Consider the following 142,675-nt stretch of genomic DNA (forward strand, 5'->3'; position numbering starts at 1 on the left):
TTGCTCCATGTCAGCCCCTCATCCATGCCCTGCCCCAACCTCTCACCCTCCATGGAGCCACACATCCAGATGAGCTGGTTGATGGGGCTGCTGACTGGAACTGAGCAGGATTTGTGGGAAGATATTATGGAAATAGGAAGGATGGAAAGTGGGGCATGTTGCCTAAGGAGTCCTGAACATGACTTGGGATCTACTGTGGCCCTACACTGTGGTCTCTCCTGTCTGTCAGGGACCTGCTGTGGCACTTGTGCCTCAAAGCTGACAGCTTCAGTAAGGCAAACTGAATGAGGCTTGTGTATCTTCTCTGTGCATGAACTGGTGTAAAGGTGGTTGAATTTTTATGACTTCTTTCCTCTCTGATCTGGGATACAAGCTGGAATGTAGGTGCACCTTCAAACTGGTGCCGCTGCCTCATCCTGGTGGTTTGTACTGGGGTAGGAAATACATTAGCAGACTTTTAGCCCAGGCATGTACAGAGTGTAGAGTAAATCTGAACTCCAGGGACCCTGTAACTTTAAATTTCCCTGTGTGATCCAAGCCAGATACCTCACCATCTCCTGCATCAGTTTCCCTGAGTCAGAGAGGGGGAGAACAGCATCTTTGCAGCCTTGTGCCATATTTAGGACAGGATTGGAGGAGCTGGTGCATGCAGGAATGAGTGTTATTGTCCAGCCTCAGAGACATAGACAGCATCTAGTGACTGCTCCAGGGAAGAGTCATGCTAAACAGCTTTTTGTCATTCTCATGCTAAAGAGCTTTTTGTCATTCCCATGCTAAACAGCTTTTTGTCATTCCCATGCTCCTAAAACCCTCACAGGGAGGCATCCTGGGCTAGAGCTTCCTGCTGATCCTTCAAGCCTCATTGTGCAGTGCAGATTCAGGAAGGTTTGGGTGCTTCCCATGAGGTCCTGCTGAGTCTCAGCCTCTCCCAGGCCATGCTCATCCCTCTGCTAAATCCACTCCACGTACCTCAGCGTCCCCCCTTGTCAAATCCACTCACTCCTGTGCTGTCACTGAGCATTAAAGGGATCCTTTGCTGGTAAATGGGCACAAGCCTCGATGGCTGCCATCCCTCCAAGGGGGATTGCAAGCTGCTACAGACACAGAAATACTCCCTGGGATGCGTCTTTCCTCTCCTGACGCTTCCTGGAGCAAGTCCCAGACAATCAGCCCGGGAGGGAAGAAGGATGCTTGCAGTGCCTCAGGATGTTTTCCTTCCCACAACAACAACAAAAAAAGGAACAATCTCAGGTCGGGCAAGAGGGGAATGTCCTGATGCTGACACACAGCTGGGGTAAAACGGAAATGTCCTGATGCTGACTCAGTGGCCAAAGCAGGGAAGGCGGGATGGGGACCAGCGATGCAGAGGGGGAACTACAATTCCCAGAAGGCAGCGCAAGCCGGGGACCCTTCCAGCTTCCCACCAACATAACGGTGCAGAAGAAAGACTCATCAGGGAGAAATTCCCCTCTGCTCCCTCCCAGCGCTCCCGCCAACACCTTGACGGTGGCGTGGAAATCCCTCCGGGCGTTCCGAGCCCAGAGCGTCTTCCCTGTCCCCCCCTGCTCCGCCAACCTTTCCTCTTCGGCTTTGGTTGGCTTCACCCTTCCTCCGGTAGCTCTCTCTGCTCTGGCCACAGACTTCCTTTAGGTCAGCCCGGCTCTGGCCGCGACACAACTTCCAGTCCAGTCACACGGTTGTGCCGCCGAGGATGCCCCGGAGGAGGGAGATGCCCGCCCGAACCTGAGGCACCGCTCAGGTAAGAAGGCGTTCGTTCGTCCCTGTAGCTCAAAGGAAAGACGAAGCAACTGCCTGGCATCTGATTCTGCCCTCGATTCAAACCCTGAGCCCCGGGGCTTGCGGAGCTGGAAGTGAAGAGAGGATTTGGATCCGTAGGATCTGCAGACTTGGGGGCGGGGGGGGGGGAGGAGGGGGGGGAAGTGAAAGGGAGAAAGTAGGCAGGAGGTTCTTCTTTTATCCTTTTTTTGAGGATTTGTTGGGTTTTGAGAAAAATCCTGGCAACTGAAACGCTGCTGGTGGTGAGAGGTGCCTGCAAGGGACGGACGAGAGCATCCATGGCGAGGGGAGAGGCCGCGGACACCGCAATGAGCCACCGGCATCTGCGGCCGACCGTGTCCCCCCGGGAGGGTCCTTGGTGCCAGGAGGCTCAATCCACTACCCACTCAGGGGGTTACTGACCTCCCTTAATAAAAATACAATGCTGAACTTTTCTGAGTCCTCTTTCCAGCCTGGCTGCTGCTGAGGCTTTGTCTGCGTTAAAATAAAACCTGTTGTAGTGTCACACAGCTGCTTCCCCCCTCTATGGAGAAGTCTTGGCCCCTCCCCTCCAACAGCGAATGCTAAACCCAGTTCCTGCTCCTGCCCCAAGTGGGTGTGTTTTGTCTCTCCTGGTTCGGTATAAGTTTTCCCGGTAGTTGATTTTTTTTGTTTTATCATCATCATCATCATCATCATTATCATCATCATCATTATCATTATTATTATCACTGATTTTGTTTTCCTGTGGTTCCTCTGTACGGTCATGGAGAACTCAGCTCGGACAGGAGGAACGTTGTGTTTTGGTCATAGCTCTTATCAGCATCAGTGGGGATCCAGATGGATCAGCTTGAAAGGAAACGTGACTAAATCTGAAGTAATTTTCCCAATTATAATTGAGCTCTTCATTTACCGCTCTGACCCCTCTCTTCTGAGGATCACGTAGCTACAAACTCTGCACCACAGTTGTGCCTGGATGTTTATACTCCACATGTCCCACCACTTGTCCCCTGACCCATGGCATCCCCCCTCCCCACCCCTGCACTTCAGTGACAAGCTCCCCAGCGACTCACCTTCTCAGCCACGGCATCCCAGACCTCCAGGGATGAGGTGACATTGGCAGCATGTTTCCTTGCTGGCCTCCTGCCCCATAACTGGAGATTTTGGCAGCCTCACCCTCAGCCATCAGTACCATCAGTGAAATCCTGCCCAGCCACACGTGCTGTTGTTGACAGGCATCTCCAGCACCGCTGCCTTCCTCCCCTCAGCCTTTCTGGCTCCTCTCCCTACTGCAATTCACACTCCTGATAGGACATGTTGCTCACATCTCTCTTGGCCCTGATTTATTTATTTTTTCTAATGGAAATACTTAGGATCAAGACCCTTCTGCCGGTTGAACCCTCTTGAAGAGAACAAAGGCCTTTTAGCTTTCCATGTCTTCCTTCTCCAGCTGCCCACTCAGGACATCACTGACTTGTCCTCCCCTGTGCATGGAGATCTGCCAGCCCAAAGTGGGACACCCCAGTTTTGTAAGTGATGCCAAGTTTGGGTTTTCTTCTAAGTTCAAGGGATTTAAGTTGCTGCAGAGTCACTCCCCAAAAATGAGTCTAATTGAAATGCAAAGTCCATTACTTAATTAACTTACTAACTTACATTTCTCCTTGGTCAAAGGACAGAGGTCTGTTCTAAGAGTAAATCACTAGTGCAGCAATAGAAGAGCTGAAACCTCCATGTCATTACAGCACTCAGTGCATCACAGATCCCCCATTGCCAGGGAAATCATCCTGTTCCTCTCTGCTTGTGTTCAGCTGGGCCTGTGGCTTCACAGATCTCAGGTTCAGCCTTTCCTGCAGCCACCAAGGTGTCAGCCGTTGTGTTGACACAGTGAACACAGGAGGTGGGGAAGAAATAATAACCTAATTATTTCCCCTTTATTTTTTCAGTCTGGCAATTCGAGTCTCCAGGAATACCAGAGAAGCCTTTCCAGGAATGCCAGAGAAGCCTGTCCAGATGAGAGGAGGCAGGAGATGGAGTTACAAGGATGAGGAATGAGGAATACCACACAGTCCATGTTGGCCCAGAGCTGGCATACAGCATGGCATACACCTGTTTCCTACAGGGAATAAAGTGCATCCGTTCAAATACACTTTGATATGTGTGTCCTGATGGCTTTTGTATCCCCACAGACAGTCCATCCCCATGACTCTGTGGCTCTACTGTACCCCTTAGCAGCCCCACGAGGTGCAGGGTAGTGGGGCACTGCTGCCATGAAGGACATTTTTAAGCACAGGGTGCCGAAGACCCACCCGTGTCAGGAGTGTGGGAAATCCTTCAGCAAGAAGGGAAACCTGAGGAGACACCAGCGGATCCACACGGCCGAGGAGCTGTTCACCTGTGGGGAGTGCGGGAGGCGCTTCAGCACCCGGGGCCACCTCACCACCCACCAGAGCATCCACACGGGAGAGAGACCCTTCTGCTGTGGGGAGTGTGGGCGCTGCTTCCATCTGGAGATGTGCCTGGCTGCCCACCAGAGGACACACGCCATGGGGGGCCCCTTCCCCTGCGCCCGCTGCGGGAAGAGCCTGAGCACCAGGATCTACTTCAACATCCACATGCGCACCCACAGGGAGAGGAGGCCATTCGCCTGCACGGAGTGCGGGAAGAGCTTTGTGAAGAAGGGCACCCTCACCACCCACAGGGAGACCCACAAGAGGGAGAAGCCCTTCAAATGCCCCGAGTGCAGCAGGTGCTTTGGGCAAAGGGCCACGCTGGTGGCTCACCAGAAGATCCACCTCCGGGGGGGACCCTTCATCTGCACGGAGTGTGGGAAGAGCTTGAGCACCAAGAGGTATTTCGATGTCCACCAAAGGAATCATGCTAAGCAAAAGGGGCACATCAACAGCGTGTCTCTCCGGGTCATCCAGGTTAAAGAGGAGCCTGAGTTTGCCCTCAGGTCAGAGGAGAGTGTGTTGGAGAATATGGCTCGTGAAGGAGATGTAGCCCAGGGGTGTAGCATACCTAGAAACCCATCTAATCCAAAAAACCCTCCTTGGAAAATCCAGGTGAAGGAGGAGCCAGAGCCACCCACTGATGACACAGCAAGCACTACTGCAGTAGCCTGCCAGAAACTTTACATCAAGGAAGAGTCACCAGAAAACCTGGACTATGGAAAGCTCTTTGATCCAAAGATCCCACTGCTGGCTTTACAGGGGAGACAGCCTAAAAAGGAAGAAGATGCTGATGGGCACCACGAACAGGAAGTCGCTATAACCAGTAACCATGTGCTCCATGTGAAGGAAGAACCAGAGGAAAGCATTGACTTTGGGATGCATTATGGACAGAAGCCAAACCTCAGTGCTATCCAAAGGATCCAGATTAAAGAGGAACCTGGTGTGGAGGCCAACCAGGAGAGCCCAAAGAGGAAGCAGAAGAAACGCTGCCAGTCCACCAAAGAGGGGATGCTGGAGAACCAGGAGAAATCCACGTCCAAGGGAGATCCCTCAGCAAAAGGAGCTCCCAAGGGTGAGCGGATGTTTCCCTGCCCCGAGTGCGGAAAGAGTTTCAACCAGAAGTCGAACCTGACCAGGCACAGGAAGATCCACACGAGCGAGGGGCCCTACAAGTGCGGGGAGTGCGGGGAGAGCTTCCGCATGAGCCGCAAGCTGGTCCGGCACCAGCGCGCCCACCTGAGCGAGCCCTTCAAGTGCCCCGAGTGCGGGAAGAGCTTCACCCAGCGATCCAACCTGATCCGGCACCAGAGGATCCACACCAAGGAGGAGCCCTACCAGTGCCCAGAGTGCGAGAAGACCTTCAACCAGAAGGCCAACCTCTTCCGCCACCAGTCGATCCACGTCCGCATGGGGCCTTGCAAGTGCACCAAGTGCGGGAAGTGCTTCCCGCATAAACGCCTCCTGATCAAACACCAGCTGCTCCACTCCCGAGGGGGAGCCTACAAGTGTGGGGTCTGTGGGAAGCGCTACCGGCTGAAGAAGTACCTGAGGAGGCACCAGAAGATCCACGCGCGGGAAGGAACTGCCCCCTGCTCAGAGGTTGGGGAGACCACAGAGACTGGACCCCACCACGCTGAACAGAGGGCACTGGCCCCCATGAAGAGTGAAGAGGAGAGCTGAGCAGTGGGATGCCTGCTCCTGTGGGAAAGTCCTTTGGGAAAGGGGAGAGATGGAGACAAACTGCTTGCCTTATGTGTGAGGGTGGGCAGGTCAACCTGAAGGTTCAGTGGGGTCAAGGGGCAGAGGAGAGATGGAAAACAGTAGTCGGGTACTTTTCTGAGGACAACCCTCAGGGTATCACTTGTTCACAGCTGTGGGATGGAGCTGAGAACCCAAGCACTTGAAGGTGGAGGGATAAGAGCTTGGCATCCTTTGTCACGGTGTGCGTGTGCTACTAAAGTTGTGGATGCCAAAATTATCTTGTGTGGACGATATGTAGCCAGGAGGACCAGGCAGGATTTCTTTTTGTTAGGTTACTGTGTTTCTGAGAAAAATGAAGAGAACCTCTCCCATCTGGTCAAGTGTTTAAAGCAAGAGCCAAGTCTCCTATTCTCCCTCATGTATCTCTGATCCACACCTTGATTCTCCTGGGCTGATGGACCCTTGTCCACTGGGAGAAGCTACTGGCAGCTAGACCAGGGTTCTAAGACTCAAATCCCCCAAACCAGGCTCCCAGATTGGCTTAAGCCAGATCTCTGAACTGGGCATGATTTAGCAAGTTCAAACCAAGTAGCAGGAATAGTTGAAAACGTCTTCAGGCTTTATGGACTAGAGAATTGAAAATGATTTTCCTATTGGGATGTTTTCCCTTCCCAGTGCAAAGAAGACTGTGCAGCTACTCAAAAGCATGGACAGTTCAGCAGTTGTTATCACTCACTGCTGATGGTTTGTTTGAGTGTTCCCTGGTCAGATGAATCTTTGTGTCTTGAAAGCCCCTGGTGGAGTTGTGATGGAATCCACAATTCCCTGAGCCATTCTCCCAGATTTCTCTGCAGCGCTTCTATGTGGCCACCTGGCAATGCCAAGCAGAGACACATATTGGGGTTCCTCATGTTGCTGTAGTACACAGAGTCCAAGAAGCAAGCCTACCTCAGTCCCCTCACCTGTAAACTGTAGATAAACTGGTTCCTATGAAGTTTCCCCTCAAATCCCTCTGATCTGGTGGAGATTCTCTTTTGGGACAGAAAAGGCTGACATACAGGGGAAAACAACAAGTTTAGGATGTTCCAGGGGAGACTTAAGGAACACCCTTGTTAGAAAAATGGATCTGGGCCATATGCTGGGTAGAAATCTCTCTGCAGGGCTGGGAAACCATGTTTTTGGGAACAATAAGGCTGAGCCAAACTAGCCAAACAAAGCAGCCTCTTTTTGGCTTGAGGAGGGGTAGGGATACAGTAGAGAATGACAGTAAGAGAAAATGCTCACCAGATGGAAGGCATTTATTTCCTTTTCATTAGCTGAGCACAGTCAGGCTGTAGAGACTTTTACCAGGAAGAAGAACTGGTGTGAGAGATTTGCCAGTTGAATTATTGTTTCCATGCAATAAGTCAGTGCCAGTAGGTTTCCTGGACATCATCGAATCTTCCATCACTATGGGTGTCCAAGCTTTTGGGGAAGATGAGGGCTGATAGTTTGTAATATCTTCTCAATAAACAAGTATTTAAAGAAAAAAAGGAACGAAGTGGGTGTCTTTTCTGTTGTTGATTTTTGGTTTTTTTTATGAACTCTTAAGTGTCAGAACAGCACTACATTCTCCACACAGTGCAACAGGTGAGCAAAGCAAAGTCAGATGTGTACCAGTGGTAGCCAAGTGGGTTTTTCTGGGGATTATCACAGAATAATAATGGTTTGGGTTGGAAGAGACCTTAAGGGTCATCAGGTTCCATCCCCCCTGCCATGGGCAGGGACACCAGGATTGAAGCAAGCCAAGTCCTCACAGTAGCAAAACAGCCATCAACCTTTTCTCCCTAAACCCATTAAAAGGGCTCCCAGATAATAACACCAAAATGCTTAAAATCTCAAAAACTGCCTCATTTTTTACTGCATAGGTTTTATGCAGAAACCCACATGTGTCAGCACTCCCTGAGCAGTCTCTGTCACCAAGTGCAAAGGATGCCCACACGGTCTGGTTTTGCCTTAAAGTCTGTACAGTAAATTCAGGATCTCAGTGGAGTTAAACCAAAGTGAATGTTATGTTGATGAAGAGAAATACAAGCTCTGATGACTTTTTTAAAAAAGAAATCTGGTCTTCCACCATGGGTGAGGTAAGGCTTGTCTGGACACAACTGCTGTCCTATTTCTAGCTGTGCACATTGTTTCCATGGATTTCAGGAGGAATTTGGCTGAGGATCACCTCGCTGACTCTTGACTATCTGTGTGTGTGATCTCAGTTCTGTCTCTAGCATTCAGCATGGCCTGTCTGGATGGAGATGGAGACAGGCTGTGGTGGGGAGCACTTGAACAAGAGAGCACATTTCATGCTTCCGTGGGACACGTGGAGCTAAATGGTGCTTGGTGTGTTCTGGTGTGGTGGGAATGAGAGGGTCCCTGGCTCCAGAGCAATTGAAGTGCCCTGGGATGTTTACTTGTCCTTTGAGAACATGAACAGTTCCCATGAGAACTTGTTGGAGAATCCCAGGCTGCAGGGAGCCCTGGTGTCCCCACAGATGGGGAGCGAGGAAAGGAAAAACACCAGGGTGAAAACTGGGTGAGCAACAGGATACTCAGAATCACATACTTCTACACATGCTTTGTCTGTTCACTTTTGACTTTCAGCCTTCGTGGGGAATGAGTATTTACTTACTACCACCTCATCCCATCCAGAGCCAAAGGGATGCAGCCAGGTAGCACCACATGGGGCCAGGTTATCAAGCTGAACTGCCTGAAGCCAAGGCACACTTCTCTCCTTGTCCTCTCCTCTCCACAAGGCCACTGCCTCCATCTCCTGACCCAGGGCACAGTCCCTCCCTTCAAAGGGATTTCTTGTGATGGAACAAAGCAGAGGTGAGAAATCTCCATCAAAGCGCCAAAGCTTCTGACTGGTCACATGAACAAGGCCATAGAAAAATCTCTGATCTCACTAAGCTTTAAGAGTCCCTTCCAACCCAAACCATTCCTTGATTCTATGATATCATCCCCCAAAAAGGTACCTGGTGCAACAGCATAAGGTCACAGATACCAGGGGACCTCACTTCTCTTTTGCCCAAGGCTTCTCTTCAACTATCCAACTGTTTCAATATGCCTGTGTCATCTCACATCCTCAACTAAAAAAAAATACAACAGCAAAACAAAAAAAAAAAAAGCGAGCAGGAAAACACCCCATTTTCTCCTGGGTTTTGTCCTTTATTGTGTAACTGGGGAGAACCAAAGAGAATGTCAATGTCACTCCTTTTTGTGGCCACTTGGCAAGTTCTTTCTGAGCCAGGAGTGTGACAGGGAACAATCCAGAGTGTACCTTCCTACCCAAAAGGTCAAGAAAAACTGGAACTGTGTTTCCTAAAGTGTAGTAACATTTCTTTCTCCCCAGTATACTAAATTCTTGTAAAAGAAAAGTATACTAGTTACAGTATTTCAGCCTAATTTTAGAGATGGGGAAACTGAGGCAAAATTTGGATCTAAACAAAATCCCAAAAACAATGTCTGGTGCACATCCTCATCCTTCTGTTTCCCCATGTCAGGCTTTGAAACAGTTGTGGACTCATTTAATCTGAATAAAGATGTCAGGAGAAATTTGTTTAACTTCTAAGTGACACATATTTGAAATCAGAAAACACAAGAAGCACAAAATATGCAATACCCAACACAGACTGAACTCCTTTTTTACTGTTCAGTTATTTTCTTTTTTTTTTAATTACTATTTTCTTTTAAACCTCCTGAGAATGTCCTCCCAAACATTCAACCTTTACTGCCAGAGCTGCTGCCTGCAAGGTGCTGCTGATAAATAGCCAGGCAAAGTGGCTGTGTCTGTGTGAGTAATTCAACCAGGCCAAGGACACTTCTCCAGCCCTGGGGGCACCCAGCTGGCTTGCATCCATACAGCTAAACTCAATTCAGGATGGCATCATCCAGCTCTGCCCTGGAACTCATCCTTGGCTCCAGTTCTGGCTCAGGTTAAAAGTTTCAGCATGAAATTTGAGAAAATTGTGCTCCTCTGTGCAGGAACATCATGGATTTTTTTCAGTGACATGGCTTGGGGTTCCCTTTGTCCTGAATTAGCACATGTTCAGCCATCACCAAATGATCTAGAACTTGCTCTGTGACCCAGGCTGGCAGGGCCATGGATTTACTGTGGGTTTCTGGTCATAATCACAGCCTAAAACAGACAGTAACTGCTACAAAGCACCCAGGAACAGGCTTCCCACTCCCTCTTTAGCTGCCAGATTTTGCTTTTGAATTTGCACAAAGGTGGTGAGACCCAACACTGATTTTTAATACCTTTCTGTGCCTTTGGAGGTCAAGCAGCCCCAATCCCCAATAAAATCACCTGGTGTGAAGCCATCCCATTCTCCCCATGCTTTCAGTATCTGGATTCTGCTTGTGCAGATCTGGATTCTGCTGTGTTCCATCCCCCCTTACAGTCCCTGCTGCTCTGTATCCTGTCCATTAAATTAATATCTTGCCATTAACTACAGCAAAGAGCTCTGATGCCATGAAGTGATGGCAGGAGCTGAAGGAAGGATTGATACACCACTACCACCTTGCAAAAACTAAGCCAGCTTGTGCACGTGGTCGCCAGATGAGCCAAATGGATAGTTACATAAAATTAAGGACCATTTCCATTTTATTCTTTTCTCCCCCCAGTAGAACTGTGTGATTTTGAAAATTTCCTTCAGCATTCCTGTTGTTTTAATTGACTTTTTTTTTCCCCTACATTTGTTTCCTGGTGGTAAATTTGTCAGCCCTAAATAGGCAGAGCAATAACAGACCGTGATAACAGCGCAGGAAACTATCACATGAAAAGCAGGGAATTAATTCATTCACTGGAAAACAGGCCGTGGTGGAAGACTGCTGCTTCCTGAAAGCTTTGTATCCTTTTAAGCTTGCTTTTTTTCTGTGTCTCTATGTGTGTGTGTGTGTGCGCAAGATGTTCTTGCTCCAGTAATCTTTGCACGGCTCTGCCCTATTTCTGCGAGCTGCAGAGACAGCGAGGCGGCGTGTGGGCTCAGCCCTCGCCTCGTCCCTTGTTTGGGGATTTTTCTTTCAGGAATTAAAGGACAGCAAGGAATAAATTATCCAGCACCCCTTTCCTAACCGATTTCTTTAACTGACATTATGTCTTGCTAATAATCCCACTGCACATAAACAAGCCGGGGCTGGGACGGTCAGGAAGCAGCTACGCACATCACATGGCACAGCTCTTGCCCTGATTAGGTGACTGCTTTTCCAGCCAGGGGATTATGAGAGATGAGTAACAGAGCATGTTACTGGAGCATGGACACAAGAAGAAAAGGTTTTGCCTGAGCATCTTCCAAATGAGACCCCAGAGGACAATTAGTAGAGTGTGAGCACGGCCCGTTTGGACGCTGCTTTGGGGGAGAGAAGCAGCTCCGTGTTTATGAGCTGTGGTTGGGCAGCTTTCCACGGGCTTTCTAGAAAAGTTTGACAGCCTTGGGTGAATGAAGTCTCTCACCTGCAAATCTTCCCAATGTCGAGTAAGGAAATAAAACAAATTCGGAATATATTTATTTTTTCCCCTATCTCAGTGGTTGTGGGTCCACATGGTGTGATTTTTGGGGTTGCCCAGTGCAGGGCCAAGAGATGGACTCGATCATCCTTGTGGGTCCCTTCCAACTCAGGATATTCCGTGATTTTATGGTTCTATACTCTGGGGCTGGCTTTGTCTCACCTGAATTCCTGTCTCTACAGCACAGATGTAAACATCTGAGCTCATCACCCCCTATTTAAAACAAGTACACAAAAAAAACAAACAAAAAACCCCAAACAAACAAGTAAACAAAAAAAAAGAGAAAGAAAAAGAAAGAAATAGATGGAGAAAGTAATTTTTTCTGCTCTATTTAAATTACGACTCTGGGATTAGACTCCAGGACTCTTTCTGGCTACATCCCCACGAGCAGCAAAGGGGAGCCAGGCTCGGAGCGAGACATCCCCATCAGCCCGTGATGTTTTTAGCCTACAGCATCCAGTCTATTTGGGAAGAGAGCAGGGGCTGTAGGGCCATGGGCTGCACAGCCAGCAGTTATTGGACACAGTTGGTGCACGGAGTCAGCACTGCAGATGCCTGTGATGGAAACACATCCCAGCCCTTCCCGGTGTGTTGGCTGTGCTGGGCTGTGCTGATGGAGCTCTGCCTGCAGACAGTCTCTGCCTGTGGCTCCCCGAGGGAAGCTGCTGGTGCAGACCAGTGGAAAGGCCATGGTAACCCACAATATTTCCCAGTTATATTTTTTTTATGACTTTGTTTTCATATTTTTGGTAGGCAGAAAGTAGCTGGGCAGGACATGGAGCAACTGGCAGGAGATGTAAATAGCCATTGAAATATTAATATATGATCCAATGTTATTGGCTGGTTTTGCCTATATCTCTTTTTACAAAGCAAAATAGATTACATTTTGCAATTATCCTTTTTTTTTCATTATCACATCCCAGCATACTTTTGCTCTATAGGATCTTCCAGCTATGAGATTCACCTCCTTCCCTTGCAGATAACTTGCCTCTATTTTTCTAATAAAAAACTGTACTAAAGAAAGCTGTGCTTCAGTGCTGTTGGATCCAAGTCATCCCAAATGGGATGGAGGTGAGGGAGTCAGAATAAAAACCTGTCATAAAGAGAGGCACCTGGGCCACACCCTTTGGAACCTCTCTTAGCCAGACCTGTGTCACAGGCCACTTGGTGACACAATGGGATCTTTCAAGGCCAGGTTGGACGGGGCTTGGAGCAACCTGGTCTAGTGGAAGGTGTCCTTGCCCATGGCAGGGGTGGTAGAACAAGATGATCTTTAAGGTCTCTTCCAACTAAAACCATTCCATGATTCTATGATTCTTTCCAGTGTCCCTTAGCTATTTTCCAAGCAATTCTCACTGAAATGCTGGATTCTCCAGCCTCCATCTGCCCCCATTTCTGTCTGCACCAAAAAGCTGGCTGAGAGAGCAGCCTTGCTCCTTCCCCGCCACGGAGGGACATTCGTTATTCAGAACAAAATATTGCATCGCCGTGTTATTTAATCAAGTCAAAATTCATGGGCAGCATCTGTGCAGAAGATAAAATGTTTCGGGACAGTTTAGTCCTTTTCTTATCTGAGTGATTACTGTTATGTAAAATCTTTTCTCTCGAACACGGAGATGGAGTTTCATAAGCGAGGGACCAAAATAGTGCCAAGTAACCAACCATCTCCCCTTGATCACACAGGATTAGTACAATTAATCTGTAGGTATTAGTGGCCAGCAGGGTTTTGCCTGCAGGATATAATTTATATTTATTATTTCATATCTGATTTTCCCCCCAAGGACAGAAAATTCAATCAAGGGCTTTTCATTGCATCGATACATTTTTGCAAATGGCCTCGCAGGATTTGGAAAATTACTGAGGGGGCTCCTTGCTCAGAGGCAAAGAAAGTTCAGAAATATTGAATTAATATGGGAGGTGATTCTCCCCCTCCACTCCTCTCTCATGAGACCCCACCTGCAGTGCTACATCCACCTCTGAGGCCTCCAACATAAGAGGGACATGGACCCACTGGAGCAAGTCCAGAGGAGGCCATGGAGATGCTCCAAGGGCTGGAGCTCCTCTGCTCTGGAGACAGAATGGGAGAGCTGGGGATGTTCACCTGGAGAAGAGAAGGCTCTGAGGAGACTTTAGAGTCCCTTCCAGTGCCTAAAGGGTCTCCCAGAGAGCAGGAGAGGCACTTTTTTAAAGGGCATGGAGTGAGAGGACAAGAGCCAGACCAGCCAACAGCCACCAGAAGATGCAAAGCAAAGAGAGGAAGAAAGGCACAAACACATAGTGATCTTTTAGGACCTATTTCAAAGCTGTCACCTGCTAATTTTATTAATTATTCACTACTTCTTGTATTAGAAGAGAAAATTAACCTTTCTCTTTTAATCCTCTTTTTCATACACTTCCTAAATGTGGTGATGATCCTAAATAGTGTCTGAATCCACAGTCAGAGTCCTGGTAATGCAAGTGGAGATACTGAGGGGCTGGAGCATGTCCAGAGAAGGGGAAGGGTCTGGAGCACAAGCCTGATGAGGACCAGCTAAGGGAGCTGGGGGTGTTTAGCCTGGAGAAAAGGACCTTATCACTCTCTACGACTCCCTGAAAAGAGGTTGTAGCCAGATGGGGTTGGTCTCTTCTCCCAGGTAACAAGTGATAGGACGAGAGGAAATGGCCTCAAGTTGCACCAGGGGACGTTTAGATCAGATATTAGGAAAAATTTCTTCACCAAAAGGGCCATCAAGCATTGGAACAGGCTGCCCAGGGAAGTGGTAGAAGCACCATCCCTGGCAGTGTTCAAAGGGTGTGTAGATGCGGTGTTCAGAGACATGATTAATGGTGGACTTGGCAATGTCATGGTTGGACTTGATGACCTGTCATTTCCAACCTAATGGTTCTATAATAACTTAAAAAAGACCAATGGGCTTTGCCAGCACTTTTCAGTTTTCTTAGCTTGATGCAATGAATGAGGAAATGTCCTCCCACCCCTTGCAGGGAGATGGCTGCAGATTACAGCAGAAAGGGGAGCGTTACACGATCAGCTCGGACAGGAACATGGAAATGAGTGTGGCAGAGGGATGAGGAGCTGGACTGAGGTTCAGCAGCCCCTGCTTACAAATACTAAACTCTGCCTGTGTGGCACAGAGGGTGAACTGCAGGTCACAGCAAAGATAAGGGATCAAGAAGGTTTAAGCTGAGTTTCCAAAGTACATCTGTTGGAGCTGTCTTTGTTAGGACAAGCCCGTCACCTTCAGCTTTTATTTTTTTATCCAGGGGGATTTTTGCAACACACCAGCAAGGGAAGGTTCATGTTACCACCTTCAGACATCGGCTGTGCTCCCCTCCACAGCATCCCAGAGCAAAACCAGAGCTTTCATGACACCTGTTTGCAAAGCCCTCTTGAGACTGACACATATCACACCCCAGACTCTGCTGATCACAGAGGCTGCACCAGGGGCTACAACCATCCACACTTTGGAAGGTTGAATGGGTCTCTGGGCAACCTGGTTTAGTGGAAGGTGTTCCTGCCCATGGCAGAGAGATTGGACTGAGATGATCTTTAAGGCCCCTTCCAACCCAAACCATTCCATGATTCATTCTAGGCACCAGCCTATTCACTCCCTCTGAAGATGAACTGTTATGAACTACATTTCTAAGACTATCATGGGCTTGTTGTCTTACCTGCATTAAAATCCAGCCTGCAACAACATTTTCAGCCATTGAACTAACAAAGAGCATTAGAGCAACACAGTGTTGGAGGTTCAGGGCTGCAGCATAACTGAAAACACCCACTGGAGTTAAAAATAAAACAGTTTCAGAGCCTAAATACCTTTCTTCCACTTCCTATTTTCTGCCTGACAGCACCCTCTTCTGGGAAGCAGGAGCTGCTGGCTGAAGGGTGCACCCTGCTTAGCTCCCATCAGCTCCTCAGTGCCTGAGCACCAGGAACAAAGGGAAGAGGCCTCCTAGGGTGGGTTTAGGCAGAGTGGCATCAGACAGCCTGTTCTGAGCTATTTTTTGCAGTTATCTTTGAAGGAGTTTGAAGATTGCTGCATGACTGAGTGCTGGTCAAAGGCACAGCACCCAGTTATTCTGCAGCCACGAGCTGAGGGGTGCATCTCCCAGCAGCCAGCACAGACACAGGTAAAACCTGGAATACTGCTGCTTTGGAGTGCTGGAGCAGCAGGTAAAATCTGTACTGTCCTGGGGAGGACTGCACTAAAGCATTTAATTATATCCTCAGACATGTCCCAGCCTTTTTATTTGTTTGAAACACAGGTGAGCAATTGACTTTTTGGAAACCAAGTGCATATTAGAACATGTTTGTTCAGCTGGCTACATCCCATATCAACGTGGGCTAAGAAGGGTATGGAGCATCTCAGCTGCCCACAGATGCTGGGCAGGGCTGGGGCACCACCACCACCAGCAGGGCAGGGCTTCACGTTTCACCTCATCCAAAATCCTCCTCATCCCTTGCCCTCCACAACAGCAGGAGCACCTTGCTTGTGGCTGGCATTGGTCTGGTCTCCACTTGAACAAATTTAACACCATGCAGCTGGTTCCAGAGCTTGTTTTATACTTTAAATAACAAGGTTTTTAACTACAAACCCCACGCAGGGCTTACCTGCATCCTGGGCTAACAGTCCTCTTTGAAGGCCAAGTGGGGAAGCCGATTCACAATTTGCTGTCTAATTAGTTCCCTGGTGATGGCTTCCCACTCACTGTGAACTTTCCCAGTCACTGCAAAGTTTTCTGGGTTCTTCCATGAAGGACATGGTACTGCTGCAGCTGCTGGCAGTGTGGGGGTGTTTAATTACCTTTTTCAAGCCTGGACATCAGCAGCAGCTGGGAGATGGATGGAGTTGACCTGACTCTCCAAAAAGGTGGGCAGCAGGAGCACCTGGGAGTGAGCAGGTCTGACATATGCTTGGAGGCACAAAGGTCCTTTGGTACAGCTCAAAACCCATGTCATTTCAGGGATTCCTCAAAAGCAGGGACACCCTAAACCACTTTGGAAGCCCTTCCTGCCCTTCTGTGCTCCTTTCCCTGCCCATGGCTGGGTTTGCACAGCACCTGGCACACAGGCACTGTGGCTTGTCCACTCTGTGCTTCACTCAAATTAATAACCAGGCCTGATTTATTACATTAGCTGTCCATCCTGGGGTATTTGCCAAGATCATGACCCTCACTCACCCCCAGCATAAGAGAAACTGGGGCTGCAAAAGGCCCTGGCAGGGATCCACAGGTGTTCATCTCCATGGCTCACACACCACTGCTCCTTGGAGCAGCTTCAGGCTGAAGAAACGCCCTGGTGCAATTGCCCTGCTCCAGGTCAGGCACCTCTTTGAAGCACAAGACAGACCCATAAAACAGTTAATTCCATAAATATAAAGCAGTTAATTCCAGGATGCAGTTCGAGGAGGAAAAGGATGACAGAAAGCAGTGACCACGTGCCTGCTGTCACCACCTGGACGAATTCATGCAGCCAAGCCCAGCAGAACAAAACAAAATCAGCAACACAGTGATTTAGGGGCACGGTGACTCCCCCATCCTCTGTGCCTCTGTCTTCCCCTCCCTCTCCAATGCCCCTGGTCCATCTTCTTCTGCAGAACTTTGGCTAAAATTAAAGGAAATTACTCAGAAACAGTCATTAATTGCTGTTTGCCTGCCAGTCTGGAGAAGATATCAGCCTCTAGCACAGAGAAAGCAGCTTCCAGTCACACAAATCCAGTGATGTTTTCAAGAATTCTCTTCCGCATCCTTTTTTAAATCCTTTCCTTGCTGAGTGTCAAACTCACCTATTCAAGGGGCTAACACAGCTAATGCTTCCCAGAGGGGATCAATGTACCTGCAGCTGACAGAGCCAAAGGTCTGATTTACACCAGAGGTGAGGAAAGGTCGGGATCAATCCTCAGTTATCAGGGACCAACAGGTAAGGGCAGGCAGATGAATTACAAAGCCTAAAGTATCCTGGGCTGCATCAAAAGCAGGGCAAGGAAGGGGATTCTCCCCCTCTACTCTGTCCTTGTCAGGCCCCACCTGGAGTGCTGCATCCAGCGCTGGAGCCCCTAACACAGGAAGGATGTGGAGCAGCTGAAGTGAATCCAGAGGCCACCAAGATGCTCCAAGGCCTGGAGCATCTCTGCTCTGGAGACAGGCTGGGAGAGCTGGAGATGTTCAGCCTGGAGAAGAGAAGGCATTGGGGAGAACTCAGAGCCCCTTCCAGTGCCTAAAGGGGCTCCAAGAGAGCTGAAAAGGGACTTTGGACAAGGATATGGAGTGACAGGACAAGGGGGAATGGCTTCAAACTGAAAGAGAGTAGAATTAAATTAGATGTTAGGAAGAAATTTTTTCCTGTGAGAGTGCTGAGGCACTGGAAAGCATTGCCCAGAGAAGCTGTGGATGCCCCATCCCTGGAAGTGTTCAAGACCAGGTTGGATGGGACTTGGAGCAACCTGGGATAGTGGAAGGTGTTCCTGACCATGACATGGGGTGGAACTGGATGGTCTTTAAGGTCTCTTTCAATCCAAAACCATTATAGGATTCATGTTTTCTAACCTGTCTTTAAAAGGGTGTTTACACCCAAGCAAAAGCTTAGAGGAGAACACTTCCCTACCCTCTGAAGATGCTTCTAGCCCAGGGATAGAAATCCCTGTGGTGGCAGTACCAGCACCCTCTCCAAGGGCTGGAGGGCAGCTGAGAAGGCTGAAATGATGTGGAAGGAGACAAGACCTTGCTTCTCCACTTCTCAGTGGGATGAGAGCCTGAAAGACAAGCAGATGTGAGGCCTCTCCTACCTGGTCCAGGCCAGGCAGGGTTTAGTGGTCCCCAAACACCAAGGTGCCATTTTTGGCTGCAACAATCTGACAGCACACAGGTTTGGATTCCCCCAGTGCTCAGGGAAGTCCAAGGGTACCTGGCTCTCTTCCCACCTGCTCAGGGAAGTCTCTGGTTTCAGTCCTTGCTGCCAGAAGGCATTTAATGAAAAAAATTACCCTGCCAGCTCCCTCAGCCAAACAAACCAACCATGGCAAACTGGAGCAAGAACCAGCAGAAGATTTTCCACCCCCTCTCCACTCTCCCACATACAAATGCTCCCAGTTCTGCAGAAGCAGCTATCAAACACCTGCAGCCAAAAGAAAGCACTGATCCCATCTCTGAAGGTGGCTGCCTGAAGCACAGTGCAGTGGTGAAGGAAGGACTGACACCTGATCATGGACACGAGGCCAAGCAACTGGTACCATCTTGCACGAGAGTCCAAAGTGATCTTAATCCAGATGAAACCCTGTATGATCCTGGCTTCTTGAGGGGCTGCAACGAGCCTGTAACACCTACAGCCCTAAGCTGGAGGGCAAAAAAAGAGGAGGAAAAAAGTAATTCTGAAGAAAGTACACGGCTGCAGGAACACAGAGAAGCAGGCATAGATAATGGCGTTTTTATTCATAACACCTTCAACTCAGACTGCAATTATTTCAGTTGTTAAAGTTTTAAATCCGGGCAGCAATCGAGGAAAAGAAAAAAAACCAAATAGTCCCTGTGTGCACCAACAATGCAGCTTCGAATAATACACAGTAAGTTTATTTCATATTAACATGAACAGTAAAAAGAGGACATTTGACAGGATTTCACTTGAGGTCCTTTTCTTTATTCCTCTATTGTGTCCTTTTTGCCAGTCTCTTGTCCCTCAAACTGTGGATACTTTGCCTCAACGTCAGCCCAGGTGAGATAACCGTTGGCCAGGTCACGGATGATGGCAGGGAGTTCAGAGATCTGCAGGCAAAGCCACAAAGACATAAGAAACACAAAGTCAACAAAATCAAGCTGCTCTGTTGGGTATTTGGGAGAATGTGGGTAGTTTTTACATCAGCAACAGAAGAGGTACAAGGCATCTTCTGGAGGATCACTTCTCAGGAGAAAACCATTAGTTAGAACATCTTAAATGACAGTCTCAGTTGTCTCAGTTATCAGGGTGATCCATGAGGGAAATGCAACTGTCACTGTGGTGGACCACAGCAAGGTTCATCCCTGGTAATGTTGTGCTAGAGTTTTGGAAGGGAAAAAAATTCAATACACACAACCAAAAGGTGCTGTAAGCCAGGATTTAGCCAAGCCTTATCTACTGTAAGACCAGCATAGAATAAGCTGCCAATCTTTTCTTCGCTCCCCACAGCCCACTGTTATGGCGTAAAGTATGGGCCAGAAACCAGAAAATTTGCAAGAATTGAAGGAAAACAAAGTCTCATCTCTGGTGCTGAGCAGTGAGAGCTCACCCAGGTGGATATAGAGAGAGGTAGGTGCCCTGAGGAACTGGAACTGAGCCAAACCCCCTGCCAGCTCAGCAGCCCCAGGTGCTTCTGTACAGAGCAAAGCCACAACTCAGCCTCACAGGTGAGCACCACCTCCTCCTCCTTCAGGAACCAAACTGGCCAGGGAGAGAAGGGCACCAGTGAGAGAAGAAAAACACCACAACCCTCAAGACTGCCCATCCACAGCTCTGAGCAGTTATGCTCACAGGCAGAGACCACCACAGGGAGGTTTGCCATTCCAGCACTATGGCCACACCAGTGGAGCACACTTAGGGCAGGTGTGGCTTTTGGGGAATGGTTCATCAGCTTCTCTGATGCTGCACAGGCAACACCAGCAGGAAAGAAGTTGAAAGGCAACAAGCAAGCAAAGATCTGCCTTTTGGTGCCTGTGGATTCAGAGGAGCCCTGCCTTTGAAAGCCAGACACAACCCAGCTAATGCTTCTACTCAGCAGCCTTCACTCCTAAAGAGCCACTCCAAAGAGCAGTGCAATCAGCACAAGCATGGCTTTCAGGTAAGATCAACACTTCTGCATTCAAGAAAAACAAAAGCTTCTCCTCATTTCATCAGCAGGGCCTGTATCTTCCGTCTGACCGGTGTCTCTGCCCCGGGGATTTCTCAGAGCAGCTAAATCAGCTGCAGAGCTGGAGGCAGCTCCCACAGAGCACCACTGCTGGATCAGGAACAGCAGGTAATGCCAGGAACACACCTGGCTCTGCCAGCAGCCAAACCTGCCCCCTTGCCCCTCACCTCGGCGCGGATCTGGCGCATGGAGTCGCGGTCCCGCAGGGTGGCCGTGTGAGGCGTCCGGTTCACGGTGTCGAAGTCGATGGTGATCCCGAAGGCCACTCCGATCTCGTCAGTCCTGGCGTAGCGCCGGCCGATGGAGCCCGAGGAGTCATCCACCTTGTGAGAGATGCCGTTCCTGGTGAGTGCTTCAGCTGCAAGGAAGACAAGGGAGATCACCACGACTCGTTACACACTTAGCAGGCAACACAACCCTGGAACAGGCCTCCTGTATCCTCACGGCGCTCCCTGAAGGGAGGCTCCACGTGTCCCGGTTTCAAGCAGCATCACAGACCCTCAATTTTACTTTGACAGAATATCCAGTGTCCCAGTCTCTGTCAAGACTACAGTCCCACAACTCTGCTTTAACTCCAAACCACACCGGCCTCATGTGTGATGGGGGATGTTCAGCACAGGGAGACAAGGTCCCAGGCAGAACTGGTGCCAACAGCAAAAGGCACTGTCTGACATGCAACCCCCGTTCCTTCATGTATTCCATTTTTTATGGTTCCTATCCTTCATCATGATGCCCACTACCAGTGGGCAGTTTTACAGAATGGTTGGAGGCTCAGCAGCTCTGGGACAGAGTCAATAAATCAGCTGGCCAATAAAAGCAGAAAAAACTTTAATAACAAAAGAACATACAACCCCCCCACACACTGTTCCAGACAGCTTCTCCCAAGCAGTGGGAAAGATTTATTTTTGACACAGCAGGAAAAAAAGAAATGTCTTTTACACTGCAAACCAACACAGGAAAGCTCATGGTGTTGGGTGTTTTGAGGGAAGATGAAGAGTTTGATGGATACCCAAAGGTTATGGATACCAACCAACTCAGCTGGTGTAAGTAAACAATGTTCCCTTTGCATGTGTGAGAGCCATGGGTTCCCACCGCTATTTTATCCCTATATTTTCTCCCAATGCAATTTTCTCCCTCTCTTCCCAGTGCACATCCCCATCAGACCCACAGTGCTTAACACACTTACATAATTCCTTGACAAAAGGCATGAATTCCTGATTCTGGCTCAGAGGAAGAACAGAGCACTTGAACGGTGCCACAACAGCTGGGAAGCTGAAGAACTAAGGAAAAAGAGAAAAAGCACAAATAAATACAAGTTTAATCGTTAGGTCAGACTCTTAGGAGGTGAGAATAAGCTCTGACTGAGGCTGGAGGCAGGGTGACTGTTCCAGGGGAGTCAGTGGCCTTCTCTTAAGACATCAGCATTCAAGGCCCAGCAGTAGCAGCTCACGGCATTGAAGGACTGGTTTTCTCCAGCTTTTCTCCATCCCTCCTTATCTCCTGAAGCTAAATGTTACTTCCCACCAAAAGAGGTCTACCAGAGCCCTCCTGAAAAAATTTAACCTCATCTGAATTACAGAAAAATGAAGGGCAGAGGGGTCTTTCCAGGAGATTTATTCTTATGCACAGTCTAAACCAAAAACCCTGTTTGAGAGACTCCATGCACATGAAGCATATGCAGCTCAAACGCTTTTAGCACCCTCCACAGACACCCTCAGAAAACAAACATGTGCCAAAAATGAGGGAAAATAATAAAATTTTTCCTGGCAATCAGCAAGGCCTCAAAGGGACAGAATTTATGCATATGAGACGTACCAGAATACAGAGCAGCCTACCCTACACAGAAAGTAAATGGGTATTAGAAGAGCAGTTAAGTCTAATATATTTCATGAGCAGTTTGGGATTGAAAGTCAACTGTGTCCCAACTCTGGGCTCCTGAACCTTGTTTCCCCCACTCATAACTGTATCACATCCTGTAGCACATGAAGGAGCACTGTTACATTTCTTTACCACAGTCTAGCAGCCAGAAACAATGAAAAAGAATCAGGGTCAGATTTCCAGCCAGCTTCCCATGGGCCACCAGCAAGGGCACAGAGCACCACATTCGGGCACTGGCTGGAAGAGGCTGGTGCTCTGGATGTAACACACACTGGCCCCTGCTACAGCAAAGCTTCAGGCCAAGGTTTTAGGGTTGCTCAGAATCAGAGAAGGTTGAATTTCACAGGGCACTGAGGAAACAGTTAGTCCATTGTCTGCCCTGCTGCATGGAACTACGATTCCAGGAAAAGCAGCAGAAAGAAAGGAAATTAAACACTGAAGAGATGCCTTTCTCTGAGCAATGGGACACTGCCAAGTGTGAATCCAGAAGGAGGAATTTCTCACCCCCTTGGCAGCAACACAGCGGGAGCCTCATGCACACACGGCCCCAGAACGCTCTGAGGGCGCATGTAAAAATGACATGTACACTGGCAAAAACAGCAACCCTACAGCCCACCTGGGCTCTCCCATCTCCACTGGGTATTGTGCTCTCTTATTTTAGCCCTTTCCCTGGATGCCAGGTGGTTTAAGCTGAGGCCCAGCCTCAGGAAAGCTCACCGTTCTCTGCTCGTCTCCTTCCCGGATGCGGAATGTGTGTTCAAACACTGTGTACATGATCCTTCCAATACCAAATGAGGGTTCAATTACATTTGGGATGATTTCTTCCACTGGAACACAAAATAACACACGTCATCATTAAACATGGATTTATACACAGGAAAAAAATGTGGTTACTGATGCTGTCTTTCTGTTCAGAAGTTCTGATTACCTGTATCTGAGCGCATGGAAATAAAAGGTTAAATGTTTCTGCTCTACATTCAGGTATTTACCTGAAATACAGATTTGGACTTAGTCCACATACAGAATGTATTTAGGCTGTAAAAAAACAACTCAGGACACCACCTCTGGCCCCGAGAGCAAATAACACTGCACAACTTTCACCCATGCAGATAAACCCTCTTCCACTTCACAACAGCAAAACCTCATCCAAACTGTTCACTGGGAACAGTCCCTGCTCCACACCAAGCCACAAACCATGTCCAGGCGTTGTCTGGGGGTGCTGTTTGGCACAGACCAAAGCCATGCCAAATAGCCTGGATGATGGCAGGGCAATGACACCCTCCCTATTCTCCATCCCTTTGCACTGTATCATGAGGGAAAGAATGTTGATAAACTAGTTTGTGTTCACAAAACCCCTCAGCAGATGTGATGTGCTGTTACTATGCACTCGTCATTCTCTCCAGTCTTTGCCACCTGTTCATCAGAGGCTTTTTCCCCCCTTCTCCCTTCTGTGTATGAAAGGAGCTCAGGGACAGCTGCCCTGTCCAGAAAGAGCAGCTCTTTACAAAAAGCTCTGATTGCTGTTGGAGAAGAAACAGGTATCAGCTGCTCCTGAAGATCAAGGGTAGGATCCAGCTCTCCAGCACTGCATCCGAACTGGCCTCAGACTCTGTGACGGGAGAACAGTCCTCTCAATTAAGCACCCAGCCCAGGGTGGAACTTCCACCTTGCTGAAGAGTTTGTAACTAGATGATCTTTATGGGAACTGATTTACCTGAGAATGCCCCCCCAAATTAATGTAATGATTAGTTGAGGATCAGGTCTGTGATTCCCATCCCCTACACCTTAAAAAGAGCATTAGATGCCTGTATGCACACATTAATCATAAAATCACAGAATCCTAGAATGGTTTGGGTTGGAAGGGAACGTAACCATCTTGTTCCAACCTCCTGCCATGGGAAGGGACATCTTCCACTAGCCCAGGTTACTCCAAGCCCTGTCCAACCTGGCCTTGGACACTTCCAGGGATGGGGCAATCACTACTTCTCTGAGCAAACTGTTCAAGTGCCTCAGCACCCTCCCAGTAAAGAATTTCTAATATCTAACCTAAACCTGCCCTCCTTCAGTTTAAAGCCATTACCCCTTGTCCCATCACTCCATGCCTTTCTCCAAAGTCCATCTCCAGCTCTCTTAGAGCCCCTTTAGGCCCTGGAAGGGGCTCTCAGGTCTCCCTGAAACCTTCTCTTCTCCAGGTTCAACAATCCCAGCTCTCTCAGTCTGTCTCCAGAGCAGAGGTGCTCCAGCCCTTGGAGCATCTCTGTGGCCTCCTCTGGACACACTCCAGCAGGTCCATGTCCTTTTTATATTGGGGACCCCAGAGCAGGACACAGCACAGGACGATCTTGTTTTATCTGTGCATTGACCAACCCATTTTCAAGACAAAAGAGAGGGAAACTAAGTTTTCCCTTCTGTTTGCAGACAGCAGGCAAACTGCCAAATGTTCAAATCTAAAGGAAAACCAGCAGCTGGGGTTCTACTTGCTGGCCCTCATTAACAACTCTGACTCCTTCTTTGAAGTTGTGATAAAGCAAAGCCTGGCACAGCAGTAGCATGTGCTGACTGAAAGGCATCTGGACATCTCAGTGGCTCAGCAGCTGCAAGAACAAATATATTCTGCACAAGTTGCTCTACTCCCTCCTACAAGCACTTATGTTCTCAGCCTGGGGCAGGATGATCCACTAGTTACAGTACGAGCTGGGGAAAACTCTACCTCAGTCTCCAGCTCTGTCAAAAGCTTCCCAAATGACCTTGGGTGAGGTGCTTACAGAGCTGGCTGGAAAGACAAGACTTCTTTGAGGAGCTAAATGGGGGCATTTTGGAAAATTACCCTCATTTCCCATACCGGGACAAAAGCTCTGTGGAGATGCCGTCACTGAGCAAAGCTGGTGTGATTATCCACTACCAGAGGAACTGACTGGACTTGTGAGCTGGCAGAGTCTGGTCAGGAGGGCAGCCTGGAGGGCTGGCAGATGCCAGGGGACCTGGCTCCAGGCAGCAGAGTGACAAGAGGAGCTCTGAGCACAGGGCTCTGCAGGGAGCCCTTCCAGCAGCCTGTCACAGCCCATCTGCTGCACCGCAATGGACACCAAGATGAAAGCTCCCAAACCTTCCCAGATCCTCCCTCACTGCAACAGCTGGTTCACAGCACCACAGGGGACCTCACAAATCCTGGAATATGCAACTGCAGCAGTGTGGCTATAATACCTCACTCAAAGTCTATTAATGGGTGACCAGACCAGGCAACAAGCTGGGAAACAGGCCCAAATCAATGGTCACTGAAATCCCATTGCTGTGTGAAAGCTTTCCAACTCAAACAGTCAGATTTCAAGGAAATTACATCTGGTATTTTTCCTATGCTGTGATACAATATTAACAGGACAAACCCACTAATAAAGTGTATCACACTCAAAGTGTATCCTGATCTGCCTCTTATTGTTGATGATCAAACAACAAAGATACAAATTTACCATGTAATGTTTTCTGAAATCTCTTCACAGTAACCATGTCCTTTGTTAATTTAAAAGTTTTCCCTTCAGTTTCAACAGTGAATTCCCTGCAAAGGAAAGAGAGGTCACTCAAAAGCTACAACAATAAACAAACAAGTTGTATTTCCTTAATTGCATCAGTTGGTTGACTGTAAGAGTGGGATGACAGAAGCCAGGGCAAACCCCAGAGATGAAAGAAACATGTAGCACACCCATTAAAAGAAATTTGCATTAATAATAAAATTACTACATGTACATTAAAAGCAACCATTTTCATAATCACAGTGAACTTAGTTGTGGTTAACAGCCTGAAGCAAATTCAGTTAGGAAATGGAAAACTCTCAGGATGAAGCACATACACTAAAGAGAAAAAGAGAGGAACACAAATCAGGCACTGGCTGCAGACTTTACTATCAATAAAACCAGGATATTGCTTGTAACTCATCTATTGAATCGTTTCAGTGAGATTCAGGATGGACTAAATTCACTTCCTCCCGGGTTTGATGTGTGTACACCATATCCTGCAATGGTTTCTCTGCTGCTTTTCTACGCTTCCACACTCATAGAGATGCAAATGAAATCAATCTTAGCTCAGGGAAAAAAAGAAAAATGTAAATATTACCATTTTGAAACGTATTCATTAATCCTACAGCTTGTACTGTTTCAGGCAGGAAATGAAGTTGATTTTTTTATTACTGCACCATTAGCTTTCTCATAACATATTCAGCTGTTGACCTGCTTCAGCCAAATTTGACAACTGCAAAGACCTCTTATATTTTCAGTTCTGCATGTGTTAGGAATGCAGGCAGCCAGGTTAAGGAAAAACACACAAATTCCTGCCCCAGTAAGTCAAAGGCTGCAAGAGGTCCTAAAGCAGCTCAGTGAACACTGGAGGATACTCACACAAGTTTTGGTTCTCATTTAAGTATTTTCCATTAACTGTGTTCCATTAATCACAGAATTATTTTACTCATTTTAAAATTGAAGTTTAAAACCATCTGGCAGTCCTGGTCAACTCTCAAACCAGAGCAGGGAAGCTGGTAAACACTCGCCATTTCACTGAAGTCTCTCTCTCCTGGGATGATCCTGCTAAAGCTCATTCCCACACAAATAAACAAATATTTGACTTATGTGCATACACCACAATATATATTGATGGATGACCAGCAATGACTAGTGCAAGGGACAGCACCAAAACATTTCAGACGAGCCACACAGCCTGCTCTCACGAGGAAGGTGGTTTCAGGAGGCTCAAATAAATCCAGCAGCACTTTAGGAACCCACAGCAGAGGCGTCAGAGGAAGGTACCACACACAAACACACAACCAGCTCACCCTTTCTCGTTGAGCAGCTGCTCCATCTCGGTGATGTAACACTCGTCACACATGGAAAGGTATTCCATCACCACCTTGGCATCCTTCTTATAAGCTTTGCCAATGGCTCCCTTATTTGCCTCAAACTGAACAACGTTGACTGTTCTGTACAAGGCAGTTAAGGAGCCTGTGAGGACAGAAAGCAGGGCCTGGTTCTTTCATTATGTCAAAGCTAATTGCTACACAACACAAACAAATCTCCTCCTCCTCTGGATTAAGGAATTTCCCTCCAAGAGAGGAAAGGAACAATAAAAAGTACCCACAAGCTCAAATCTTTGCAGGTTACTTCCCAAAGTGATGCTGCTCTGTAGCTCCAGGTTTCCTTGCTAAAGTTACAGATGTAACTTTAATTACAGCTGTGCAGCTCCCCAAAACATCAAATCACTTCTCACTTCAAGAGAATTTGGTTTATTCTGAAAGGATATAGGTTCTTTGAGAAGCTTCTCAGCTATAAGAGGGACTTTGGTGGCGCGGGCATGGCAGGAAAGGTCATAGCAGGAGCGATCAGCACAGCCAACGATCTCAATCCAACCCTGGAAAAACAGAATGGAGGCTTTCACCAACTCACTTTTTTGCCCACTTAACCATCAAATATGTTTATTCACCCCTAAGCCCTCCCTGCTCCCATGACTGTTTTTTCTACATAATTAGCTCTGTTACAATAAGCAGCCCTCGCTCACTAGTTGTCCCTTCATTTGAGTGATTCCATTTGTTTCCAGAGGAAACAATCAGTCATGTAACCAGTGCCTGTGTTCAGGGCCAGGTTTTCCACATGGCTTGGCAGAGCACAGCCCTGTGCCAACAGCTCAAGGCTGGGGCCAGAGCACACAGCCCTGTCACTCACTTGCCACAGGCACACAGACATCATGGCCCCAGGGTGTTCCCTGCTCCCAAGCATGGAACAGACAGCAGGGAACCAGCCACATCAGAATGGCCAAAAGCCTAGCTTACAAGCTGGTAGGACACAGATCCCATGTAAGGGAAGCTCTCCTTTCAACATTTCAGCATCTTTGGCAAGGAGGAATCTCACTGACATTCACACTGAATTGATGAAGCTTTCTAATAATTGCAGCAAATACAACCTCCCTCTGGATTTTCTAAAAGACAGTCCTGTATAAGAAAAGGCTCCTCAGCTGCTCCCCATTCACTCTGTCACATCAGTATGGACACACAGGCAACCAGATGCTGTGTGGTTTTCCAGCCTGCAGTGACATAGTAGGGTGTCAGGAAGGGTGTGTGAACAGAAGAATCCCTGGGCTTGAAAAAGTGTGATGTTCCAGAACATCTCGAGGAATTTTTACACAAATTAAACCATTAGGGTACTACAGGTACTTCCGAGAAAACACAAAATCCAGGTTAATGTGGTTGTCCAGCCTGTCCAGAAGGGAAGGCTCCAGGGAGACCTTAGAACCCCTTCCAGTACCTAAAGGGACTATAGGAGAGTTGGAGAGGAACTTTTGACAAGGGCATGGAGTGATAGGACAAGGGGGAATAGATTCAAACTGACAGGGGGCAGGGTTGGATCAGATATTAGGAAGAAATTCTTCCCTGTGAGGGTGGGGAGGCCCTGGCACAGGTTGCCCAGAGAAGCTGTGGCTGCCCCATCCCTGCAAGTGTCCAAGGCCAGGTTGGATGGAGCTTGGAGCAACCTGGGATAGTGGAAGGTGTCCCTGCCCATGGAAGGGGCATTGGATCTTTTAAGATCCCTTAACCCAAACCATTCTACGCAGTAACTTTATAAAATAGATTTTAAGCTACTCAGAGCAGTTCACTTCTTACTACTGAGTGCTGCAAGTTGGTATAAACATTTTTGGTAGAGTTAAGTGACAAACCAAAGTGGGGTCCAGCTCACAAGGTGATTTTGTCACGCCCCTGGGATTGATGTGCTCACTTCTGGGTTAGGACACACTACTCTGTGAGGGTTGTCCTGATCCATGACAAGGCTTGCAAAGTTTAATAATCTTATTTACGTGGTGTGGCTCACACATGTCCAGTTTTGGGCAGGCTGGGAAGAGAGGCTGTGAACTTACAAAAGTCAGCTACGGACATTCAGAGGAAGCAATTCCAGTTGTTTCTACAGGTCTTTTCTACAGGAAGACAAATCACCCATCTGAAATGCAGGAGGTTTTTTCCTAACCTTAAGTTTGGTAGAACTTCACTGGCTGCTATTCCTCTAAATAGTTGTAACAAAACATCCCTAGTGGTAAGCCTAAATCCAACCAACAATACAAGAGAATAAGCACTCAACAAGGTCTGAATCAAAAAGCTTTCAATGACTCAGCAGGAAGATGATAAAAAAGTCTTTAGGAATTTTTCTCCCAGCACCAGCTGTCTGAACTGGCAGGAGTGAACTCATTTCTCATAGTTTGGAAGAGGGAAAGGATGACCGAGCATTCAGGCAGGAAGAAATCTGCCCTGGAGTAACGCCTCTAGCAAAACAAATCCTTCCCCACTGCTGTTACAGGGGTTTAAGTCTTTGGAAAGCACTAGGACTCTGTTTCCTTTCATTCCAGATGGATTTCAACCAGTGAAACATCCCCAGGCTACTTCAGGCTCCAGCAAAGGAGTCTGGACCTACAAAAGCAGCATGAGCAGTTCATAAACTTAATGCAAGTGCACTGCAGGGAGCTGACCAGTCCCCTTAGCCCTGGATTCAGAATATTTCCACTGCACTAAGTGTGTTCAGGCCAACGTGGGACTGGACAGACACATCAGACTGACAGCCCTAATTTTTAAGAAGCAAGAAATAAACCAGATCTGCACAGGGAGAGCTGTTTTCCCTTTGCCACTTACATAGGATGTTTTGGACTCTGCATCCCAGCAGTCACAGGCATAATGAGCCATCTCATTCTCCATGTGCTGCCGGAAGCGCAGCTTCTCCGGGGACACGCCGACCTTTGTAAGGAAGAGGTAGATTCTGCCAATGAAGTAACCGAGAACGGAGTTATTGATCACACCCTGGAGAGGGAAGAAGCGGGAAGAAAAGACTCACATTAATTCCTAAGGAAGCAATGCCATGGATTTGTTGTGCCTCTGCAGACAACCTGACACGTTACAGACAGAACTTCTTGCCTGTGGTGAAGTACTGTGCCTCCCCTGAAACTATTATATCTTTTCAAATCCACCTCTTGCCACTGGCACTATCTGAACAAACAGTTGCTGTTCTCTGAGTCTGTTGAGTATTGAGACTCATCACTCACTCATCACTCACAAGTAGGTGAAGATCACCTACTTGTAAATGCCCCACTGTGTGAAGCAGTGCAGTCACTGGCACTACAACAGCTGCACCCTACAGCTCAAAGCTGTAATAAAATAGGGGGGTGGTGTTGTTTTGTTTTTTTTGTGTTTTTTTAGTTTTGAGGTTTTTTGGTTTGTTTAGGTTTTGGGGGGCAGTGTTTTGGTGCTTTTTTTATTGGGCTTTTTTTTTTTTCATGGGGGTTTTGGCGGGCTGGGGCAGAGGGGGTTGGAAAACCTACCCATTCATAATTGGATGAATCAGGTAGTAAAACCTCAATGTGCAAGCCTTGGGGGGTCAGCAGCTGAGTATTGAGATTCCCAGTTAGTGCTGGTATTAATATTCCTTGCCACAAGCTAAGAGTAGAGCTTAACCTCTAACCACTATCCCAGCACCACCCGCATCCTTTCTTTACTGGTTACAAGGGTCAGGCTTGGATCTCAGTGACACGGATTCCCTGAAGAGAACCTGCTCTTAAATCTGGGAGCAAACCCCAGTTGGCACCAACACAACAGTCCATAAACTCAGCCTTGGGAGCAATATTCCAAAGCTGCAGGTGCTTGCAAGAGGAAGGTTACCTGCTGGACAGCATCTCCCAGCCGCATCACGTGGGCAGACTGCCCACTGACCTGGGCCTTGGCAGAGTACAGCAGGATGTTGAGATCTGCCACGTTCTGAAACTTGGGGTGGTTTTTCTCGCTGGGATCCACAAAGTGCTCAATTTCTGCCATGGTGAATTCCCTGTGAAAACCAACAAGTGTGTATTAAATATTTTAGCATTAGCCACAGCCCCTCTAGTAAGTCACTGTGCTTCAGCCTCTCACAAGCAAGTCAGTGGTTTAAAAGCTTACACAAACCCAGAGCCAGGACAATGTACAGACTGGAACATGAACCAGTCTTATCCCCCTGGATTTAGTTTCATCTTCAAATTCCTAATAAAACTTTCTACAAAATCATCTAGATGTCTCCAGGTCGTGGTTAACACCAGGGTGAATCAGAGCAGGGAATACCACCTTTGGAAACGCTTCCAGAAGTTCTCTGGACACTTCTTCCAGACTGCTGTGATGATCACAGTACAAAGTATTTGTTCCCTACAAGGTCAATGAAGACTAATCCACTGATTAATTCAGCAGCCTTAACTCATGTCAGAGGTGCCAAAAATAACCAGGTGAGGTGATAATTTCTTGAAGGTAATGGAACTGCTACACTCAGCAACAGTGTGCAGTCTGTTTTAAGAACTTGTCTTTAATACATCTATATTCACAGATTGATTCTGAGCCTTCTTTCTTGAAATCACTTTCCATTGAATTAGTTCATTATCAAGAACCTTTAAAAAAGCTCTAGGTAATAATTAAATGTAAATCACAGGCATCAGGATCTAATTTGCTGTGACTGCACAATAACAGTCTCCAATAAATGTGCCACAAGCGTATCATTTATATTTGACTGAAAATTATTCCAGTGAGAAAAGTTCTCATTTCCAGATGTGCAAAAGAGAACAGGAGGACTGAGAAAATTCCAAAAAGAGTTCCCTTCATGTTAACAATGCCACTGCCTCTCAGTGACATTTGTGGCACCACGTTAATCCATCACCAAGTTTACAACACGTACTGGCTGTACATGGCAGCTCTTGTTCCAGACTATATGGAAGAGATTACCAATCAGAATAGTTCAGTTAAAATACAGAGATTATCCCTAACGAAATGCAACAATCACTTTTATCCAGAGATGGAACTGAAAGGAATTCTCAATAAACCTGAGCTTTCCTGATCGACTCATCTTGTGACACAAACACAGGTCCTGAGTCAGGTTATCTCACAACTTCCTCTCTGCAACAACCTGTAGAACTGCAGAATCTGCAGGACTGAGACAAGGAAATATTGCTGCAAGGCCAACCACATTTTGATTTCAGTTTTAAAGTATATTGCATGAATATAATTAAACAAGCAAAGTCCTGTAGAGAACACAGCTACCTTTAACATGATTCATTCTGACTATGATGGGGCCAAATTCTGTCATTCAAACTGAGTTTATTTCTAATACGACAACTATTTCAGATTTTACTTCTCACAAGCCATTAAGATAGAATTCTGTACTTAAAACCTAACTAGGAGTTCCTCTGTGAACCCCAAGACTCATTAGCCACATAATCAGGATTCCTCTGGGAGAAAGCACTAAAGTGAAACAATCCTGTGCCAACACAGGAACAAAAGGGAGGTGCCATCAGCTCCCTGGTACCCTTCTGCTGAAAGAGGAAGTTTGCAGTACCTCACTCTGATAAGGCCGGAGCGGGGTGAGATTTCATTTCGGAAGGAATTTCCAATCTGGGCAGCAGCAAAAGGCAGTTTGCCTTGGTTAAACTCCAGGAGACGCTTGAAGTTGAGGAATATTCCCTGTGCAGTTTCTGGCCTCAGATAGCTGAAATGAAACGGGGGAGAGGAAAAATCAGGAAGGTAAAAGGGTGGGTGGGGAAAACAGGGATTAAAGAAAAACACAGTTACTACCAAATTTAAAGGTGGTACTTTTTCTCTTGAGTCTTAACTCCAGACACGAAGCAATGAAGCAATAGACTGAAGGGGAGGAAAAACACCCAGCATCAGCTGTAGCCCGAACACTGCACTCCACAGTTACTCTCAAAAGTAAACTGGATGACTTGGCTGGTTTTGAGATGCAAGCATGGAGTTGAAAAAGGGGTTTTGAATGAAATACAGTGGACAGTGACATCAAGGAGGTCACAGGGAATGCAGCCTCCCTGCCTTTCCTATGTACGCCTGTGCTGCACCAGCCTTCTTACAAACATGGATTTTGGAGGCAAACCACAACTACAGCACTGAGGGGGTTCAGTGTAAGGCCCCTACAACCCCTACAGTGATTTGTGACTTCCCCAGACAATACAAACTACACAGGCTATTTCTCATACTACACTGGAGAACACATACAACACGTAGCTTTTATCCCATTCCAGAGCACAGGCAGCAAGAATTATATTCTCTACTCTTCAGTGAAGGTTTTGGTTTTAGTTTCAGAGATCCCAGCTCAGGACAACAACCCCTACACTCTTACACATGTAAATTATGCTACCACTGGATCGCCCTGCTGAGTAACCTCATCCTCAAACAGGTACCCTGAAGTAGGTTTTCTACAGCCAAGAAGTCACTGACAACTGCAGGCCCAGTGTTAACTGGCTCTATGGAAACTACTCCAACCAGCAAGGGCACAGCTGGGATCCACGTGTTCTGGGTGCTTCAAGTACTTTCATGATTCTGCAACAGCCTCTTGTTTCTCCTGCCTTTCACCAAGAGCACAAGGAATGATAAACTGCCAGAGAAGGCTGGGGCTGAAAGGCAAGGGAAGGTTACTAAAGAGACTTCATTTTTATTCCAAGTGATCTATAAAGCAGGGAGAGTATGATCAGAAGGAGATTAGAACCTACCCAGGCATGTTTCCTCCAGGCCCAATGGAGGTCTTGAACATTAGATTGAAAGAAACAGGAGGGGACAGATCATTCCCAGTGACAGGTGACTTCACATTGTAGTTCACAAAGAGATCTGCAAGTTCTTGCTGGCCATAATTGTCCAACTAATAGCAAAACACAAGACAATAATTTTAATTACTAGACAAGATAACAGGAATCAATAATGTCCTCTTCATCTTTTACTGAGCGTGATCCACAGCTTTGAATCACCTGCTCAAAATAATATGCCCATTTAACATAAATTTTCAAGCAAGGTAAAGCTTGAGACAGTGACAAAAGAACACTTTGCACATTTGCAAATCCATTTTAGTAATAGAGGTCCAGGATTCAGTCAAAGCACAGGAAGTCTGAGCACAAGAGTGGGTGTAAAGCAGAAGAAAAGTCACTGGGACTGCACCACCACCCACCAGAAGCTTCTTTTAAACAGTTTCAGCTAAAACATGGGGAGCTCTGAGTTGGGAACAAAAAAATAGAGCAATGAGGGAGAAGAAAGCTAAAATTTCTGCAGGGCTTTGTTTGCATTAATTTTCTTTCTTCTGCTGCATGAAACACAATATTCAAGCTATGCATTAGATGCTCTTTTAGAGTTGCTCTGCATTTCAGCTAAATAGAGCCAATCTGCAGCTTAAGGCTTCTTGGTGAGAGATTTTCCATTTGCTCTAAAAATAACTTGGTAATGACCAGACTCTTTAACGAGTGGGATAACACCAGCCCCTTCAAGGAACCTACTTTCCCTTTACCCTGGAAATAAAGCAGTAGTAGAACCACTGATCTAATTGCAACCTAACTGCACAAGAACATGATTTCTGGCATTGTTTTGTTCATTTATGTACCAGCTTTTTCCATATGTACCTTTAAATGCAGTTCCAGTACTTCAAAGTATCTATACTGAACAGAGCAGCAATAATTTAACACTCAAGTTTAAAAAAAATTGTCACGATACTTCATGTATCAGAGAAACAGAATATAAAAAGAGTTTATTAATAGAGAGATTTCCCTAAAGGATGGTCAGTGTTCAGTTTTATAGTATGGAAATCCTAATGACAGCTGCTCAGTGATGCAAACCACCAGCAAAAAAAGTTTCTCTTTCTGGAAGAAAGCATTCATTCTGTGCATAGCTCTGGAAGCATTTCTCCTAGAAGTCATGAGAGCAAACATTTAAAAGAAAGTAAGAAAAACAAATGGAAAAGAAGAAAGGCAAATGTCTGTGCAGCTGCTCTGGAATGTCAGCCTGAGCACCGACTATTCTCACGGTAAACACAGGAAAGATCTGTGCAGGGTGATGGAGGAACAAATCTCAAGGGCTTCAAAGCTGAGACAACTTCAAAACACACCAATTCAGTGCTAAGCTGATTCAGAAAACCCTGACAAAACTTCTCATCCATCTCTGTTCCTTTGCATGACAATCCAGCAGTGAGGGATTGACAAAGCTAAAGGCTTTGTGCCAGGGTGTGAAGTGGAACAGAGCAGGCCAGCTCCAAAGACTGAGCTTCAGCCCTACCAATCCAACACTCAAGAGACTAATATAATAGCAATAACTCTCCAAAACAGTAGGAGGGAGATGTGATTAACCAGCAAGTTCACAGCATTTATTAACAAGTAAGTTTTCAGTACTTGGGACCATGTAAAGTCCAACGTGTATCTCTGAGGTCAACACTTCTGAGCATCCTCAGGAACAGAAAATGGACACTGCCTCTGGACTTGGTGCATTGCACTTCCCTTGTCACACACACCTCCCTGAAGCATCCACCTCCTTGTGCAGGCACCTACCTGTGTTAGAACATTTTCCATTTCTGCCTTCTTCTCTGCCGTGCACTTCTTGTCAGACATCAGCTTTTGCAGGTGAGCTGTAACAAAAGCAGGTCGTGAGTTAATATTGAAACTCCATCCCTGACCCCACTCTAAAGCCTGACAAATCAGGAGGATCCTCCAGCACAGGTGTATGTCCACAGTTTGTCTTGACAGTGTCCATTGGGGTAATTCCACTCATGTCATCAGGGCAATAGTGGTCTACAGTTCAACTGTATTGATGTGCCAGAGGGAAAGCAACAGGTCCTTATCTAGTTTCTTTCCAATATTATTTCCTTAAACCCCAGCAATGGCTTTGAAGTCCCTTTCTCCTTGTTTCCTTTCTATACAGATAGAAATTAAAGGCAATGTGTGATTCTGAGCCAGCAAGGCTAATTTTATCCCAACACACAGAGGCACGTAGGGAGTTGGTACAGTGGGGTCAGACTGCATTCCACTGCACAGCACAACATCCTCTGGGAGACACAAAGGCAGGCAGTGATGCCAAGCCTTCCCACTCTTGTTTGAAAAAAGAAGTTTGACTTTTTAGTCAGTAACAGTTCAGTTTGGCAGTAACAGCAGGTGGCTGCTCAGCAGGGATGGGCTGCAGAACAGACAGGGACACGCTTGTTTATGAGGCTGTTCAGCAAAGGAGGCAGAGGTTTGATGGGCTCCTTTTGAGGCTTTTTTAACTAAAAAAAAAAAAAATAATTCTAAATGAGTATTATGAAAACTGCTTTAATGCCAATACAGCTTGTTCCACGTGCTTAACTTCCAAGGAAAAGGCTCAAAAACTAGAGAGCACAAACTACTTAAACAGAAAGCGGAACAATCCTCCCTCTCACAATGGAGCCGTACGTGAAAAAGTTTTCAAATAGGTTTTTTATTTCTAAGACTCGTGTCATTTTTTCATTTGTTTTTAAACAAATTTTCATCAATAATTAGAAAGAAGTGTGAGGACTTTGCAGACCTAAGAAATGCCTGAAGTCTATTTCTAAGGTACACACGTTAGTCAGCAGCTGCCGTGTAATTGACCTTTGCATGGGAAAAACATGCTCTGACTCTTTATATCATCATTAAATAATTTCTGAGTACTGAATAAAAAGCAACTGAAACTCAAGAAAGCCAAGACCAGAATACAGTAGAGAACAGTAATCTGGTTATACAGGGGGCTCTCAGCTTAAACACAGTAATCTTTTAGGGCCTGATGACACTGGATTTCACAAAAAGGGACACGACTATGTTTTCACTAGAGATCCTGGACCTCATTTAAGACACTCACAGAACTTATGGGATCTTCAGCGTGGTATGATTATCTAACTACAAACACAAGTATGAAAGACTGGCTATATCCACAGGCCTTCCTTGAGGAGGATTCTCGTTTCCAATGTTTGCACACTGGAAGCCCACCCAGCCTTGGAACAAAGTCAAACCTTTCAAGAGATGATCGGCACGAAAACATTCCCCATTTTTCACATCTTTCACCATGAAGTCAGCAAACTTGTCTACATGGCCAGAAGTCCTAGAAGAGATGATACAAAAAAAGGAACATGACAGTTGCCACCAGACAGCCCCAGGGACTGTGTGATCCCAGAGGACAGACCATTATCCTTCAAACTACACACTCAAACTGCAGGTTCACTCCTGCTTCAGATGAAAGAGTCACATTAAAGAGCACCATCCCACAGAAAATCTGATCTGTGAGAAGTATCAATACACATAAATCTTAAATCTTAAGATGACACTTAGTGCCTTTAGGAACTGCACTGTGATCAAAACAAGACATAGCTGCAGTTGTGAGGAGCAACCAGTAATTCAGGTGGGCAGATTCCCAGTATTTTAAACCAGGGATTCATGAAAGCTTCTGCCTGTTACACCACAACCCACACAAAGCAGCACAATTGGCTCAGGTCTGAGTTCAAAAGCTCCTGATATATTTAGCAAACCTTAGTGGAGACACGTAAATGAAAGGGTCCAGAGTCAGAACTCTGTTCTCACCCTGGAAAGATGGTCCCTCTACCTGGTCTGTGGATAAAGAGAGGCCTTTGATCCCCAGGGCTACAGAAGTATCATTTGCATTCAGAGCTCAGTTAACACATTGCATGGGGCCACCCCTCCACAGAGGAGGGAAGGATGGTCAGGCCACTGTCCTAAACTAGGACACAGGTGCCCCAGGTTTAGGCAAGCCACCTAATCCATTTTTCTGTCTTCTTCAACTCTTAGAAGAAAGGAATAATGACAATTGCTTACCTAATGGGACCGTTAGAAGACACTGTCAGACATGAGTACTGCTGTTTCCCCTGATTTATGGAACAACAGCTTCTCACACTGAGCTGTGCACTGGGATCTAATTATTTTGCACTGCAGCAAGGTATGAAATTGGGTGACCCAATCTCAAGATCCCTGTGGGTAATTTTACTGAATTTTACATAGTAAAAAGCAACTACGACCAGAAAAGATATGCTGGAGGGAAAAAGACCCGTATTTACTTCAGAACTGGCTCTGGTGTGAGCATGGTGCAGTCGATCTCCAGGATTTGCTCTTCCTGAATAAAGTGATGTCTCCATGCTTGGATGATGTTGTTCTTCAAAGCACACCCAACAGGCCCAAAGTCATACAGACCACTGACACCTGCAAAGAGAAAGAGGGGAAAAAGTGTGGTTGGTGTAAGACTGTATGAACCTGCACTGTTTGGAGCAGGTGTCCTCCCTCCTCAGTGTTTCCATCCTGTTCTGAGCAACTCAGCTTCCCTGTGCTGAGCAGACTATGGGATGTGGTTCACTGCAGAGAGCTCTTTCTATCCAGACCCATGACATAAAGGCTGAAAATAAACTCTATGAAGCACCCACAGACCACCCTGTACACAAACCAGCCCAGTTCAGCATAAATATCTGCAACCAACAACTCTAAAATCCACTCTCCCTCCACCAGTGGATTATACTTTGTGAAGAGTTTTGTGGGAGCAAGCTCTCTGAAGGAGGAATCTGAATACAGAAGTAGTGATCATGCACAAGCCAAAGCAATGTTATTGTCAGTAATAACACACATCTGTCAATCAGCAGTTTAGCCACAAAGCAAAAAAAAAAAAAAAAAAGGGAACAGAAAAAGCCAACAAAACAACCCAGAGTGTTTATTTTAGTATCTTAGGTGAAAGAGCAATAACCATCCAGGCATTGTGCTGCCCCCTGAGATGCTCCTATCAGCCATCTGAAGAGATTTAACAGCCACATTTATTCACCTGTGCCATAAAGTTCATTGACAAAGGTCACTACGGTAACAGGTTCTAAAGGTCACAGTGGATTTGAGCATTATTGATCACCATGTGGGCCATTCACTTAAGAGCTGGACTTGATGAGCCTTGTGGGTCCCTTCCAACTCAGAATATTCTGTCAGTCTGTGATTATCTTGGAGGAAAAGCTCAAACAGACATGAATGTTTGAGGAAATAAGCTGATTACCCCCTTAAATGCCAAAACACCCTATCCCTCTGCAAAGACACCACCTACTACAATGAAATGCTCAGAATATGCACCCTGAAGTCCACTCATTTACATTCAGAAAGGAAAAGACAAAATTTCAGCCCAAAGACTTCAGAAAGGGGGAACTTTTGAAAGGCTTACAGACTCAAACCAGAAAGTTAAAAGCCAACCTTAAAAAAAAAAACATTCTTTTACGTTGCATTAATATAACACTGCACGAGTAGAGCATTTCACCCAGCCAGAAAGACCAGAACATTAGCCCAAGGGGAATAAAATGTAAAATTCTTCAAACCCATACCTCCATAAATAGAAAAGGCTTGATCATAGAAAAACCTCCTTTTCAGAGTGTCTTCCATCTTAACTCTGTCCACGATGTCATCTTTGGGCTGTAAGGCCAGTTCCTGTAAGCCAAGCAAACCAAAATCAGTGAGTAGCTCCTGTTTCTGGCAGGACAAACTCCCTGGAAATCCTCTCCACTCGCCACTATGACTCAAAAGTCTGTAAAGACCATTTTGAAGCAGAGGTATCCTGCCAACATGCTCATTTTCCAAGGAGGAATGGTCCCACTGGGATTCAAGTGCTCACTTACGAACACCATTGTCTGAATGCAGCACTTTAGACACTCGAGGTGGACTCATGACCTAACTTTCAGACAGCTAAGCCCGGGCTAGTTATCCTCAGCTTTCTTCACAATCACTGCAAAGAAATGCCAATTTCCAAAGCAATTCTTCTGACCTATTTCCCTCTCCTGACTATAAAAAGAGCTTCAAGCGACCAGCTCAGGCTACACACATCTAACTCTTGGCATATATGAATCTTTCAGTAAAGTGCTCCTCACATGAAAGAATTTTGACTATGGAGATTACAAGCAGCCTCACTGCTGTGCTCTGACAAAGGGGTGTATTTAGGTACTTGTACGGGGAATATCTATTTGCAAAATGTAAATATATTTCATAAATATGCCCTCCTGCACTCAGAAAATTTAGTTACAGAGTGCCTTATTGCCCTGACTAGGTACTTTGAAAATGTTTTACAGCAGACTCACTGTTTTATCTGAAAAATTAAATGATTTTTGCAAATTTATGAGTGAGGTCAGCAAACCCGAAAGATTTTCTTCAAGGAAGGTGTTTTGATAATTTAAAGCACAGTTAAGGCAAGAAGTTCAATAAATTCAGATCATCTTAAGTGTCTCACAGCATCATTTTGAACAGCTCTTTGGTAACTAAAAGTATTGTATATCCACTTATTTCAAACTTTTTTTAACATCTTCAAAGACAAATAAGCGTGGTCTAATTTTAAAGCACTGTACCTCTTCTGCTCCCATGGATAAGCAGAAGCCAAGGAATAACTTTGTATGAGAGACAGAAAGAGTCAAAGACAGACAGAGAACACACGTGACAGCAAGTACCAGAGCAGGATCTGGATGGGAATCCACCTGGCAGACTCTGCCTAAAAGCAGAGCATCCCATTTGGGTGACCAGGGTTCCCTAACACACAGGATGGCTTTTTCCCAGAGAGGGACAGAAGGAGAGCAGCAGTGACACAGCCCAGTTCTGAACTGGCAGGGAGGAATGGCAGTAACTGGAGCAGGTATGGAATTTTGCAGACCCCCTCTACTACCTAAAGAGAATAGTTCCTGAACTGTGCAGATGTCAGAGAAGCATGTGTTTATAAACATAAATGTATTCATAAATAGAAGGCAGAAGTGCCTGTGTTAGCCTTCAAGGGGAAGAAAGACCCTGTATGAGAGCAGAATCATCTACTGACTTATGGTTTCAGGACATAAACCAAGGAATTTTAAACACTTAACTGCTCTGCCCTGCTCAAAGATTCAGATTCAGAGCTGTTCTGCTGTCTTTAAGTAGGAATCACAGGGACTGAAAACCACCAGCAGCTGCTAAAGCAAACACTCACAGTGCTGCCTCCCCCAAAGGGTGCAAGTGACTGTGCTGCCTTGCTGGGAACACCATCAGGAGGGACACACTCCCATCCTGGAGTGCTGCACTCACAAGGGCAGATGCTGCCTTTGCAAGGTCACTCCTGCACTGCCAGCCCTCACAAATTGTGTAAGTGCTGAGCACACCTCCACACTGCACCCTGCATTGCCCCAACACAAAGGTGGGGCTCTCAGGGATCCCAGGACTCCCAACCTGCCTGGCTACATCTCTCCAAGTTCTGAGGGTTGGGAAACAAAACTGGAAAAACACTTAGATACTGTTTACTCCGGGATGACCTGGCTGTCAATGCAATCGTTTCAGAGCACAGGTCTATGATGAGTACTAAGTAAAAATGACATTTGCTTGGGGTAAATGTGTGCAAACAGGCAGCCACAACCCCAGACCTGGCAGAGAGCAGCACCTGTTTGTCTCATATGACCCTGTAGGGCAAACAGGGTCACTTCAGGTGCACTCACATTCTCACAGTAAGGCAGCTGCAAGCAGCAGTGCATTTATTTATTAACTCGTTCATTTTTAAGAGTACCACCAAAGCACAGCTACAATCACTTTGATATGAAACATAAATCAGTTTCCTGGGTGAATCTGCACACCTGACTGTTTTTCAGCTTCAAGAGTTTCTTTTTGTTGTTTCAGTCTGGAAAGGGAAGGAAAGCTCACAGGATAAAGAAGTGCATTTTACTTGTTTATTGATATAGAGGCAAAACAAACTTCAAGTTCCACCATCTCATTTGCATGAACACTTTTCAGAGCACAACTGCATTTAAAAAAGGGGACACAATTTCAATCCATCCCTCTCTTTAAGGCTGAGGAAAGCCATGGGCTACTTGAAATGCCTCCACAAACTTTGTTTAAACTGCATCAAAGGAAATTATTTCTAAATAAACATGTTCCACGCCAGCCTGGGAATTTCAGTGCTGCACAAAGAATCTGAAGACAGAAACTCACTACAGTGACCAGCACATGCTCTCACTGTGCACAAAAAAAATCTATACAGCAAACAAAGACTAGTGACATATACACTCAAGTTCAGCTTTGATTACAGACCACCTCAATATGAACTCATATTTATTTGTTTGCACGCTGACTTAATGCTAAAAGAAAGTAGTGCAACAGATAGAGAACGAAATTGCCACAAAGTTGGAAACCTGCAAACTACTTCAGAAGTGATTTAAACAGCCTACCCTACTGAAACTGTTTAGCCCAAACCAATCCTGCAAAAGAGAAGCAAGTAGAGATTTCAAGGCTTTTCAGACAAGGCTGGGGGACTGAAAATTTCATTTCCAGACTCACCTTTGCTTCTAGAACCCTCTTCCGAGCTTTGAGCTCTGCTACAGCTCTGTCTATATCCACCTGGGGAGCTTTCTCTTCCTTCAGCTTCCTTACCAGCTCTCCCTAGAAAGAGACAAAGAACCATGTATAGATTCATTCTTTGAAGACCTCTCCTTCTTCCATCTCCCCTGGTAATCCAAAAGGAGGGTTTTGTCCGGCCTTCCCACTCTCCACACAGGTCTCCAGAGGCTGCAAGGGAGAAACACTTATGCATTTGAGAGTTCACAGAAGTAAACATCACTAGAGAAATTCAACCACCCCCCCACTATTGTGAAATCCCAGATCTGCTATTAAACCTCAGTGTGTAAATATACTCCTCTGTGTACAGCGAATTTCCACAAATTCATGATTTATGTCTTTGAGGATGCACTAAGTGGATTCTCAGATGGTGAGCACAAGCTTTGTGCTCTCCCACTCAGTAACAAGGCTTCTCTTCCTTCTACCCCTTCCTTTTTCTTCAAAACCTATGACCATTTCAGCCTTCTTTTTCTCTGTCCTGTCTGATCGAAACAGAGCAGTAAGGACACAAATTTTCAGAAGGTCTCCCAGAAGACAGACACTCTTAGCCTAATGTCTGAGCAAAGAAGGCATTGCATGATCTATAAAAACTGTTGTTATTATTTTTAAAACCTGTTCACTAACTTTGAGAAAGAACAAAGTCAACAAAAAATAAAAATACCCTTGGAAAGAAAAGAAAAAAAACCTAAATATTTCAGAGCAGCAGAACCCTGCAGTGGGCTTACACCAAGATCTTGTCGTGAGTCAAACCACCATCACCTTGTTACAGTTCCACAAAGGTCTCTCTGCCCTGTGGGATGATTCACCCCTTTCATACCAGGGAAGTGCTCAACCCCTATACACCCAACACCATTCTTTTCTGAGCATGATCCTCAGCAGTCATGCCCAGCTTGTCACTGAACCGGGAGATAAATGAATTAAAAGTCTTCCTTTGAGTCCACTCTTCGTCACCAAAACCAAGATCTACATTGAATTACTGGGAAGGACAAAGGAGCTGGAGGAAAAAGCACAGAGATGTCAAGTGGGATGTTCTAAAAATGGGATGCTCCAAGTTCAGCATTTTTCTTGCATCTTGCACTTCTCCACTGAACATGACGGAAAAAGGAAAAAAAAAAAACCACTATCCATAGTGATTACAATATTCCCATAATACCAGCTTTTTCCTAAATTCTGAGCTTTCCTGACATTAATATTACAGGTAACTTAGAAAGTAAAGAGAAGAGAATATACTGATTGCCATTCTGTAATCAGATTAGAGAAACTAAAAGTACTTCAGAGACCGAGGGGTTCAAAGGCTAATTTTATTAATAAAAGAAGGAAGTCTCCGAGCACTGCATTAAAACAAACACACTCAAAGAGAAGGAGCAAAAATAAGAATCCTGTCGGGCTCCTTAACCCCGTGAGCTACAAGAACAGAACAAATCTGCTGTTTCCTTCCTGTTAACTACTTGTACCCTAACGTGAAAGTTTCACTCTGGGGCTCAGGACTCCAACTGCCATTCCTGGGTAACGTGGCAGAGGGAGGGATCTGATCTGGGGTTTTGGTTTTGTTGTTGTTTTTTTTTTTTTCTTTTGAAGTAGTAAGTCCAAATTGCCTTTGTTGAGCCAGGGGGTCGGCAGCAGAAAAACATCAAGGCAGCAGCAAAGCAGCTACTGCTGAGTCAACAGAGCCCTCACCCTGCTCACTGCTGAGCATCCAAAAGCAGCACACAGCAACTCTTTGTCCTGACCTATAAGTAAGACACACTCAGACATACGCAAGGAGGAGGGGAAAAAAAAAAAAAACAACACAACTGAGGCAAATAATTACGTTTGCTGACAGGACTTGGTCTAATTAAAGCTCCGATCCCGAGCCCAGCCCAGAGGAGGAGTGCACAGCAGCACTCGATGTGGCAAATTTTGCTGCAGCTTTGTCCCACAGACCAGCAAAGCAGAGAAGGGATCCACCCCTGGATCACGGCAGCTTATTGCATCAGGCACTGCTGCAGGAAGATACGCTGCTCACTCTCCATAGGCTGAGAGTCCCTTAGGTTTAATTAAACTCCTTCTCCTGGAGCTGACAGACACAGCCTCCCGCATGGAGAGGTATCAACTACCCCAATCTTTGTTACTCCCTCTCCCTTCCCTCTTGGGTAAACATCTCAGGGAATTACTACAGTCAGTTGTACAACACAATATGGGCAGCCCCAGCTACACAAATTTACCCACAAACCTTCCCTTGGCACCCCACACTCCAGTTTCAATCCCAGAAAAGAAGGGGTGCCTCAATACTTTAAAGGCAAATGACAGCACCCAGGATTTTAACTAAATAAATTGGCTGGTTCTAGAGATCATTGCTTTATTTACAAGCTCCCTTGCCAAGGCATTATGCTGTACAGTGATTCATAATAAAAACTCACTGAAGTGCTGGCATAATTAGAGGGCCATAAATCCACTCATTTAATGGGAAAACACACGCACAAATCCACGGATACAAGGGACACACACGTAGCTATGCGTGCAGCTAAGGAGAATAATATGGATTCAGCCACTTAAAGGAGGCACACAGGGAACACACGGGCACAGGTAAAGAAGGGAGGAAGGGGAACTCCACAAGCTCCACTGCCATTAGTGTCACAGAAAGGGTACCAAGATTTACTCAGGAAATTGAAAGACGACCAAATCCTTCACAGGTAAGAAGGATGCTAAAGATGGGAGACGGGAAGAGAACGTGATGCAGCCCCGGCTAAAAGGAGACAGCACCTACCTAGACAAACGAGAATGATGAAATGGAAAATATGCAAAGGAATTAACGTCCCTTACTGCATCGGGCAAATATGCAACTCTAAAGAACGTCATTTGCCTCCGAAAACCCGACAGAAACTCAGCTCTAAGGGGCATACCGCCGTGTGACACCCTCCCCCCCCAAGGGGATGCGGAAACATATGGGGGCTGTTCCACACAGAGAAGGGCTGTAAACCAGGACACGGCGAGCGCTGGCTCGGGCACAGCGGGCACAGCCAGCCCGGGAGGGGACACCCAGGTGGGCTGAGCACAGAGCCAGCTCAGCCGGGCAGACCCAGCTCAGCCGGGCAGACCCAGCTCTGCGGGGAGGGGGAAAGGACCGGCCGGGGGGACCCGAACACGACGCCCCCGCACCGCCGACCGCCGGGGCTGAGCGGGGAACCCTCACCCGCGACCAGCGCTGGACAGAGACCCCGGGGACACCCCCTGGACCCCTCCCGGACAGAGACCCCGCGAACACCCGTGGGGACCGCCCAGCACCCCGCAGTGCCCGGTGCGGGGAGGGGGGCTGAGCTCAGGGCTGCGCCGCGACCCCTCGGCAGGGCGGGCAAACCCCGGGGTGCGGGGGGCACACGGGAGGCACCTCCCACAGCCCCGCCCGGCGCCCCTCGGCCGGGCCGCGTTACCTGCTGCCGCACCGCGGTCCGGAGCGGCGCCAGCAGCGCCTCGGCCTGCGGGCCGTCCATGGCGGGGGCGGCGGAGCGGAGCGGGCGGGCGAGGCGGCGCAGCAGGGCGGGCAGGGCGCTACGGAGAAGCGGCATGAGCGGGAGGAGGAGGCGGGGGGGAGGAGGAGGAGGAGGAGGCGGGGCGGCGGCGCCCGCCCCCCGCATGATGAAATCGGGGCCGGGGTAAAGCGCGGCCGGGCTCCCGGCGCGGCACTTTCCGCACGGGCCCGCGCCCGCAGATTCGGCACGGGAAGGGAAGGGAAGGGATGAGATGGGATGGGATTGGGAAGGGATAGAAGGAAGGGCCGGGCGGGCGGCAGGGGGAGCGCGCGCGCGCACGTGCGGACAGGTGGGGGCGCGCACGCGGGGAGGGGGCGCGCACGGGAGCCCCGGGAGCGCTGCGCCCCCGCGCGGCGGGAGCGCGGAACGGCGGGAGCGCGGAACGGCGGGAGCGCGGAACGGCGGGAGCGCGGAACGGCGGGAGCGCGGAACGGCGGGAGCGCGGAACGGCGGGAGCTGCTCCATCCGCACCCCGCCACCCCCTCGGGGAACACACGGCACGCCCCCCAAAAGTGTGGCTGTACCTGGGGGAGAGGGGGTACCCCCGAGCAGCCCCCATGGCCCACACAAGGGTTTGTGGGGCAGGATGATAACGTCCACCTCCCCCACACACACACACGGCACCCCCTAAAAAGTGTGGCTGTACCGGGGAGGGAAGCACCCCATTGTCCCATTGTGAGATTCCCCCTGACCGACACAAGGATCTGTGCGTGGTGGGGAGCGCTGCAACCCTCGCGGTGCGAGTGGGGAACGGCGGGAGCTGCTCCATCCACCCACACATACACCCCCCCAGGGGACACACGGCATCCCCCAAAAAGTGTGGCTGTACCTGGGCAGGAGCACCACACAGTCCCTGAGCATCCCCCCAGCCCTCACAAGGGTTGATGTGTGGTGGGGAGCGCTACAACACTTGTGGTGTGTGTGGGGCAGGCTGGTACCTCTTTCCCTCTCACCCAGGTGACACATGGCACCCCCCCAAATGTAGCTCTACCAAGGGGAAGAGTGCACCCTACTGTCCCTGAGCACCCACCTCCCCACAGCCCACATCAGGGCTTGCATTGTGTCTCTCTGTGGTGTGAATGGGGCAGGGTGATACCTGCTCCATTCTCCTCCCGGGGGACACATGGCACCCCAAAACTGTGGCTGTACCTGGCCAGGGGCAGCCCGCTGCCCCTGAGCATCCCCCCCGGCCCGCACAAGTGCTTGTGTGTGTCGTGGGGAGTGCTGCAACCCTCGTGGTGAGAGCGGGGAACGGCGAGAGCTGCTCCATTCACACACACCACACCCCCCCTCAGGGGACACACGTGGCACCCAAAAAGTGTGACTGTACCTGAGCAGGGGCACCACACTGTCCCTGAGCACTCCCCCCAGCCCTCACAAGGGTTTATGTGTGGTGGGGAGCACTGCAACCCTTGTGGTGTGTGTGGGGCAGGCTGGTACGTGTTTCCCTCCCACCCAGGTGACACATGGCACCCCCACAAGTGTCACTGTACCCGAGGGAGGGAACACCTCACTGCCCCTGAGCACCTCCCCAGTCATACCAGGGCTCGTGTTTTGCTCCTATATGTGCGCGGGGCAGGGTGGTATCTGTTCCCCCCTCCTTTAGGTGACGGGGCACCCCCACAGCTGTACCCAAGGAAGGGGAGGGAGACACCCCACTTAGTAGCCACCTCTGGTCCACACCTGGGCTCCAGTGTTGCCCCACTGTGGGGTGTGTGGGGCAGGGCACAACTGCCCTGTTCCCCCCTCCTTCAGGTGACACATGGCACCCCCAAAAGTGTACCTGTCCTTGGAAGGGGTGCACCCCACTGTCCCTGAGCACTCCTCTGCCCCCATATGTGTGTGGGGAAGAGTGGTACCTGTTCCCCCCCCTTTCAGGTGACACATGTCACTCCCACGAGTGTACCTGTACCTGGGTGGTGGAACTCCACTGTCTCAGAGCAGCCCCCTCACCCCCGGTCCACACCTGAGCTGCAGTTGTGCTACCCATGGTGTGCATGGGGCAGGTGACATATGGCACCCCTACAAGTGTACCTGTCCCCAAGGTGAGGGGCACCCCACTGTCCCTGAGCACCCCATTGGCCCCAAAGCACCCCACTGGCCCCAAACCAGAGCTCACATTGTGCTCCCCTGTGGTGTGTGTAGGGCAGGGCGATACCTGCTCCATCCCCCACTCCCCCTCAAGGGACACATGGCACCTCCAAAGTGTAGCTGTACCCGAGATGGGGGCATCCCACTGCCTCTGAGCACCCTCCCCAGCCCTCAGATGGGTTTGCGTGTGGTGGGGAGCACTGCACACCCCTGAGTCGTGTGTGGGGCAGGGTGGTACCTGTCCCCCCCCTCCTTCAGGTGACACGTAGCACCCCCAGAAGTGTAGCTATCCCTGGGGGGGGACACCCTATTGCACCTGAGCACCCCTCCCATGTACCACCAACCTCCCCCAGGCCACCTGGGCACGGTGTCCCCTTGTCCCAGAGCCAGGTCTCCAGCACATGCCCCTGGCCCTGGGGCAGGGACGTGCTGGGGGCCGAGGGAACGCACGGGGGGGGCTGAGGGGGGTGATATTATTTTTTCAATCAGCTGCAGCTTTTGAGCTCCAAAGGCTTTGTAGCTTTTGGGTTCAGCCGTGTTTTGTTTTCGGCTGATCCGCGGTCTTCCCTCGCTGCCTGGGGGCTGTGCTGGGTGGGCAACGCCCACTGCCCGACCCTTAGGGAGGCTTTAGGGCAGCAGGCAGGAGGCCAAGTCCTGCTCTTCCCCCGTGTGGTGGGTCTTCCCTGGGAGCCAGGCCAATCCCATGTCAGGCAGAGGAGCTGTGAGGAGCACGGTGCCACAGGGGGACTTCCCACCCCGGGAGTTAAAGCCCTCCAAGGGGGGAGAATCCAAACACCGGTTAGGTAAAACAAAATTTAAGACCAATTTTTAAAAAATACATTCCCCACTGCTTCCCTCTTCCTCCACATCTCCCCTTCACCCCCTCCCACCTCCTGGAGCCGGGAGCATCGGCACTGATGTGATGTTGGCGTAATTGGAGTATTCCAGCTGCTATTTTGTACCTGTCTGTTTATTTGAGAGACAGCCTCAACCTCCTAATGAACGTGCCTGAATATTTATCTGCTGCTGCTGAATGGTGCATTTGTGTTTCAAATGCTTAACTGTTATTTTTGTTTAGCTGCAAATTGCTGTTTTTATTTCGCTGGCAGTACCTGCTTGGAAATTGCTCTAGAACGAGGTTAATGCCAGGCTTTTTTCTATTCCTGATTATTTTTTTGTTAATTAATCCAGTGCTGATAAAAGTGTAAGGACTCTGCAGCCCCCTTCTAGCTTGTCGTGGAGCTAAGATGTGAAGATTGTGGAATCAGCCTCAGAAGAAACTGGCTCATGTGGAGGAAGGAGGAATCCCAAGCAGCTGGGATAGTAGAGGAAACACAGGCAGAATTCTCAGAGATGGGAAACCCCCGTGACCAGGAGCAGCTCCATTCTACTGTGCTGTACCTGGAGCTGTACCAGGTAGCAGCTCTTTTCCAAAATCTCTTTTTTTCCCCCCACTCCTAGAAGATTTCCTCAGAGGCAGAGCACAATTGGTCCCCAGGGCAGCACCCTGCAGCCCTCCATCAGGAGGATGGAGAGGGGCCAGACTGGTGCCTTGAGCCTTTTTCCCTGCATAAAATTCTGACTTGCACATGCTGCTGGCCCCAGCATTGTCTCTCCTTGAAAACAAAACATGCCTGGGACCACTTCCCAGTACCATCACCAGCTTATATGGGACACCCTCAACACAAGGGCCAAAAAAACCTTCTCCCTGCCCATTCCCAACTAACTGTGGGTGCATCTACTCTCCCAAAGGACTTTAAAAAGCATCTGGCCTGGGCTTGCACAAGGATCTGACTTCACAGACAACTCAAACTTTCAAAGTTGTGTTGTTTCTTTTTTAAATAAAGGAACAAAGCAACAAAAGAAAAAAAAATGGAAGAAAAAACAGGGTGGACACATTTCTGGAACAAGGTTAGAGGTGGGTGGGTTAGGGAGTGCACAAGGAAACCCTGACTGCCCCTTTGCAATGTTGCTGCTGAAGACTGAGAGCGTGATTTGGAATCCTCAGACCCAGGGCACACTGCTGGATCCTTGTGAGGTTGTGTGGGATGGGAGGAAAATTAGGCAGGATTTTGCACCAAACCACAGTGGTAAATGAGAGACTGTGAGCAAACTGGGCCCCCAGAACCGGGTCACACCTGGGATTGGCTGGACCCCATCTCCAAGCCGGTTTCAGTGGGAAGGGCTAAATACTTCTGGGAATCATCAAGAGACTAGTATCAGAGCTAAAAAAAAAAAAAAGCTGTACATCAATATGGGGCTGTGTGCAAGGACTTTGTACATCCTCTGCTGATGGAGGGTCTTTGGACTGGGACACAGACCCATAATGTGCCAGTACCATCTCCCTCATCCTGTTGGACCCCAGTGTGCTGCCAAACTGCTCCAACCCACTCCAGCACAGAGGATTGCTGTTGATCTGATGCTGCAGAGAGCCCCCGTGCCTGGTGCAGGTTTGCAAGGAGAGCCCTGTACTGGCACCATTTTTGACACCTCTGTGTGCTGGTGAACCACCAGTGCTCTCGGGCACACCATCACCACTGGTTAACATCTCACAACTGCCCAGAGCTCAGCTTTTCCCCTCCTTTTAAATCTGATTCCAGCTCTGTGTCTCTTTGCACTTGATAAGCATCTCGGGGAGCTGTTTCTTGGTTCTCTGCTCTGCAGCTCTTCTCAAAAGCACCCCAGGGAGCAAGATGGGATTGTAGGGATCACATTACTCCATCCTCTTCTGGGGTGGCCTTTGAAAAGCTGTCTCCATTCTCCTTCCCTGGATATGAGGCTGTGCTGTGGGGGTGAAATGGGACATGTCACCCCCACGGTAAAGGGGAGCTCCCAGCACAACAGGGGAGATTTATAAGGGAATTTGTAAGAGATTGTATAAGGGAATTTGCAGGAAGACACAAAGGAAGAGGGGGTTCAGGCAGCCCCCTGTCTTCAGCTTGAAAACTTTTGAGTGCAGAAACAGAGGTATCAGCACCCCTGAAAGATCCGGGTGGGTGGGGGTGGGGTGTATTAAACAGATACAAGAAGGGAGAGAAGAAACTTCGCTGTGTGTCCTTCCTGCTCTCTCTCTCTGGGTCCCCATGGGCGCCAGTGGCAGGAGAGGGAGCAGCGAGGCCACAAAATGGGAGGGAAGAGGGAGTCTGCAGTGGATGAGAAGGCATAGAGAGGACTGGCGAGCCCTGTTCCCGCCACGAGTGATTTCTGTTAAAGGACGGAAAGGAGTTAAAAACCCTCCGCAGGGGTGTAAGGAGGGAGAAAGGTGCAAGAAGGGGAGCGGGAAAGATCCACGGACAGGAGTACACGGCTCCTCAGTTCACAAATACATTCACGCTCCACCTCATTTACATCTCGGTGCATTTTCCTGGCAGATGTTCAAGCACCTGCTGGCAGAAACCCCTCGGAAACCCCCAAACCCGAACCCAATACCCCCGCGTGAAGAGGGATGGTGGGGAGGAAGGAGTGTCGGAGGGGTCTGGGTTGTGTTTTGGTGGGGTTTTCTCTGCCGGGGTTGGCAGGGGACGGTGTCCCAGTGCCACTAGATGGCAGCGGCCCCGCGCCGCCCGCTCCTCGCCCCGCGGCCCCGCTGCATCCCGGCCCCGGCGCGGGGCCTCCCGGCTCCACAGCATCCCCGCTGCGCTTTGGGAGGAGCGGCCTGGGACAAGCTTTCCGTGCCGGGATGCCTTGCAAAACCGAGGGGCACCCGAGCCCAAGCTAAAGGTTCTTTCGCAATGCGGGGCGACGGCGGGGACGGTCCTCGGAGGCTCCGACGCCTCCCCGAGACAAAATCTCCCCTTTTCCTTCTCTCTCGCTCCCGCTTCTGGTTTCTTTCTGGTTTTCTTTCCTTTTTTTTTTTCTCTCCCTCTCCAAAGTGCCTGCTTTTCCCTAGCTCGTTTCAACCTTCGGCGTCACAAAATCAGGCAGATGCACCCCCCCAAAACACAAGCTGAGCTGCAGCAATGTGCACACACGGTCAGAGCTGATTTCCCAGCACTGGGGGATTTTTAGGCTGGCAGTAAACTAAGCAGGGCCTGAGGCAGGCTAATAAATAGCTTAACCTGGCTTTCCTCTATAGGACTGTATTTTTTTAGCCTTCAAAACAGTGTGGCTGCATCCAGCCTGCTCCTAGTGCACAGCCCCCAGCTCCTGGTTTGCCCCAGGGAAAAATGAGGGGACAAATACCTGGCCCTCATCCAGACTCATGGCACAGAGCATGCATATAACCATGGGATACATTCCCAGCTCCTGTTTTCATCTCTGGGGGTAAAATTAGCTGCAACAACCAACCATCTCTGCTCCTTTTGGCGTATCCCTCCTCCTTTGAACCATTCCAAGTGTGATGCTGCTCTGCCCCTGGATGCCACCTGCAGGGAAGGGTGTTCTGAGGGTCCATCTGCTCGTGGAGCTTCCACTTGCTTTACTGTCATCACCCCTATTCTGGATACAAAGTATTGGGCTATCTGGATGTTACTGAAACTCACCCCCTCCTGGGACAGGTCTTTTTTTAGACTGAAATAGGAAGCACAAAACCTCACCCTGAGCTTCCTCTAGGGTTTGGTTCTTCCTAGAGGTTTCTCCTTACTGGAAATTTCTTTTCTGCACCTCTGGCCCTGATCCAGCCAAATGCTGAAGCACACGATTAGCTTCAAACCATCCGGTCCCCCACATTCCCACAGCGCTTTCTGGTCCCCTCGTCCCTTCTCACCTTGGGAATGCTCATGCCTCTCCATGCTCCTGCTGTGAGATGATGGGTCTCCTCACTGCCAGCAGCAAGAAGCAGGAGCATCATCTTGCTTTGCTGTGCACCAGCCACAAAACTAACCCTGTACCCATGCAGGGAGTTATCAAATCTATTTTGTGTACTGTGAGGGCGTGTGAATGCTGCACAGGAAGATCTGGGCTCCCGAACCATGAGCACCTGCAGCCCTGAGAGCTCATGTCTACAGCTCAGCCCATTCTCATCCTCTCTGCTCTCTCCCCAGGGGATGGTCAGGTAATGCTTAAATTGCCAGTAGTGCCTGTGAATATTTGACACTGACTGAGATGGCCAAGCAAAATCCCTGCTGCTGTCACTGACAGGGACTCAAAAACTTGCCCCCATGTCAATGATGTGCCCCAATACCCATTTTCCAGGGAGAAGAGCCACCAATTCATTCTGGCACAGGCCACCAAAATAGTCTGATGCATTTGGTCACACCCTCCCAACAGCTTGGATCCTGATGATGATCTCCCAGGTTTGGTTGTGCAAGAGCTCTGATGGAAATTCATGACGATTTCCCAACCGTTCCACTGCTGTGAATTTAAATTCCTAAAACCCTAATGCATGGAATTGAACTGCATATTGATTAAGGGCCTTTTATGATGTCTTGCAGAGCATATTAATAATTATTTAAAACTTGTATTCCGGTTTAATGACTCCTGTCACCAGCACTTTGCAGTGATTCAGTCTTGACTTTTAATTGAAATGCTTTAGTTAAGACAAATTGCTTCAGACAGAGAAGGTGAAGTGCTCCTCCAGGTGTGTGCCATGGGGGGAGGGGGGGCTTTCAAACTCAAGGGTCCCAAATTCCCAGGTGGCTGTGAGACTCTGGAGAGAAGTCTCTGTCCTTCGAGTGGGTGTGTGTGTCCTGTCCTACGAGAAGCCATTTCTTTGGACTTCCCCTCTGAGCACTGCAGAACAAGTGTTTTGCTGCTCTGGCACTCAGGGCAAGGTCATGGGAAAGATTAATAACCTCTCTCAATAGGGCAGCCACATCTCCCTTATGCAGACCATGGTGGCACCTCGGTGCTGGTGACACTCATATGTCCCACTTCCAACAGCACCAGTGCACATTCATGAGCCAGACCAATCTGAGCCAATTACTGCTGTCACCAGGCTGAACACCTCATGCCTCCTTAGTTATGTTTTATTTTTCCTCTACATGTGATCCCAAGTAGCTTCTTCCCGGCCTTGAAGCTCATTCTGAAAGGGCACCTTGGCTTGGAAACATCCCTGGAGTATTTTGTAGAAGCAAGAGATGGCACCTAAGGGCTGCCAGGATGAAGGTAGTCCAGCTTGGTGGAGACAGGACCTCATTTAATATTTGCTGACCAGCACAGAAGACAGGGGTCTGTACTGTGGTTTGGCGAGAAGACAAGATCTTGCATGTTATGCAGCCTTTTTTCAGTGTTATCTTCCTGTTCCATGGCTGGAGACTTGAAAATGGGATAGGAGGGGGTTTATCTTTGCATCCCCTTTGCCTCCGAGGAGGGACAAGCCCACAATAAGTGCATCTGTGAATCTGCCTCCTCTGAAAGGAAATCAATATTTTTCCATCCACTCTCTGGTGGGACAGGATGTTGAACAGCAATCAGTGCTTTCACCCCCATGCATGGGCCTGGAGCCAGGGGAATTCCAAGACCACAGGGATTTCCAGGTCACACTGCACGAGCACAGGATAGGAGAGTCCCCCCCTGCATCAGAGGGGACCTCTGACCGTGAGAGCAGAGATTAGTACTGGCCATGACATGTTAGAATTCTGGCTTAAAAAACCCTTACTACATCTGCTAAATGACTGTTTGATTTTTTTATGACTGCCTGTAAAACATGAAGCTGGGATCCAAAGCGCTCCTCTCCACCACGAGTGGCTTTCCTATAAGTCACTGGGCATTTCCCCAGGGACTGAGTTGTCTTTCCAGGCCATCACATGTGCAGTACAGCTGTGCTTCTCATATATGAGGGAGTTGGAACTGGATGATCTTTATGGTCCCTTCCAGCCCAAACCATCCTGTGACTCCGTGATTTACATCCTGAGAGGAGTCACAACCACCAGGGCAATTCAGGTGATGAATAACCATCACCCCATGGAAGGATATAAAGAGAAAATATTTTGCCAGACGCTGCATTTTTTCCTTAATTTTTCACTTTGTTCCTTCTGTATTTTTAGCTTCTGGTGCCTTCCTTGTCCCACCCGTCAAGAAGAAAGCCCTTTATCCTGTCAACCAAAAATCAGTTCCTTTACAACAGCTGGATGAGTGCCCACCTTCACTGTCTTGCTTCCCACAGGGGCTCTCCTGAGGTGATACACACCCATTGCTCCCTAGATGGACCCAACCTGATTTAGCAAAGAAACTCTGCAAAGCAAATGTTTGCCCCTGTGATGTCAAGGAGTTAAAAATCATGAGCTAAACCTCCAAGTCCCAAGCTGAGGCATCCTCCAGACCCAACGTCCACATATTGGCCTAATTTTCTCAGATTTATAACCAACAGTAAGAGCTGTTGGGGAGGCAAGAGTGCATTCACCTATGTCTTGACTAAAGGAACACGTGTGGTGCTGAAGTTTGGGTGTATGAATAGGGCCTTGCCAAAGATCACCCAGACTTCCCAAATTGTGGTACTTTGTGCACATGGATAGACCTAAATGTGGCCCTTGTGAAAGAGTCCATCAAATAACCAACACATCCCATCCTCTTCTCCTCCCCATTCTCCAGTGCCCACAGATGACAATGGCATTACTGTGGGACTTCCAGAGGGCAGTAATTTATTATTAAAATGGTGGTTATTTATAACAAAATGAGCCTTCATATGGAAAAGCCCAGGGAATTGCCCTAGCTGTGCCCTGGTGTGGCTCTGTGCTTAGGGACACCCTCCCCTCACTGTGGGACCACAGCACTGCACATCATCTTCCAGAGTGACTTCAAAATTCAGTGACTTCAGTTTCCTTTTGCCTGGAGTCAAGAGTTCAGGAGTTTTGTTGTTCAAGGAGAAAGCAAGATTCTGTCCTCCTCCCACCCACCCTCCTTTTTTTTTTTTTTTTTTTTTTTGTGTAATGTTGGAGTTCCTTTTCTTCACACAAAATGAGTGAGGATGCTGCTGGTAACCTCTGCGGAGAAGGTACATGTTATGTCCTGCCAGTCTGTGCCCTCATGCCTCTCCCATCTCAGAAACACACGCCCACAGGCCAGGATGCTGCTTTCCTTATCCCTCAGGTGCTCAGCAGCAGAAGGTGTTAGGTGGGATGGAAAAGACCTGCAGGTGAAGGAAGAGCTGGAGGATCCCATGGCTGAAGCTTAAAAACACCCACACAACAACATGTGATTCTTTCATCCTAGTGATTCTGAGGGTTGTTTTTTTTTTCAAAGTCTGGTGAGTTTCCTGAGTGGAGATAGAGCTGCACTGCTGTAATATCAGGCTTCTTCAAAACTGAGCCCTACACACAGACCCACATTTGCTGAAGGGTCTCACCTTCCCAATGACCCATGTGAAAGTACTCAACCCAGACACTCCTCACCACTCAGGGCAACTCAGAAGCAAGAAGAAAAGTGTCATAGCTTGAACTCATCTTTAGTTATCTGAGATTTTTTCCCACTAAATCAAACAGAATGAAATGTCCTACCAGCATGGGCCATAATTCATGACCGTGTTGATTTCTCTCCCAGGTTGCAGTGACATCAGTAAATAACAAAAGACTGGATCCTGTCAAAGAAATCAAGGAGGAGATATCAGAGGTACTGGGCAAATGCTCTCTAAGGGACATGAAAACCACAGCAGCCTGTGAAAAACACATGACATTTAACTCATAAAAAATGTGAGTTTAATGCAGATTTGTGTTTCTATATTGTAGCATCTGGAGTTTCCAACGAGTGTGACCACATCCTCCTTGAATTCAGCAAGTCTTTAGAACAGAACCACAAAGGAAGCACAGAAATTATTTATTTAGGGAGAAAGAAAAGCTTTTGTTTTCTGTTATTTTACCATTCTGACACAATCCTGCTTCTTCTGGGACCTGTGTTATGGAACCAGTTCATCCTTGTCCCAAAGGACATACCCCAGTCTTCCATCTTTAAGACACATCCCACTCTCCTGCCTTTGAGACAAGGTAATAATATTTTCCTAACACAATAATATTGTGTTATTATACTTCTAGAGCATCTAAATAATGTGCCAGAATAAGGAAACCAAGTCTCACCTGCTTTCTTCTCTTCAAGCTAGTGACAGACCATGTCAGGGCATCCTTGATTTTCCATCTCTCAGCCTCCAGCAGCACCTGTCAGCAGCCCATCTGTTGGAGAGAAAACCCATTTGGCTCTGCTCTGTAGTTATTTAAGGACAGGGACAACAAATGCTTACATCATTCAGGAGCCTGGGACCCGTGGGAAGCCATCAGGTTTTGATTGTTAACACACACCAAACTTGAGCGTTGCCTGATGGGACAAAGCTGGTGGGATATAAATGTGTTCCCATGATCCCATGGCCATGGTTTCTTTGACAAATCCAGAGCACACATTGCAGTATCCATGGTGACTGGCAGCCTGTCCATCCCACCAGCCAGCACAGCCACATTCCCAGGCACACCAGGACACGGGAGTGCTCGTGCCTGGTGGAGAGGTTTGTGGAAGGCACTGCTTTGAGGATATGCTGATGTTCCAGGGTCACTACCTTAGCAAAAACCTCATTAAAAACAATGAGGCAGGATGTCACTGCATTGCCAGGGCATAACACAGCACCATTTCCACAGCTCCACTTCCCAGATTCCACCTCCAGCAGTGCCATGTAGGAACAGTGACCCCCAGAAGTGGCCTTTCCCCTCAAGACAGGGTGGTGCAGATGAACACCAAGCCTTTGTGCTGGGGCTGGCTGTCAGGAACAGCAGATGGTGCAAGAGGAAGCATGGCCAGCAGGATCAGCCAGCTTTTTTTCTAGAGGATGATGAATCAAAGCCAGCAAGCTCCTGGCTCCTGTCCTGCATGGTGTCCAGTCCAGGAGAAGAGAGAACTGGTGGTGGATGGGTTGGGCCATGAATGTGGGAAGATCTCTGAAGGAGGGAGAGTGTTGAGAGCAGGAAAGTGAAGCTCAAAGGGTTGTGCTGAACTCGCTCTAGACTGGGTGGGGCAGAAGACCAAAACATGAATCAGCTACTGAGCACTGACACGAGGCTGGTCTTGGCCCTTTGGTGTTGGCTGCCACTGCCTCTCCTCATCCCCAGTCAGTTCAGTACAGGCTGGACAGGATACACCTGGCAAAGGGCCTGCTGAAGTGGATGAAATCACCGTGTTATTGCAGCCTGAAACTTCCTACACCCCTTTTTGGAGTGGTAGCACCACTGATCATTTCCCAGGTGTGCCTTCTCCTCCCCCAGGTATCTACTCTCCTGGGAAGTGTAGGACAGCTGAAGGGGGTGCTTGGTTACTGTAAATGAACACAAACCATTATATTGATTGTTGCTGCTGTACTGGAATCACTTCTGTTCTTCCCTGAAGTATGTAAGAGCAAGATGGGCCAGAGCAATGAACCATAGCTGAGGAGAACCAAAACCACCAAGGGCTTCTGTGGCTCTCTCCCTGCTCCATGGGAACCAGGAAGGATGAATCATGAGGCATGACAATCCTCTTGGTCATGGACTGTGAGATACCAGATGGCCCTGAATAAAGTGGTGTTCCAGGGAATCCCTGGCTATCCTCTGGAACAATACATCTAGCCTAACATCAGGCTCCAGAGACCTCTCTGTGGCAGGGACAGGGCATCCCACTGGTGCCAGCATGACTCCCAGTGCCCTTGGCCTTCACACAGATCATGGCTTTATATTCCCCCAAGTCTCTAGGTCTACCCTGGAGGACATGGGTAGAGGTGGAGCAGCAGCCTCTTGTTTCTAGTCTCACCAGAGACCAGTGGAGAGGTGACCAAGAGGGACAGACAGCTGAACCCATGCAAGCCAGATAGCTCTGCCTGCTCCCAGTGGGAACTTGGAGAACATCAAGGAACAAGATCTCCCTGTGAGTTCTTTCCTGTTTCTCCACTGTTCTATTTCTCCACAGGGGCTGACCTGGGCCCCTCACTCAGACTTACCAGCTCTACCTCATTTTTCTTTGTGTAGGTGAGTTGAGTCGCTCAGGAGTCCAAGTGTGTGGGATGCTCTTCCAGGGAGTTTCATAGGAAGGGAGCAGCAGTCCTGCCCTGAATATGAGAGGAGAACTTTATCATGGCTGGTGGTTACAAGGAGTGAGGAAATATGGCAGTAGGTCAGGAAAGGTCGGGTGAATATCCAGCAGAAAAGGGCAAACCCCACCCAGTTTGCATAGAACGACAGAGTTGTCTAGAGATTTGGAGTACAGGGAGCAGAAAGATGGGTGGAGGGCTTGGGGGAGATGAGCCTGGATGAGCTGCAGGGTACCCCAGCAGGGAGCTGAGAAGAGCAGCTGAGAGATCTTATGGTAGAAAATCTTTCAAACAATGCAAAATCGTTAGAAACAATAAAACAGTCACTTTATATCAGGTTAAATTTCTGGTTCTTGCAGCCCTGGCATTTAGATCTGGCCCTAAAACTCAAATTACTGCTGTTTGATGATGATGTTTTTCAGTGTCTTGAAAATCTCACATATATTCTCCAGTGTAATTGGTCTAAAACAAGTTTTCCTTGTTTTTCTGGTACCAGTGTCAGTCAGAGCTCTTAGGTTTTGTAGCCTGCTTGTTTACACTGCTTCAAGCAAATCAGAGTCAGGCCCCTGGATGTTGTGGTGCCTTTCACCACATTCTTCCTTCTGCCTTTTTTTCTGTCTTTTCCACTCCATCCCTGACAGGGGAAGCACTGTTCTTTCCGTGCTCCTTGGTTCTGTTTGAGGCAGTCATAGAAAAAGTGACAATTAGGAAATAAAGGACCTACAGTATCTGCTTTGGCAGGCACAGCACATCCCACTGCTGTGCTGCTCCGAGTCAAACCAGCAGCTGCCTGCCTGGGTCAGATGGAGATATTGCTGCCTTATATTCTGGGATCTGCCTGAGATATCCTGGGGCACTGCCACGCTGCAGAGGGAGAGATAACCCAACGTTCAAGTCAAGCAATACACATTTGTAGCAGTCCTGCAAAAAGCAGGGAGATGGACTCAATGATCTTTATTATTATTTTTCACTGGGAGGGTGGTGAAACCCCAGCACAGGTTGCCCAGGGAAGCTTCCCATCCCTGGAAGTGCTCAAGGACATGTTGGATGGGGCTTGGAGCAACCTGGTCTAGTGGAAGGTGTCCCTGCCCATGGCAGAGAGGTTGGAACTGGATGATCTTTAAGGTCCCTTCCAACCCAAACCATTCTGTGATCCCTATGGGTCCCTTCCAACTTGAGATATTCTATGATTTCAGGATGCTCAATTCCAGTTCAGAAGATAATGGTGATTAGAAAGAAATGACAAGGTTAGAAACTTATTATTTGGGAGATCAAGTAACTACCTGGGACAGGGTAACACACATAAACTTCAGCCTTCCCAGACTATTGTGCTCCACCAAAATGATTGAAGGTTGCTAAGCAATGTCAGTGTATTCCCCCCAGACTGAAGGAACGTAACAGAAGCAAATGAGTTCACTGCAGGTGAACTGAACTTATATCAAGTCTAAATATATATAATTATTGCTAATGATGAATTCTGATCCTTAAAGCATTCCAGGCAGATGAAAGATCTAAAGAAAGCCAAGATCGTTATTTCATGTCATTCATAGTGCAGAAGCCTTCTGGATCAGCCAAGGTGGAAGCAACCCCTTCTCTGGGTCTTGTCTAGCCCTGATTTGGTGTCCAGGACTTGCTAAATGCTGCCTGAAACCCCCTTTTCCTTCCTTTCCAAATCCAGGGAAAATGAAACTAAATCTCCACACTAAATGATAAAACAGAAAATCTTATCAAAGCACAATTTTATGAAAGGCAAGGCAGATGAAGAGAGAGGGAAGAAAGAGAATAACATCCTCAACCATTAAACAAGTCTCATTTTCCCAAGGATCCCACACCATCACTTCTCCCTCCTTATTTTTATGAGGCAGCAACCAACCCCTTCCTGTCAACACATCACCTTTGCCTTTTGTGGGACCCTCCATCCCCTTGCCCAGGGGAGGGTGCTGGGTCTGAGGGTTCCCCTGGAGCTCTCTGATAGTCCCTTCTGTCCCTGCTGGTCACCTCTCTCATCTCCACAAGACGCTCTCTGGTGCCTCCATAGCACCACAAGTCTAGAGAGGACCCAAAATCAGCATTTGCCATGAAAGGGAGAATTTCCCAAACAGATTTTTGGGACTATAGTAGAGTGCCCAAAGAAGTCTGGAACTGCACACAGAGGTGACATAACACACAAGAAGAGCAGAAGTCGGAGAATAAGAGATGAGGAGCTGAAATTGTCCCCTGTCACATCTCACAGGGACACAAAAAGGAGACTGAGGTGCACAGCACAGCAGAAAACTACCAGTAGCACAGGAACCAGCAGCATTTGCTGGAGGTTCACCTGCCTCCTTCAGGGGAGGAGCAGCCAGCACTGGAGACATTGAATAACTCGGGGCTTGTGCAGCCAGCTCTGTGCAGTTCATGCCTCCAGATTTCCTAGTATTTGTTCTCCTGCTCTGGGAAGAGTTGAGAGCTGCAAGAGGCCCAGCTCGCAGGGATGTTTAGAGAAAGGAAAGTCCATTGTGTGAAAGACTTTGGTATTTCAGGGTTTGTTTTCCTTCTGACACAGAACAAAACACCACCATGTCAAAACCCTCCGTAAGGCAAAACAGAACAAAACAAAAAAACCCAAACACCCAAAACCAACCAACCAAACAAAAAAACCCCAACAAACAGTGGTGTTCAGTTTGCACATGGTCTGTGGAAGCATTTTCCCTTCACTTTTGGGCTTTTCAATCTCAAGTCTCAAGATACCTACTATTGTAGCTAATTCAGGAAAAGAAAAAAAGAAAAAAGAAAAAAGAAGCAAAATCCACACCAGAGCAGAAAGGGGGAGCCTTTCCCTGCGCCAGGATCTGACCCTGCTGCAGTGGGTTTTCTCTGCAGTGGCACCGGGATCAAAGCGGCTCCCCTCCTCCTACCCTAGATGGGATGCGTAGCTGCAAAGGAGCCTCCAAGTTTTAAGTGGGAAAACCAGGGAAAGGGCAGCGCAGCAACCCTGTACGACACCAGCAGAGCTGCTTTGCACCATCTTTCCTCGAGCAGAGGGACTCGGGCAAAGCAGTCCAGAAATTTTAGAAAGGTTGGACGTAAGGGTTGGCTCCCAGCAACGAAACTGGGGGAAGGTCACTGCTCCGGGTGATGTTTTGGGTCAGACCCTGCAAATTGCTTTCACATCGAGAGCTCCCACCCCGGCTCTCCCTGGACGGGCTCGCGTCTTCCCTCAGGCTTTCAGCCCCTGGGAGCCTGGTGAGTGCTGGTGCTCGGACGAGTCTCCCCCGCGGGGCAGTCCCGGGTGCCGATGCCTTCACCGGCGGCAGGGAGCAGCTCCACACCAGTTCTCTCTCCGTGAGCGCTGGCATCGAGCCCGGCCGCCTTTCACTGCTGCCTTTTCATTCGCCTTAATTCACTGCGTTTCCTTTCTTGCTGCTTGCGAGGAACAGAGGGAGAGCTTGTTCCAGCAGACGGGCCCCATCCGCTCCACCCGGCTCTTGCTGGAGCGAGGGCTGGAAAAGAGGGACGGAGGCAAAGGGGTATCTCCCACCCCTCCGGGGCCCCGCGTGCCGCCTGCGCGCCGCTTCCCAGCAAATACGGTAAGCGCTCGGCCTAAAAATGTAAGTCTGATCTCATGACACAGGGTGGCCCTGCATTCCTCACCTCTGACATAACCCGCTGGGAGTGTGCTCCGCGGAAAAACACAAACAAGATGTACTGGCGGGCTGGCGGCGGGGGCCGGGCAGCTGGCAGATGTTCCGCAAGAGCCCCCGCGCAGCCCCCCGGGTGCCACAGCGCTGCTCCGGCACAGCCTGTACCCTCCCGGGCAGGGAGGGCGAAGCCACAGCCCATGCTGCGAGGGCAGAGCCGTCCCTGGCCCCCAGCATGGGTGGGTGGGTGGGTGGGTGCCCCCGCCTCCCCCAACCCTGTGCCCCGGGAAGGGGACGTGCTGTGGTTCAGTGTCACCCAGGGCGGCAGCTGGAGTTGTTCCAACATCTCTCCTGGGATTTTTGCTCGGTGAATGCCTGAGGGCGTTTTTAAGGAATTTGAGGTGCTTTTGCAGGTGGTTGGTGGTTGTTATTATTATTATTTTTTTTTTACCTTGTTTTTTGTTTCTTTCCGCACCTGAGTCCTCCTGGGACGGGCTCTGCTCTGGGTCTGCCATGGCCACGGCTGGTGTGGCTGCACCAGCACCAGCTCCCCATTCCCATTAGCCTCCCACTCCTAAGCAGCTCCACAGCAATCCCAAGGCCACGTTTGCTCAGGGTGCCTCATGCCCGGGTGCAAGCTGTGCCCCACAGAGCTTGGCACCCAAAGCCTTGGGTGTCACAGGGAGGTGATTCCTCCCTCCCAGAGCGCTGGGATTAAATGGTTTGTCAGGGATCACGTGGAGAATCCGAGTCCCGCTGTCGTAAACACGAGGCTGACTTTCCTCTCAGCCAAGCCCTCCTGCAAGCACAGCCTTGTCTTTGAGCAGGGGCAGATCCTGCTCGGTGCAGAGCTGCTCTCCCATCTTGGCCAAGCTGAACCACTTGTTTACTTTCTTCTGCAAATGCCCTAAACCTTGTCAACGACCTATTTTCCCTTCTGTTACGCAAAGCTCCTTTCCTAGAAAGAGGCTTTGTAACGCTCGGTCCAACCAGCCCAGCTCTCCTCCGTGTGTGTAAAAGCGAACTGTAAGTGCCTGGCAGGTTCAGTTTAGCTCCAGCACATCCAAAACCCACACGCAGATGAGTCAGGAGGCTCAACAGACGCCACCTGAAACCATCCTGTGAGACAGCTGGCCCGGTTTGCAGAGGAATCAGATAAGCAATAAGTCAGTCTTTGAGTCCGCTCCTCAAACTTTCTTTTCATCAGTGCTTTTCATCCGTCTCCTCCTTCTCCAGTATTCAACAAAGCTAGGAGACAGCTTTTCTCCAGACATTTCTCCTCTGTTTCTGTCCATACCTTTCCCTGGCAGTGAAAACCTCTGATTTTTTTTTAAAATTATTTTCATATTTTGAAAAAGGAAATTTTAAGAAAAATAATTCTCCTCCTTCCTCCACAATACTTCCAAGTTTTCAAGATTGCTACTCCTCTGGCAGAGGATGGTTTGCAAGAGGAAACAAGACAAACAATGGTAATGAGAAACAACAGTATCAAGAGGGGAGAAAAAAATGTTTCAAATTTGCTTCTTCAGAGCACACAACGTTTGATACCAGAGCAGAAGGAGAGAGACTTTGCTCATGGGTCCAAAGCCTCCTTTCAGCCACCCCTTCACCCTGGGGCTCTCCATCCTTTCCTTTTTCTCAAGGAGGTGCCCTGGGCCACTATCAAGCTGTTGGCAGCACAGAGTTATCTTCTCCCCCCAGCACTGCTGGTCACACACAGCTCCTTCCACAATTTCTCCTCCATCTCTAATCCACAGCCCAGGTTTTTAAGACAACACGAAGTCAGCGATGGTTTATTGTAACATGCCAGGCTGTAACCTGAAGCTGGAGGTACAGATTCAGCCTAACAAGTTTCCCTTGGCCAGCTAAGAGCACAGGTTAGAGATTAATCCAACAGCAGCAGATGGTCTGGGCTGGACCCTTGCTGCTTCCCACGGCTGCTCCTTCCCGTCCCCTGGGTACCTGCAGCCTGGTTTGGCATCTGTCCGTGCTCTTGCCTGGACAGACAAGCTGCTCTACACAGAAACAAACGCAGAATTTGAAGCCTGATTGATGTGCTGGGGACAGGGTCTGTTTGTGAATGGCTCGTGCTCCCACCAACACCTACACATGTGCACACACACACACATTTTCCATCAGTTGGAATTATCAGACTTCAAATCACTGCCAGTGGCTCCTTATGTCTCTGTTGTCTTGTCCACGCAGGACAAGGATGATGATGAGGACTCATTTTATCCAGAGAGGTTCTTCAGTGGGTTTTATCCCCAGTTTAAACCACTTAGAGATGATACAGTGAGTGCAGATACTGGGGCAGGTAACAGACCCCCTTGCTCTTTGGGAAGCCATAAGAATGGTGTTTAGAAGAGTGAGTGATCCCATAAGTGACCTGGTCTTCCCTGGATGTAAAACTTCAGGTTGAACCCTTGGATGTGTTCTTGTGCCCCAAAACCAGTAAATTTCCCTTCCTCTCTCTCTTTCTCTCTCCCCCTCTCTCCCTCCTCTCCCTACCTGGCTGCCTGTTTGCACAAACCTTACAGGCTTCAGCACTTTGGGAATGCAAAGGTACCATCAAACAAGGTTGGAAATGATCACCCGGTTCACAAGCAGTGAACAGGAAGCAGACAGAGAAACAGTCTGGTCACATCTGCTTGTTTTCCTGCCAAAAATGCCAGAGACTGCTGGGATTGATGTTAAAAAGCCAGCACCCTCCCAAGGTGCTGATGAACACTTTGGGTATTCATACCTGGAACAGTCTACAGCAAACCTCAATTTTCCATGCTTTTACATCAACGTGGGCACTGTGGAGGCAGCTAGAAGGTCAGCAGGAATAAAAGGCATAATTTTAATTTACCTGAAGAGGTATAAATCAGGTGAGGAGGTGGTGGACATTTCTTCCTGCTGTAGACCTGGAAAAGGTTTAATATCCTCCTGCGTGGCTGAGCAGAGCTGTCCTGCTCCTTTTCCCCAACCCCTGACCAAGGCAGGGAGTCTCACACATGACTGGAGAAGGTTTAATATCCTTGGAGGAGGGAGCAGCCTAGAAGATGGGTTTGTAGGAATCTTTTTATCTATTTCAGCTGACTCATTTGGGGTGAGATGGGCTGTGCCCCAAAAGGGCCATCCCTGGCTGTAAAGGAAGCACAGGGAGACTAACCCAGGCACTGCAGCTGTGATCTGGTGAGGCATCAGAAGCACGTGGCAGCACCCCTGAGCATCAGCCACTTCTGCAGGCTCTAAAAACCTGACAGAGTCACCTCTTGACTGTCCCTGTGGTCAGGAAGATGCAATAAGATCCTGGTATTTTTGCATAAGGATCCAGATGTCCTGCCTGGGTCCTAGTAGCAGGACACAAAGCAGCTTTCAGCATCCACCACTTTTCCTCCCTGAAATTCTCTCCTGAAAAATAACATGATGCCTGCTTCAACTGTATATGCCCTGCCTGGAAAATCCATGGAATAAAGGGCTCTTGACTGGAGCTGTTCTCTGAGCAGCAGTAGCCCTGCAAATAATTTTCCCAGGTTTTCAGGCAAGTTCTGAGTGTGGCATAAGGCTGAGATAATCTGAAATGCAAGTGGTCTTCAAGAGAGCGCTATCTAGTCATGGTATTGTATTTTTAGCCTGCTGCTAAATGCACACTGAATGCAAACAAGTAAGGAGCTGGCTGGTGGGCTGATGTCTGTGCTTGCTTATACAGGGATTATTGGGCACCTGGGATTTTCAGTGGCACTGCACTGTCAGGGCTAACAGGTAGTGAGTGTCTTTGGGGATCTTGGCTGTGAACAGAATCAAGCCCCTGAGCCCCCAGGCATGGACTGCTTCAGTGTTCCCACAAGTGCTGAAATAAAGCACCTCCACAACCAGTCAGCTGTGCCTCAGCAGGGTCTGTTTTCTGTAGCTGATGTGCTGCATTTGGTACTTTGGCCCATAATGATGAACAGTTAGTCCCAGCATCCCCTCTTCTGCAGAGACAGAAGATAAAAAAGTTGGATGCTCTGAACAGAGCAAGGCTGGGATGTTGGCAGGCACCTTTACCACAGAGGCAGCACTAATATATTTCTAGTTTCATTAGTTTTCTCCATTTTAAAACTGACACCCTTGGAAGCAGCAAGTAGGGGAACTCCAACGTCAGAATTAAAAATTAAAAAAAAATAAATAAAAAAAAAAAGACAAGAAAAAAGCTGCTTTAGAGCACCCAGAAGTCACAGCAACCACGGGGAAATAAACTGTGTCCTGGAGTTATTATCTGGCTGTAATTCCGTGCACAGCTACAGGATAAATAGCCTGTTCCTGGAAGTGCTCTTTCCATGGTTGCAACTATGGGCTTAGATTTAAGGTCAAATTGCCTGACTTAGCAAATTGAAGAGTGTCAGCTGATCCACAGTAACTACCCAAGTTCATGCAGGAGTAGTGCTGTGCCTCCCAACCTTCTCCGTCAGTGTCTGAAACCAATCTCCCCTAAACCAGTAATTCCCAAACCCCAGTGCCTGGGCTGTGATTCAGCAACACAAGGAGCATCCCAAAAGACAGCCCCTAAAATATTCAGGCACAAACTGAAAGCTATGCTTTGTGTCCGTACATGAAAATTCCTTTTTCAAGGCTTTCAAAATTTCAGCACTTGAAATTTCCTTTCACCTTCACTTCTGACTAAAGGGTGGAAGGAAGAAAACACAGCCCTATCTGCAGTCACTACTGGACAGAAAAGTCCCACTACTGTCTCCTTCATCAGACAGGAAGGACCTTCAGAGTGTTGTTGGAAGGTCACATATTTCATTGCTATCTTGTTTTCCATGGAACTGCAGGCTGCTGCTTCCCAAGGCAGAGGATCCAGCCCCTCTGGGCTCACTTAGGAAATGTCACTGACTTGCTGCCATCCTCCAGTTGCTCTGATGAGGAGAAGTCAGTCGCCAAGATCCTGGTCCTCAATTCCACTGGTGTGTTTGGGAATCTGTTCAGCTTTCCTCTAGATCCAGCATGGCTTCATGAGCCCACGAGGAGAATACTGGCCCAGCAAAAGTCTGCCATTTTTAATTCTTCACTCTGGTTTCCTCTTTCTAAACCTAAATGTGCCCACAATTGAGTTTTCTTTTCCCTGTTTTTCTTCTCCCTGAGTTTCTCAGAGCAGTAGGCATACAGCAGTGACTGTGGGATTTAATGAGGTTTGTGCTGTTAGTTGATCCAGGAAATGACTGATGTGGATAGCAAGGCAATTTCCAAGATCTGCAGTGAGAATTGTATGGCCAGTATCATTGTGTTCAAATAATAATTTGGTTTCTAATACCTTTACAGGGTGCTAGAACACTACCCCAGCCATTGGAGGATCAGAGGTTTGTGACATGGAGGAGGAAACCTGGAGCCAGTAACACTGAGATCATCAGCTGGATTGTGACAGATGTGACAGAGGAGGCTGGAAAACCTCAGGTAACCACTTGAACCACATTCAACCAACTTCCTGTGGAATCTGATAAAGCCTTAAACACTGGTGGGGCTGGGAACTGCTGTGAGCACTGTCATCCAGAACAGTGACAGACCCTAGGGTGCTCTGCAGCCAGTGGGGAGCTGCAGGACCCCCCTCAAACCACCCTTAGATGGTGCTTTTATTTCTTACCACTGATGAGGTACAGAACTAGGGACCTGGCAGCCCTGGAAATGCAAAATTCCTGATGTAACCGTGGTTTTCATGACAACAGTAGGTGCCGAATCTGTAACAAGCCCCATTGATGGCAGTTTGGGGAGAGCCCTTGGTTTTACAGTGCTGTGTCTGGTGGGCAAATTTCTCCCAGCCCTACGTGGTTACCAGTTCTCCCTGATGTTTGCAGCTGGAAAACTGCAAAGAAAAAGAGTCCCATAGTGCAGCATCTTAACCCATTTACTACAAAATAAGACAATTAAGGACCGGAAACACTTCCTAACAAAGTGCTACAGAGACATGATGATGCTGTTTGTTCTCTCTGGACTTGAGCCCAGGGCCTGTGACCAGACCTGTCATACCCCCACACCTTCAAAGCCAGAGTCTGGGCTGTGTTTTTGCTCTCCTATCACAGGGTGAGAGCTTTCCTGGAGCTACCAGAAGAGCCCAAACACTTTCTTCTGTAATCTGTCATGCCTGTCAGGATGCCAAGAGACACGCCAGACCTGGACCCTGGGCCAGAACAGCTATGTAGACATGCCCAGAAAGGAGAGCTGGCACAAGGTGTTGTATAAAGTGAGATATGTGGAGCTGCAGGCAAATAGTTTGGTAATTGCATGGGTAGGTTAGGCTTGGCACAGGGCAGAGCATGTCTGCTCAATGAGAAAGGAAGAGGCAAAACAGCTTGGAAAAGGTGTGGAGCCTGTTTCAGTGGGAGCTCGGGAGAGCTTCAAGGGGTTAAGCAGTAATAACTGCCTGAGAAGGGTTTGAGGTGAAGCACTCAGTAATATCCCAACGAGGCCACAAACACCCTTTCAACAGGGTTGATCCAGGGGAAAAAAAAATAAATCACATTCCTGATAATTAATCCCATTTCATGATACGGTTCATGAGAGACGGGAGGGGGGAGTGTGCACCTTGCCCACTGTTTGTGCAGGGGGATATATTCCCTAAGAGCTTGTTACTGGTGCTCAAGGCCATCCAGGCCCCTGATGAGCATCTTTGATCAAAGTCTTTCCAAGCCGATCTATTTTCAGCCCAACCCACTCAATACCTTGATTGCCACACAGCTCTTTTAGCTGCTCTTAGGTAAACATGCTGTCTTCTCCTTGGCATTTTGCCTTGCTAAGCCCAAAAATACAAGTGGCACAGAAAATGAGAGAAGCTGCTCTCCTTCGCCAGGAAAAATGATGCTATTTCTGAAATAAGCTGGTTTTAATACACCTTACTGGCCATGCATGGGTATATTTATTTATAAATATACTTGAACTGGAGGTCCAGCTGTTGGATGCCTATATGGAGACAGGATCAGAGAGAGAATTATGTACATATAAACCCTGACACACCTTCAGCCCAGTTGCTGTCTGCATGTAGAATCTTGGTTATGCTGAGGTATCAGAGTCTGACTCCCATTAAGGAGGGTTCATGTGAACGGGTCCAAGCTCAAACCAGTGGGTTATGGTGTGTTCTGGAGAGCTGCCACTGCTGTGCTGGGCTTAGGGAGGGCAACAACCCAGATTCCCATGCTGGGAATTGCTTGCACCCCCTGGTGGAGCTGGAAGTCAGGCCAGACACTCTGGGGACCCCTTGGAGCTCAGACCCACAGCTGGTGGCAGTGCACAGCAGGTTGGTGCTGTCTGTTTGCTCACATCCTTGGTTCTCTGTGGGCTGAGGTGGGCCTCACATGAGATGCAGCACTGCACAGGACACATTTCACAAGTACTCCCTCAGTCAGCATCCCTGGGACTGAGCCACAGCCTTGAGCAGATCCAAATCAGAGCTCAGTCCACGGCAGATCTTATTTTTGAGGGATGACAGTGACACTGGCCAGAGCTTGAAGTCATGTTTTCAGTTTTCCCCTTAGAAAGTAAACATGAAAAAGTCAACAGCAGATGGAGCATCACATGGAGTTACACAGGTCAGCACAGACTGCAGAGAAGCCCTGAGTCTGAAGAAGAAATAATTTGGAGGGGGGAGCAGCTGGGAGATTGTTCTGAGGGATTGAGAAAGAAAGCAAAAAAATACTGGCTTGAGCCTCCGCTGTGATAGAGCAGCTGAAAGCCTTGGGTTTGTGGAAGAAGGCAAAGATGGGCAGATAACAGAGCACTGACAGCTCCTGGGTAGGACAGTTGTGGGGTTTTTTTGGAGACTAGAGAATGCAAGCAAAAAGGTGTTAAACTGATCACAGAACAGGCAGGAGTAAAGCAGGCAAATGCAAAACAAAACTGGATTTTTTGTAACAGGAGCAGGTCGAAGCAATGCGACAGAGAAGGAGAGATTTTCAGTAGTTCAGAGAGCACTGTGGGGAGTCTGGGGTGAGAAATGAGGGATTCAGGTGAGTGGAGTGCTGCAATAATGGGCTGCAGTGTGGAGGAAGATGGAAGGCAGGACAGGGAATAGAGAACACCTATTAATAAAAAAAATCCACAATTCATTTAAGATTTATTGATACCTCAGAGCCAGAGAGCCTTCCATGCCTTTGCATCTTTGAGCTGACATTACCCAAGAGTGGGCAGTGTCAGGGATCCGTTATGAGCCCTTGGATTGAAGTGGAGAAGAGCTCTGGACGTTAATTTGCAGAAATTAAAAAATTTTGGTTAATAGAGATCTCAGCCTGAGAAGCCTGTGCTTCAATAGCAGAACAGCATTAGTGTTTCTGAAAACACAGCTGGTCATTGCTGAACATGCACTATCATGCATCAAAAATGCAATCACTCAGCTGGGGACCTCAGGATGGTGGCTGTGGATTAATTCAGCGCTGGACAAAAAATTGATGGTTGCTTTGGGACCAGTGTTTACTACCCAATGACATTCTAAGAAAGGACAGTCCCATCTGGTCGTGGGGAGAGCAGTGACGGTGCAAAAAGATAAAGTGATCACAGTGGACAAAGAGCAGGCCACGAACTCACCCCAAAGGAGGGTCAGGAGGGACTGGTTTTGTCGTGGAGGTGAAGGGCTGAGTCAATATGGGAAGGGATGTGAGGGTAAAGTTGCTTCCACGCAGGGTGTTAATGAAACAGGTACTGAGAAGTTCCCGTTAGAAACAATGCTGGGAAGCTGGGGACGGTGAGTCACCAAAATAATGTGATAATAAATGTCATAATAAATATTTAGCACAGGGAGAGGGCTAACAAACAAAAGCTAAAATTGGGAGTGGACTTCATTACAGCTCGGGATTGCTTCCGAGGGAGAGGATAAACGATGCAGGGCTGCCTGATCTGTGGGAGAAAAATAGCATAGAGTGGAGAGCAGGTCCAAGTGAATTTGTCTTCCAAAGGAGGCAGCTTTTTTAACATCGATGCCGACAAATTATCAGGATACACTTAAAGGGCAGCAGTATATATTCCCCCCCACCAAACCTTGTGTGCAGCCAGCAGACACCCTGGCAGGCCATGAGGGGAAAGAGGCACCTTGCAGGCACTGTAACTCGTTTGGTCCATTTTGGATTTCTGCTGGAAAATGGGACAAGTTGTTCCTGGTCCCCATCAACCGCTCCATCAGGAATTCAACAGATTTAAGCAGATGAACAGAGCACCTGATACTTTCAAATCAGTGCTGCTCACGTGACAAATGGAGCTTTAAGCCAGAAGATGGGCTCCTAGAGGGGGAACTGATGTCTTTAATAGCCTGTGAATGGTCAGAGGTTGGGATTTTCCCGGCTCTGCCCGTGCATCCCCACTCAGCGCCGAAGGTAATGGTAGGCAATTTACCTATCGGCAGCTTTTCATGCTGAGCAAATATTTGTCTTACCATAGCTTTAACGTGCCCATCTCGGTGACAGCTAAATGTCAACCACAAAATAAAGCAGCGCCCCGAGGGAGAGACCACACGCTGCTCGTGTGGCTCCGGGTTTTATCGGCGCATCGGGAGCGAAGTCTGGCTGTGAAGCAACATAAAGAAACCCTCTATTCCCAAAGGTGGCATTTGATGGGAACTTGGGGCATCTTGGCCTATTGAGGCTGTTTTTGAAGCCCGTGGAGCTTTAGCATTGGGTCTGCTGATGAACAAATGATCTCCGAGAGCAACCCCCTCTCCCTCCCGTTCCCAGGGCTCGGTTGTTTCTGACACCGATTTGCTCTCGGGTGTTTGCAGCCAAGTTTCTCGTCCGGTGACGGCGTGTTCCCCCTCCGGAAGGGGCTGCGGGGAGCCACAGCTCCGCGGGCTTTGTGACATTTGGAGTGACCGGGAGGTCACTCGGACGGAAGAAAACAAAAGCAGCGGCGGCCACGGAGCGGCCCGCAGAGGGGAAAGCACGACCAGGGTATTTAAGACCTGCGTTTTGCTTCACACCACATTCCTTCTACTTCCTATAAAATATTTTTTTTAAACCACTGGCAAATCTTTTTTCTCCTTTTCTCATTTCTCCTTTTCTCATTTCTTTTTCCCCTTCCCTTCCCTTCCCTTCCCTTCCCTTCCCTTCCCTTCCCTTCCCTTCCCTTCCCTTCCCTTCCCTTCCCTTCCCTTCCCTTCCCTTCCCTTCCCTTCCCTTCCCTTCCCTTCCCTTCCCTTCCCTTCCCTTCCCTTCCCTTCCCTTCCCTTCCCTTCCCTTCCCTTCCCGTCCCGTCCCTTCCCTTCCCTTCCCTTCCCTTCCCTTCCCTTCCCTTCCCTTCCCTTCCCTTCCCTTCCCTTCCCTTCCCTCCCCTCCCCTTCCCTTCCCTCCCCGCCCCTCCACTCCCCGCCCCTCCCTCCCCGCCCCTCCCGTCCATCCCCTCCCCTCCCCTCCCCGCCCCCTCCCCCCTCCCCTCCCCTCCCGCCCCTTTCCAAACCGTCCCAAACCTTCCCAAACCTTCCCAAACCTTCCCTTCCCTCTCCTTTCCTTTTCCCTCTCCTTTCCTTTTCCCTCTCCTTTCCCCTCTCCCCTCCCCTCCCCTCCCTTCCCCTTTTTCCTCTCTTTACTTTCTTCCTCCCCAGTCCTCTTCTTTCTTCTCTCTCTCTCCCAGGTGCAAGCTCAGGGCTGTGAGGGCTCTGGCTCCACGGTCCTGGCCATGAGCCATGGATGGAGGAGCAGGAGAGCAGTAGGGAGGGCTGACCTTGCAGCACGGAGGGAAGTGTCTGCCAGCTCCAGTTTGGTGGCAGAGTTTGTGCTACAGCAAGGAGGGACAGAGGCAGCTCTGGGAAAGGGCTGAGGAGGGGTGGGCAGCAGAGAAAAATAAAATGACAAAGAGCTTGAGAGCGGTGCAGCAGGGCTCAGATCTCTTGTGCACCTGCCTCTGTCTCAGCTGCGTTTAAAGTCCCCATTTCTCAAGCAATTGTAACTCTCCAGGGAGAGGAAGGAAGGAGAATCCATGGAGGTGATCTGGGACATCCCCAGAATAAAGCCAGATTCTGCTGGAAAAGCCTGTAAAAAGCCAGTTCTGTAAAGGACCCAGATCCTGCTGTAGCATCCTCAGGTTATATGTGTGCTGAGCTGAAGCATGTCCAGAGAAAGGAAACGGAGCTGGGAAAGGGTCTGGAGCACAGGTCGGATGAGGAGCAGCTGAGGGAGCTGGGGAGGCTCAGCCTGGAGAAAAGGAAGCTCAGAGGAGACCTTATCACTTTCTACAACTCCCTGAAAGGAGATTGTAGCCAGGTGGGGGTCAGTCTCTTCTCCCAGGTAACAAGCAATAGGACCAGAGGAAATAGGCTCAAGCAGTTCCAGAGGAGGTTTAGATGGGATATTAGGAACTATTGCTTCACAGAAAGGGTTTTCAAGCCCTGGAACAGGCTGCCCAGGGAAGTGGTGGAGTCACCATCCCTGAAGATATTTAAAAGACATGAATATGTGGCACTTGGGCACACAGTTTAATGGGGACACATTTAATATACGGGGACACAGTTTAATGGTAGACTTGGCAGTGATGGGTTAATGGCTGGAGTCGATGGTCCTTTCTTACCTAAGTGGTTCTATGATATTCAAGTCTGGAGAAAGATATTCAGGATGGACTGAATTCATTCTGTTCTTCACTTGCCACATTCTCTTCATCATCCTTAATGCAATATGTATGAGGATCCTGGTGAGCTCATTGACTTGTGCTCATAGGACCAGGAATAAATGAGGTTGGAAGGGACCTCAGGAGGTCACCAAGCCAAATCTTCTGCCAAGAGCAGGAATCAGGAATAACTAGGCACTCGTTGTTAGGCTTCCCCTCTCAGCTGGCAAGAACCACTGCATAAATATTCCCTTTATTAACCATTTGAATCTTCTATTTCAAGCTGTAGCTAGAGCTGTACAGGCAGATTCTGGCCCTGACACCTTTCAGTCCAAGAAAGGACTGTATCATCACCCCTCTTGTATTAGTGATTTGCCACATCCCACACCAGCCTGCTCAATTTGGTGGCTTCCCCATCCTCACTGCCTCTGCTCCTGCCCTCTTCATGCTGCCCTCAAGCTCCCTCTCAGGGCTGAGGATTGTTCACTCTCCCTGGACTCCTAATTCAAGTCTTTCTCCTCCTGCCATGGGCCAACTCCTCCTCAGCTTCTGCTTTGGTTTAAAAATGGTTTTAAAATATTTCCGAGTATATACAATGTGTTTGCAACATCCTTTGAGTCAGAATATTGTTTGTTCTTGCAGCCTTTGTCCACGTCACCTTCCTTTCCCTCCTCTTAGGCTTTCTTCCTGTGCCAAGCTTTACCTTGGAAAGGGCTCTTCTTTGCACCTGCTCAAAGTAAGGAGAGGGGAAAAGAGCTTTGGTAGGTTTTACTTTTGCTTTTTTCCCCAAAGTATTTGGAAATGTTGGTGGTGGTTGTTTTTTAAAACTTTAATGGCAAATTTCAGTACTGAAGCTTTCCATCCTGGTAATGGGGCTTTTGCCAGAAAACAAAAGAAAGGGGAGGGAAGCCTCAAGGAGCAGTTAAATTTAGTTTTCCAACTCCGTTGCATAAAGAAACCCAGACAGCTTTTACCAAGATTTGCTCTTGCAGAAAGACAATTTGTTTGTGATTTGCAGGGCCTGTTTTTACTTTAGATGAAGACTAATAAAAGCAAAGTTTTTGCTACACCACAGTGTGTTTATCTTTTCCACTCCAGGCCGGAGGACACACTCCAACCCGGAGGACAAGGAGCCACACGCAGATCTGCTCCTTAGCAGTGAAGCAAGGTATTGCTTTAGCACCTGCAGTGCTCTGGATTCAAGTGCAGACTCCACATGTTCCTTTGCTGAGTCCAAGGAAGAGGACAGGCTGCCAGGAAGGGAACAGACCCACAACGGTGGAGAGAGAAAACAGAGTTCAGGGCTTGGAGCTCCAAACTTGTCAACCCAGCACCTCACTCCTGGTTCTTGGGCTTGTGTGAGGATATTCTTCGCAATGCCTGATCCTTCCCTGTGCTGTACATCAAAAGACTCTGGATTAGCTCCATAGTACCCTGCAAAACCACCCAGGAGAGACGTGCTGTTGCTGAACCCCTGTCAGGAGCAGATGGATGATTATGGACATTGCCCTGAGGGACATGAAGTTCACCATGTCTCCAGCTCTTGAAATCTTAACTATGCTCTTTCTGGGAGGTCACTTAAGCTGTGGTTTCACAGGAATCTCATGCAATCACAGAAGACAGGGTGCCTAAAGTGATACCAGAAGTAGCTGTACCCCCACCTCTCTCTGAGGGCAATGAAACATCAGAGTGAGCAAAGGGAAGATGATGGATCTCCATCACTAGAGATTTTGAAGGATAAGGAGGAGAAATGTCCATCAGGAGTGACACAGGCTGAGTCCATTCTGCACAAGGACAGAAACTGAGTCCTGCCTCTGCAGAATCCAAAGGGCTCTATGTAAGCTCCTTCCCATGATGGTCAGTGGGGATCTTGGCAGTACCCAGGGCCCCATGCATAGGCATTGAGGTCTGTTGGAGGTGACATTATGGATCCTGCTCCTACTCTACAATGTACATCCCCCTCTGGCCTCAGGGGTTACTTATTTCAGCCCAACAGGGTGACCCAGTCAACACCTGGGTGCCAGGAGCCGTGGAGGAGCTTCCTGACCTGTGGCTCCCAGAGAGATAATCTGGACAAGATAACACAACCCAACAGCTCCTGTCCAGAGGGAGATGAGAAACAGAATGTGGCAGAAGAGGAGCCCAGGAGGAAAGCCCACCCAAGAACCACAGGCGAGGGCACCCATAATAAACATAATAAACCCATAATAAACAGGGGAGTAGCTGGAGAAGCAGCACCCTTGGATATGTCAGTCCAGCTGTGTGTCACCTCCAACAGCATCCTGCAACCCACACATGGCCTGACCCAAAGCCCTTTGGTGCAAATAAGGAAGAGCCTTGCTGCCAGGAACAACCTGGATGGGGTGCAATCAGGGAGAAGGGCGAGGAGCGTTGTGCAACCCTCTGCCAAGCATTTCTCTGGGAGAAAATAAATGCCAAGAGCCACTTGGCACTCCCCTGTTCCCATCCCCTCCTTCAGGGAGATGTGCCCCAAGGGGAAAATCTGAACAGTTTTGTATTCTGGGGGGAGGCTGGACCCAGGGTCAAGGCTGTGTGATGGCTGTGCCGAGGACACAGCACGTGACAAGGTTCAATTAAAACATTTCACAGGCAGAAGGCTGACCTATTCACAGAGAAATTGGTCTTATAAATAAAATGAATGTGTGTAGGACAAACAGTGAGCCTGTCAACCCCGCAGGCCCTGCCTGGAGCGCTGGGAAATATTTTATTGGGATATAAAGTCTTAAATGCCATTCTCCATGCATGGATGGGGGCTGTGTGGCTCTTCATCAGCGAGCCCCACTGCCTGCTCCTGCATTTTGATTCACGGCTGAGTGGGAACCTTCAATTCCCTCTGGTGGCTTTGCAGAGCGTGATTGACACCCCGCAGGTCAGAGTCTGACTTCAGCTCCCTAGTGCCCAGAAACATGGAGAGCAGAGCTCAGGGCCACAGGGACATCACTGAGAGGAGCCCCGTTCTCTCCAGGCCAGGCTGGAAGTGCTCTGGTACTTCCCACACCCCCATCACACCATCTCCGTTCCACTGATGCCATTAGCATGGGGGCAGAGGGGACAAACCCTTCCCAGTCACGTTTTTCTCCAGCTCCATCCTTATAGCCTTCCCTCCTTGGCCAGAATCGGGAAAAAAAAACAAACAAAAAAAAAAAACAAAAAAAAAACAAAACAAAAAAAAAAAAACAGAACAACAAACTGAATTCCCATCTTTTCCCCATTGAGTCGATTCACCCTGCAAAGGGCCCTTTCTGAGGAGGTGGGGACTGGGGGTGTTCAGCAGAGTCAGCCCCAATCTCCTGAAACCCCAGCATAGACCAAGTGGGTGTAAAAGCAGCTCTGCTGACGCCTCCAACCCCTGTAGACGTTTAATGGCACTTGTACCAGTGCTAATTACATCTTAACATTTTCCCTCTGTATTTTGGTATTTATTTTGGAAAAGCTCCTCCCTGGACTCATTTTCTTCCTCAGCTTTAAAACAATAACACCACCACGCTTGCTTTTCCCTTGGCTGTTTCCCTCATTATTTTAACTCTGCCATTCTGCTCCTGTACAGTCAGCAGAGGAGTTCAATCAGGCTGATGAGTAAAAGTGCATAATTTTATGGCTGCCTATCAACTGCCTGTTATTAAACTAATCAATCAGCTTCAGTGCAGCTACCAGTACAGCACAGGAGAGGACAAGGCAGGGGAAATGCTATGCCGTTATTTTTCCAAAAGGAAAAAAAAATAATACAATCTGGCCAACCACATTCTTCAGCTTGTCCTTCTCTGCAGGGAGAAATGACTCCAGTGAGTTATGGAGTAGGTGACCTGCAGGAAGGTAGTGAGAAGTTTGCAGTGTCCTTCTGCTCGCCCTGCAGTGCCAAGCCAAAATGCTCAGCAATTCTCATGCTCCAAAAGACCAGGAAAGTCATCAGCTGCTCTCCCATCCCATCTTGCAGTGTCCCACTGCAGGTGCCTCCCACCTCCTCCAGCAAAGCATTTAGGCATATATTAAGTAAATCCCATTGAAGGCAGCAAGATCATTACCTGAGCCCATTCTTTTGGCCTTAGGGTCAGCAGTCATGGAAGAAGTTAGAGAGCTGATTTCCAGTGGTCTTACTCCCAGTAGTTGTCTCCTCTGATGGTCCTAGTGAGACTTTCGGGTGGCAGAAGGAAGGAAAGGATGCATAAACCTCCTTTTCCGTAAATAATTAGACTCTTTCACACTTTCACTACCAGAAAATGTAGAAATTACTTCCCCATCCTGTTTGGGGCACAGCACACAGGCCAAGGTCTGCATCTGAAAGGCTGCTGAGGGCACCAAGGGACAGCCCGTGTCCCTGAGGGGCAGGACAACTAAGGGACAAGCTACATTGCACCAAGAGAAATCTGGACAACATATCAGGCAAAGCTTCTTGCTGAAGCAGGGTGAGCAGGCACAGGGACACATTCCCAGGAGGTTGTGGAGATCTCCTAGACCAAGCCCTAGATGTTGCTACTTCTACAGCAACGTCTGTTTGGGCTGGACCTGGTGAGGTTCTGCTTGAAGCCACAGATGGGAGTGATGGTCTTGGGGGGTCCCTTGCAGCTCTGAGTCCATGGGAAAGACCAACTCACCTTCCCTTGATCTCCAAGAGAAGGAGGAGATGATGTAACAGGGCTTTGAACCTCAGAGCAAGTCAATGGGATCTTCTGTGTTGATAAACAGGAGTGAAGAGAGAGGGAGAGAAGGAGGAAAGAGAGGAAGAGAGGGAGGGAGGGAGGGAGGGAGGAAGGAAGGAGCGGAGGGAGGGAAGAAAGAAGGGGAAGGAAGAAAGGAAGGGAAGGAGGGAGGGAGGACAAAGACATGGAGATCACTTGCCAGTTAGTCCCTCTTCCAACTTGCAGCTGTACTTCCCTCTCTCTCCCTTGTGCTTCCCTCTCTCAGCCGCGTTCCCTCCATCTCCTACATATAAAGAGTCAAGTTGCACAAAACAAAGCAGGCAAAGCTCTCTGCACTGTACCCTCTAAATTCTGTGAGTCTTTAGCCTGGACGTGCATCCCCAGACCCACAGAGGAAAGGGAAAGGGAAAGGGAAAGGGAAAGGGAAAGGGAAAGGGAAAGGGAAAGGGAAAGGGAAAGGGAAAGGGAAAGGGAAAGGGAAAGGGAAAGGGAAAGGGAAAGGGAAAGAAAGGAAAGATGTCCTCAGCCAGCCTGAGCATCCTTCCCCAGTTAATTGTATTCACTTATACAGATTAAATTGCACTGTCTCCTTCTTGGGTCGTTATTTATCACCGGGTTTACTGTCGCATCCACAGGTGCAGCCGCTCTGTGCCGGGCACTGCGGAGCACACAAATAAACACGGTCCCTGTGCTGGAACTTGCCGCCCCGGCTGACCGGGAGTAACTCGGCGTGGACCCGACCCAAAGGCTCTTCCCGGGCAGGGAAAGCAGCCCTGCGAGCCCCCGCGCCGTCCCGCTGGCCGGGGCTTGGCAGCGGGGGCTGCGGGCTGACAGCTGACGTCCTCCCCAGCCCGTTTCCTCCCGCCGCTGCCAAGCCACTCGCAGAGCACTTCTCGAAATGAATTTTCTGGAAAACAAATTAAAGGAGGGGTTACATCACGCAGCAGACAGCCCAGCCGGCACCGGGCTGCGCTGACAGACCCTGCCTGTGTTTTTTGGGCTGCGCCACATTGCTCGCAGCTGCTGCTGGAATCTGCAGCTCGCCATCTAAATCTGCCGTAACCATGAAGTGATCAAAGCGGCCCGATGTTATTGTCTGCTCTCTGATGGACGGCGCGGGGCAGGGTCTCCCGGAAACCTCCACTTACTTCGGGTTTTTTTTCCCTTTGCAAAAACCCCAGACAAACAAAATCGGGGAGGGGTGCAGGGAGCGGGAAGCAAAGGACACTCCAGCGGGTGTTACGGCAGCACAGTCGAGGTCTCGGGAGTCGGGAAATTCCAGTCCCCGCAGCCTGCTGGTCGGAGTGCATGGAGGGCAGGGGTAAGCGAGGGGGGGGAAAGAATATGCTGCCTGCTGGGAAATCATCCTGAGCTAGGCTGGGATCTCAGTGACCTGGGCTCCCTCCCCAGCACCGCCACATCCTCCTCGCGCAGCCTCGGGCGTATCACTTTGGGTCGTTTCGGCAGGAATCGTCACTCTCCATCAGGCGTGCCCATCCATCAAGAGCTTCCTTGGGAAACCCAGCGTGCCCCCAAACCCTTCCTCTATGTGATACTTGTAAATAAAGCAAGCGGGGGTGAGTTCCCTGTGCCAGAGCCGCAGCACAGCCATGTGAGGGCACCACAGGGGCCAGACCAGCGCCCGGATGGGGATGAGGTCTCCGGTCTAGCAGAGTCCAGCAAGTTCCCAATGCAGAGGGAACCATGCCAGCCCACACCTTTGCTTGTGCAAAAACCTTCAGCCATCAATTCTCCCCCGTAAATCTTTATTCAGGTGAGCTCATCGGCGCTGCCATGGAAAACAAGCACTGCTGCAAATGAGGAGTCATGAATAATCATGCTGGCTATTTTGAAAGGCTTTTTACGCTTTGCATGAGAGATCCAAAGAAGATCTGCTTTTAAATAGAAGAATAGTCCTCTGAAATGTTTGGTTCGGTCTGCAGCCAAGAGATGATCTGCAGCACCTCACCCCAGTGACAGCGAGTCCCCTGCCACGCACTGCTGCAGGGTCAGGCAGGGAAGGAGGGAGGATGGGGCAGCAGTGACAGCACCAGCTTCTGATCATTCCTCTCCTTGCCATCGGCTGTCTGTGGGATGTGGGGCTGAACCTGCCCTGCCTCAGCTCTGCAACTGCAAAATGGGGAAAAGTGCCATGTGCACGGTCATTAGCATTTTACAACCATTAAAAGACTATGAACTTCTATACTAGGCAGGCTGAGAAAGTTGGGGTTGTTCAGCCTGGAGAAGAGAAGGCTCCAGGGAGACCTTAGAGCCCCTTCCAGTGCCTAAAGGAGGCCTGCAAGAGGGCTGGAGAGGGACTGCTCACAAGGGCATGTAGTTAGGGGACAAGGGGGAATGGCCTTAAGCTGAAGAAAGGCAGGTTTATATTAGACATTAGGAAGAAATTCATTACTGTAAGAGTGATGAGGCCCTGGCACACATTTCCCAGAGAAGCTGTGGCTGCCCCATCCCTGGAAGTGTCCAGGGCCAGGTTGGAGAGGGCTTGGAGCAACCTGGGCTAGTGGAAGGTGTCCCTGCCCATGGCAGGGCGTTGAAATGAGATGATCTTTAAGGTCTTTTCCAACCCAAACCATTCTATGATTCCATGATTCTATCCTCTGTAGAGGAAGCTCTCTAAATGGCTGAAATTAAGGGATACAAATAACTTTTGCATAAGAAAGTCCTAATCCCAGGCCTCTGGCCATGCATTTATTGTGGCTCCAGTGAGAGGCTTCTTGTTACCTGTTTCCATTTAAGCTGGGCACATACCACCCATTCTTTACAGAGATAATTTAATTCCTTCCCCCTCCACCAGTTCTTTCTCTTGCTGCCTAATACACTCCAACCAGGAATTAAGGATACAAATGCAAAATCTCCACTTGTTCTTTAATTTCTTTCCTGTGAGCCCTCAGTCCAGCTCTCCAGCCTGCCCTGTCCAACCTGGGAAAGCCCCCCCAAAAAAGGAGAGAAAAATGACAGTGGAGAAAGTGCTTGCCTTGCTTTAGTTAAGCCTGTAGCAAAATATTTCTTTTGCTACCTATTTATTAGTATTCTGGTACAACAGGGAAAGGGTTATCAAAACAGTTACTGGACCATGGGAAACCTCTTTTTTGCTGAGAATAAGAGATTTTTGGAGAGCCACCTCTGGTAGCTTTATGCACTTCTGCTTCCCTGATGAATATTTTCATATTCTCAGTTTCAATGTAGGATGACTGTCGTGTTGGGCCACACAGTGCACATCTGGTCTGTGCAGAGCAGAGACAGAGAGGGCATGTTCTCAGTGTGATCCTCTTTCATTACACCTCCCCTTGAACCCAAACATCTGCCATCGTGTCCAGTGACTTGAGCCAAACAAACCACCTTCAGAAAATAAAAGCAGACCCAACTGATGTTAGCAAAAAGGACTAGAAGCATGGGAGGGGAAATGTAAGCCAAGAGAAAGTGGGAGGAAGAAAATTGCAAGGAGCAAATATCTGGAGAATGATCCGATAACCACAGAGCAGCAGCCCCTTAGTTGTCAATGGAAAAAAAACCAAACCAAAACAAAACAAAACAACCAACCAAACAAAAAAAAACCAAAACCAAACCAAAACAAACAAACAAAAAACACCACAAAAACAAACAAACAAACAAACAAAAAAAACCCACCCAAAAACCAACCAACCCAGAGAGCTGGTAAAATTTGCAGGCAGCATGAAAACAAGACTGGTGGCAAATAGCCACGGGCACAGGCTGGTTGTGCAGGTAGATGCTGATGGCTGAAGTGGGAACCCCGAAACAGCTCATTTCAATGTGGCCACAGGAAGAGGCAGATGTTTTTGGAGCAAGGGATGTGGGTCACACCTAGGACAGTGGGGGATGCATCCTGGAAATCAGTGACTCAGAACCAAATTGAATGGTCCTGGTAGACAATTGCTTGTGTATGAACTCCCAGCAATGTCTTAGCCAAGAAGGTTGGAGTAATCCTTGGCTGCGCAGCCGGCAAATATGAAGTGGGAGTGCTGAAGTGATATTATCTCTGTAAACAGCATTAGTGAGGCCATTTCTGAAAAGTTATGTCTAGTCCTGATGTTCACATGTCCAAAAAAAGATCTTAGGGAAGCAGCAAAGATTCCTGCCAGAGAGATTTCAGGCATTGAAAACCTGCTCTAGAGAGAAAACCATATCCAAGAGAAGAAAACGAAGTGACTTTACTCCCGTTTACCAGCACAGGTGTAAATGCTGGAAATAACACCAAGAAAAGTTGTAATGAGATGGAAACTAAGAAATTTGGATTAAATCCAAGTGAGAGATCTGAACCAGTTGTGCAGAGGTCAGGTTTCCCCCACCCAGTCCAGTTGACCACCCACTATCCAACATGGCTAAAGGTTGGCAGGTTTTTCGTGCCAACTGCTCATCAAAGTGGCCAAGATCATGTCTAATTGCCTTTAGCTTGTTAGTTTTCTGACCTCTTGTTTAGAGGAGGAAATAGGATCGGCTTTTGGTGCAGAACTTGAGGCTACACTACTGCTACAATCCAGGAATTTGGATGGACCTACTGCTATTGCTGTAGGTCATCGTTTTTGGGGAAATGTGGAGGGACTGGGCGAATCTCTGCACACAAAGTCACTTTGTGTGTTGAACAGAAGGCTGGCTCAGGGAGATTTTTCTTAGATTACTTAGCCAAAAAGGTAGCAACCAAGGTAATTGGGCACGAAAGCCCTTTTTTTGCTAACTGTTAAAAAACATGGAGTAAAACAGATGGATCAAAAGCTTGTTGACATTGATGGGGATCTTTCCAAGCGACTTCAGTGGGGTTTTGGCTTAGGTACATATGGTCTTGGATATCAGTAGGATGATCTCAACAGCAAATGAAATGGCCCCTGGATGTCACTGCTGTGCTGCAGTAGAGCAGCAGAAGAGTCTCATTCTATGGGATGTAAAGAAGATGGAGCTAAGACCCAGAGGAGAGGCCTGGATAACTGGAAGCATTGGCTCAGGCCTTTGGTCTTCCTCCAGCACAGATTGCAAATGACTGCAAGTTATCATCTGACAGATGCTCTGTTGTGGCTCCAGTCCATTTCCTACTGCACAAGTCTATACATCACCCCCAGCGCTGTTGTCAAGCCTGCATGGTCAAACCAGCATTGGCTGCTGGGTTTTTCTGCAGGTTCTCCTCTTTCCTTTTTCAACCTCCTCCCTTCTCCAGGAAAAATTAAAAAAAAAAAAAAGAAAAGAAAAACACACAAAAAACCCCCCCCCGACAAAAGCCAATGCACCATCCACCATAAATTTAATTTATTTCAATATAAAGTCTGAGCCTTACGGTCTCATAGAAGGTGTAGGGAACCAATTCATTGATGTCTCCTTCAGTCTGCAAATCTTATTGTGAGAGATGCTGCTATTCTCAGGAGGTTGATAACAATGAAACCTAATGATGACATTTAAACCTATTATTTCTATCAACAGCTTGCCTGGGGTTTAATTTGATGACATTTAAACATATCGTTTGATCAACAATTTGCCTGGGGTTCAGTTTCATGGAAGACCTTCAGATGAGTTGTTTGCTCCTGGGAAGGCACAGGACTGGATTGTTTGGGGTAGTAGAGAGATAAGAACCCAAATTCCTCCCATTACCCCCCCAATAATTGTCATGAGGGAAATACGTGTAGTCAGCACAAAAACTTGTAGGAAGTGCAAACTGTTGGGGTGGAATACAATTGTTTGAATTTAATCTGAAAATAAGCAATACTGGGAAGAGTGGGCCGATTGCATCACTCATTTCCCAGTTGGCTGCACTAAAAACCTTTAATTCAGCTCTGAAATTTCTGCTGAATTCCTGTCCACTGCACTAAAGTAAAGCAGCCTTGCTTCAAAATTGACTTTGACTTTGCAAACAAGTCTGCAGGAATTCCTACCCAGCTGACTGCTGTCATTTATTTAAGCAGCTCAATACAGGATTAAGTAGCCCTGGAGCCTGGGACAGCCTTTTATCTTGAGAAGTGACTGTTCCAGGTAAGAAAAAGAGATGAAGCAGTGGGAGATGTGGGATTTCTCTCACCTGACTTCATATATCCACAATGCAGACATTTCCAGCAGAGCTGGTCACCCCAGGCTCCCTTTGTAGTCAGCAGAAACAGGCACTTTTAGGGCATGATTCATCTGCCCTATTTTCAACATCTGTGTCGAGGTTGTGATAAATTACAACCAGGACTCCAGAGCCTGCACAATTAAGGGCCTCATCCAACTGTCCCCAGATATACTGTGCTTGGGGATGTCTTGCGTCCCCCCTCTCCACCAGACTCTGCTCCCATGTGGCTCGTCCCCAGACCCACTGGAGGGACATCTCTGGCTCCCTGTGTGGTCTGAGAGGGCACAAGATGCCTGAGAACCTGCATGGCTTCTCTCTTTTGCCTTATTAAAGCTCTGAGCCCTAAAATCTCAGAGATTTATCATCTAATACTGGTTATGAATTCTCCAAGGTGGTAAAGATTCAGCTCAGGATTGATAGAGGAGGGTATTCGGCTGTTTGGGACCCTCTTTAGGTCAAGGGCAGGCTGGTGCTTGAGTGCCTTGGGGCTTTGTTCTGTGTTGAGACCCCAGGAAAAGTTTAGGAATATGAGGGACACTTTCAGGTTGACACTCAGCTCATTTGGCAGAAAGAGAGGAACGTGCATTGTTGCATTACTTTGTGGGAGAATCCATACGTGATTATTTGGCTCTAGATGGGCCATGGAGCCAAACTCATCCATAGGAAGTTCTGTGGGAATTAATAATTACAAATCCATTTCAGTCTAGTTTATGAGTCTTGCTGAGCAGGTACCATTGTTTTTTCAGGCTTGAATACCTATTCCATAAGGAATCTGAAGTGTGCCCTGGCCCATCTCTGATGGGTTTTCAGTCACCTCCACACATATTTTCTCTGGGCAACATGACCTGGTTGAAGATGTCCCTGCTTATGGCAGGGGGGTTGGACTAGATGGCCCTTAAGGGTCCCTTCCAACTCAAACTGTCTTATGATTCCATTATATTCCTGTCCTAATTCTTTAGTTTTCCAGCCACACTGAAACTCAATGAAAAAAGAAGCCACACACACAGACACACACTGTTTTTGAGCATTTTTGCCCTAAATATGGACTGCCTACCTCATCACACTGCCTGGACCTTCACCACTGGCTGGAACAGTTGGTGTGGGGTCTGACCTACACTGGGACACCTTCATCCACTGCTTTTTCCAACTCTCTCCTGGGAGACCTTCCATGACTCAGGACTTCTTCTCCAGCAGTGGGTTCATGGGTGCTTCCAGCATCTCTGGTGCAGCCTCCTGGTACACCTCAGGTGCTTCCGAAAACCCCATCGTGCACCCTACACCCTGAGGTGGGTTTGTCCATCCAGTTGCTCATTTCACCTTCCCCTGCTCCTCCACCTGGGAATGCACACTGGAGAAGACCCAGAGATTGGACAGGAGCCCTCAAAACAGCCACCTTGGTCTGAGGCAGAGCTGTGATTGCAGCGCAGTTCTGTTGCAGTTGCTATGCAAACAGCCGCTCGTTTTGCTTTTCAGTGTGTAATTATCACTAAATCATCGAGGTGGAGGTTTAACTACCTAATTCACTTACTTTCTCTGCCCCTTGGCGCTCTCACTGCATCAGCTGTGGGGACCTGACCATCCACAGGAGGCTGTTTGCAGGGTGCAGCCATGTGAGTGAATATCCAGTCTGTGAATATCCAGGAGATAACCACAGCCAAATGTTGATTGCACCAACTCAGAACCATCAGGGCTCAAAATTAAAATCGCTGCTGTTCAAAACCCAGCCTGTTTTTTTCCCCTTTCCCCCTCAGTCCTCCTGCTAACAAAGCAGGGAGGCAGCATTTCATCCTGAGGAGGGGCTGAGCAGCGGTCAGTGACCCACAGCAGCCACAGGATGGACAATGGAAGGTCAGATTCCCCCAGGGCTGCATTTGCTGTAGGAAAATGCTCCTCCAGAGGAGACAGGGTCATCCATCACCTGCATGTAACTGCTCCCATCTGGGCTCTCCATGGGGCTTGGACCTGCAACCCCCACAGGCTGTGCACATTAATGGCAATGTCCCCTACCCTGGGGGCAAGGCAGAGGAGATGAATAATTAACTTTACTGTGAGCTGGGTGGTGGACAACGACAAAGATCCCTTTTAGCCTGAATCTTCTCAGTCCAGAAAGGCTTCAGGTTTGCCTGAGTATAAACCATGCACAAGGACATCCAGGCATCCAGGCAGCATTCCTCTGCTCCACAGGGTTGGGAAGCCATCACCTCGTGCCCTGCACGTGTCCTCTGCCCTTTAGCATGGTGTCTACCACGACAGTTATTTTTGTGACACAGGCACATGTTGAGCTGGCATCAAACCACCAACTCAGAGCTGAACGAGCTCCAGAGCCATTAACAACCTCTGGAATCATGCAGCCTCCCTGCTGGCTGCCTTTTACGATCCCTTAAATTGTCAGCTAACAAGATGGTGGGGACTTCGGTTTAATGATCATTAGCAAGACCCAATTAGCAGGGAAGCATAATGAATCCTCAAATGCAAGCTTGCTAATTTAAATACAGATAATTCATGGCACCGGTTGAGTGCTTAAACAAAGATTTTCAAAGGCCTCTCTGTGTGTCAATAATATGGACACAAGCCTGATCGATCTTCATGAATGACAATGGGCTGGACTCTTTGGCGTGTTTGTGAGAAATTTAACACAATTCGTCTGCAGCAGCAAATGCTTCAATAAAGCTCCAGTTAAGAAACAGTCAAGCTTCCACAACCATTTATCAGATTATCACACAGGAGAAAGGGGGAGAAAGGAGAAAGAGAGAGAGAAAGAAAGAAGGAGTACAGCTGCAAAATTTATTATCTTTTTTTTACCCTGAAACTGTATTTCTTCCTATTATGCATGTGACTGGGTCATTTTACCAACTAATTCCTGCATCTCAGAAGCACTCAGTATCACAAGGCAATGGGACTTGGAGTCCAGGCTGTCAGCTGAACTCGGGAAGTTAATGGGCCAGGCAGCCGGCGTTGGCGGGAAGCGTTCCCGGAGAAAACATCTTGATAAAAGAAAAAAACATCCAAAGAGTGACAAATGGCCATATGAGGCCAGAGAAGGAGCAAAAACAAGACAGTGGAAAGAAAATAGCACTGGGAGGAAAATAAGAGGCACATAAAAATATATATTTATGTATACATATATGTGGGTCTAATAGAAAGCACTCAATAAAAAGCGCTCAGTAAAAACAGGCAACCCTGGGCATGAGGGAGGCAGAAGCAGCTGTGGTTTTAGGCAGATTTATCATAGAGTGGGGTTGGGTAGTTTGAAACTTGCAGGGGAAAACAGAAAGGAGAAGAGGTTGATTTGATGAAATAATTATGAGCGGGAAAATGTGATGGAGAAGGGAAGAGAAGGCTTTATAGGGCAGGAAGATGAAAAGGCTGATCAGAATCTCGCAAAAAGGATGGAGGGTTTACCTCCCTTTTGTCAGCTCTTCACATCTCTCTCATGGCCTGAGTACTGCAAGGGGCTTTGCCCCCACGATCAGAGTTCTCCAAACCTGGGGAGAGCAGCAGCTGTGTCAGACATGCATGTTGGGTAAGTCAGAGCTCATTTTTCTCCATGCTCAGCCCCATCTGCTTTCCAGCACTGCCCTGGGTGCCATGTGCTCCCTCCCCCTCAAGCTGCACTCCTGGCTGAGGCTGCACATGTACTGAAGACCTCCCCAAATTCCCCCTGGAGAGCACAGGAGGGTGAGGATGCAGCTCTTGATGTGTGGGATGACAGCACTTGGGATGAAATGCCCATTGTCCATGGGAGACCACCACCATTTGGCTCACAGGACCCCACCAAAGCCAGTGCTGAGCACTTCATTTCCCTTCTCACATCTGACCATCGAGGAAAGCCAGGAATGTCCTTCGTTGCTCACAAGCAGTGAATTATGGATCAAAGAGGAAAGATGCAGATGTTCTTTAGCTGTTCATGCTCAGTCTTGGGAGGCTGGATGGGCACAGCAAGACACAGGACTGAGGATTGTCCCTGATAGCTGCAGGCAGCACATCAAGAACAGGTTGACCTGGCACAGGAATATGATTCAGTGCTTAACATAAACAATGCTTTAGAGAAGCTCCAGATTACTCAGGACAGGGGGCTGACAAGTCTGGCATAGGACTTGCAGAAGACCTGAGCCATTCTGGCCCAGCTGGAGGCCAGGTGGGACACCAGGTGGGACACCCTGGGCCAGCTCAAATGGCACCAGAAAGATGGAGGGGGTTGTGACCCCATCTCACACACAAGCATTTTTATCCCAGACATGCAGCTACACAATAATTGAACCACTTCACATCTCCTGACTACCAGAGCACTCCACAGGGAGGTTAAAAATTAACTTCCCTGGGCAGCTTTGCTGACCTTGAGCAGACAAAATTCAAGGCCCAGTCCCCAGCAAGGGCCAGTCTTCAGTCTGAGATATTAAATTAGTAATTGTGACTTCTTCTTTGTGTCTGTGCTTGCGTGTCTAAAAGTCACACTTAGAGGCTTTTCTCTGAAAATGGAAACCTGTGATTCTCACATCCTTATAGGACTCCCATTACTGGAGTTTTGTAACAACATAAAAAGAAAAAATGAGATCTTCATGAAAGTCCATGGTAAAATTTCCATTGCCTTCCAGGGTCCTTTTGTTGTCTTCCCACCCACAGAAGCCTGAGACTCTAGACAAAATCATGAAAAATGCAATAGTTAAGTTGCAGCATCTTACTTAGCCTTGACCCTGAGCTGAGCCCCAAAGCTCTCCCTTTAGGAGTCTTGGAGATGAAGAAATTTCCTTATTTTCTCCTTCCAGATAAGGTCACCCCGACTTAGTTTTCATTGACTTTCTTAGAATCATAATATCATTACGTTTGGAAAACACCTCTAAGATCATTGAGTCCAACTGTGTTGGCACTTTTTTGGTCCTGTTGGCAGATCAAGGGTTCTCTGGGTTGGATTTATTTTGTGCAGTAGCAGAAGCCCATAAAAAGTGTTTTCAGACTTTTGGAGGATCGGCTGAGTTGCTCCCAGAAGCCAAGGTCTCTCGTTTTCTCTGGAGACATGTGTATTCCTGCCCATTTGGAAAGCTTTTAGTTGGTCAGAGGAGCAGTAAATAAGGTTTTACTGACAACACCAGTCCTGTGAGCAATGATGGATTGTCACCACAAGAGCATAACTTCTCAGTGAAATAAACTACTATTTAGTGAAAAAATGCTTCAAAGAGTGACAATCCACGGCTGATCCCAAGCCAATGGGTTATCTCTTTGGAAAGGTTGGTTAAGTGACAGAGCTGAACATGTATCTTTAGATACATGAGATTTCGAAAACACTTGATAATCTAATCAAAATTAAACTCTCTGTTTTTGAGTAATCATTCAGTCTTGTTGGTCTGAAAGCAGAAAGCAGAAATTTCATATCCTGGAATGTGATTTATTGCTAAAGGTGCTCAAATATGGAAACCGGGACTTTGATCTTTTCATGAGAAATAGTTTTCCCATCTGTAATCCAGGGCCATTTCTATCAGCTACTTTATAACTACGTAATAGCTGTAAAATATGAAATGAGCCTGAATAACTATTAAGGAGGTGGGATTTTCCTCTAATCAATTCACTTCTGAAAGCACTCATCCTCCAGCAGCTCTTTTAGCACCAGTCCACAAATGGGATTGCTCATGCAAAAAAAAAAAAAAAAAAAAGAATACATGAGATTTTTCCACAAGCCTTGATGTTGTGATGGATCTTTCTTTTCAATTAATTTAAAAAAAAAATCCCATGTATTTATGTGTATGTGGTTGGCATCACCAGGGCTAAGGACGTTCCATTATTTTTCCTTCTCATGTGCTGTGTTAATAACATCAAGACAAATCTACTCTTAGGGGAAAGTGCCCAATGCAAGTGAAAGCGAAGCCTTTGATCCAGGAACCTTCTGCCCCACAGGAATAGCCCCCCAAGCTTGCTTAGTCTACCAAAATGGGAGCCAGGATGGGATACAGCTGTTGTCTGCACATTTATCTCAGGGGTAAAGATGAAAGATCAGGAAGAGCAAAATTAAGGGCAAATGGCATGAGTCAATGAAACCAAGTGGTTACAAGAAGGTTTCTGACTACCAGGGCAGTGCTGTTATGGGACACCCTCTGGGTAAAGGAGAAAGGGACCAAAATACCTTTGCTGATTTAACAGGGAGCCTGAATGTCTCTGCAAGTCCCTTCCAGCCCCCCCCAGCCCTTTGTTTTTCCCTTGCTGGCTCATCTGGAGGTTGGTGAGTTCAGTGCTGCTTTGCTGTCCCTCCTGGTGTCCTTGGGCCCTTGCAGAGGGAGCCATGTCCCACAGTGGCACTTGGGACTGGGTTTGTGTCCGTGGCTGTCCAGGTGCTGAGCTGTGTGGGGAGCAGGAGGGAGGAGGAGTTCTTGCCAACACTTTGTCCTGCCAGCTGGCCCTGCCTCCTCCTCTCCTGTCCTTATTGCTTCCTCTACTGAGTAATGGAAGAGGGAGAAAACCCCAGAGGAATTGAGGAGAGCAGGCTGCAGAGGTTAAAAAGGACAGCACAAGCCGTTGAGAGCTTCAGCATCCCCTGGGGAGGGGATTTCTGCACAGTGCTGGGGGTTGCAGGGATGGATGGATGGATGGATGGATGGGGAAGGGATGGGTGTCACAGTGCAGCTGGACAGGGAAGAACCTATTCGGGTGTAGCACCCCAAAATGACTGTCCCCCAGAAGCCACAATGCCCTGTCCCATTGGCACCTCACAGCTGCATATTTGCCCCCTCCCAACAGCCTCTCCCCCCCGTGTCCAGCACTGCCCCTCCATTCCCGGGGTGGTCCTGCAGCTTTCGGAGCCGAAGCCCCTCACGTCAGCAGCGTGTCTTTGAAGGCTGAATGTGCCTGTGAAAGTGATCAGAGATGCTCTTTGAAGAGTCGGCAGATTTCTCATTACAGATCCCCAGCTGCATTTTCCTGCTAACCTTGCATTCCTGAGGATGCAAAGTGAGACGGGGACGTATGTATGGAGAACATGTTACCCATCGCACAGGCTACTCCCACAGCCAGGAAAATATGTCCTGAGAGTTTCCTCTCTTAGGAAGGCCAAAAATCAATTCGGTTTTTCCCCCTGAATTTTCCAAATGCTCTCTGGGCTGTTTCTGACTGTGTAGGAAGCTCACATTTCATCCCACAGCCCACAAAGGGTCCAGCATGAATATCTATCACAATAACATCGCCATCATCTTCCCTGCTGAAGCTACCATTATTTAATTCTTATTTATGGGCTTCAGCTCAGAGAGGAGCAGCTTGCATTAGCACACACACAGAGCTATAAGTGACTGGTGACAACCAGCAAATTAAAAGTCTCTGGCAAGACTCACCACTCCTGAATTTGGGAGAAGAGACTGGCATCTTTTTCTGTTATTGCAGTGCCCGACTCAAGGTCCACAACAATGGATAAGGGTGGTTTTCCAGCGCTTGTTTCTCTAACCAGCACAGGAGATGTGGTTTTGGGGAGGGTGGGGATGGAGCAAAGGGAGTCAGCCCCCAGGACAAGGTGCAAGAAACCTGGAATATTCCAGTCCCCATTGCTCCTAAGCTGTGATACCACCTCCTGCTCCCAACACCAGAGCCCTCACAAGTCCACAGTCCTTGAAGGTGATGCCAAGGCAGGGAAGGCAAAGAAAGGCTGGATGTGGTGTCAGGAAGGTTTCCCTGGGAAGGTGCCCCAACCCTCCTCAGGGACAGCCAGGACTGATCAGTGCCTGGGTCCATTCCCAGAGCATATTCCTAATCTCAGTGGTGCCAGCACTGTTCCTGCCTCTCCAAATGCAACCCATTGTTAATTATTGTTCATTAGCAGTAGTATTATCATGACTACAATTGTATGGACATATATAATTAATTATTCACTTCCTTAATTAAATACTTAACGATGTTAATGGTTTAAATCAGGTCATCAAAGCACTTACAGCTTATATGAAACTCTGCCAGCACTGAAAGTCATCCTCATTCCCACCAAGGCCTGTCCATTTGCTTCTGGCCTGATCCTGCCTCTTGACTTGTACCAGTCCAGGCATTTATGTGGCCACACCAGGAACAGAATCAGAGAAACTATTTGGGTTAAAACCAGTGTGTTAGACTCACCACAACATCATCACATCACCCTGTCTTGATGTGTGAAGCCATGCAAATTGAAAAAAAAAAAAAAAGACAAAAGGTGAGATAGACAAATATGTTGAGACAGATGTTCAGGGTGCACAGCTGGAGGTAGTGCAGCATCCCCCCAGCCTGTGTGCATCCGGTGGGGAGTGGGCATGCTCAGGATACTGCACAGACAGTGCTCCCACAAGGTTATGGTGAACAAAGGAATTCACTCCATCGTCAAACTGACCGAGTGGCCTGGAACAGGCTCCTTTTGCCTCATACCTGGGTAAGCCAGGACATGCCCTAAGTTAGGCAGAAGATCCAAAGCAACTAGCAGTCACCAAAGATGTGAGATCAAATCCTACTGACTTTGTCTTCAGCTCCTGTGAAAATCCTCTCCCGAGATTTGGGGGCTTGAATTTGCTGCTTACACTTAGTGGTGCGGTTGAGATGCCACCAGGGATCTGCAATATCCATGTCAGCACAATGCAAGAGCTACAGGACATCTCCAACATCCTGGAATTGTGGTGGGAGGGCAGGAGAGATACTCCAGGGCATCACAGCAATAAGAGATCTGTGTGGTTTTGTGTACGAGCCACTGTCTCCCATGCACGATCCCAACTCTGGAGCTGAAACCTGACTTGAACCCATTGTAACTAACATGCAAAAGGGACTAGAAGCAGGTGGGAATGTATCCAGCCACTCTGTCACAGAGTCATAGAGTCATGGAATGGTTTGGATTGGAATGGAACTTAAAAGGTCATCTTGTAACAACCCCCGTGCAAGGGCAGGGACACCTTCCTCTAGACCAGGTTGCTCAGAGCCCCATCCAGCCTGGCTTTGAGCACTTCCAGGGATGTGGTGTCAACAATTCCTCTGCGAAACCTGTTCCAGTGCTCACCAGGTCGCTGTCTTCTTCACATTATGTGGGAACTTGGTTCACTCAGGACAGAAGTGAATCATCCAGCTCCTGCTGAAAAATGAGAACTGACTATCTGACCCTCATTGTACCTCTTCAGCACTGGATTTCCCCACTGCCAGCATAAATCTGGGGTCACACCATATAAATTCTTGAGTGTTTGTGCTGTCTCCTGGGTCCCTGCCTTCCTGAGCTGCCCGGTGTTGGTTTCTGTACTCACTGATCTCTGTAGCAGTTTCTGTTCGGCGTTTTTCAGTGAAATGGAATGACCTGCTTGCTACCCTGTGCTGACAGATGTAACTCTCCAGCCTACACTGACCTCAGCTCCCACATATGCACATTCAATAAAATGCCTTAATATCTCTTGCCCTGCCACTCCTGCTGCCTCTGTCAGATGGCAGCACATTTTTATCACGGAGGGAATGCAAAAAGTTTACAGGGGTTGAAAACAGTGCTCAGCTAATTCGTGGCAGAGAAATTCCTGAAGGGCTATTTAATGTTGAGAACAGCACTTCTGGAAGTCTGAGAGCCATAAAATGAGACTGGTGTTCAAGGCAATACCACTGAATGCTTGCCCTGCTCTCAAACTCTTCTCCAAGCTCTTGATCCTTTGATCTTGATTCCTTGGCTCTTGGTCCCTTGGTGGACACAGGACCAGAGTGAGATGGGCCATGAGGCCAACATGTGGGTGTTCTTCACTCTCCATTGACTTCAACAGGTGTCCTTTGGTGAAGTATCTCAGCTTGCACCAACCCATCCCATCCCTTTGAAGTCAATGTGACTGCAGGGTGCAAGAAGCAGCCTCAAGGCAGGACTGATCTTCTGTTTAATGTATCTGTGCTATCTGGGCTGCACAGACCACAGTGTGGTAGAGACTGGGAAATGCACCAAGACAGAGAGTGCCATTGTGTATGGGTTGCTGCCAATTAACTCTAGGAACGGTCTGGATAAATTAAATTACGCTGCAATCTGAAACTAAACTGATTCTTAATTAAAAGATAAGATTTTTTTTTTTTTTTAATCCTCAGATGATTTAAACAAAAAAAAAAAAATTAAAGTGTGGGAATCACAGTCACCCTTCTCAGTGTCTGAGCAGTTTCACAGTTGAGGGCCTGAGCAATGCAGTGTAATTTCTGAGTTGTCCACTGCCACAGCCCTGGTTTGAGCAGTGGGTTGGACAAGGTGACCCTCAGAGATGTCCTCCAACCCAAATCAAGGGCACGTAGTGATAGGACAACAGGGAATGGCTTGAAACTGAGGGGGGGGGGGTTAGATCAGATATTAGGAAGAAACTCTTCACTGTGAGGGTGGTGAGACACTGGAACAGGTTGCCCAGAGAAGCTGTGGCTGCCCCATCCCTGGAAGTGTCCAAGGCCAGTTCCAAGGTTGGATGGAGCTCTGAGCAACCTGGTCTAGTGGAAAGTATCCCTGCCTATGGAAGGGGAGTTGGAACAAGATGGTAGATGATTTTTAAGGTCTCTTCCACCCCAAACCATTCTCTGATTCTGTGACTCTACACTACTCCCTGTATTGTGAACTCAGCTGTTTGGATGCTGAAGGATCAGGATCTGGTTTGGAGACCACGGTGATGAACAAGTGCGACAATCAAGTGTGAAGAAGCAGGGTGCAATGTGCCAATAAAAAACCAGAATATTTCATTTTTTTTGTTAAGGTTCATTCTGGAAAACAGTAAGTAGGTTACTCTAGTGCCTGGAGAGTGGCCTCCGTGTACAGAGGAGTCCTTGTTCCCAGGACCAGGCGTTTCTGTTCCTGTTTCCAGCTGAGCATGAGGACTTGGAAATCTGCCTTTTACTAGCCCCCAGTAAATTCTGGGAAATACGGAAAAAACCCTTATTCCAGTCACTACAGACAAAACAGGTTTCCACACCTCTCAAGTTCCTGCTTTGTCTCGTTGCTTACCAGGGGATGTGCTGTGGCACAAAGGTATAACTTATGGCTAAATAATGCACTGCAAGGAAACATAAATCACCACAAAAAGCCAAGAAGGAAAGCCTTATACAGGCAAAATCTGGCCCATGGGAAGGAGTGGGTTTTGAGGCTGGGAGGAATGAAATCTCAGGCCTGATACTTTCTTACAATGATTTAGTCCCACTATCACCTGAGCAACTCCCCCTTTATTTCAGTTGTGCGGGTGAAGAGTAAGTCTGAATAGTCATTTTTCCTTGACAGCCCCAGTACAGCCTGTCTCTTTCTTGACTCAAACTCGGATCTTTTTTCCCCATTATTAAAATGATTCTCTTCACTCAAGGCCTTTTATAGGATGTTCTGCTGCAGTACAACAAAGCACGTATTTTAAAACGTTCCCATAGAGCCGAGAGCACCACCATGGTCTGTGGCTGGGTCTGATCCTTTGCTTCTGGAGGAAGCCTTAACATCCTGGACATAACAGAGCTGCTCCTGATTTATGTTGGTGTGAACAAAGAAAGAAGCCTGCCTTCCCTGTTTATGGCTCATCACCTTGAGCACCAGCAGGTTTTGTTCCCTCCACATGAGAATTTAGGCTTCTGCGGGATGTTGACTTGGACTTCTGCCTCAGCTAAGGTCCTAAAACAGTCTGTCTCCATAAAAATGCTATGACAAACTGCCCCATCATGTTTCACATCTCCCTCTTTGCTGGAAGTGGCTGCCTCTGCTCCTACAATGAGCTACATCATATTTCACAGGGCTGAGTTCCCATCTCGGAAAACCTGAGGATAGCAATTTTAAGGCAGCTTCCCTTGTAAACAACAAACTTTTATGTTTTTCATAATGGCTGTCCTGTTATATCTTAAAGCCATAATTATTTCTCAATTTTTTTTCCCTCTCAAATCCATAATCTGTTCTGATAAACAAAATTCAATGATTAAAGAGGCTGTACTCTTTCCTTCACTAAGAAATTTTTTCAGCATTTTTATTTAAAGGCCTATCCTTCCCCAGCTGTAAGAATTTTATGGGTGTACTCAGAGAGAGAATCAGGATAGATATGCAAAGTTAAAGCTTTATCAGCTCACATGGAAGTTTTTATTTTCCCACTTCTACTCTGGAAATTGAAAGTCATACCATCTTCTCGCAGATATAGTTTAAAAATTCCTTTTTCCTTTAAGTGTGTCAGAAATTCCAAAAGGAAAATTACAAAGCTCGCCCAGAAAGTCATAAGGAACCTATTTTATATACAGCTCTCCTCTAAAGAATGCTGTAGATTTAGGGTAATTACTTGTTCTTGCAGTTCTGTGGGTTAAAATAAACGATCACTGTAGTTTGTTTGTCTTATAGCCCGATGTTAAGATCTTTGCATATTTGATTTTAACTGGAGTTGGGCCTTAGAAAGGGCTGAAGGATTAAGAGTTTAACATAATTTAATCTCCTCAAATCTTTTAGTAGGAGACTGTGTGGTTTGCAGATGTTTTTGGTTGGTGTTTTTTATTTCTGGTTTCATGGCATAAGCCTGGGGCTGGAAGCTGGAGCTGGGAGCCCAAATTGCAGTGCCATGTATTTCCTGGGTGGTCTTGAAGAAAACTGTCTTGAATTTCTTGTCTTGGTGACTGGATGCTCCCTTCCTGAACATTCCCATCCACCAGGGCACTGAGCAGAGCAGCTACAGGGGTGGGAGCAGCCTGTGGGACTGGGGAGCTCCGAGTCTGGAGTCACAGAATCAGAGAATCAGAGAATCATAGAACCATAGGATAGTTTGGGTTGAAAGGGACCTCTAAAGTTCACCTAGTCCAACCCCTCTGCAATGAGCACGGACATCTTCTACTAGATCAGGTTGCTCAGAGCCCAGTCCAACCTGAATTTGAAGGTTTCCAGGGATGGGGCATCCACCACCTCTCTGGGGAGCCTGTGACAGTGGCTCACCACCCTCATTCTAAAAAACTTCTTCATTATATCTAATTTAAATTGAACTTCCTTCAGTTTAAAACCCCTACCCCTTGTCCTATGGAATGTTGTATGGAGAGGCCCTGGCACAGGTTGCCCAGAGAAGCTGTGGCTGCCCCATCCCTGGAAGTGTTCAAGGCCAGGTTGGATGGGGCTTGGAGCAATCTGGTACAGTGAAAGGTATCCCTGCCCATGGCAGTGGGTTGGAATTAAATGATCTCTAAGGTCCCTTCCAACACAAACCATTCCATGATTCTGTGATTTTGTGGCCCACTCAGATGCATGGTGTGGGCTAATTGGGAGGGTAAAGCTGGCACCTCCATCTGGGAAGGAGTTTGTTACCAACTAATAATGGGCTGGATGATGCAGACACAAGACTGAGTGTCTGTCACTGTTTAATTATGAGCATGCCCACTGCCTCAGCATCTGCCTAGTGGAGGAAGACTGATCTTAGAAAGAGTATTTAAGAGGCCACTTGCATGATGCAGGCTTTCTCCTGCCTGGAAGAGTCATCAAAAAACCCCAGGAAGGGCCACACCGAGCTTTGTGACACCTAGAGCCTCCCATCTTGGTGTTGCCTGGAGAAATGGCCTCACTCTTGTGCAATTACAGCAAAACCCAGTGTTTTTTCCTCTCCTGGGAAAGCTCTAATGGACTGTGGAAAAACTGAATGGGGATGTGGCCCCTGCTGCAGGGAGAAAGACTTGTACGAGAAGAGACAGGCAGGACTAAACTTGACCTTAAATAGAAAAAACAGGGCTAGATTCCTCATTCCTGGACATCAGGGCAGTCTCAGGAGAAGACAAAGGGGCCAGTGGCACAACCACCATGTGCATGGCCTGGCTGACTCAGGAGGAAAGAGCTGCAAAACCCATCCTTCCCATCCCATGGCAGCCGTGTCCTCTGCCCTCTGCTCACAGCCACAGCCTGGAAGGGCACTAATTAATGCATCCTCATAATGACTGATTTGCCAGCACATGCAGATGTACAAATCCCACCAAGCTGATGATTTATTATTCACAGATTCATCATAGAATCACCAAGTAGTTTGGGTTGGACCTCAAAGATCACATAGTTTCAACCTGCCTGCCATGGGCAGGGACACCTTCCATAGACCAGGTTGCTCCAAGCCCCCTCCAACCTGGTCTTGGACGCTTCCAGGGATGGGGCAGCCACAGCTTCTCTGGGCAACCTGTGCCAGGGCCTCACCGCTGTCATTCAGTTTGACACTGGGCAATGTCACTCCTTTGCTGGTTGTGGCACTGCCAAAATTATGTCCATTGCTGACTGGTTCCCATTGCTTTTTCAGAGGTGCAAAACCCCCTCTGAGCACAGTGCACCCCACTTGGGTACCCCAGGAGTGACCTTGCAGGTTGTTGTAGCCATCCCATGTTATGGAGGATGGTCCCTGGCAATGGCAACACCATCCCTGGGGAATGCTGGGATTATGGCTGCAGGAGCCAGGGAACTGGGAGAGTCTGGGAGAGCCTTGCAAGCCTGTCATGATGCCTTCCCTTCCCCCTCACCTCCCCAAGCATTTATATCCCTCAAGCCCTTCCTCCTCTAAGATAATTAAGGGCAAAGGAGAAATTAAGCTAATTCTGTTGGGGCTGCTGCATCTCTCTTATCATCAGTTCTTACTCCCCTCCTTACAACATATGTGTAATTAAAGCAGGTTTTTCTGCAGTAAGATAAAACACCTTGCTCTTCCAGACCAGTTTCAGTTACGCTCGTGCTTGGCCTGAACTTTCAGTCCCTCTCACAGAAACTCCTCCCAACCTCAGCCAAAATGCTGGGCTCCCTGTGGATGCAGGCAGAGGTGAATCCCCCTTCCCTGTCACCCCCCAGGGGGATCCTGCTGTAAAGGGCTATCAATCTGTGAGGGGTCACACTGGGTCGCTGACCAACCTCCCCTTCAATCCCTGCCCAGCTGGCATTAAATAACAGCCCGTGCCATTTTTAAATGCTGCCATGACAGTCACCACAGCAACCTTGAAACAGACCCCGGTGCCAAGCCCCAGAGCTGTCACAGCCACCCTGAGCCCTGGGGACAGATTTAGCAGGGGCACAAAGCAAAACAGCACCAGAGGGCACAGGGACAGCACAGGGCCATTCCTTCCTCTGCAAGAGAGGCATGAGCCTCGTGAGATCCCTTGTGTGTCTGTGCAAGAGCTTGATACTGTAGGAAAAGGGAAAGGAGGGGGAGGGAAAGCTCCCTCCCTCCTCTGCCTGCAGGAAGCCTGAAAACAAGAGACAGATCTGGCAGGGAGCAGGGAAATGGGCTGGCCACCAACAGTCACAGCCAATGCTCTGGGAAGCAAAAGTGTTGGGTCACCAGCCTGAAGAGAAGGAGGGATCTTGTCTGGGTGAAGGTTTGCTGCAGGTCACAGAATTGCACTTGCCAACTCATGCACCAGGCCCTGCCCTCCAGAAGGGCATCGAGCACTGATGTCCACCCTGCAAGTGACAGGAAGCCACCCAAGAGCTGTGATTGTCTGCTCCACCTCTCAGAATCATAGAATCATGGAATGGTTTGGGTTGGAAGGGACCATAAAGATTCAGTTCCAAACCCCCTCCCTGGGCAGGTACACCTTCCACTAAACCAGGCTGTTCCAAGCTCCATCCAGCCTGTCCTTGAACACTTCCAGGGATGGGGCAGCCACAGCTTCTCTGGGCAACCCATTCCAGTGCCCTCTGGAAGAATTTCTTTCTAACATCTAAACTAAACCTGCCTTCTCTCAGTTTGAAGAAATTCCCCCTTGTCTTGTCCCCCCAGGCTCTTGTCCAAAGTCCCTCTCCAGCTCTCTTGGAGCCTCTTTAGGCACTGGAAGGGGCTCTGAGGTTTCCCCAGAGCCTTCTCTTCTCCAGGCTGAACACCCCCATCTCTCCAAGCCTGTTTCCAGAGCAGAGGTGCTTCAGCCCTTCCATGGCTTCCTCTGGATTTGTTGGTCCTTGTGGGTCCCTTCCAACTCATTGTATTCTGTGATCCAACAGCCCCACATCCTTGTTGTGCTGGGGGCCCCAGAGCTGGACACAGCACTGCAGGTGGGGTCTGTCAAGGGCAGAGTAGAGGAGGACAATCACCTCACACTGAATCCTTGCTGGATTTACAAGACTCCAAACAGGCAGTGCTCTATGAAATCCAGGTTTGGATCAGTGCCACTCTCCCTTCCATTTCACAGCTGTTGTCTCAGGTTCAAGGATACAATTAGCACAGTGTAAAGCGCTACAGAGTGCCAGCTGAGCCATGGTTACTATCTTTTCCAGTGCTAAATGTTCCTCACAAATGCAAGGTAACATGTTCACCTAATTTTTTTTCATTACAGCTACGGATGCCCATCCTTTATCTCTTTCAGGCCAAGGATGAAGACCAAGGCTAAGGGTCATATGAAAGGGGATCTGCCAGCATAAGGTGCTGCTGGACTAGAGCCCAGAGAAATAAAAGTTGGAATGATGCCATGGATAGTGAATCCCAAACTTGTGCTAAACCCAGGATTGCCCAATTGCCCCATAAGTCAGCAGTTTGGAGGGGGAAAAGTGTTCTCCTAAGTGGGTTTTTATTACCTGAGAATTCAGGTGCCTCTCTCAAAGACAGTGTGTCAGGTTAGGCCAGGTCTGAATCTGTTCCTGCAGCTGGCTTTTGTGACCACGCTGCCATAAATATCAGCTGAGCAACAATTGCAGGGAATATTGTGGTTGCCTCTGCCAGCACATGGGGGTTTTACTACAAGGTGGTTATTGATCCCGGTAGATAACATCCTTAGGAACATCCTGCAGAAACCAAGAGTGTCTTCCACACTTGATTAGGCTGTAAATTAATGGTGATTATTTTCGTAACTTTGGACTTGGCTCTAGTTTGTTGTCTTTTTTTTTTTTTTTTAGGAGAGAAATATTCACGGTTCATTTTCATAAGAATGCTCTTAAGGCTTATTGATGGGAGTGAATTTCAGGGCTCATTTGAATGAAACATGTCCTCAAAGCCTTTGCTAAATCAAAGCTTAGATCTCTCCCAGCAAACCGTGCTTTTTCTTTTTTTCTCTTTTTTTTTTTTTTTCCCCCCTTCACCTTTTAGTTAGGAGATCCTGAGGGCAGAGATGGCCTGATAGGAGTTTCAGCTGTGAGGCTGGGGGTGTTGTGGTGCCAACAGGATACACCTTGTGATAAGGCACAGCTCCCTGCGATGCGATAGGTGCTGCCGGTGTTCGGTGCATTTGATCCTGAACCATGGAAAACAAGAGGAACATTGCATTCCTTTGCCTTCCATTCATGGATTTCACCACAAGGGCTGTTCTGTGGCCACTCTGCAGTGGGTGTGAAAGATTAACATCTGCAACAGCAGAGCCAAATCCTGACTGGAGATAATTATGCAGGAGGTATCTCATCCTCCCTGGGGTCACTCTTGTACCAAGTGCTTTTACTCGACCTGCCAGTTTTTTTGGAGGGGAGATAAACTCGCTTGAACATGTCTCCTGAGTTGCAGAGCTGTTAATATTGGATAGAGCTGGCTGCTCATTTCCTCTTCTACCTGTTCTCCTTTGTGCTTTTGACAATGAAGAGAAATGCTTTGTGCTTCTAAAACTGCAGTGAGGATGTTCCCATTGATTCGTAACCTGAAAACACCAGTGCAAAGAGAAGCTCAACCATTAAAGCGTGGTCTGGATTGCAAAGATACACCCAATACAGCTTCTCCTGTCTCCAGTATTTGTCAGTTGATTAGGAAATCAAGGGAGTTATGATTACAGAATCCTAGACTCGTTTGGGTTGGAAGGGAGCTTGCAGATCATCTAGTTACAAACACCCTTCCAGGGCAGGGACACCTTCCACTAGCCCAGGTTGCTCCAAGCCCTGTCCAACCTGGCCTTGGACACTTCCAGGGCTGGGGCAGCCACAGCTTCTCTGGGCAACCTGTGCCAGGGCCTCACCACAGGAAAGAATTTCCTCCTAATGTGTGATCTAAACCCACCCTCTCTCAGTTTGAAGCCATTGTCCCTTGTCCTATCACTTCATGCTCTTGTCAAAAGTCTCTCTCCCCCTTGTAGCCTCCTTTAATGATGAAGCCTAATGGCCTCTTCTTTGGGCTTTTCCCCTTCACACAGTCCACAGAGGGAACTAAAGTGCAAATTCAGATCCCTCCAACTAAGGGGTGAGATTCATCTCACCCAGTGTTTTCACAGTAGTTATCTTCATCTATGCCCAGCTCCCTTTAGAGCCAGTGGTGAGAAAATGGCAGTCCCCGAGGGGAATTTGTCTGACCTATTTTAAATGTCAGTCTTAAGACCAATTAAATCATGTTCCAGCAGTTTTCCCGCTGCTCTCCACTTTTGTAAAGTAGAGTTTTGAGCATCCCAGAGGCAGAACCACCCCCCCACCCCCACCAGGGCTTCCTTTGGGTGTTGTGGTCCCCTCTCTCAGTGAGATGTAGGCCGTGTTCACGTGGAGGCTTCTGGCATGTGAAGTGCAACAGGTGATGGGATTAGGCTGGGAAAAAGAAGGGATATTTTCTTTTTCCCTCACTGCTACTGAAGAACAAGGAAGGCAGCTGAGATTACCTGTTCCTGTGAGGATTTCTGACTTTGTCTTTTAACTGCTGTGTTTATTAATTGATCAAATAGTCTTGGGATGTGTGGCTCTGATATCCCAGCTGGTGAGATGAGCAGACTCAAAGCAGAAAATTAGTCCTGCTCCTGCAAAGTACCCTCTTAAGATTGTCTAAAGCTGCATGGACCAACCATTTTGTGTTAAGATGATTGGGTACAATTTGCTCTGTTGCCTCTATTGTGGAGAAGAGCAGCCTTCCTTCACTGTCTGGGCTGAAAACCACCAGCATTTTCTAGAAGTGGGCAATGAAAAAAGAACATGGAAGTAGAAAACCAACCATTCTAAAGCGAGGTGGTTTTTTTTTAAAATAGCAGATGAAAGATGTATCACCCAACTCTTGGGGAACTCACATAAACCTTGACACGCTCCAGTCACCAGAGGTGAAAATGGAAATGCAGAAGCTGTGGTGTGAAATGGTAGGACCCTCTTCACTCTGCAGCCCTTGCCTGGAAAGCGTCTCAGTGAGCATCTGAAGAGCCGATTTAGCACAGAATCCTGGGAGAGCACATTTCAGTTACTGCATTTCATTCATTTTTATGCCTTTCTGATGCAGATGCAGCTGAACTATACCATTGATTCATGCACACACCTCTTTTCCATATAGATGATGACTGCATCAAAGCAGCCAGCACTCTGAAATAGCACACAGTGAAATACCACAGCAATTCTCATTTGAAGTCTATAGTGGGAGAGCAATTTCCAAAAATGAAGGGCAAGGTTCCTAATCCATAGCAGCTTTTTTGCCAGAGATATGTGGGAGAGAAGAAACAGGATGCATCCTGCATGACTCATCACTGTAACTACCCTGGATTTATTAACTGAAATTATGAGAAACACCAAAAATGATTAAAACCTCAAATGTCTGGTGAAAGGCGTCGCCTCAAGCACTGGGTATTGTGAGATAGTGTCGTAGTCTTCCTGTTGATTTTAAAGAATTGAGGGCTAAAAGGTCAAGCTTTCAAGACTAAATTATTCATTTGTAAAAATTATGGAACAGCCACATCACCACCCATCACAGAGAGGGGTAAAGATACCCTCAGGTCCTGGGAAGCTTGTCTCTCTCCAAAACAGGGTGACTACAATCACCCCTCTTCCTTTACCCTCACCCACTGTGTATTTGCACAATTGCTGCCTCCTACTCCCACTTTGGAGGCCCCAAATCCACCCCACATTTCCATCACAACCCCCAACCTGTAGATTCACCCTCACCAAGGTGTTGAACCACATCCTTTGTATAACATGGAGAATGTCCAGGTTTGGGGACCAGGTCTTGGCACAGCAGTGACAATATCTCCCTGGGGTTCTTCCTCCACATGCTGCTTTCTGAACCCATCCCCAAATGCCTGGCCAGAGGGAAAGGGGCACAAGCCACCCCCATGCTGGAAGTGGCTCTGCTGTGCCCCACACTGAGCCCAGTCCTACATGTAGCCATCTGCTGAGCTGGTGCCTTTGACCTTCCCCCAGAAACAATCCCTGAGATCCCAGAATCAGGGAACTCTGCAGACTGGAAGGGTGTGAGGGACCCATGTTTTTGGGGGGTGATCGGTGGAAGGAGCAGGACTTTTCTTGCCCTTCCAGGCACATCACTTCCAGTGTGCTCACTTCGTATTTTACAGACTTATTTGTACATTCAAATTCTGCTCAGTTGTGTCCTGGCTCTCATGGATTCCAAATCAAAATTCCTGCTCTAGCCAGTCCCAGTTCTGCAGGGCTGTCCTTGGCAGTGGGCTCTTGCAGCTCCTGGAGGAAAGCTCTCCTTGGCTGATGCTTTCCTTTGCTGATTATCTACTGCAGACCCCCTTCTTCTCCAGTTCCCTGCTCAGGATCCCCCTTTCCCTGTCCTTGGGCATCTTCAGTGTCCGTGGTTCAGGCCTATGATCTCCCTTTGGGGATAACAGTGTGCAGGAATTGTATTGCCCTCCCTTTGCCATGTCCTGGCCTGAGTTCCTGCCCACTCTCAGCCTTGTCCAAACCTCCCAGGAGGGAGAGATTTGAGCTTTATGGTCCTCAACAGAGAAGGCATCACTGCGGTGCCCCTGGGTGAGAAATCCTGGGGAATGAGAGTCCAGAGCATCTCTTGAGTGCAGGAAACTGCCCTGGAACAAGCTGGAAGAAAAGCTTCACGAGGTAACATCAAGGACATGCATCGAGGGCTCACTGTGAAGATGAGGTGTAACTTTGGGGTATACAGCCCATACCTCTCTCTGTGTGCACTCAACAGCTGAGTCTTTTCCTGCAGCATTCTTTGCCCACTGTCCTTGCTGATGGAGAAGTGAGGACAGGAGCAGAGATGAAAATATTCCTCCTAGAGGGGTCTGTTTCTTCTTGGGCAGCCGTCGGTATCTGGAGATAACAATATGTTTCCTCCACGTTTTTAGAGAGGCCAAGAGAGGCTCAGGCAGGGAAGCTCAAGGCTAAATTACCAGCCAGGTCATTTCCACTTCACACTGTCAGAGCTCAAGCAGAGGGAGGAGAAGGACTGTTTGTTGGTTTTTCCTTTCCCAGCTCAACAGGCACACTGACACCACGGCATCCTGGAAAACACGGCAGATGCACGTTGCTCCATCTGGGAGCAAAACAGCCTAAATTGTAGGACTTATTCAAAGACAGAGACACCCTCTCAACACGGTTGTTTCTGCATAAGCCAGCCAAGGGATGCAAAGTCTGGAAGTGATGGGCATGAATTTACCAGGGAGAAGAAAATAGATTGGTGCAGGAGGTCCTGGAAACAAGGACTGGAAAGGATGTTGAGAGACCAGGTGTCCTCTCCACCATCTGCATGGTTCAGCTCTGGGCTTTGCTCCATTGCAGGCTCTCCCCACATTCAGGGATGTTCGTCTGGGGAGGCTGGATACCCACTCCTTGCTATTTTTAAAGATGAATGTTAATATGTTTAATTGCCAGAACTCCAGGAAGGGAGCCAGGGCTAAAAAGTATCTACTAAGAAACTGCCAAGAAACACTGTTAAACAGGATCTAGGAAAGAAGCCAGGCACAAAAATTTATGATCTTTATCTCTGCAATAATAATTTCTCAGTGGTCAGCCGAGGAGCAGAACAAAGGTCATCGGTTTCGTATCAGCTGGAGTTTGTGAAATCCTTTGTTTCCTCCACTGTGAGCTTGCCCTGCAGGTCTCATTGCAGGAGACCCTACAAAGGAGCACAAAAACCCAGCAGTCCAGACTGATACATTTGCCCCCATTCTTTGCTCAAGACCCAAGAACTGTGCAATCCCAAGTCAGAGACCTCCCCAGCACTGGACAAAGCCCAGCCTGGATCTCCATCCAGGGAAAAAGCATGTTTCCCCTTGTTTATTGAATAAGTTATCCGTAGGAATGGGCCAGTGAACTTCTGTGTTACTGAAGACACCTCACATCAGCAGTCCTGTTGATTCTACCTCAAAATTTCTCATTTGCACAGATGCAAGAGCCAAACTCATCTTGGGTTTCCTTCCTTCCAGCATGATGGGGGACAAGCAAGGGACCCGTGAAGACCTCTGAAAATAAATCAAAGGAGAAGAGGCTCCTTTTTTATTATTATTCCCTGATTATATAGTAGAAACAATTCTAGGCAAAATATACACAGTTTGCTTCTTGACATGGCTGCCAAGATTCCCAGCTTTACAAAGAGGATCAGGTTTCAGGATATTTCCAAACCAGCCCCCACAAAATTAATTGACTATCCAAGAAACCCTTGGCTTTGGGTGTTATTTATTTTTAAGGTAAAGTTCTGATCCCAGTGACTGCAGAGAAAAACCTGGAAAACGTGATCTCTGTGAGCCCTAATGACTCAGGGAGTGGGACTCAGATGCCTACACACAGGAGCCTGGTGCCATCTGAGATGCCCTTGTACATCTGAGACATCCCACGGTGTTGGCAAAGTGACACGGAGCCGAGGGAAGACAAGCAGCCCTCAGAAGCAAGAGCTGGAGTCTGGGGCTGGATACCCTGGAGATTCCAACTTGGCTCTAGGAAGCGATGTTTAGACAGCCAAGTCCAGCCCTAACGCACACACAGAAAATATATATAATCAAATCAATCAGTCACTCAATCAATCACAGGAGATACTTCCAAATCTTCAGATTTCATGTCGGTTCTGGAGGCAATTTAAGCAGTATTTCAACACTCATGACTGTGTTAGAAACACACTATTTGCTTCAGTGACACTTCCAAGCATACTGAAGTGTTCAGCTGGCCCAGGCTCTCTGCTCCCACCCTTGCTGCAAACGTCCTCTCCTCCATCCTCTGTTCCTTCTGCATCTACCATGGCAGATGTAACTCTCTGCCTGATCTCCAGATTGCAGGAGAAAGAGCAGAGGAATTTTTTTTCTTTTTTTTTTTTTTCCCCAATGGAGTGGTATGCAAAATGCAGGAGGCAAAGACTTTCCACAGGGCGAGAGGGAAAGAGCTGTGACAAGGTTTATGGAGCCCTGAGGGGTAAGAGAAGGGGCTGGCACATGAACCACCAGCAGCTCTGGGGCAGCATTACCTCAGAAAGTCAGCGCCCTCACAGAAAAGCAGGATATTTTTAGTTTACCCAGTGTATTTAAATCATCATGGAGCACATTAAAATTACAGTAATTATCCCACCTTCTCACGTGGCATTCTGGGAGGTGACGGATTGGTGGACTGTGTGCTTAGTGGAATCATCTTCGGTGAAGTCCTCCTGCAAAACAGAATTGTTTTGTTTTCCCCACTTTCCAGCTGCAGCATTCCTGGCCCATTAATACTTGTCAGTTTGAATACTGGGATCTGTTCACAAACCACCCTTCCCTCTCTGGCACCCCAGAGCTGAGACAGCCCTTGTGACACCAACTCCTGCAGGACAAAAATGCATTTACACACTCCTGGAGTTGTGAGCTTCCACGTGCAGGCGAGGCTGATGTTTTCTTCACGGCAAGATTTATCCTCTGAATCATTCCTGCTTTCCCCTGTTGTGGAAAATGCAGAGAAACCCAACAACCCCCAGCCCTTGCCCTTGTCTTGCTGCCCCACCAGTGCTGGCAGGAGAAGAGGCTTTATTTCACTGCTGCAGCAGCTTTGAAAAGGAGCTGTTAAAAATGCAACTTTTTGCACAGAAAAAAAAAAAAAAAAAGAAAAAAGAAAAAAAAAGACACATTCTTTTCCAGATCAGAAGCTTTATGTTTCTGATTGCAAAATAAAAACAGAGGGAAGTTGAACAGAACAATCTTGACAATGAAATCATTTCCCTTATAAATTGTCATCTCCAAATTCTGGATTATCTCCATTTTAAACCTCCATTTTGAAAGATAGTGCTGCTGATATCAAGATAAAGTCTCTTCTCCTCTTTTTGTTTCTTTTCAGGAAAATAAGAATTCTATCAACATCTTGAAAAATGGCCCCTGATTCTTCTTGATGTATCAAACGTAGGGGGAAGTCCCCAGCATCTCTCCTGGTGGAGTGACATGTTTCTGCCAAGCCTTCAGCTGTTCCCCAGCCTAGAGTGGCCTTGGAGGTTCCCCCAACCCTCTGTGACTTTGGGGGTCCCAAACAGCTCTGACAGAGGGTTCTTTGGAGCCCTGAGGGGTGTGATCCCTCCACAAGAAGCCAAATGCTTGTAAGGAGAAACCAATAGGGATCCTTTGATGGAGGCAAGCGATTCCCATCCTGGCTGTCTGTGCTTGGAGCATCACAGCAATCCCCTGGGAGGGGATCTGGGCTATCACCTTGTCCCAGGACGGGATCCACACACAGACAGGCCGCAAACTCCACCCCCTCCTCTCCTCCAGCTTGGATGGAGAAGTCCCCATCACCCTCCTCTGCACGTGGGAAACCTTGCCAGACCCTGGCCATTCCCCTGCCTCACACCCATGTTCTCTGGCCCCTTCCCATCTCTTCCAGCAGCATGTTCCTGATTATTTACTCTCTCTAAATGCTGCAGAAAAATGCTGCTTCTCCTGAATACTAAGTAATGAAGGAAAAAAGGAAAAAAAAAGCCCATTCCCTTGCTGGACTGTGTTTGTTCTCTGGTTTGAAGTTCGCTGTTACTGCTGAAAGCTTTTTTGACCCTTGTAGGTATTTGATCCAAGTGACCTCTGATGTTTGGGGCGCTGATACAGTCCCACACCGAGCCTGTTCTGGCACAGATCTTAAATATCTCTCCATCCATCTATCCATACATATAACTATCCTCCTCTCTCTCTCTCTCTCTCTCATTCCAGTGCTATCTGATCAGATCTTGGCTTTCCTTACACTTCTTTCATCGAATTAATATCTTTTCCCCGAGGATGTTTTCTCCCTCTCCCGGATTCTCTCTCTTTGCACCCTGTCATTTCCCTCTCCCATCTTCCCTTCTCCCGACCCACTCCCCTCCTCTCCGCGCTGCCGGTTTGCAGTTGCGTTATGGATTCAGCATAACATATATATTTAAATGGGACGATTTCCACTAACATAAACAGTCTGGCCCATTAATTTCAATAGTGGAGCTGACAGCCCAGGCCTGGAGTCTCATTGCCTGGTGACACATGAGTACAGCTGCTTGGACTTGACGGGTAACTGTTTCCAGTGCTCAGCTGCACATCTGCAGCAGGAAGGAAATTCTTTCTGTAGCGCTGGAAAAAAAATAAAGCCGCCTAGATTTCCCTCCCCACCACCCCCAGATGATGATATTCATCATTCAAGCGTTTCGGCTGAGTGGGTGTTTAATTCAGAGTTTGGAGGGGGGACGTTGATGGTGTGTAACGAGCTCTGCCGTTGATCCTTTGTTCCAGCCGCTGTGGTGTTACTTTTACCGAGGGCTTCTCCTGAACCACTCAGAGCACTGACACATATCCAGCCACACTGGGTACCCTGATGTCTCCAGAAACAGTTCCTGAATTAAAACAGAGAATGTGCCTCTCCTCAGAGAGGTTGTTATGTTGATAAATTAGAACAGAGGGGATCAAGCAGTGCGATTTCTTTGAGGTGGCTCCAGCAGGACCTTGAACAGATGATGCCGAGCGTGGGTCAAGTCGTGGGCTGAGACATCATTAAGGGCTTAAGGGCTTCAAAGATGGTGAAAGGCCTAGAGGGGAAGGCAGATGAGGAGCAGCTGAGGTTACTTGGTTTGTTCACCCTGGAGGAGACTGAGATCAGACCTCATTGTGGTCATCAACACCTTCATGAGGGGCAGGCACTGATCTCTTCACTATGGTGACCAGTGACAGGTCCCGAGGCCATGGCATGAAGCTGAGTCAGGGGAGGTTTAGGTTGGATATTAGGAAAAGGTTCTTACCCCAGAGGATGGTTGGGCACTGAACAGGCTCCCCAGGGAAGTGGTCACCAAACCTGCCAGAGCTCAAGGAGTGTTTGGACAATGCTTTCAGTCACATGGTGTGACTCTTGGGCTGTTCTGTGCAGGGCAAGGAGTTGGGCTTGATGATCCTTGTGGGTCCCTTCCAACTCAGGAGATTCTCTGATCCTGCGACTGCTTGACTCTATGACCAGCTTTGGTGATGGGACCCAAAGGACCAAGTTAGCAAAGCTTCAGGAATTAACTCAAACTTTTCAGACTTTCCCTTCCAGCTGCACCAGAAAAACCTGTCATTAACACTCTGAACCTCTCCAGCTTTGCTTCCTCAGAGCAAGTCAAGTATTCTCACCCACCACATCAGTAGCCACCCAGAAGGACAGAGGTCCCTGTAGGATGTGTAACTCCTCTGGACAACAGGGGCTGTTACTTCCAGTAGGACAGCAAGAGAAACCAAGTCTATTGGATGGACACTTCTGTCCCCCAGAGTGTAAACCAATGTTTCCAATCTCTAATGTTGTTTTTTCCTCTTTCTGATCAAAAATCAGGTGCTGAGAATATTGACCCATCACTATTTATGTAATTCTTGCCACAGCATGCACCAGCTTTGTCTGGAAATGGGGAATGAACACAGGTCTGAACATGTCACAAAGTGTCAGAAAGTGCATTAACTTTGAGCAAGTTGAGGTGAATACTGAGAGTTTTTGGCTGGTTTTGGAGGGGAATCAGCTATTTTAACACTGATATAAAGGAAATAGCTACCACTGAAGCCAGAGTTGTGGGGCTGGAATTCAGATGATGCTTAGAGTACTAGTAAGGAAATATATAGGGAAAAGTCACCCGGTCTGCTGTACTGCCAAGATCTCCCTAGAAAAGGTCTTGGAAAGCAGAATTTTTACACAGTTCCTGCTAAAGGAGAGCAGACTCACTCACAGACCTTATTTCTGAACACAGGCTGAAGAAGTGTAAAGATATGAGCAACTGTTGAAGTTGGCCCTGCTTTGAGCAGGGGGATGGGTTGGATTATGTCCAGAGGTCCCTTCCAACCAAGTTTTTTCTATGGTTCTGTGGTTCTGTGATATAATCTGCTGTATCTAGGTGGTAGCTGAGTTCTGGAGTTGAAAAAAGACAGTGGGCTGCAGAGTTTTGACCTCTGGATCAGAAATGTTGTGAGATACCTCATCAATCCTCTGTCCTGCCAGACTCTGGTCCCCTCTCCTCGATGAAGGAGAGAATTCATACAAAATAGGTTTGGCAGTGCCATATACCATAGATACTATGGGCCTTTTTTTCCTAAAAAAGTGACAAATACAGTCTAAATTAAAAGTCAAGATTTTCTTTCTGAAGTCTATTGAAAAGGCAACAGCAAGTAATATTGCTCTGTAATTGAATAACCAAACTCAAAGAGCGAGTCAACTGATCCAGAGCACATATTTGCATTCAATAATATGGTCGTTTATTGCACCTTGTGACCTACTGAAACATGAACAAGGCTTTTCCCTTCCCTGTATTTCACTGAGTTTCCTTTCAACACTACAGTTGTCTCCTAGCCCAGAAGTTTGACATGATGAGACTGGATTTTCTAGAGAAAACTCCTACCTAATTTGTGACTTTCATTCTGTATCCTTTCTGAGCAGAAAATATCCTAGTCCAGGTGATAAGTCAGGTGGGAGGACAATAGAGTTGTTTTCCTTAATATAGTCAAGAAAAGCTTAGGTTTTGTGATGTTGAGACACCCTGGGAAGGTGATGGGCAATTTTTTTATAGATATCAAGGCCGAGCCAAACTCTGCATTAACAGCTTGAAGGGTGTGTGTCCAAGCATCCCTTTCTTCTTGATTTGGTTCAGACCAGGTAATTAGGTGTTTCTTGTATGTCATCATGTCTCCTGATTGGTTTGGGACTGAAATGATGTGACACCAGCTTGTAGTAGTGATGAACCCACTTTGGGAACTCTGTTGACTAATCTAGATGGAGATCACAGCATGCAGCTGATTGAATCCCAGTCTAATCCTGGGAGGAGGACACCAAATGATCCTACAAAAGTCTTCTCAGCCGTGTTTTCAGGTTGCGTCTCCATTTCCACAACCTTTAAAAGCGTCTTTGGAGACCCTGCTTTCTCCAGTTGGCTTCTAGCACAAATTTAGCACTACCTGGATGTGCTGAAATACAAAGCCCTTAAATTTGCAGTTCCCAGGAACCCACTTCTGCGACTCTGGAGCCATCTGACAACAAGCAGAAGCCTGTCCTCTCCTCTGAACCTCTTGTCTCAGCCCACAAGCACTGCCAGTCCCTGTCCCTGTTGCAGCTTCTCCCAGAAGACAGAGGATGATGCTTATCTGACTGTCTCAGTTCAGACAAGATCAAATGACTCATGGTGTAGAAATGTCCCATCCTCTCCGTAAAGGAAGCCTTCCATGATCAGTCCTTCAGGACACATCCATGCTGTGGACATCTAAAGGCTGGTGAAATGAACCCTAGTCCAAGAAACACAGAGAGATTCCTCCAAGGACCTAGGAGAAGAGAATGGCCACATTCTTTCCCATCCTTGCTTTCAGCTAATTTGAGCTTGTTTTCTTGTTGCAGAGCAATAAAATAAATGCTCCCTTGCCTGTCTCTGACTTTGAATAGGGCTCTGAAAGACGCAGCAGGAATGGATTTGGGCTGCCTTAAAACATGGATCACATGGTAAATTATTTATTTGCCTGTTTATACCCTGTAATAAAAAAAATACACAAACAAAACCTTCCTTCTTCCCCTCTTAAATGTCTCAATTTATGTGTGTAGATAGTTTATACAACCCCCAGTTAAGTTTGTTTGGATCATACTCGGTATCTGAACAATTTCCAAGCACTTGGAGAGCTTCAGGGGCACAGACAAGTGCTGGTGCCCCTGATCCTGCAGAGAGGGAGCTGAGGCATGTTTGGATCCAAATCCTTGCTGAGGTCACAGGCAGAACAGGATTTCAGGTTCAGAGGAGAAAATGTGGGAAGATCTTCAGAGGATCTGAAGTTTGCAGAACCAAAGTCCAGAGGCCATGTCCTGCCTTGCATCTTGTTTTTTCACTCTGGCTTGTTTTTTACTCCTTTTCTCCAAACAGAGAGTTTTTTGGGTCAGGAGAAGTTTCTCTACAAATTTGCACCCAGCACAGGATAAGGGGATCCTTCTCTTGAGTAATAGTCCTCTTACAACTCCCTTCCTAACCTAAATGCTGAAGAAAATGTGGTCACAGCTTCCCTGATTTTAGCACTAATGAGAAATGTGAAATGAGACCTCCCAGGATGCAACCAGTGAGTGACAGATTTTACAGTGATGTGTAGGGTGAGATAATCCCACCAGGCCAGACAGGGTATTGCAAATGGGAATTGCCCACGAGTCTCACAGGGCAGAATTTGTCCCAGAATTCATAGAGCTCATAGGCACCACTTTGACACATAAAAGCAGGCTGGAAGTTTGTTGGGCCATCCCTGGCCTGCTGTCCAGCTGGGAGATGGATCAGTGCATCCAATGTGTCCGTGACACGGAGAAATGTCGCAGCAGGACTCATCTGTTAATCCCCTAAAATGAGTGCTCAGGATATCCAGCTGAGACTGGGAGCTGAGCTTCACGTGAGGAAGGACAGAATCAGCTTTCCAAGCTGAAAGGAAGACAAAGCAGTGTTTTGGTGAGAGATCACATTAAAAAGCAGGTCAGAGAGAACAGTCAGCCTGTTGATAGTCAATCAGCTCATCCTGCTCTGAGTGCTTTCCAGAGCACCTGACAGTACGTGATGTGTTTGCCCTCACAACTCACTGAGGGGTTGTCTCAGGCAAGGAGAAAGGCACAGTGACTGTCTTCCTCAGGCCTGCCCTTACCTGTGTATCCCCAGCTCAAACCCGACCTTTTCTTCCCTTTATGTCAGTGATCTCTGAGTGATGGGGGGACAGGATGCTGATTTGGGCAGTGCTGGTCCAGAATTACCAACTCCACCATTTAAAATGCTGATTTTGGTCCCTCTGTACCCTCAAGAAAGCTAGGTTTTCACACTGATAAAAGATGATGCTTCTAAATCTTCAATGTTGACCCTTTTTGTTCTTCATCACAAGAGTGTGAAACATATTTTCCCCCAAAAAATGAAAGCTTAAAAGGTCTGGTAATTGCCTCACTCCAGGGAAATGGAAAAAGAGCAACAAACTTGGTGGGTGTACCAAGGAGATCTGGGAGGTGTGTTTCCTTTTGTTTATGGTCAATTCATACCTAAAATGCCACATCTACTAGAGACATGCAACTCTTGATGAAACCTGAAGGAGAACTGACCTGAGGGTTGACTGTGCTGACCTTTCCTCATTCTGTTTAACTGTACTTCTCTCTGAGTAAAAAGAACTCACCGATGATTTTCAACAATGCATTTCTTCTGCTTCCCAAATACTGCTCTAGTAAAGGCTTTTGTATGTTGACTTTAGTCACTACAAACACAAGAACATGATTACTACCTTGATATTTGAGCTTCTGTGTCCTTGCTCTGCATTGATGTCCAGCACGTTGGGATTAAGCTCTCAGACACTGAGTCCTTTAAAATTACGTTAGCATTAAGAGTCATAGTTGTGTTGATGTCTGCTGTTAAAACTTTTCCAAGCTCCAAAAACAAGCATAACGATAAATTCAGATCAAAACACTTGCAAGTTTTTTGTCTTGACTGTCATTCGACAGGTCATTCCAGGAGGGAGATGTTCATGGACAGACTGACAGGAAGGCACAAGTAACCAGTGTGGCTGCACCCAGGAGCAGAGCTCACACCTTTGCCATGGGACACTGCAGTTATTCCAAAACACCTTCCTGGGACTGAGAGGAGCCACTAAGAGCAGGGCAGTGGGTTCTTTCTGAGGAGCATCGTGGCTTTGCCTAAGTCCTCACCGGGATGGTGACCTGGGCTGAAATTCAGTCTGTGTACTCCGTGGCACAAGGGAGCAATTTGGTTGCCTAAATATAGATGGCTTGTGCCATTTGGGATGTTCCAGGGTATCCAATTCATGCCCATGCACCCGGAAGGGGAGAACTAATAGCCAGCCTCAGCTTCTTCATGAGAAGAAGTGGAAGAGCAGGCACCGATCTCTTCACTCTGGTGACCAGTGACAGGATCCGAGGGAATGGCCTGAAGCTGTGCCAGCGGAGGTTTAGGTTGGGTATTAGGAAAAGGTTCTTCCCCCAGAGGGTGGTTGGGCACTGAACAGGCTCCCAAGGGCAGTGGGCACAGCACCAAGGCTGCCAGAGCTCAAGGAGCATTTGGACAATGCTCTCAGGCACGTGGTGGGATTCTTAGAGCTGTCCTGTGCAGGGCCAGAAGTTGGACTTTGATGATCCTTGTGGGTCCCTTCCAACTCAGAATATTCTGTGGAAGACACCAGACCTGGATGACACTGGGTTTACAGGTGACCCTTTCTGGTTCTGTAGCAAGAGGCCAAATGTGGTATCTTATCACAAAGGCGGGCTGGACGGGGCTTGGAGCAACCTGGTCTAGTGGGAGGTGTCCCTGCCCATGGCTGGGGGGGTCAGTACTTGTAGATCTTTGAGGTCCCTTCCAACCCAAACCTTTCTGTGTTCTGTGATAACATCAACAATGCCATTAACTTTCATGTTAGGCAACCCAGTCACACGTTCGTGGCTCATCACCTGCATCACACCCAACCTGCAAACTCTCAGCTTCGTCTCCACTGACTGTCACAGCTGCTGAGACACCCTGCTCACATGGAGGAATCCACACACAGGCACCTAAATTCAGGTGTTTATTTCTGTCACTGCACTGCAGTCGTGGGGCTCCACGTGTAGTTATCTCTCGATCTGCAGAGGGGGTGACTGTACCCAGGGAAGTGTGGGGCTTGCTGTTAATATTATTCATGGGAATCTCTGCTGAGAAGAGTCAAGTCCTCTGGTCCAAAGCAGCCCTTGCCAATCTCCAGCTGCAGGAAACATTTTCACACGCCTGTGCTAGAAAGCATCTCATTTGCTTTATCTTCCTTGCAGATGTTTACCTCTAAGCTTTTCAACTTGAACCTTTTTTTTTTTTTTTTTTTTTTTTACAATCCAGGTCTGTCTAACCAGTCTGGGGGATTGAGACTAGCACACAATTCATCCTGGAGCTGGCATCTAAACCAGAGCAGATGAATCATGTCTTAGAAGTGCTTGTTTCAGTCCACTGACTGAAGGAGGGACCTGTGGCAATGAGTTCAGAGACAGACATCAGAGCTGGAGCCATCTCAAGAGGTGAGCAGGATGCAGTCTCTGATTTCTGAACCATCTCCACCCTTACCCATGCAAACATGCAAATGAATAAGGCAGACTGCAAGCACAGCTTGGGAGGGAATCCCTCCATGGTCACACTGGTGGGCACTGGAGCCCAGAGGACTGCTGTGGGTGGGAGCAAACCCATCTGAACAGCTTGCTGCCACCTGGAAGCCAAGCTGAGAATAAGAACCAGATGGTAGGATGTGAGACCTTGATTAATAATAATTTGAATGCCTGCTCTGTACTGAAGGCTTCTCATCAGCAGATCTCATGTGGCCATCAGTGTCTGAGGAGTTACCTGTGATCAACTTCGCAGCCAAACAAGTCCCTGGAGAACCAAAGCCCAAATTGGCACCTGAGTGCCAAAAGTGTGTCTCCTGAGTAGATCACACTCCAAACAGCCCTCAAATGCATAATTTTGGAGTCAGATCTGGAGGTCGTCTGGATGCAAATTCAAAGGCAGGTCTGGGATCAGACTGGGACATGGCTGTTCACATAGGGATGGCCCAAGGCACAAGAGACACGACAGGGACAGCTTCATGTAGGGTTTCTCTCCCATGCCAAGCTCCTGGCCTTCTCTCTGCCTCCTGTGTCAGGACTTCCCATCTCTCCAGCTGTTCTCCATCCCCCTGTCACTGAAGTGCTTGTTGCATGACTGGGGACTCGGGTTGGAGAGAAGACATTTCTCTTAGAGCACAGGCTCTCCTTGGGCTGGTCAGCAGTTTCTGAACTTCTTCACCTTCTCATAGTGAGAGGCATAAAATTTTAGCACATCAGATGAAAAGCCTCATTTAAAACCAGCATGACCTGGGGGCCTCCATGTATTCCAAAGCCCCATCTGCCTTGTTTCCCTGGTAGCCCAGCATTCCAGACACGTTTCCCACATGGAAGCAGCCGTGACTGCATCGGCAGATCTAAAGTGTGTTGCACAACTGCTACAGCTGCAGGGGCTTCCGTGGCCAACTGCACGTGCACAGGTCCTGTTGCACACTCAAGAGTGTAGCTGTGGGAAGCACAGGAGCCCAGTGACGCAGCCCAGTGAGCCATCCAAGCCCGTGGAAAACCTGGCAAGGTGGATGCAATACGGCAAAATGCCTTTCTTCGTCTGCCCCTTCGTGCTTATCGATTGGAATATTAATAAAAACTTGTTCAAAGCTCCGAGATTACTTGGGAACAGTCCAAGCTCCAGCCCCAGCCATCCTTGTAATGAGGGGGCTTGGGGATCAAAAGCATTTTAAAATGGCCTTGCTAATCAATCATCAACAATTGGGTAAATTAAGCCCTGCAGTCTTTCCTTTGCGACCGAGGGATCTGCCGGACGTGTCTTTAATGAGCAGATTCCTATCCCTTTAATATTCCTTAATACCTTTCTAGAGGAAATGAACCACAGGGAGACTTTGTTGGTGGAATGAGAGGAATGCAGATAACGGTGGGCCTCTGCTTTCTCACATGTAGGGGCTGAGAAACCCCGGCTGCACAAGGGATGTTGGGCACGGCAGGGCAGTTTCCTTCCCAAGATCCTGATAACGCTCCTCATAACTCCTTTGGCCAGTGCCACTGCCAAAAGCAAGTGTTTGTTTTCCTCCTTATTGCCAAGCTAAGCCCTGTCCTTACTCATCTCCTCCAAGGATCGTGTCCATCTGTGGTGAAGGCTTATTTCCTAAACCCATCAGAAAGGTAATGGCCCTAGAAGCAGATTCCTGTTAATTAGTAACATGCAAGAGGCAGTGTAAGTATCACAGGAAGGCAGAGAAGCTTGGCTCATCCTGATGCTTTACTGGGGCTGCTGGCATTTGTCACATTTTTTCCATGGTATGAGGCCTTTAACGAGTCCCTTTGGGACCCAAATTGTGCCAAGGGAGGTTTGGTTTAGACATAAGGAAAAATTTCTTCCCTGAAAGGGTGGTCAGGCATTGGAACAGGCTGCCAGGGGAAGTTGCAGAATCACCATCACCAGAAGTGTTCAAAAGGCGTGTGCATGTGGCACTTGGGGCCGTGGTTTAGGGGTGAACATGGTGTTGCTGGACTAATGGTTGGATCCAATGATCTTGGAGGTCTTTTCCAACCTTAGTGATTCTGTGATTCTGTGACCTGGGACATAGGATATGTCCAGTGTCTCTTCCTCTCTTTCTGTCACAACTGTACTTGTGGTCTTTTATTGCTGGTCTTCACCGTGTTAAGAGGGGATTAGGAACAGTTTTGTGGCCCGTGGTAAGTCTTGGCTGTGGGATAATGGGTTCTGTAAGCCTTCTGTGCTCACAGACATCTATTACGACACTGAACCCCACCCTAAAAATCAAAACACCAGCACTTCTTGTCAGGTTTCTGAGTATGGGGAACTTCTAAGCGTGGAAATTGTACAAATGGTACCTGTCTGGAGAGGGATGGCACTCACGGGAAGGCGTGACTGCAGCTCGGATAAATTCAGGTGGCTGCAGACATGAATAATTTGTCTTAATTGGGCACTCATTAGAGGATCACCAAATTATGTGTAGGAAAACTGTGTTGTTCCAACACATTAGGATTACACTGGTCTAAACACAGGGAGAAAACTCGGACACGGTGGTACATTTACAGAGACGTTTTCCAGCCGGATGGTGCACACAGTGTAGGCAGAGGATTCCAAAGGGATTTAATTTCTCCAAAGGGAGCCCAGCTTGACGGTGCTTTACCTCTTAAGTGCGATGGCACAGCAATTAGCACATCCAGCATTTAGCACCCTGCTTTGCCCCTGGGAGCGGGGGCGGGAAGGAGGAGCAAATCCGAGCCGGAATGCGGAGTCCGGGCACTGCTGGGATCACAAGGGTGGCGTGGGGACCCTCTCCACTCGGCTTCCTTGGAGCATCCACGGCACACGCTCCTCCTGCACAGACACTTTAAATAAAAGGGATTTATGAGATCTTGTCCACAGGCAGCGAAAGCCGCTATCGATTACTGCAAGGCTCTTAAACGAGAGTAATTCACAGCCCTCTTCAGTTTGGAAGGCAAGCTCTAATTTAATATCATTATGTCTTCATGCCCCCACACATTCCACTGTCTCATTCACTGAGCTTTTATTGGGCTCTGGATAAATTATGGCTGGATATGCTGCCTTTTATCTGACCTATTTTTAGCTATTCTAGCTTTTTACATATTTTTTTTTCCCCTACCATCACAACTGGAAATTAAAGTAAAAAGATTTAAAAAAAAATACGATAAAGTTCCACCCGGCTTTAACCTTTATTTCTTCTCTTTTTTGTGCTGGAGGATGCCTTTGTTATTGCTACAGCATTTTGAAGACAGGAGTTAACAATGAAAACTGTTCCCCCAGATTTTATTTCTTTCCTTTCCATTTCAACAAAGTGCAAAGTGACTTCGACCCAGCTGCTGAGTACTCCCAGCTCATTCCATTTTCCCCTCAGTAATTGTGGTCCAGAAACTTTCAGAGACTTTTCCTATGGGAATTCAAGCATCCTCAGTCCTCAAGAGCTTCAAAGGAGGTTGGTGATGGACACCCCTAAGGCTGGACCCCAAAGTTTTCAAAGCTCTTTGGTGCAGAAAGAAAAACATGGACAGCTTGTACCTGGGGAGGGGGGTGGTGATGTTTTGGTGGTTTTTTTTTTTTAATAAAGAATATTTGTTTTCTGATAATATAAATATAAAAATATTTTGGTTTTATAACTTAATTCTATAGTAATAGAATATATACTGTACATAGTTTTATTTATAATTGAAGTGTTATTATTTAAATTTTGGATCTTCTAATGTTTCAGACATTGGAATTATTTATCTGAAACAGCTGGAGAAACTAAGGATTTCAGACCTTGAAGGCCGAAGATGTCCTTGTGCCCCTGAACCTTTGTTCACTTTTTCCAGTAATAACAGTTTGATCTGCCTTAAAAAAAAAAAAAACCTCCAAGCTACTCCAGATATCTATTTTTCATGCTGTTTGGATTAGGAGTAAGGCCACATGATGGTGTAAATCACTCCCACTGACTTCAAAGCGCTTTCTTCCTAAACTTTTTCCACCAAAGATTTTTGTCCACGAAATCTCTCCCAAAAGAAAGGGTTTGGCCTTTTGCTCCTCAACTACAGGGCTTGGGCACTGCATCCCACGAGTTCTCCTCTGCTCTCCAGGAACAAACCAGGTCTTTCCTGGGCTGGGATGTCCAGCCAGCAGCTGGCAGGGCTGGGAAATGGAGAGGAGGGTGGTGGCATTGCTGTGGCTTTGGGGGGACAGGCTCCACTGCTGCCCTGGGGAGCCCAGGGGGATCTCCCAAGGGTGGATACACAGAGATCAGTTTGGTGTCAGCTCAGGGCACCGTCTGACCACGGCAGTGAGAGACTTCCACACCATCCATCCACTGGAGATGGTTGTTGTCTGCAAACACAAAATTTACCATAGGTCAGGGAGATTTTGCTGGGATCCAAGTCACCTTGGCAATTTTAGCAGAACTCATCCGTGAGAAACTTTCCAGCCTCTTGCCTCGATGTAGCTCTGGGCACTCAGAAACATTGCCTTTGGTTGAGGAATTCAAGACAGGTTCTTCACTGCTCCCTTCTTCAGTTTTTCTGTTCACTCCCCACCTCTGAAAACCGAGGCAAACCCCCAAATTTTGAAAAGTCTCACTTCAGGCCTCCCACATTTACTTGCAAATAGTTCTGATGTTTTTCTGCTATTTTTAAGAAAAATGTCATTATGCTGATATTTCCTCCGTACAACAATTCCAGTTCCTGGATGTATTTTTAGGCATATTTTGTTCATAACTATTAGATCACTGTCATGTTTGGTTTTTTCCCCTCTGCATTTCTGGTGGATTAAGAATTACCTTGTTCTATTTATAAAAGCATACATAGCATGGTGTAACACTATAAATATTGCTTGTAATTAACTCTGATGTTGATATAATTATCATAGATGAATAGACGAGTGTTAATTAGACACATTGAACAGCTTCCCAAGTGCCAAAAACCCATCGTTTAACTATCCCCAAACTTCTGGTTTGACTCTGCCAGAGGCGGCCGCCCCGTGCCATGGCTTGATCCCCCTGGATATGCCAAGTGTCCCGTGGGGATTCCTGGATCATCTCAGCCCTGTGGAGGAAGAGGATGGATGCTGGACTGGTGTCTTGTGTGAGAGCTGCACAGATTCCCCCCAAGGAGCCACATTCCCACACGTAACAATCGTGACAGTGCCGCTAACGAGAACCAAGGATCACGAGGCAGATTTCCCTCTCTCCACGGCCAGCACAAAAAATCATGAGACTGGATTTGGAAAAAAAACACAGGGCTTTAAAAACCATGCCTGTTAGTTGTTTTCACAGATGAGCTTCTTTCAAGCAGCTTTCTCCGGTCACGAGGGAGAGGAGTTTTTTTCCCTCCCCCCCTGCCCTTAATTTAAGAAGGAAAAAAGTTCTTAGACTGATAAATAATCACCAGGTTCCAGGAGCTGGGGGTTTTGAGTAGACCCTGCACGAGGACATGGGTATAAGGTAAGTTTTGAAGGATATAGTATGTGATTGAGCCACACTGCAGCTTTCTAATCACTATACACAAAGAGGAAAATAACAAAAGACAGATCTAACATAAACACTCTAATCCCACAACACTGAAATATGAAGAGGAAAATATGTGGCAAGGGTTTGCTCTTGTGTGTGTCTGCTTATTGTGTTTGCCTGGTTGTGAGACACTGTGCAGAGTATTGTATTGACCCTCAGGCAAAATCTTTCCTAGCTGGAATACAAAGCAAAAACACTATAAATAAATAATGTGTTGTGTTGCTTTTTTTTTTAAATAAGACCTTAAACCATCTGATACCATCTGATTAGAACATCCAAGTGCTGTATTTAAAAAAAAGGGGAAAAAAAATTAAAAGTAATTTGTCACTGAAGTAATGTGGAGTTAATCTGGAAATCTCTTTCGGAGAGAGAAGATCCCCAACAGCAGCAGTTGCTGTGACCTGAGCTCTGCAGAAAACTCATGGACATAGAAAAGGGAGTGGAAAAGTGGTGTGTACCTCAGGTCATCAGAAGGGTTATGCTTTCCTGCTAGGCTATATGGGGTTTTTTTTAGGATATATGGTGCCCTTCTGCTGGGATATACAGGGTTTTTTAGGATATATGGTCCTGTCCTGCTAGGTTATACAGGCTCTTTTAGGATACAAGGCTCTTGGCCACGAGGTTATATGGGCTTTTTAAGGATATGTGGTGCTTGCCTGATAGGTTGTAAGGAGGTGCAGGGGTGAGCAGAGCTCTTGCACTCCAGTATGACCCAGGTATGGGGGTACCCAGAGCAGTAACATTGCAGCCACACCAGGTCCATGCTTCCCAACTGTCCCAAAAGCAGACATTTGGGTGCTGCAGTTGCAGGGCAGGCTGGTGGCAGTTGCTGGGGGTGGGGTGGGGAAATGGAGTGTTTTGGGTTCAAAGAGTCATGGAATCATCTAGGTTGGAAAAGACCTCTGAGGTCATCGAGTCCAACCATTAACCCAGCGCTGCCAAGCCCACCATGAAACCATGGCCCCAAGCGCCACATCTACATGTTTTTTGAGCACTTCCAGGAATGGTGACTCCACCGCTTCCCTGGGCAGCCTGTTCCAATGCCTGACCACCCTTTTGGTGAAGAAATTTTCCCTAATATCCAATCTAAACCTCCCCTGGCACAACTTGAGGCCATTTCCTCTTGTCTTATCGTTTGTGACTTGGGAGAAGAGACCAATCCCTACCTGGCTACAACCTCCTCTCAGGTAGTTATAGAGACAGATAAGGTCCTCCCCAGCCTTCTTTTCTCCAGGCTGAGCTTCTCCCCCCAGTTCATTCCACATGCAAGATTCAGGCTCTCCTGCCAGGCTGCGAGACACGTGAGCAGTTTTTCCTGGAAATCAGACCAGGCCAGGCAACATCAGGGGCAGGAGGAGGGTTAGCCTGTGCTCACCACTGTGATAACTGCACATGTGCTCTGCAGGCAGAGGAAATCTCCTCCTTGCACCCCGTGCCAGCCTCTCGCAGCGGGGTTCGCCCGTAAATTAACCAGATCTTTTTATCACTTTTTAATTAACAATGCACTTGTATACAGTGTACTTGGATACCTCTGAAACAGTATAAATAATACATGCAAACAGCAGCAGTTCCTCGGTGCAGCAGGGTTTGGCTGGATCAGTATCGATCCCTCTCTACAGCTACATTTTCTTACAGGCAAAGGATAATATATTTCTTACTCACGGAGTGGTTAATTACTGCCTGAAATAAATCGATATTAACTAGCTGAGCAATATAACCCATTAGTTGTGTTTAAAATGAACCAGTCAATGTGGTTTTCTCAGAAACTGATTTTGGGGGGAGGCGGTTATTTACACTTCCAGGTGTTAGGAATTTGCGTCAACGAAATCTCTGGCACTGATAACAAGCGCTTCGTTAACTAATTAAGCTGATAAAGCAGCTCACTGACTGGTATAGTTCACTGAGAGTTCAGATTTAAGCTGACCAGAAATGCAATTCTCTGAAAAATTTGAAGAGAATCAATCAATTAATAAGGGAAAAAAACTTGCTGAAGAAAGCATTTGTTCTAGCTGGGAACTTAGGGAGGGGTTTTTTTGAATTTGAGAGATTTTGAACACTTGTAAAAGGTAAAACTAAGAAAGCACCAAAACTAAGAAGCTAATTGTAACTGAAATATTTTTCTTGATTTTATAATCTTGAAACAAACCCCTCAGATTTTATTGAACATAATTTCCACGTGCTTTTTTTTTTTTAATATGTTGTTATTATTTTGGACAATTCAGCAAAATGTGACTCAAACCTGCACAGCGTCTGTGGATATCTGGATGCCTTTTATTCTTAAAAAAGGTTTGGTGCAAAAAACTAGCACTGCAATTTAGATGTGTTTGAATAAGAGAGAGGAGAACCTCATGTTCCTTCCTCCTGAAGTCTCCCTGTGCTTTGTACTGAGGATATTATTAGGACATTGCTATCGTACAGGAAAAATCCCAAAGTGAGCTCAGGGCCTTGCTGAGTGCCTTTGCGATGGAAAACTTCTTTCAAAGAACCTTTAGAGCTCAGAGAAAGGATTGAATTGAGGGGGTGGAGGGGACAAACCCCATGTTGTGGCAGAGCCATATGCTTCTGGCACAGAAAAGATGCACCTCACTTAACGTCAGGTACCCCCCAAGTTACGTGTACCTCGGATCCGTTCCCCCCAGACTCCCTTTACAATTGGTGAAATAGAAAAGACACTCTCAGGATGAAGCTTTTCTGCCCTAAATTGGCTGATAGATTTAGAAGGAACCCATGCTGGGCTCGTGGACTGTGGAGGCAGCCCAGGGTGACCAGTTTTGATGGAGACACCAGCACTTGTAGCACTAATTATAGAATCAGAGAATGTCCTGAGTTGGAGGGAACCCCACAAGGATCACCCAATTCCAACTCCTGGCCCTGCACAGGACACCCCAACAATCCCACCACGTGCCTGAGAGTGTTGTCCTAACACTCCTTGAGCTCTATCAGGGTTGGTGCCATGACCACTGCCCTGGGGAACCTGTTCAGTGCCCAACCACCCTCTGGGTGAGGAACCTTTTCCTAATATCCAACCTAAACCTCCCCTGAGGTTTAATATCTTCTGTCCTGTCCAACTTTGCTGCTGAATAGAAATGCCCGTGCTTGGCTTTACCAGAGCAACTCCTCATACTCAGCTCAGTGGGGATCACACCTGGGAATGACTTATACAACTTGGGATGTCCATGAGAGTGAGATATGGTGCTCAACACCTTCAGTGCCACCATTTCTGCAGGTCAGGCAGTGCAGGCAGGCAGCACTCTGCTTAATCTTGTTGAGTTCCCTGGAAATTTATGCCACTGCAGTGTAAGAGCGTAAGTCCCTCGAGATGGAAGGGGTGACTGCATAGAAAAAACACAAACCAGGCCCTGCTCTTCCAGAAATATTTGGTTATTTCACTCAGGTGACACACAGAACGCTGGGTAGGAGGAAAGGGATGGCCATCCATTGTCTCTTGTCAGCACCAGGGAGGAATTTGGGAACAGAAGAGGAAGAACACAGGCAAACTGCAGCTGAGGTTACGGTGTCCAGTCTGCTCTTCTCCATGTTTGAGACCAGGAGTAGCAGACAGAGCTGCTGCTTGAATCCCATCACTTCTGCCTGCTCAAGGCTTTCATCTGGGAATGCCTTCAAGAGGCTCATCACCTCTGGATGAGTTACAGTCTATCAGCTAGAAAAACACCCAGACATGATTTAAAGGCTTCGCGCGCCGGTCGTAAGGAAGCACTTTCAGTGGTAAAAATTGTACCTTATTTCTGCTTCCAATTTTTCTGGTGCTACATTTAACCCTCTGGTCACTGCCCAGCAAGGTTACAGGGCTACCTGTTCTCAAAAATCTGTTCCCTACACAAGTTCCTGGCAGACAAAGAAATACTGAGATATTCAATGCCTTTTAATTTTCTGTTGGATAAGCCAAGTGGACCAAACTACTTAATTCCTTACTCCTAATATGGAGCAGATGGCTGCTCCCAAACAGCCTCAGAGGCTTGGGTTTGGTCCTCTCCCATGGGCTAGAGGCACATTTAGCACTCTCACAGCCAAATGGCCAGGGTCCTTGGGTCCTTTGCACCAATAAAAATCTTGAACCTCGAGTAAGATGAGGGACATATGCCTTTGTTTTCATAACCAAACAGAAGCTTAAGGTTTTTCATTTGTAAGATAAGCAAATGGAGCAGACAATCCCAGGTTAGGAGCCATTTTTCAGCTTGTCCATCTTAACTGGAAAATCCAAAATTCAGCAGCCTTTGAGACCTGCTGTGATTTATGTTCTTCTTTAGGTTTCACCATGCAACCTCAGGACTAGACCATCCAGAAACCTCTTCTGTGGCACCAAGGCAACCTGCTGATCCAGCACTGCCTTGGTGATATATCCCAGGAAGCCCCAAAAATGTGAGACAGTCTTTTCCATGAAAAGGGAATGCAAGATGGGTGGTTTGCAACCACAGACAACGCTCACCATGCGACTTGAAGGCAAGAACTCACTTGTGAAAGCCAGCACGGAGTGAAACATATTGAAAATCCTGGTTTATCCCAACCCACCACAGAGGCAGCTGCAGTTCTGTGCTGCACTGCACCGAACTCTGTAGCAGATGGTTGGGAAGGCACTGTCTGGGTGCCCTTGCTTTGAACAACCTCCCAAAGTGTTTTCCTCTGTCATAACCTGAACGGCTGCACAATCAGTGCTGCCCTAGCAGGTGGTGGGGTGGTAAACAGAGCACTTGGACATTACCTAGTGATGCCCTGGCACATGCTCCAGAGTCCTGCTCTTTGTACAAATACCTTGTTTTTCTCTTATTTCTAAAGAGCAAAGAAATACTTCAGTCTCTGTTTTGCAACAGTGACCAAAGGGACACTCAGACCCTTCAGTCTGTTGTTGCTTCTCTGGGTTTTGTGCCCCTGCACAGTCGCTGGTAGTGTCAAGACAACAAATTTCAATGTTCTGGTAAATAATTCTTGAAGGATGTGAGATAATGAGTGTCTTTGTTAACAGAAATCCCAGACATTCCTCAAACATTTGTTCTAGGACACAAAGGTCGATGTGGAGCCCAGGTGGGAGGGAATCTCCCCTCTGCACCGGAGAAGGGAAACCAAGGGAAGGAATAGGAGCAAAGCAGTGGTGAGGATCCACCTGAACATCCCTTCCTGCAGAGGTGGTCTGAAGGGGTGACCCCACACGCCTGGTGGCATTTGAGAAGCAGCATCTCTGACCCGACCTAAAAGGAATCAAATGAATGAATAAGAGACCGGCCCCATCTGCATAGTCCTGGGATAGGCTCACATCCAAACTCATCTCTTCCCAGCCTGGGGTGCGGACTGAGGTGCAGGATTCTGGTTTGAGCTGCTCTCAAGCAAAGACGTCAGGCACGCTGGCTAAAGGTTTTCATTTTTTACTGCAATGCCGCCGCCTGCCAAATCAGCTGAGCTGGGAAAACAATCCATAATTGACTACAGAGGCATGATGTTATAATGATTTACTCCTTTTCTGAAGCATGCACGTAACCTTTGCCAATTTAGCCAAAAGTTAGAAAGATTTTTTTTAATGACAAAACACCCAGAGGAGGAGGCACCTTGGGTGGGGTGGGGGGAATTGTGACTGTGAATTACCAGAGTCTGAGTTGCAAGTCATGGGAGGTTGAGGACTAATGATGAAAAGAGAAGGTGCAATGCACAGACTTGCTCACAGATAAGCATGAAGCACACAGCTTCCCAGTTGGAAATGGGAGGCAGCCTGGCACAGACTGGAGCTGGTAAGTGGGGTTTTCCCGCTGGGTTGGAGTTGTGGTGCTGCATCTCTCATTCCTTACCATCACCCGGCACCTACACAGCCCACTATGGGTCATGGCAGGCAGAAGCAGAGTTAGTAATGGTCATCTGCCTTCTCCCATGGGAAATCTGGTGGCTGAGACTTGGGACAGTGTCAGGACGAGCTCTGCATTGGGACAAGACCAGCTGGCCCCAAGGAGCAGTGCCAGCATGGCAGCAGCCATATGGAGCTTCTCATTAATGGGACAAGTGAATAACTCTTCTCCACACAGCCCGAAGAGGTGAAGTAGCCTGGAGTGAGTATTCCCATACTGAACACAGGAAATTACTTGCAAGTGCTAATAACCCACATGCCATTACCTGTGACCTGGGGAGGATGCAAAGGTCTTGCCTGTCCTTCCAACCCTCCTGCTCTCCTCTCCCTCACTCCCAGTTCTGCTGTCCTACCTCTTCCCTTGTGGCTGCTGAACCCCATTGTGAGCAGCTTCAGAGAGAAAACAAACTTTGGCAGGAAAAAACACAAGATCAGTTTTTTTCCAATTTCATGAGTTGAACTGGCTCAGCCAAACCTCGAAGAGTGGCTGGGCCATGAAGAGAATCGGAGCTGCCCGGTGTGAGAAGTGGCAGATGGTCAAATGCCCATAATACCTCATGGAGATTTGCTGTTGGCATCATTTCAGGGCAGGGAGGGAAGAAGCCAGGTGTATGTCAGAGAGCCTTTGGGTCCGTCTTGTGGGAGTCTGGTTTATACTTCTTCATAGAATCACCGAATTGTTTGGGTTAGAAGGGACCCCAAAGATCATCTAGTTCCAACCCCCTGCCATGCTCCCTCGGATGCTATTCCTAAAGAAGACTGAAAAAAAAAGCATTTGGGAACCTTTGCTGTAAAGATCCAAACAGATCCCTGAGCCACTTCGTGCAGTAAGTGCGAGAGAGAACCCGCCAACTCCAGCGCCACTCAGATCCCCCTCTGCTGAACAGCCATGAAATCAATGGTCTTAGCTGGGTATTGATTGGGCCCAATGGGTGTAAATCTGACCTTGACCCTCTTTAATCTTGATGGATTATCCACAACTTCATGAGCATGGAGCACAGAGCACAGGCTCCGAGGGTAGACTTTGGGAGCCTGGGTTTTTGGATCCAGCTGCACTGGAAACATAAATCACAGCTTTGCACTTTTAATGTCCACATGCTGCATCTATATATGTGTACGTAATAAGTGAAATATATAACGAATATTGCCATATTTTCAGACTGGGGTGCATAAAAAAGTAGTGATTACAGCTTTCTGGCCCTCCCACATTAAAAAAGCCACAGAAGAGGGATAGATTAAATACAGGTGCAGGATCCTGACAGCGTGCAAAGTTGTGAGGGGAGTTTGGTGTCTTTGTTGAATGCACCACACTCTCCACTTGGCCACGGCAGCCATTGCTGCCTCTGGCAGAGCTGGTGGAGACTTACAGAGCTGAAGCACCGTTCAGAGGAAGGGGAAATGTCTGGTGACTTGTTCAGCTCATGTAGTCAGTCCAAGCTTAAAAAAAAGGAGAAACCAAGCCAGCTTCTCTGCTCAACAGAGGGAGCCCCCTGTTTCAGCTCTCTTGGCTCTGCATGCATTTCACTCCACCTCTCGTGTTTACTATCATGTTGGGCATAAACATATTTGTTGCTAGGAGGAGTCCTGGGCAAGATTAGCTATCTAAAGAGCCAGAGCACAGCAGGCTCCATGCAGAGATTGTTTCAACTAGAAATTTAGGGCTGATGGGAGTGAGGACTCAGCACCAGATCCATGTGGAGGAGTCAGTAACCCCAGAAGCGCAGTGTCAGTGAAGTCTGCAGCCCATGTTCCTGCAGATCCCATGTGAACCACAGGGAGACTTGGCCCCCTGATGCCAATCACTGCAGAAGTCAGATAGGCAGTGAGGAGAATTCCAAATTATCCATGAGGAAACAGTCATGCAACAGCCTTGGGGAACTTTTCAAAGGCCACTTCTACAGAGCAGAGAAATGTCTAGTCCATGTTGAACAGCCTTGCTCCATGGATGGAATCAGCAGCAGAGGAGCTGCCACAGCTGGTGTCCCTCGGGTCTCCACACATCGAGCTCAGTTCTCTCTCTTGGTGCTGCCCTCCAGGCTCTCTCAGGGGTCTCTACATGGTGTGATGCCATCAGTCCTGCCATGTGTCAGGCACATCTGGCTGTACAGGCAGCCTGCCAGGGAACTGGGACTGCATGGCTCTGGCTTTCATGGGAGCATAGGGGGGGCCTCTTTGACCATTGGGCAAATGCTCTAGGGGCAAAGTCTGTGTAATGCCATCCTAAACCTCTCCGTGCTGATGTGGGAAGAATTTAGGTCTCAGCTGGATGGAAATAACACCCGTGACAGTAGGTTCAAGGGGAAAGCATGGGGAAGAGAAAGTAGGCAGCATGTTGCCTCTTCATTATTTCATGAATCAAAATTTATATCATACCCCAGAGGGGGCTAAAGCCATTATGGAACACATTTGCTCGAGTCTGCATGGGCTTCTGACAACACACAGAGCAATCTGGGCTCACAGGGAGTCTAACTCAGCTCTGGCACAACAGCTTGGCCTTGGTTCTCACAGGTGCCTGGCCGAACAGTGTGAGATGGTCCTCGCCTGGTGTTGTGCTCCCCAGCTGCAAAAACTCTTCTGAATTTCAAAGGCTACAGAAATTCCAGTCTCTGTTCCAGCCGTGTTTGTTTTATTTGGGTCCCTCTCCCTAACTAATTAGCTGTTGTGTTTATTGGAAATAGGAGACACATTCTTGACGAAGGTGGAAGCGCTTGTGTTTAATGGAGCCCTTCGAGAAGGTTGGAGCAGGAGCACTTCTTGAACAAACAAGGCTCACACTGCACCATAATCTCCAGACTGAAATGTTCTGCGGGCTCTGGATAGCGGTGGGGACTGTGACATGTGCAATTTGCATCAGACCCTCACTAAACAATCGTTCAGAGCCCGATGAATATGAAAGAGGCTCGGCTCTTATCGAGTTTGATCACAGAAGCGCTCACAGGAAAAAATTATTAAGCATCTACATGAGCAAAACTCTTTGTCTTCTTCCGTTCAATTGCTACTTTCATTTGTCTTTAATAACATGGTATTTGCTCACTCTTAGACAGCCGTTTGCAAGGTTGTTCACATCCAAGGCTAATTTGCTCAGGCGCTTGGCTCTCCCAAAGCGATCGCTGGAACTCCTGGTACACACAGTACTTTTCTTGAATGTTAAAGCATTTAAAGCTTTTTATTTTTTTCTTCCCCTTGTCCATGCCTTGAGTAAGTATTTACACCTAGTCAGAGACAGCATATAAACAAGTTAATGTTTCGACTGGGGAATGTTTTACACCTCGTTACGCAGGTGGAAATGGGACGTGGGTAGTGCAGGGCCGGGTTATTTCCAGTAGGTTATTTTCTTGTTCTGGTCAGCCCTTATTTTAGGCCAGCCCTGCCCCGCAGAGGTATGTGCAACCACACCACTGGTTCTTGCCTATTTCTGGGGGCTGCTTCGGAGTTTGCATCACACAAAGCCCAGAGCTATTTTTACCCCAGCTTTGGCCACAGAGCAAAAGCAAGGGCTCTCCATGCACAGCCTCTCACAGGGGCACCAGCTTGGAAGTCCCATCAGAGAAAAATGTCACAGGTGGGTCAAGGGCCTGCCTGACCCGAGATCACCCATGGTACAACCAAGACTCATCTGATATTCACAGTGTCTCACCACACAAAGGAGAAAACCTTCCAGTGTCAGATCCCACCACATTTAACTCCCTGGGCATCAGCCCTTTGAGCATCAGGGGATGCTCTGCAGCTGCAGATCAGACCCTGGGTTGGTTTTTTTTGGCCAGAGGATACAAGCCTGCTTCTGAGTGGTAAATCTCTGGTGTGGGTTGTGGTTACTCTAACAACAGGTCTCCTTCTTCCTGACTTGCTGTGAATGACGAGAAAGCCTCAAGCCAGAAGGGGTCATTGCATTTTCTCCTCTAAGCTCCAGGATGCAGCAGATCTGTTTGAGGTACAGTACCCGGGAACTGATGGCATCATCAGAAAATGCTCTGCCTCAATCCCAGGAAATGGAACATGGTCCCCTTTCCGGAGTGGTTTATTACCTCTGTGGTTAGGGAAAAAAAACAAATCCTTTTTCCTGGCTGGAGTTTGTCGGGCCTTGCCCTCCAGCACCAGTTCTTGCTATGCCTTCTCTGGTAGATTAAAGACACATTTAATACCTGGGGCTTTTTTGTTTTTGTTCAAGGGAAGGTACTTATGAGCCGCAACATCCTCTCAATCTTCTTTCCGATAAGCCAAACAGCTCGAGCTGTGTAAGTCTCTCATAAGCCATTTCTTCCAGCCCCTGTATCATTTTCTGTGGCTGTTTTTGGCACTTTCCTCAGTTTTTCAACTTCCCTCTGAAAACGTGGGCATCAGAACAGTACTCGGTGTTCCAGCAGCGGGCTCGGCAGCTCAGACGCTGTCTAATCAGCAGGACCATTTCCAGTGTCAGTGCCTGGGAGGAGGGAGAGGGGGAGGGAGGAGGAATCCTTGGCAGCAAACTGCGCTTCATCGAGGGCCCTCTGCTTTGGGATTCACACTGTTTTCCCAGCTACAGGAACCAGCCTCTGTCAGAGCACATCTGCTTTCACAAGCTGTTTCCTCAAAGTGCAAGAAGACCTGGTCTTGTGCCCTCTAGGCCTCCTAGTTGGGCTGCCCTGGGCTTCAGCTGGTCTTCTGTTTGCTTCTGCATCATGCCCTTATGTATACGGAAGGCCTGACAGCCACATTTCACAAGCCTTAAAAATCAACATTCTGGCCTAATCCAGCTCTCCTCTCCCTCCTGGCTCTGTAAGAGGTAAGCCTGAACAACCCTGAGTCTCAGTACTCCAGCCCCAGGCAAATTTCTGCCCATCTGTACGGAGGCTGCACAGCTCACAACCCAACACAGTTATTTATAGCAATTCCCATGTCCTCAGCAGCTCTTTCTTTCGAGGATGGTGTCACCGTTGCTTTTCTGCCCCTGTAACCACGCCAGGGCTGAGCTCTCACACCAGTTTCAAGCAACGCAGGCAGCACAGGAACAGATGACTGTGTGGTTGTTGGCATCCTGGTGCCCATCAGGGAGGCAGGGAGTGCAAAGGTGCCAGTGCAAGCCATCTGCAGCGACAGCCTCTCCATTCCTTGCTGCTCAAGCAGGGTTTCTCATTGCAGATGGACAAAATCACAAGGTCCTGTGCTTTGCTTTTGGCCTCACTGCACTTCTCCTAACTCTCATATTCACACTCGGAAGCTAATCCCTCCACCGGGACTCCAGGTAAAATAGGTGTCGTCGATAAATGCTCTTCTTATTCCCTGGACCTAAGACTTCCAGGCTGCCATGCAGAAAATCAGGCTCTCCACAGTGCTACATATTTAATCAGTGCACGAAAAGGCAACTCATCCAGAAGGGCAAGCAGAGAAGTTCCTCCCAACACTGTGCTGCTCGTGGCTGCATCCACAGGCAAGACTGTACAGCTCTGCGAAGCAGTGGATCACACCAGCAGAGCATGTGAAGTAATGTCCTATTACAAGAGCCAGGCTTTTCCAGTGCTTTCCTAGAATGGAAAACACTTTCAAATTTAGTTTCCTGAACACCACCCTATTCATTAGTAAAGTCATGGATCACCTTCTGCTGCCCACCATCAGGCGGCCACTTTTCCGTAAATGCTTTTTCTTTTTTCACAGTGGTCTTATTCTTTCAATGTAGAAACAAGGCCTAAAATAGCATGTTTTGGAATAAGTTCCCTTCCCAGTTATGTGAATGTAAACTTCAGGTTTCTCCCCCTTGAAGCCTTTGCTGTTCAGTCTGTGTTTCCAAACCAAGGGGGACTCTCAGCCCCACTCCTGGGTGAAATGAAAGCTGTTGCTGAGACCTGTCAGGAGAGCCACACGCTTCAGAGATTGCTAATCACGGAACAAGTGAGGGAATACATCAGATCCAGCCAGCTACTAACATGGTCACCAAAGGAAACGTTGAAGAAATAGACCAAAAATGGAAAAATCTTTGGGAATTAATCCAGATTTTAGTGTAGGACTGATATACGTATTTTTGAGCGGAGGCTCTGCCCAACAGAGCAATGTGAGATTTTCTTTTTTCCTCCCATTTTCTCCGTCTTTATGCAGCTGAGAAACGTGTCCCCGGTGCTCAGTACCCACAGGTGCTCTGGGAACAATAGCAGCCTGGGCTGGATTCAAGATATGCCCAGTAAAGACATCACTCATCTCTGCTAGACACTTTTATGGACCTCCTCAACTTATCCCTTGAGTCTCTTACAAATATTAGCATACGAATCCTCACGCTTCCTTCCTCTAAGAGGCTTGTTATTGCCTAGACTTTATAAGTAAGGAAGCCAAGGCCGAGAGGTGAATAGACTGGCCAAGATCACATAGGAAATGTGTGATCTTTGTGGTCTGGACACTCCTGACCAACAAAACCTTAACCTGGCTTCTTGCCCACGCAGCAAGAAAGCGGAAAGGTTTGAGTCACGCTTTTAAGGGAGAGTTTCCACCCTCTCATGGAGGAGCAGCCTTACTGGCCCATGCATGGAGCAGCACAGGGCTGGTGTGCCTCCAGCCCTGTAGGGGATGGTGGGACATGGGCCCCATAGGCACATGACAGGTTGAGAGTTCTCCCCATGCAGAGCAGTTTCCCTGGGAGTCTGGTGGGGAATTCTGCACCTCTATTTTATTTTTATTGGAATTATTATAAGGGCAGGTGCCTGTATCCCTTCCTATCCAGCTGGATAAAGTTCAAAGGCAACCCAATAAACCTCTCTACAATGGCTTTGCTTTGTTTAAAGCTGGCACTGGTTTAAAGTTCAATATTTCAGGCTCAGCTCCGGCTTCTTCCCTCAGATGACAGTGAAAATGGCAGCACTTGGAGGAATTCCTGTCTGGAGCACAAGCTCGGGCTGTATGATTTTCATTAGCACTAACGAGCGTTAAGGAGCTGAAATCCTTCTTAGGAAAATGGCTGGATCTCCAAGTGTTCATCCCAAATCGAGGTACTAGGGGAACAAGGGGCTCTGCAGCCCTGGCTTTCTCAGCTCTGCAAAGGGACTTAACTCTTCCCAGGGTTTTCCTTCTCTTTGTCTCTTTTAGTGATGGTGACATTTGATAACAAGCCCCTGTACAACTTGGAATCTGCTTTCCCAGTTTTCCCAGTCATGTCAGAAATCTGTTTAGGTTTTTTATTTAAGTAAGCCCAGGCATCCTGAAGCTGTAAACCATGTGCAACATATCACTCTGGGTTTTAAGATGATTTTATGAATCTCCCATCCCCCCGAGAAACACTGAAAAAGTGAAAAGAGCCACACAGCCCAGCCCTATGTAGTGCAGCCAGCCAGGCAAAGCGCCCCACATATCTTGCTTTCTAAAAAAACCTTGATGGAGATGTTTTTCCCCCAGTTAATCTCAAGATGCTGTGGAGCCTTACAATTTTGGTGTGGTTCAAAACTTCTGGGAGAAGGAAGGAAGGCAGGAAGAGGTCTGCAAATTGGCTTCTGGTGAAGTTTGGGAGATGACACCAAGCACCAGGCAGGTCCCCCCTGCAGAAGAAGGGGTCGGTTCTCTGCCCTTGGCCATGCCCATGTCTGCTCCTTTTACCTGCAGAGGAAGGGCTGGGTACTGCCCCTGCCCCAAAGCTGAGATAAGGATGCTCTGCTGACCCTGCAGCTCTCAGGCATCTGCCACCTCCTCCTGCAGTGAAAAGCCTGGAGCAAAGTCCCTGGGGAGTAGTCACTGCCTGCAGCTTGGCTGACATTTCCCCCATTGCAGGTGGAGGTACTTTGGATACAATTGGATCAAGCGGGAGAGAAAGGGAGGTGGGTTCATCTTCTGACCACCATACTTGGTCCACAATTCTTGCACATGCAGTCAGGGGGTCCCAGAAATTTATTGATTGAGCTGAATTGAGTGAATTTATTGCTGCACACCAGTGAAAATCAAAGAACTGCTGAACAGACACCTGCTTTTTCAGAAATTCCCTCTGGTGCTGCTGCCCATCCTGCCATCACCACCAGCCCTTGCCTCACCCCCAGGGTGAGGGGTGATTCATGGTCTCCACCAGGCTCCATCTCCTCTAGATCTCCAGAGGAAACCTCCTGATCTCTGTGGGTCTGATGTGGTTCTGGTTCGCAGCTCGCCTCTGCCGTTGGTGTTCCCTGGCAGCCGCAGCTCGCGCTGGAGCCCCAAGGAATGAGGCCACTGCACCTTTCAGAGCAGCGTGGTAACTGCTGGGATGGTTTTATTCTCCTTGTAGCCAAGCAAGCAAGAGGCAATAAATAACATCTCTGTCCAGGGAAAAGGCAGACGTTATGTGTGACGGGGGAATCCAGCCACAGCAGTGAGTAGGACCGGCTTCTGAGGAGAAACTGGAGAGATGAATAATAACACATAGATCTTTGCTAAATGGCAGCCAAGAGAGGTAGGACTTGAATCTATATGTTTTTCAAGAGCATATCCCAAGATGAATATTTAGTGACAGGCCAAGGGGGCAGCAGTCAAGAAACTGATGGTTTTTCAGTCTGTCTTAGCATGAGAAATAAAGTCCGTGTAGATATAATGGAAGTGATAAGTGCCAAGTGAGGAAATGCCTGAAGAGTCTGAACTCAGGCAAAGCTGCCAGGGTGGAAACAGCAAGTTTGCCTTCATGGTGAGTGGCAGGGCATGGCTTATCACAGGGCTTTAATCAGTCATGTTAAAGCAATACCAGAGAAACAATCAAAGACCAGAGTACCAGGATCTAAACTTCCTACAAGATCTTCCCTGCAAGAAAAACTGGTAGTTTAAGGTGTTGAATGAAGATGAGTGATGGAGACAGGCAGACACCAGGGAAGGAGCAGGCAGTGGGCTTTGCTGTCAAAGTATCCCAATTTCCAGCTGTGCTGCCAACTTTTACATGCTCTCGGACTACTCACTCCTTCACCCTGTTTTCGACATGTCTAATGAGGGTGAGGATGCCACCTCCCCAAAGCTCTGTAGAAACAGGATCTCTGCTGTGTAGAACACACACTGTATGGGGCAGAGCAAGCAGAAATGTTGCTCTGTCCTCCATACATACTGAGAACTCACTTGGAGAAGGCAAAATCATGAAGCAGCAAGCATGAAAGAGAGAGAAATCTAATATAACACATTTTTATGACAAGCATTCGACTTCTAGAAGCCATCAAAGGATGTTTAATGACAGACTGAACACGTCCTCTGTCCCATGCTGATCAAAAAACCCGAAAAATCTCTAATCAACTGCTTGTGAGCACTTTTTTCCTACTATAAAAATGAAATTTAATTAAAAATGGAGAGACAGAGGCTCATCTGACTCAGTGGGACTTCGGCCCCTGCCTCGCAGAGCACTTGAGGACATGTTTTAAGTCTCAGCTGATGGCTCTGGAGAATCAGTTGCTGGCTGGCTCCAGAATGGATTCCCCACTATGTTTAAAGGTTGTGCTGTTGGGGAATGGATTTATGCACATGCTTAATATTAAGCATGTGCCAAGCATCTCGCTAATTGAGGGTTTTTCTGAGAAGGTGCTGGTGTTATTGTTCCTCCTTGGAGCCTGTCCCTGTGCACATGTGAGCAGACACATCACAACAGTCTGGAAAAGCCAAGCATTTTGAAACGCTTTTCCAGACAGTAAATTCAGGACAAACTTATTTGGATTGAACACTTTGGCACTCGCGAGTGTAAAACTCTCCCGTTTCCATTTTCCTCTGCTTTTCACTTCGAGCAGTATCAATATCAAGCTGCTTGTGGCCCAGCACATCTTCCCACACCTGTAACTGTTCCCAAGTATCTCAAAGCACCAGCCCTGGAATGACACTGACTGATGGTAGAGGGTCCCGTGTTCATTCTGAGGCTGGAAAACCCCTTTCTGGATGTTCAATGGCTCATGCCTGTCAGAGAGGACATCCAACTGCTAAGGAGGAGATAAATGGAATTAATAACTTGGGCTCAACCTCATGAGCAAAGGACAAGCTGTTGTGGCAGAGAAGACCACTGGGAACCTACAGCAGGAGAGACAACCTGTGGGAGACATGGCAAAGGCTGCCAACAGCCTGCAAGGATTTCTCCCCAGGGTGGTGGTACTCATGCCCTGAAGGATGCTTTAGTCCAGTCTCTTGTCCTTGGGATGATTTCAATGCAGTCCTTGTCTGTGTGCCAAAGATGTGTTTAAATCCTACTTATTCTGCAGGTAGCCAGTGGCTCTGGGACCCAGGGTGGGATACCAGCCTGCATTTAAGGGATCTAACTAGAAAATCAGACCACTTGTCCCATACTTTCTGCCTTCCCAGTCTGGTACTGTTCCCCTTAGGACCTATGCTGCTGCTGAGCCCGACACTCAGACCCAAAACCCATCACCACTGCCTGTTCATTGAGGGACACTGAAATGACCTGCTTGATGGGGAGTGTTATAATTAACGCTGTCTGTGCACTGCTGAAATGTTAACGCTTCTATTAACACACTTTTTGACTCGCTTTTAACACCACGGGTGGCTTTTCAAGAGCTCAAGCTTGATTTAAATCACATCCACTGCTTATTGCTTTAATTATGGAAATGGACAGAGCATGGGAGCACGTTTCTGGACACAGACTCTCAGGAAAAGCATGGGGGAAGCAGAGTGGCATGATTTTATTTTCTGAGTGGATATATGGAGATCAGGAAAAGGACTGGACATGGATGACTCTCCACAGCCTGGCTCGGATCTTCCCCGAAGATTTACCATGGTCGTAAAAGGAATCCACAACTCAGCATTTTCCAGCAGTGTTAAATTGTACCTGTGGTGGAGCTGGGAGGAGAAATACAGAAACACAGAAATAACCTCATCCTTCAGCTCAGAGCACGGGGCTGTGACCCAGCTCTAGCCCCACTATTGCTGACAAAACCTGCGTCCCACCAGGCTGGAAAGCTGAAGAGGTGCAGGACCTCAGCTCCAGCCTCCAGACACGAGCAGAAGCCTCCTCTGGGTCTGCCTACAGGAAGATAACTGGTCCCAAACCCTGGCCGGGAGGAAACATGTCCTCTGCCAGGTCAACAGTCCCTCATCTTCCCTCTCGTCTAAATATAGTGCTGGAATTGCAGGGAAGGCAGTTCAGCGTGGAAGAACGGAGCGGGGCCCTCAGAGTTCCCTGTCCCTGCTACCCCCACCAAAGGATGAGGGAAAAGGGCATGTTTTCCCTCTGTACTTCTGACCTGCTGCCATGGAGGAAGGTGTAGATTGCCTCCTTGCCCTCTCATGCACAGCGTTCAGCTCTCCTGCAGGGTCTCTTCACTTTCCAGGGGCTGAGGCTGGAGCAGGCAAGGCCATGCAAGCCCAGAGCAAACCCCTGGGATCCAGGAGGGGAGCAGGAGCCCTGTGCACACCCACAGACATGCCCGGGCTCAGCTTGGGCATCCAGGCACTGCACGGAGAGGCCAGAAGATGGGATAGCCCTGTGTGGCCACCACCACTTCTGACCCCATCATTCCAGTGCCACAGGACGTGATTTTCCTACCCTTCAGTGCCCGTGGGGTTTCATCCAGCCCTTGCTTTCCACCCCTGACTTTGCCCTGCGTATCTCCCACCGCCTGCTCCAGAGGCATTTCACAGCTTCTCCAGAGCCTCCCCCAGCACATTCCCCTCCGTTCCCCCTCCCCTTCACCCTTCCAGGAGCGGTGGCCTTTGAGGGAAAGCCTTTCCCCCTTGTTTTTATCTGCATACCATTCGTGGCACTCAGCCCTTGTGCTGTCATGCAAAACTGTGAGGAATGAACAGGGTGATAAAGCAGTCGGAGCCAAAGCCTGGAGGCCACAAACCCCCTGGTTATATTTCGGAGCCATAAATTACACCCTTCAGCCATGGGTTAAGTAGGTCATTAAAAAGCAAAAACACGGGGAAAAAAGTGTTCAAAAAAGCAGCACCCCTTCAGCTCCCTCCTCCCTCACTGCAAGGGACCTCAATCACAGCCCCCTTACCTGTGTGCTGGGATGTGGTTGTTCACGCCAGGTATTTTTGGCGTTGCCTCCAGCTTTGGCTGTAAATCTTTATTACTCTCTGGCTGAGCTGACACCCTGCCAGAAAAGTTTGTTATGGGATAAACTGAGTGACCCCAGAGTGGGAATGTGGGGTGGGAGGCTGGTGCATGGCAGGGGGGGATGGCAGGGGCTGCATGTGGCACATTGGCTGGAAAACATCTGTGTGGTCTCCAGGTCCATTTCCATCGTTGCTTCCAAGGTAAGGCACTGCCAGACTCAGGAAAGTACCGTCCCCTGAGCATAGGGGTAGGAGGAAGAGGTGATCAGCAGACCTTCAGAGTTAACACGGGTAAGGACCAGAAAAGGCTGGTCTGTGGGTACAGCCTGGTGCTTTCCAGTAAGTTAGAGCCTATAAATCATTTTGACAAAATAATTAAAGCATGTATATGCTGTGATTTATAATGCTGCCTCTCCCTGTAATACCCTAGATCATAGTGCCACTGGATACAGGGATGTATAAAACCAAGCGAAAACCAGTTTGAGGTGCTGCTGAAAAGGCTGTTCTTGCCCTCACAGTGGGAAGCCCTGAATCCAGAAAGACTCCAGATCAAAGGTGCTACTCGGAATCAACACTACTGCAGGCTGAGTGACTCTGCTTCAGCTGAGGTCTGCTGAGATCAGTCTCCACCACAAGTCAAAAAGTGGGTCTTGGTTGCCTGACTGCATCCTCCATGCTCCTTGAGTAGGAATCATGAGGAAGACAGAATTAAAATTGAAGGCACAAAGAGCCACCTTTTTAAAACCATATGGTATTAAACCAGAGAGAAATCCTGTGTCAGAGGCAATTACACAAATGCACATATGGATTGAGAGCTGAGCCTGACCTACAGCTCTCAGTGATGGACAGACATTGTTATTAGAGCTCATCAGCCCAGACCCTGTGCTGTGGAGGCCAGCTGAAAACAGCAGAAAGATATTTACTGTTTGACTTTGCTCCATACAGTCAAAAACGGGAGAAATAAACTCAGCATCAGGCCAGTCCTTTGGGTGGAGGAAGAACATTGGCACTGGGAGTCTAGCAGGGAGGTGACCCAGAGAGCTTGGACAGAAAGGAGTGGCTCTTGCTCATGTGAAATGATGAAGCACATGGTCTTCATGAGGTTTTATTTTTATTGTGGCTAGTCCAAAAAGTAATAATCCAAAATTATTGTAGGGGACTATTTTACTAGGGAAGAAAGAGACACAGGGTGATTTAGGCAAAATCTTCTCTAGACAAGATCTTCTGTAAGAGAAAAACATGGAATTGCTCAACAGCTTCATCTAGGCCTCCCTCTGAGGACACACCACATGTACTTTGAGATTTTAGCCCTCTGAGCAGCCAAGGAAAGGATGGAAGTGATGCATTAGTGATCCCACCTGGGCTGTGCCCCTGTTTCCTTTCCAAGGGAGGAAGAGGGGAGCAGGAGGAGAGGGGAAGGGGAACTCAGGACACAGCCAGGAGATGACCACCACGTGCCAAATCAGCCATGCAAGCAGAACAGCTCAGTGAATGAGGAACTATTTAAAGAAGAAAATGAGACAATTTGGCTTCAGATTATTTGACTGACCCAAATGATAGCAAAAGACTGGGTTGGGAGCTTGCTTTTTAAAGTTTCTCTTTTTTTTCTTTTTTGTCTAGACTCGATCAGTTCTGTAACATACACATTCATTTCCCTCTCCCCTTCCAAATCATCTGCCAGTGAGTGACATTTCAGTGGAGTGCCATCTTACTGGTATATAAAAGAAGCTTTTCTACATTCTTGGAAGGGGTGGTCGTCTTCTGAGATTCTTGGAATTCAAGTTGAAGATGAAAAAAATTTATTTTTTTTAAACCTGCAAAACTTGAGGGTTTTTTTTTTTTTTACTAACAGATGCTCTATGCAAATGTTGAAATAAGTGTATTAATATCAAGCTCAGCCATCTGCTTAAATAATTTCTCAGGAAAAAAAAAATTGCAGCAAGAGTAACATGAAAAATTAAAGCTGGGTAGCAGATTCCAACAGGGTATGTCCCATCAGGTTACATGGACATGGAGCAGCCCCACGTCCAGCAGAACTGGTGATTTTCCAGCAGCAGCTCCTTGTGCTGCACCTTGTAAGATCACCCTCTATCCCATTAGTTTGAATTCTTGCAAGGCCAGGATGCTGCTCAGTTTTCCAGGGTATAAAGAGCCTGATCCAGCATCCAAAGACAGTCAGCTCTGCTCTGCATCCCAGACTCCTGTTGGAGCTGATGGGGAGATACAGGCACTTAGAGGATGTGAACCATCTGCCCTGCTTTGGGATGAGCTGAATCATGCCCTGGGCCCTTGGGGAAGGAGTGGAGGAGGATACAGAGCAAGAGAGGAGCCTCCCAAATATCCTAACCTCAGTGCTTGGTGGGAGGGTCAGAGCTGTATGGGCACCTGGAGGTGCTGGCAGTGTCCTGAAGGCTGTGGGGTCAAACCTTCTCCAAGAGCAAGGCCAGAGGCTCTGCTGCCTCTCTCTATTTCAGGGCCCTGCATTTCCATAAGGATCCTCCAGCCTCAGGTGAGGCACAGCAGTGATCAATCCATAACCTCTGTATTTGCTCCCCAAACCTGTTGGGTCCCCACCACCGTCTCCACACAGGTGCTGG

General features: G+C 47.9%; 3 protein-coding genes and 2 long non-coding RNA genes across 5 annotated transcripts; 3 read left to right on the forward strand and 2 right to left on the reverse strand.

Annotated features, from left to right (window-relative positions):
• Nucleotides 1–1,461: 1,461 nt before the first annotated feature.
• On the forward strand, nt 1,462–3,928 carry LOC113994432. Its single transcript, XR_005563329.1, has 2 exons — nt 1,462–1,759; nt 3,720–3,928. It is a non-coding gene; the product is annotated as an uncharacterized LOC113994432 (long non-coding RNA).
• Nucleotides 3,929–4,006: 78 nt separating this feature from the next.
• Nucleotides 4,007–7,459, forward strand: LOC120322430 (zinc finger protein 260-like). Its single transcript, XM_039380723.1, has one exon. It carries the CDS (start codon nt 4,044–4,046, stop codon nt 5,904–5,906), a length of 1,863 nt encoding a protein of 620 aa, XP_039236657.1. The 5' UTR covers nt 4,007–4,043; the 3' UTR covers nt 5,907–7,459.
• Nucleotides 7,460–18,872: 11,413 nt separating this feature from the next.
• On the reverse strand, nt 18,873–45,907 carry GARS1 (glycyl-tRNA synthetase 1). Its single transcript, XM_027733449.2, has 17 exons — nt 45,773–45,907; nt 42,306–42,407; nt 39,356–39,458; nt 38,069–38,210; nt 37,013–37,101; nt 35,562–35,638; nt 33,750–33,895; nt 32,585–32,734; nt 30,895–31,057; nt 29,875–30,039; nt 27,507–27,614; nt 27,043–27,188; nt 25,691–25,776; nt 22,941–23,050; nt 21,532–21,625; nt 20,513–20,703; nt 18,873–19,227 (listed from the first exon to the last, which is right to left on the reverse strand). The coding sequence occupies exons 1-17, from the start codon at nt 45,905–45,907 to the stop codon at nt 19,102–19,104; spliced, it is 2,133 nt and encodes a 710-aa protein (XP_027589250.2). The 3' UTR covers nt 18,873–19,101.
• A 10,382-nt stretch (nt 45,908–56,289) lies between these two features.
• Nucleotides 56,290–57,153, reverse strand: LOC113994431. The gene is made up of 3 exons (XR_005563317.1): nt 57,072–57,153; nt 56,911–57,003; nt 56,290–56,417 (listed from the first exon to the last, which is right to left on the reverse strand). It is a non-coding gene; the product is annotated as an uncharacterized LOC113994431 (long non-coding RNA).
• A 4,283-nt stretch (nt 57,154–61,436) lies between these two features.
• LOC113994430 lies at nt 61,437–79,998 on the forward strand. The gene is made up of 5 exons (XM_039380732.1): nt 61,437–61,451; nt 61,793–62,446; nt 67,784–67,915; nt 75,131–75,200; nt 79,326–79,998. Exons 1-5 carry the CDS (start codon nt 61,437–61,439, stop codon nt 79,412–79,414), a joined length of 960 nt encoding a protein of 319 aa, XP_039236666.1. The 3' UTR covers nt 79,415–79,998.
• Nucleotides 79,999–142,675: the final 62,677 nt, after the last annotated feature.

The sequence above is a fragment of the Pipra filicauda genome, unplaced genomic scaffold (genome assembly GCF_003945595.2).
Source record: "Pipra filicauda isolate LSUMZ 115617 unplaced genomic scaffold, ASM394559v2 scaffold1_size10287979_pilon, whole genome shotgun sequence".
NCBI lineage: Eukaryota > Metazoa > Chordata > Aves > Passeriformes > Pipridae > Pipra > Pipra filicauda.

Excerpts from the sequence above, each read along its gene's own strand:
- LOC120322430 (XM_039380723.1), top strand. The coding sequence starts at position 4,044 with ATGAAGGACATTTTTAAGCACAGGGTGCCGAAGACCCACCCGTGTCAG.
- LOC113994430 (XM_039380732.1), top strand. Across the intron at positions 62,447-67,783 it reads GCCGCTTCCCAGCAAATACG|GGTGCTAGAACACTACCCCA; the intron begins GTAAGCGCTCGG and ends ATACCTTTACAG. Across the intron at positions 67,916-75,130 it reads AGGAGGCTGGAAAACCTCAG|GCCGGAGGACACACTCCAAC; the intron begins GTAACCACTTGA and ends TTTCCACTCCAG.
- GARS1 (XM_027733449.2), bottom strand. The coding sequence starts at position 45,907 with ATGCCGCTTCTCCGTAGCGCCCTGCCCGCCCTGCTGCGCCGCCTCGCC. Across the intron at positions 30,040-30,894 it reads TGGGAGATGCTGTCCAGCAG|GGTGTGATCAATAACTCCGT; the intron begins GTAACCTTCCTC and ends TTCCCTCTCCAG. Across the intron at positions 23,051-25,690 it reads ATTTCAGAAAACATTACATG|TGGAAGAAATCATCCCAAAT; the intron begins GTAAATTTGTAT and ends TTTGTGTTCCAG.